A 144179-nucleotide genomic window follows, 5' to 3' on the forward strand; every position below is an offset into this window, starting at 1 on the left:
GGAGCAGGCTCGAGGGGCCGAATGGCCTACTCTTGCTCCTATTTCTCATGTTTGTGTGTGCCTCATGTGTACTCGGCCATGTACCAGAGATTCCACTACCCCAACAATCCAGCTGGTGCGTGAGCACAGGCAGCAAATCATGCAAGTGAATACCCATTATCTTGGCAGTAATCACGATTCCTTTACTTTACAGCAGTTTTCCATGCCATCTGTATCTGGCCCACCATAGCAAGTCAAAGGGTGGTTACTGAGAGACAAGTGTTATCCACCCATAACATGACTCATGACTCCACACCTCCCCGTTCACCAACAGTCCCACACTTCTTATCTTTCCTTTATCACTGACCATCACATTGTACTCTTCCTGACAATATTAAAATAAAAGCTATCAGAAAATGCACGTTCCAATCCAATTTTATAATTGTACTCATTACATAATGGATACAAAAATAAAATAATCACCCTTGTGCATTCCCTTCGTGCCTGTCTTCCATGTGCCGTTGCCTATCCTCGTGCTCTTTCGAAGTGCTTTTTCATTGGATGCAGCAAGGCTGGTGGAACGCTTTATGACCTTCAATTGAGAAAACCGCAGATTGCCTTGGAGGGTGACCTCGAGCAGCTCTGGGCCTAAAGGGTCCAGCCTCAGACTAGTGTTCCATCTCTGCCTGGTACGCAGCAGTCTGGGCTGGCTGTCTGATAGGCAACAGTAAGGGATTTGATGGAGTGGCAGGGGTGGGAGCAGAAATGCTGTCATCCTGAGAGAGGACAACAGGATTGTGTTCCATGGAGTCACTCCCCCGGGGTGGTGCCTCAGCAATCTGCTGCAGGACAGATTGGTGGATTACTGTGTGGCACTTGAAGCCCCTTTGGACAGTGGTATCCAGAGCCACAATGGCAGCAGACTGAGCTTCCACTACAACGCACAGACCTTTGATGGAAGCTGTTTGTGCTACAATGGAAGCTGTGACATCAGCAATCACACGCTGCATCATGGTGCGTTCCACAGGTGTGCTGATGAAGGTAACCGTCCATTCCATGCTGGAAAGGATGGGCTCCAAGCTCTGCACCAAGTTGGCACTGGAACAGTCCATGCTCCTTGACATTGTGAGCAGGCTTTACAGTGTACCACGCATTTAGTATTATATACCTTTCAGCCACCTTCTGTAACCTGGCCCATCAAAATCCTGACCTGACTCCTCTGCAACAGAACTAGTGTACGATCTTGCCCTCTGGTGAGGTGGCACCTGCATGACCCTTTGCCCCAACCCTGGTTCCCACACACTTATGCCCGGTGTCTCACCACATGAAGATCAATCCTCTATCCTAACTTCTAAAATACATGCAGTGTCAGTCTCTGAGCCAGTGACTGTGAGTGTAAGATTGAGTGATGATGTCTTCATCTTCACTGTCTTCTTTCTCTGTCTCTTCTGACAGGGAAGGTTCCAGTTCTTGGGTATCTGACATGAAAAAGGGGCAATTGTTGGGTTATGGTGAGGGTAGAGGCGAGGAGAAAGTAAGAAGTGTGCGCTTACGGCAGAGAGAGGAGGAATAAGCATGCAGATATCCTCATCTTTGATCCCTCTTGTCCCACCAGTTGCCACAGCCTCAGCGATGTCCCTTCCCATGATGGCCAACACTGTCTCCTCCATGGGAGTTAAAACATGCAGGTGAGCTTGTCCTCCTCCAGTTCTTTCCTGCTGCCGTCTGTTCTGTGCCACCTTCCCTTGCAAGAAAGAGGGATGCGTGTCAGTGAGTGTCCTGCAATCTGTTTGGGTAATGTGATGTGAATTGAATAGCATGTTCATACATTTCTTAAAGTATCACAGTACAGATTCACTTTTCAAAGGGCTCCCACCATTTCCTGCAGCCATAAGTAGCACTCGCCACTCACTTTGTCGCGCCCCTGGCGGTGCTGCGTGCAGCCAATGAACAGCATGGGGAGCACTGGCTGCACACAGCAAGCATTATAACCAGCAGGCAGCACCAATTTAATGAATAGCTGTTCGTTAATCGCATATCATGATCCCCACACCCGTTTTCGGGGGTTATGCAATTTTAACCCCCTTTTTGTAAAACGAGGAAGCGGATGTTGTAAAATGACAGAGCCTAAAAAGTTTTGATGAAAGGTCTTCGCCTTGAAACGTTAACTTTACTTCTCTCGATTTGTTGCTTGAGCTGCTGAGTATTTCCAGCATTCTCTCTATTTATGAAAAGACAGATTGTTTTCCTCCCTCAGTGAGCTTGAGCCGCTGTGCGTGTGTTTTGTTAAATGACCCTTCAGTACTGTAATCCGCTTCTCAGAACGGAAGCAGAGCCAACTTCTGTTTGTTGCAAAACCCTAAAGAGGGAGGTGGTGGGTGTGTCCTTCTCTGAACATCCCAAACCCGTCTCACATTGCACCGATCGGCAGGGGCAATAGTGTCACTTGTGCCGCAGTCTTGTACCACAGTCTGTGTGCATTGACCACGGTGATGGGCAAAGTGAAGAGTTTTACAATACTCTACGACCGTGCTGTTGACAACAACATCCCCGTTTACACCAGCGGGGAATGGGTCTCTGGGCGGATCGTGGTGGAGGTCACAGCTCAGATCGAGGTGAAAGCTCTTAAAATCCACGCTAAAGGGCAGGCGTACGTTCACTGGACCGAGCTGGAGACCTCTGACTCCAACTCCAGCAACACTCGGGACTACAGTCAGCTGCTCAGATACTTCAAGCACAAGTTCCTGCTCATCGGAAAAGGTAGGTATGTCTCGCAATGCAAAGAGATCTAACTCGAAAGTGTCTCCTTTAAAAACCCACAACTTGTGTGTGCGGTTCCCTGGAGATCCCGTCTGCCAGATGTTGCTGTTATAAATCTGGGGGACATAAAGGCTGGAAGTGTTCTCCAAAACTACATTTTAACTTTTTTGTTAATACGAGTCAGAGTTAAGTTGGCAAAATTAAACGAGTTCTAACTTTGCACATGTAAAGGTTCAGGATTACATGCATCATTTTTCCATTATCAACTTTGCTTAGAGGAATTCCATGAAGCTCGATCACATGTCAAGTGCCCCGCAGTTTACAAATATTAATTGCTTTTACATCGTATTTGCTAAAAGTGGGGCAGTTGAGTGTAGTTGCTCATGGTTGTGTGCCAGCAGCGGTTGTACGTAGAGCTGCCAAATCATTCGCCCACCGGTGGAAACAATGGGGGAATTTTAAATGAAAACAGAAAATGCTGAAAATACTCAGCAGGTGAGGCAGCATCTGTGGAGAGAGGCACAGAGTTAAGTGTCAGGATGAAGAGGTTTGGTCAGAACAGGAATAAGTTAGAGATGTAGCCAGTTTTCAGCAAGTGCCGAGGCAGGGCAAGTGGGGAGGGGAGAAAGGAGAGGTCTGTGATAGGGTGGAAGGCAGGAGAGATTAAATGACAAAAGAACATATGAAATACGAGCAGGAGTATGCCATTTGGCCCCGCGAACCTGCTCCGGCATTTAATAAGATCATGGCTGATCTGATCTTGAGCTCTGCTCCACTTCCCTGCCCGCTCCCAATAGCCCTTCATTCCCTTATCGTTCAAAAATCTCCACCTTAAATATATTCAATGACCCAGCCTCCACAGCATTCTGGGGCAGAGAATTCCACAGATTTACAACCCTCTGAGAGAATAAATTACTCCTCATCTCAGTTCTAAATGGGTGACCCCTTATTCTTAAACTATGTTCCCTAGTACAATGATGCAAGGCAAAGGGTGTAATTATGGGACAAGTAAAGAAACAAAAGATGAGTCTAGAAGAGGTGTGAATGGGAATAGCAGAATCATCAACAGATGCCGTCTGGAAAAAATGGGGCCGAGGTAATGATCTGAAATGTTGAACTCAGTGTTGTCCAGAAGGCTGTAAAGTGTCTAATCAAATGATGAGGTGCTGTTTCTCGAGGTTATGTTGAGCTTCATTGGAACAGTGTAGGAAGCCAAGGATGGAGTGATCAGAGTGAGAGTGGAGCGGAGAATTAAAGTGACAGGTGACCCGAAGCTCGGGGTCTCACTTGCAGACAGATGGAGGTGTTCTGCAAAGCATTCACCCAATCTCCGTTTGGTCTCCCAAATGTAGAGGAGACCACATTGGGAGCAGCGAATGCAGTATACTAAATTGAAAGAATTACAAGTAAATCGTCGTTTCCCCTGGAAGGAGTGTTTGGGCCCTGAACAGTGGGAACGGAGGAGCTTAAAGTGCAGGTCCTGTGCAACATTCCCTCTTAGAGCGACTGTGCAGATCTCTGCGACCGGCTTTTCCCATGTTAAATTTCCCACATGCACGATACTGTGAATGGGCATGCAGCACCTTAAGTGGCCCGTGCACCCCAAAAACTTAGGGGACCATTGCTCCTACTCTTGCACAGGAAGGTGCTGTGCGAAGGAGACGGGGTGTTGGAGGTGATAGAGGAGTGGACAATGGTGTCACGGAGAGAACAGTCCTTTCAGAATCCTGAAAGGGAGCGGAAGATTTGTTGGTGGTGGGATCACGCTTGAGGTGGCGGAAAAGACAGAGGATGAGCCATTGAATGTGGAGGCTGTTGGGGTGGAAGGTGAGGACAAGGGGGGCCCTTTCATAGTTCTGGGAGCGAGAGGAAGGGGTGGAGCAGAAATGTAGGAAATGGAACAGACATGGTCGAGGGTCCTGTAAGCTGCGGTGGAGGGAAATCCTCGGTTGAGGAAAAAGGAAGACGCATCGGACGAACTGGTATGGAAGTTGGCATTGTCATAAGCGAAGGAGACAGAGAAACTGGGAGAATAGAATAATAAGTCCTTACAAGAAGCAGGGTGGGAAGAAATGTAGTCAAGGTAGCTGTGGGAGTCAGTGGGCTTATAGTGGATATTGGTCCAAAGCCTATTCCAAGAAATGCAGACAGACGGGTTGAGGAAGGGAAGAGTCGGAGATAACCATGTGAAGGTGAGGGAAAGTGGAAACTGGTAGCAAAATTGATGACATTTTCCAGCTCTGGGTGTGAGCAGGAAACGCCACCAATACAGTCATTAATGTAAGGGAAAAGGAGATGATGGAAGAAACCAGAGTAGGACTGGAACAATAAATGTTCCACATATCCCACGAAAAGGCAGACATAGCTAGGACCGATATTCCCTTTCAATTAGGGTGGTACGCGGCCCTTTTAAGGGCAGCACAGCCCATTCAAATTTCCTCGCATGCATGTTTTTTCCCATTGTCAAGCCAGTAAGCAGCCTGCACAGGACCTCCAGAGTGCTGCACAACCGCACAACTTAACGTGAACATTGGCTAAGACCAGTGCATGTTCCCTTAGCAACACGTTATATTTGGAGAAAGTGAGTGGAGTCAAATGAGACGCTGTTCAATGTGAGAACAATTTTAGCCAGGTGGAGGAGGATGCTGTCAGATGGAGACTGGTTGGACCTCTGTTCAAAAAAGAAGTGGAGTTTCCTCAGGCCGTCCTGAACGAGGATGGAAGTGTGGAGGGATGGGACATCTACGGTGAAAAGGAGATGATTAGGGCCAAGAATTTTAACATGGGTGAGAGTGGGTAAGGGTGGGGGGTTAAATGAGCAAAAATTCCAAGCGTGTTCCCCCTCCTCGTGCCTGGTGTCAGAGATCGGACCCCCCCCCATACCCTCCCTGGTCTCGGAATCAGACATTCCTTTAGGATCGGACCCGCCCTCCGGGGCACCAGGATCGAGGATCGGACCTACCTGGTCCTGTTATCACCCGACTGTAAGCCAAGCCTGTCAGGGCCAAGACTCTCATGTTGTAGAGTTAAACCTCCACAGCAACATCTGGGTTCCCCACGCACGACCGGTCCAGCCCCTCCATCCCTACCCCCAACCCCATTCCCAGTGCATCGAGAAGTAATAATTCCCGCCCAATCTTTCACAATTTACATAAGAACATAAGAACATAAGAATTAGGAACAGGAGTAGGCCATCTAGCCCCTTGAGCCTGCTCCGCCATTCAAAAAGATCATGGCTGATCTGGCCGTGGACTCAGCTCCACTTACCCGCCCGCTCCCCATAACCCTTAATTCCCTTATTGATTAAAAATCTATCGATCTGTGATTTGAATACATTCAATGAGCTAGCCTCAACTGCTTCCTTGGGCAGAGAATTCCACAGATTCACAACCCTCTGGGAGAAGAAATTCCTTCTCAACTCGGTTTTAAATTGGCTCCCCCATGTTTTGAGGCTGTGCCCCCTCGTTCTAGTCTCCCCGACCAGTGCAAACAACCTCTCTGCCTCTATCTTGTCGAGCCCTTTCATTATTTTAAATGTTTTCATAAGATCACCCCTCATCCTGCTGAACTCCAACGAGTAAAGACCCAGTCTTCTCAATCTATCATCATAAGGTAACCCCCTCATCTCCAGAATCAGCCTAGTGAATCATCTCTGTACCCCCTCCAAAGCTAGTATATCCTTCCTTAAGTAAGGTGACCAAAACTGCACGCAGTACTCCAGGTGCAGCCTCACCAATACCCTGTACAGTTGCAGCAGGACCTCCTTGCTTTTGTACTCCATCCCTCTCGCAATGAAGGCCAACATTCCATTCACCTTCCTGATTACCTGCTGCACCTGCAAACTAACTTTTTGGGATTCATCCAAAAAGACGAGAGGTTGGCACCGGAGGGACTGGAGTGCATCATCACGCCCGGCAACCAAATTTTAATTTGATTTTACGTTTTAAAGTTTAATTTGTTTTCATTGCCGGTGCTTTTAGTGTCCCCCTCCCCTTTTATAGGGGGCACTGGAAAAATTTGATTTTAACGCCCCAAAAAAAAAAGGGCCTTGAAAATGTCTGCTGTGTCACCCAGGTCGGGTGGCATGGTTTTAATGTTTATGTTTTTGCAGGTAAACTCTAAAAGAGTTTCATCCAAAAAGAGTTTCATGCACAAGGACCCCCAGATCCCTCTGCACTGCAGCATGTTGTAATTTCTTCCCATTCAAATAATATTCCCTTTTACTGTTTTTTCCCAAGGTGGATGACCTCACATTTCCCGACATTGTATTCCATCTGCCAAACCTTAGCCCATTCGCTTAACCTATCTAAATCTCTTTGCATCCTCTCTGTGTCCTCAACACAACCCACTTTCCCACTAATCTTTGTGTCATCTGCAAATTTTGTTACACTACACTCTGTCCCCTCTTCCAGGTCATCTATGTATATTGTAAACAGTTGTGGTCCCAGCACCGATCCCTGTGGCACACCACTAACCACTGATTTCCAACCCGAAAAGGACCCATTTATCCCGACTCTCTGCTTTCTGTTAGCCAGCCAATTCTCGATCCATGTTAATACATTTCCTCTGACTCCACGTACCTTTTATCTTATGCAATATCCTTTTGTGTGGCACCTTATTGAATGCCTTTTGGAAATCTAAATACACCACATCCATCGGTACACCTCTATCCACCATGCTTGTTATATCCTCAAAGAATTCCAGTAAATTAGTTAAACATGATTTCCCCCTCATGAATCCATGTTGTGTCTGCTTGATTGCACTATTCCTATCGAGATGTCCCGCTATTTCTTCCTTAATGATAGCTTCAAGCATTTTCCCCACTACAGATGTTAAACTAACCGGCCTATAGTTACCTGCCTTTTGTCTGCCCCCTTTTTTAAACAGAGGCGTTACATTAGCTGCTTTCCAATCCGCTGGTACCTCCCCAGAGTCCAGAGAATTTTGGTAGATTATAACGAATGCATCTGCTATAACTTCCGCCATCTCTTTTAATACCCTGGGATGCATTTCATCAGGACCAGGGGACTTGTCTACCTTGAGTCCCATTAGCCTGTCCAGCACTACCCCCCTAGTGATAGTGATTATCTCAAGATCCTCCCTTCCCACATTCCCGTGACCAGCAACTTTTGGCATGGTTTTTGTGTCTTCCACTGTGAAGACCGAAGCAAAATAATTGTTGAAGGTCTCAGCCATTTCCACATTTCCCATTATTAAATCCCCCTTCTCATCTTCTAAGGGACCAACATTTACTTTAGTCACTCTTTTCCATTTTATATATCGGTAAAAGCTTTTACTATCTGCTTTTATGTTTTGCGCAAGTTTACTTTCGTAATCTATCTTTCCTTTCTTTATTGCTTTCTTAGTCATTCTTTGCTGTCGTTTAAAATGTTCCCAATCTTCTAGTTTCCCACTCACCTTGACCACCTTATACGCATGGTTTTTAATTTGATACTCTCCTTTATTTCATTGGTTATCCACGGCTGGTTATCCCTTCTCTTACCGCCCTTCTTTTTCACTGGAATATATTTTTGTTGAGCACGATGAAAGAGCTCCTTAAAAGTCCTCCACTGTTCCTCAATTGTGCCACTGTTTAGTCTGTGTTCCCAGTCTACTTTAACCAACTGCCCTCATCCCACTGTAGTCCCCTTTGTTTAAGCATAGTACACTCATTTGAGACACAACTTCCTCACCCTCAATCTGTATTACAAATTCAACCATACTGTGATCACTCATTCCGAGAGGATCTTTTACTCGGAGATCGTTTATTATTCCTGTCTCATTACACAGGACCAGATCTTAGATAGCTTGCTCCCTTGTAGGTTCTGTAACATACTGTTCTTAGAAACAATCTCGTATGCATTCTATGAATTCCTCCTCAAGGCTACCCTGTGCGATTTGATTTGACCAATTGATATGTTGGTTAAAATCCCCCATGATTACTGCCATTCCTTTTTCACATGCCTCCATTATTCCCTTGATTATTGTCCGCCCCACCGTGAAGTTATTATTTGGGGGCCTATAAACTACGCCCACCAGTGACTTTTTCCCTTTACTATCTCTAATCTCCACCCACAATGATTCAACATTTTGTTCATTAGAGCCAATATCGTCTCTCACAGCTGCCCTGATACCATCCTTTATTAACAGAGCTACCCCACCTCCTTTCCCTTCTTGTCTATCTTTCCGAATTGTCAGATACCCCTGTATGTTTAATTCCCAGTCTTGGCCACCCTGCAACCACGTTTCTGTAATGGCCACCAAATTTACCGAGAGTAAAACCCCTCTGCTGGCTGCTCCTCTATCTCAACATCACACCCACTCACCACGTTACTGCTACACCCGGCTTTGCAGGAAATGATCAGCCCCAGGACTGCCAATTTACCAGTCTCTCGTTCTGCATCTGCCTGAACCCCGACCCCCAATCTCCCTGTCTCCCACCCACCTGAGCCCTAATTCCCCTAACTCCCAGTCCAAAGTCTCCTCCACTCCTCCCTGTCTGAGTCTGAATTCCCGAAGTCTCCTCTCTCCGTCCCTATCCGAAGTCTTTTTTTCTGTCCCGATCCCCAGTCTCCCTTTTTCCCCATCCCAATCCCCAATCTCTCTCTCTCCCCATCCTGATCCCCAGTCTCCCTCTCTCCCCATCCTGATCCCCAGTCTTCCTCTCTCCCGTCTCGATCCCCAATCTCTATCTCTCCCCATCCCGATCCCCAGTCTTTCTCTCAAAGACCCCAAGTCACCTGTCTCCCTCCCCCCAGACCCCCAACCCCCAGTTACACTCTCTTCCCTCCATGAACCCAATTCCCTGTCTCCAGTCTGCTTTTTTACCCTTTTTCATTCCCACCCTTTCCCCAGTTTGTCTCTCTTTCGCTTCCCCCACCATACCCCCACGGGTCGGTTGTTGCTCCACCAACCGTTCCCATTTCTGGAGGTCACCCCGAACTTGCCATAAATTACTTAATTAACAGCACCCCACCCCCCCCCCCCCCCCCCGCCCTGCCCCCTCGCAATCCCCCAATATTCTTCAAGCCTCTATGAGGCAAGCTTCAGTGGTAGGGTTATTAGTTATGTCTCCAAGCGAAAAGATGTTTCTCTGTGGCAGCAATGTCACTGAACAGGTCCAGCGCTGAGGTGGGAAATCTATCAGGCCCCTGAGTCAATGTAGTGGGCAAGTTCTACTTTCTCCCAGGTTGCTAGCAGCTGTGCCCAGGAGAGACCTCTGTCATGCTGGGAGACTCCCAGGCAGTTCAGCAGGATTGGTAATCCTAATATCAACCCACATGAGTGCAACCTTACACTTGTGTAACTTGGCTACTTGGCAAATGCTCTGAAATTCCCAAGATTGGAGGGGGCAGAAATCAGGATTTGTATATAAATGGAGGCAGGAATTTGGGGTGAGCATGTCCTCGATTTGCCGGAGTTCCACGCATCAGTGCCCCATCATAAATTATGTTAATAAGTCCATGTCTTTAAAATCAGCTCGACCTCCAGCTGCTGCTCTCGAACAGGCCAGTCACTCACTAAATGCTTTCATGATGGGAGTTAAAATTCCCATGGAGTTACAATATGATGACATCATTTGTCCTAAATTCTATGATCATCAGCTTCCCTTTTTCCATAGCTGTAAAGCAGGCAAATTAGAAGAAAGAAAGACTTGGATTTATATAGCGCATTTCACAACCACCGAACATCTTAAAGCGCTTTACAGCCAATGAAATACTTTTGGAGCATAGTCACTGTTATAATATAGGAAACGCGGCAGCCAATTTGCGCACAGCAAGCTCCCGGAAATGCGGAAGCCAAATTGTGCACAGCAAGCTCACACAAACAGCAATGTGCTCATGACCAGATAATCTGTTTTTCGTTATGTTGATTGAGGGCTAAATATTGGCCCAGACACTGGGGATAACTCCCCTGCTCTTCTTCGAAATAGTGCCATGGAATCTTTTACGTCCACCTGAGAGAGCAGACGGGGCCTCAGTTCAACGTCTCATCCGACAGTGCAGCACTCCCTGCTGCTCGAAGAGGGAGAAGGATGAGTCGGAAGTAGGCACTCAGCAGGAGGCCATATTCTCCGAAGATCTTCAGGGAGCAATTCTCTTCCCTCAACTTCAGCGAGGAACCATGCGTAAGACATCTTCATTTCACAGAAAAGATTGTGCCTGGAAAATGCCAACTACTGCAGTCATAACTGCAGCCCCAAAGCAGGGCCAGGACATCCTTTCCTGTGGCTGTCAAGGAGACCATGGCTCTTAGCTTTTGTGTGTCTGGCTGCTGCTGTAAATACAAGTAACATCTCGCAGATTGCAGTGCATTGCTGTATAAGGGATGTCACTGAGGTTCTCTATACATAGAGAAACATTTTCACTAATTCACTTTTGCCAGAGACAAGCAGGCAGAGCGAGCACAAGTTTTACACAGATGGCAGGCTTCCCCATGGTGCAGGGTGCCATTGACTGCACACACATTCCTTTAAGGCACAAAAACCCCACAGAAAAAATGGCCCATTTGTGGCTAGCAAGAGAAGTTGAAGGTAATATTAGATCAAAGGAAGAGGCTGATAATGTTGCCAAAAAGAGCAGGATTTTAGAATTCAGCAAACGAGGACCATGAAATTGATCAAGAAAGGGAAAATAGAATATGAGAGTAAACTAGCGAGAGACATAAAAACACACAAATGGCTTCTATAGGTATGTAAAAAGGAAAAGATGAGCAAAAGTAAATGTGGGTCCTTTACAAGTTGAGAGAGGAAATATTATAATGGGGAATAAGGAAACGGCAGAAAAATTTAAAAAATACTTTGTGTCTGTCTTCACAGAAGAAGACCCAAAAAAATAGTGGAAAACTAAGGGTCTAGTTTTGAGGAATTCAAAGAAATTAGGAACTCGAAGAAATTAGTATTAGTAAAAAAATAGTACTGGTGAAATTAATGGGGCTGAAAGTCGATAAATCCCCTGGATCTGAGGGCCTATGTCCTAGGGTTTTGAAAGAGGTCGCTATAGAGAGAGTGGATGCAATGATTGTCAACTTTCTAAATTCTGTACATTCTTGAACTGTTCCCGTAGATTGGAAGGTATCAAATGTAACCCCACTATTTAAGAAAAGAGGGAGAGAGAAAACAGGGAACTACAAACCAGTTAACCTAACGTCATGCGAGACTCTTATTACGGATGTGGTAACAGGGCACTTAGAAAATACTAATAGGATTGGACAGTCAACACGGATTGATGAAAGGGATATCATGTTTAACAAATCTGTTGGAGCTTTTTGAGGTTCTAATTGGCAGAATAGATAAGGGGGCAATGAGTGGATACGGTGTATTAGGATTTTCAGAAGGCATTCGAAAAGGTACACACAAGAGGTTATTAAACAAAATTAGGGCTCTTAGGATTGGGGGAAATATACGAGCATGGATTGAGGATTGGTTAACGGACAGAAAACAGAGAGTAGGAATAAACGGGCCCTTTTCAGGTTGGCAGACTATAACTAGTGGGGTACCACAAAGATCAGTGATTGGACCTCAGCAATTCACAATCTATATCAATGATTTGGATGAGGGGACCAAATGTAATAAAACCAAGTTTACTGATGATACAAAGCTAGATGGGAATGTAAGGTGTGAGGAGGAAGCAAAGAGGTTTCAAGAGGACATAGACAGGCTAAGTGAGTGGGCAAGAACATGGCAAATCGAATATGGAGAAAGATTGCAAAGTGCCACAGTACAGCAGGACCTAGGGGTACATGTGCATGAAACACAAAAGGACAGTATGCAGGTACAGCAAGTGATCAGGAAGGCCAATGGAACCTTGGCCTTTATTTCAAAGGGGATAGAATATAAATGCAGGGAAGTCTTGCTACAGTTATAGAGTATTGGGATGCCCAGGACAGCCTCACAATGAAGGTTCACTAGGTTGATTCCGGAGATGAGGGGATTGACTTATGAGGAAAGGTTGAGTAGGTTGGGCCTTTACTCATTGGAATTCAGAAGAACGAGAGGTTACCTTATCGAAATGTATAAGATTATGAGGGGGCAGAGAGGATGTTTCCACTGATGGGGGAGATTAGAACTAGAGGGCATGATCTTAGAATAAGGGGCCGCCCATTTAAAGCAGAGATGAGGAGAAATTTCTTCTCTCTGAGGGTTGTAAATATGTGGAATTCGCTGCCTTAAAGAGCTGTGGAAGCTGGGACATTGAATAAGTTTAAGACAGAAACAGACAGTTTCTTAAACGGTAAGGAGATAAGAGGTTATGGGGAGCGGTCGGGGAAGTGGAGCTGAGTTCATGATCAGATCAGCCATGATCTTTCTGAATGGCGGAGCAGGCTCGAGGGGCCATATGACCTACTCCTGTTCCTATTTCTTATTTTCTTATGTTCTTAATATAATGTGGAGAAATGTGAAGTTATCCACTTTGGTAGGAAAAATAGAAAAGAAGAGTATTTTTTAAATGGTGAGAGATTGGGAAATGTTGGTATTCAGAGGGACCTGGGTGTCCTTGTACACGAATCACTGAAAGTTAACACGTAGGCACAGCAAACAATGAAGAAAGCAAATATTGGCCTTTATTGCAAGATGGTTTGAGTATAAGAGTAAAGATGTCTTACTGCACTTATATAGCACCCTGGTGAGACCACAGCTGGAGTATTGTGCACAGTTTTGGTCTCCTTACCTGAGGAAGGATATACTTGCCATAGAGGGAGTGCAACGAAGGTTCAGCAGACTGATTCTTGGGATGCGGGGATTGTCCTATGAGGAGAGATTGAGTAGACTAGGCCTATATTCTCTGGAGTTTAGAAGAATGAGAGGTGATGTCATTGAAACATACAAAATTCTTACTGGGCTTGACAGGGTTGATGCAGGGACGATGTTTCCCCTGACTGGGGAGTCGAGAACCAGAGGTCTCAGTCTCAGAATAAGGGGTCGGCCATTTAGGACTGAGATGCGGAGAAACTTCTTCATTCAGCAGGTGGTGAATCTTTGGAATTCTCTACCCCAGAGGGCTGTGGAGGCTCAGACGTTGAGTATATTCAAGATAGAGATCAATAGATTTTTGGATATTTAGAGAATCGAGGGACATGGGGATAATGCAGTAAAGTGGACTTGATGTAGAAGATCAGCCATGTTATTGAATACCGGAGCAGGCTCGAGGGGCCGAATGGCCTACTCTTGCTCCTATTTCTTATGTTTGTTTGTGCCTCATGTGTACTCGGCCATGTACCAGAGATTCCACTACCCCAACGTCCAGCTGGTGCGCGAGCACAGGCAGCAAATCATGCAGGTGAATACCCATTATCTTGGCAGTGATCACGATTCCTTCATTTTACAGCAGTTTTCCATGCCACCTGTATCTGGCCCACCATAGCAAGTCAAAGGGTGGTTACTGAGAGACAAGTGTTATCCACCCATAACATGACTCATGACTCCACACCTCCCCATTCACCAACAGTCCCACACTTATCTTACCTTTATCGCTGACCATCACATTGTACTCGTCCCAACAATACAAAAATAAAAGCTATCAGAAAATGCACGTTCCAATCCAATTTTATCAATGTACTCATTACATAATGGATACAAAAATAAACTAATCACCCTTGTGCATTCCCTTAGTGCTTGTGTTCCATGTGCCGTTGCCTATCCTCGTGCTCCTTCGAAGTGTTTCTTCATTGGATGCAGCAAGGCTGGTGGAACGCTTCTGAGCAGTGGTGCAGCAGGGAGGGATTCAAATTCCTGGGGCATTGGGACCGGTTCTGGGGGAGGTGGGACCAGTACAAACCGGACGGTCTGCACCTGGGCAGGACCGGAACCAATGTCCTAGGGGGAGTGTTTGCTAGTGCTGTTGGGGAGGATTTAAACTAATATGGCAGGGGGATGGGAACCATTGCAGGGAGACAGAGGGAAACAAAAAGGAGGCAAAAGCAAAAGACAGAAAGGAGATGAGGAAAAGTGGAGGGCGGAGAAACCCAAGGCAAAGAACAAAAAGGGCCACTGTACAGCAAAATTCTAAAAGGACAAAGGGTGTTAAAAAAACAAGCCTGAAGGCTTTGTGTCTTAATGCAAGGAGTATCCGCAATAAGGTGGATGAATTAATTGTGCAAATAGATGTTAATAAATATGATGTGATTGGGATTACGGAGACGTGGCTCCAGGATGATCAGGGCTGGGAACTCAACATTCAGGGGTATTCAACATTCAGGAAGGACAGAATAATAGGAAAAGGAGGTGGGGTAGCATTGTTGGTTAAAGAGGAGATTAATGCAATAGTTAGGAAAGACATTAGCTTGGATGATGTGGAATCTATATGGGTAGAGCTGCAGAACACCAAAGGGCAAAAAACTTTAGTAGGAGTTGTGTACAGACCTCCAAACAGTAATAGGGATGTTGGGGAGGGCATCAAACAGGAAATTAGGGGTGCATGCAATAAAGGTGTAGCAGTTATAATGGTTGACTTTAATATGCACATAGATTGGGCTAGCTAAACTGGAAGCAATACGGTGGAGGAGGATTTCCTGGAGTGCATAAGGGATGGTTTTCTAGACCAATATGTTGAGGAACCAACTAGGGGGGAGGCCATCTTAGACTGGGTGTTGTGTAATGAGAGAGGATTAATTAGCAATCTCATTGTGCGAGGCCCCTTGGGGAAGAGTGACCATAATATGGTGGAATTCTGCATTAGGATGGAGAATGAAACAGTAAATTCAGAGACCATGGTCCAGAACTTAAAGAAGGGTAACTTTGAAGGTATGAGGCGTGAATTGGCTAGGATAGATTGGCGAATGATACTTAGGGGGTTGACTGTGGATGGGCAATGGCAGACATTTAGAGACCGCATGGATGAATTACAACAATTATACATTCCTGTCTGGCGTAAAAATAAAAAAGGGAAGGTGGCTCAACCGTGGCTATCTAGGGAAATCAGGGATAGTATTAAAGCCAAGGAAGTGGCATACAAATTGGCCAGAAATAGCAGCGAACCTGGGGACTGGGAGAAATTTAGAACTCAGCAGAGGAGGACAAAGGGTTTGAGTAGGGCAGGGAAAATGGAGTACGAGAAGAAGCTTGCAGGGAACATTAAGGTGGATTGCAAAAGTTTCTATAGGTATGTAAAGAGAAAAAGGTTAGTAAAGACAAACGTAGGTCCCCTGCAGTCAGAATCAGGGGAAGTCATAATGGGGAACAAAGAAATGGCAGACCAATTGAACAAGTACTTTGGTTCAGTATTCACTAAGGAGGACACAAACAACCTTCCGGATATAAAAGGGGTCAGAGGGTCTAGTAAGGAGGGGGAACTGAGGGAAATCTTTATTAGTCGGGAAATTGTGTTGGGGAAATTGATGGGATTGAAGGCTGATAAATCCCCAGGGCCTGATGGACTGCATCCCAGAGTACTTAAGGAGGTGGCCTTGGAAATAGCGGATGCATTGACAGTCATTTTCCAACATTCCATTGACTCTGGATCAGTTCCTATGGAGTGGAGGGTAGCCAATGTAACCCCACTTTTTAAAAAAGGAGGGAGAGAGAAAACAGGGAATTATAGACCGGTCAGCCTGACCTCAGTAGTGGGTAAAATGATGGAAACAATTATTAAGGATGTCATAGCAGTGCATCTGGAAAATGGTGACATGATAGGTCCAAGTCAGCATGGATTTGTGAAAGGGAAATCATGCTTGACAAATCTTCTGGAATTTTTTGAGGATGTTTCCAGTATAGTGGACAAAGGAGAACCAGTTGATGTGGTATATTTGGACTTTCAGAAGGCTTTCGACAAGGTCCCACACAAGAGATTAATATGCAAAGTTAAAGCACATGGGATTGGGGTTAGTGTGCTGACGTGGATTGAGAACTGGTTATCAGACAGGAAGCAAAGAGTAGGAGTAAACGGGTACTTTTCAGAATGGCAGGCAGTGACTAGCGGGGTGCCGCAAGGTTCTGTGCTGGGGCCCCAGCTGTTTACATTGTACATTAATGATTTAGACGAGGGGATTAAATGCAGTATCTCCAAATTTGCGGATGACACTAAGTTGGGTGGCAGTGTGAGCTGCGAGGAGGATGCTATTCGGCTGCAGAGTGACTTGGATAGGTTAGGTGAGTGGGCAAATGCATGGCAGATGAAGTATAATGTGGATAAATGTGAGGTTATCCACTTTGGTGGTAAAAACAGAGAGACAGACTATTATCTGAATGGTGACAGATTAGGAAAAGGGAAGGTGCAACGAGACCTGGGTGTCATGGTACATCAGTCATTGAGGGTTAGCATGCAGGTACAGCAGGCGGTTAAGAAAGCAAATGGCATGTTGGCCTTCATAGCGAGGGGATTTGAATACAGGGGCAGGGAGGTGTTGCTACAGTTGTACAGGGCCTTGGTGAGGCCACACCTGGAGTATTGTGTACAGTTTTGGTCTCCTAACTTGAGGAAGGACATTCTTGCTATTGAGTGAGTGCAGCGAAGATTCACCAGACTGATTCCCGGGATGGCAGGACTGACCTATCAAGAAAGACTGGATCAACTGGGCTTGTATTCACTGGAGTTCAGAAGAATGAGAGGGGACCTCATAGAAACGTTTAAAATTCTGACGGGTTTAGACAGGTTAGATGCAGGAAGAATGTTCCCAATGTTGGGGAAGTCCAGAACCAGGGGTCACAGTCTGAGGATAAGGGGTAAACCATTTAGGACCGAGATGAGGAGAAACTTCTCACCCAGAGAATGGTGAACCTGTGGAATTCTCTACCAAAGAAAGTAGTTGAGGCCAATTCACTAAATATATTCAAAAGGGAGTTAGATGAAGTCCTTACTACTCGGGGGATCAAGGGTTATGGCGAGAAAGCAGGAAGGGGGTACTGAAGTTTCATGTTCAGCCATGAACTCATTGAATGGCGGTGCAGGCTAGAAGGGCTGAATGGCCTGCTCCTGTACCTATTTTCTATGTTTCTATGTTTCTATGTTTCAATTGAGGAAACCGCAGATTGCCTTGGAGGGTGACCTCGAGCAGCTCTGGGCCTAAAGGGTCCAGCCTCAGACTCGTGTTCCATCTCCGCCTGCTACGCAGCAGTCTGGGCTGGCTGTCTGATAGGCAACAGCAAGGAATTTGGTGGAGTGGCAGGGGTGGGAGCAGAAATGCTGTCATCCTGAGAGAGGACAACAGGATTGTGATCCATGGAGTCACTCCCCCGGGGTGGCGCCTCAGCAATCTGCTGCAGGACAGATTGGTGGATTACTGTGTGGCACTTGAAGCCCCTTTGGACAGTGGTATCCAGAGCCACAATGGCAGCAGACTGAGCTTCCACTACAACGCACAGACCTTTGATGGAAGCGTGACATCAGCAATCACACGCTGCATCATGGTGCGTTCCACAGGTGTGCTGATGGAGGTAACCGTCCATTCCATGCTGCAAAGCATGGGCTCCAAGCTCTGCACCAAGTTGGCACTGGAACATTCCATGCTCCTTGACATTGTGAGCAGGCTTTCTGACAGGCTTTACAGTGTACCACGCATTTGGTAATATATACCTTTCAGCCTTCTTCTGTAACCTGGCCCATCAAAATCCTGACCTGACTCCTCTGCAACAGAACTAGTGTATGATCTTGCCCTCTGGTGAGGTGGCACCTGCATGACCCTTTGCCCCAACCCTGGTTCCTACACACTTATGCCCGGTGTCTCACCACATGAAGATCAATCCTCTATCCTAACTTCTAAAATACATGCAGTGTCAGTCTCTGAGCCAGTGACTGTGAGTGTAAGATTGAGTGATGATGTCTTCATCTTCACTGTCTTCTTCCTCTGTCTCTTCTGACAGTGAAGGCTCGAGTTCTTGGGTATCTGACATGAAAAAGGGGCAATTGTTGGGTTATGGTGAGGGTAGAGGCGAGGAGAAAGTAAGAAGTGTGCGCTGACACCAGAGAGAGGAGGAATAAGCATGCAGATATCCTCATCTTTGATCCCTCCTGTCCCACCAGTGGCCACAGCCTCAGCGATGCCCCTTCCCATGATGGCCAACACTGTCTCTTCCGCGGGAGTTAAAACATGCAGGTGAGCCTGTCCTCCTCCAGTTCTTTCCTGCTGTCGTATGTTCTGTGCCACCTTCCCTTGCAAGAAAGAGGGATGCGTGTCAGTAAGTGTCCTGCAATCTGTTTGGGTAATGTGATGTGATTGAATAGCATGTTCATACATTTCTTAAGGTATCACAGTACAGATTCACTTTTCAAAGGGCTCCCACCATTTCCTGCAGCCATAATGAACCTCCAATTTAAGAGGTGCAGGCTGCCTTTCAGTAGCACTAGCCACTCACTTTGTCGCGCCCCTGGCGGTGCTGCGTGCAGCCAGCGTGCAGCCAATGAACAGCATGGGGAGCACTGGCTGCACACAGCAAGCATTATAACCAGCAGGCAGCACCAATTTAATGAATGGCTGTTCGTTAATCGCGTATCATGATCCCCACACCCGTTTTCGGGGGTTATGCAATTTTAACCCCCTTTTTGTAAAACGAGGAAGCGGATGTTGTAAAATGACAGAGCCTAAAAAGTTTTGATGAAAGGTCTTCGCCTTGAAACGTTAACTTTACTTCTTTCGATTTGCTGCCTGAGCTGCTGAGTATTTCCAGCATTCTCTCTATTTATGAAAAGACAGATTATTTTCCTCCCTCAGTGAGCTTGAGCCGCTGTGCGTGTGTTTTGTTAAATGACCCGTCAGTCCTGTAATCCGCTTCTCAGAACGGAAGCAGAGCCAACTTCTGTTTGTTGCAAAACCCTAAAGAGGGAGGTGGTGGGTGTGTCCTTCTCTGAACATCCCAAACCCGTCTCACATTGCACCGATCGGCAGGGGCAATAGTGTCACTTGTGCCGCAGTCTTGTACCACAGTCTGTGTGCATTGACCACGGTGATGGGCAAAGTGAAGAGTTTTACAATACTCTACGACCGTGCTGTTGACAACAACATCCCCGTTTACACCAGCGGGGAATGGGTCTCTGGGCGGATCGTGGTGGAGGTCACAGCTCAGATCGAGGTGAAAGCTCTTAAAATCCACGCTAAAGGGCAGGCGTACGTTCACTGGACCGAGAGACACTCCTCTGGCTCCAACTCCAGCAACACTCGACACTACAGTCAGCTGCTCAGATACTTCAAGCACAAGTTCCTGCTCATCGGAAAAGGTAGGTGTGTCGTCGCAATGCAAAGAGATCTAACTCGAAAGTGTCTCCTTTAAAAACCCACAACTTGTGTGTGCGGTTCCCTGGAGCTCCCGTCTGCCAGATGTTGTTGTGATGAATCTGGGGGACATAAAGGCTGGAAGTGTTCTCTCCAACAGTACATTTTAACTTTTTTGTTAAACGAGTCAAATTTAAGTTGGCAAAATTAAACTAGTTCTAACTTTGCACATGTAAAGGTTCAGGATTACATGCATCATGTTTCCATTACCAACTCTGCTTCGAGGAATTCCATGACGCTCGATCACATGTCAAGTGCCCCGCAGTTTGCAAATATTAATTGCTTTTATGTCGATCACACTGCTGGAAGTGTACCATACAGCTCCAAACAATCAGAGAGTGACAGAAGAGCATATATGTTGGCAAACTTCTAAGAAGTGCAAAAACTTTAGGGCAGTAATAGTAGGGGATTTCAACTACCCGAATATTAACTGGGATAAAATTAGTGCGAAAAGTATGGAGCGTGCGGAATTCCTAAAATGCATTCAGGGGAACTTTTGTAGCCAGTGTGTAACAAGGGAGGGGCAGTTCTGGACTTAGTTTTACGGAATGAAGCTGGACAGGTGTATGTGGTATCAGTGGGAGAGCATTTTGGTGCTTGTGATCATAATTCAGTTAGATTTAGTGTAGTTATGGAAAAGGACAAAGGTAGACCAGGAATAAAAGTTCTCAATTGGGGAAAAGACAATTTTGCTAAGCTGAGATGAGATTTAGCCCAAATGGACTGGAAACATCTCCTTAAAGCTAAATCAGTGTCAGAGCAGTGGGAGGCATACAAGGAAGGGGATCCTCAGCAACCATGTTCCCATAAAGAAAAAGGGTGGGACTAACAAATCTAGACCCCCTGGATGTCAAGGGACATACTGTAGGACAAAGGAAAAAAAGCTAGGCTTATGACCGATACCGAGAGCTCAATACTGCAGAAACTCTGGAGGAGTATAGAAAATGCAGGGTTGCCAATAGAAAGGAAATTAGGAAAGCAAATAAAGAGCATGATAAAATGTTGGCAATTAAAATCAAGGAAAACCCCAAAATGTTTTATAAATACATTAAGAGCAAGAATATAACTAAAGAAAGGGTAGGACTTATTAGAGACCATAAAGGTAATCTGTGTGAAGGCAGAAGATGTGGGTATGGTTCTTAATGAATACTTTGCGTCTGTTTTCACAAAAGAGAAGGGTGATGCAGACATTGCAATCGGGGAGGAGGAGTGTGAAATATTAGATGAAATAAACATAGTGCGAGAGAAAGTATTAAGGGGCTTAGCAGCTTTGAAAGTGGATAAATCCCCAGGCTTGGATGAAATGTATCCCAGTCTGTTAAGAGAAGCAAAAGAGAAAATAGCAGAGGCTCTGACCATTATTTTCCAATCCTCTCTGGCTGCAGGTGTGGTGTCGGAATACTGGAAGACTGCTAACGTGGTACCTTTGTTTAAAAAGGGAGTAAGAGATAGGACAATCAGCCTAACATCGGTGGTGGGAAAATTATTGGAAAAAATTCTGAGACATGATAAATCTTCATTTTAAAAGACACAGATTAATCAAGGACAATCAGCATGGATTTGTTAAGGGAAGTTCATGTCTGACAAACTTGAATGGATCGTTTGAGAAGGTAACAAGGAGGGTTGATGAGGATAGAGCGTTTGATGTATGTGGATTTTAGCAAGGCTTTTGATAAGGACCCCACATGGCAGACTAGTCCTGAAAGTAAAAGCCTGTGGGATTCAGGGCAAAGTGGCAAGTTGGATCCAAAATTGGCTCAGAGGTAGGAAGCAAAGGGTAATGGTTGATGGGTGTTTTTGTGACTGGAAGGCTGTTTCCAGTGGGGTTTCGCAGAGTTCAGTACTAGGTCCCTTGCTTTTTGTGGTATATATAAATGATTTAGACTTGGATGTAGGGGGTATAATTAAGAAATTTGCAGATGATACTAAAATCGGCTGTGTGGTTGATAATAAAGAAGAAAGCTGTAGACTGCAGGAAGATATCAATAAACTGGTCAGATGGGCAAAACAGTGGCAAATGGGATTCAATATGGAGCAGTGTGAGGTAATGCATTTGGGGAGGGCTAACAAGGCAAGGGAATATATATTAAATGGTAGGACACTGAAAAGTGTAGAGGAACAAAGGAACCTTGGAGTGCATGTCCGCAGATCCCTGGAGGTAGCAGGCCAGGTAGATAAGGTGGTTAAGAAGGCATACGGAGTACTTGCCTTTATTAGCAGAGGCACAGAATATAAGAGCATGTAGTTTATGCTTGAACTGTATAAAACACTAGTTAGGCCACAGCTACAGTACTGCGTGCAGTTCTGGTCACCACATTACAGAAAAGATGTTATTACTCTAGAGAGGGTAAAGAGGAGATTTACGAGGATGTTGCCTGGACTGGAGAATTTTAGCTATGAGGAAAGATTGGATAGGCTGGGCTTGTTTTCTTTGGAACAAAGGAGCCTGCGGGTAGACCTTATTGAGGTGTGTAAAATTATGAGAGGGTTAGATAGAGTTCATAGGAAGGATCTATTTGCCTTAGCACTGGGGTCAACAATCAGGGGGCATAGATTTAAAGTAATTGGTAGGAGATTTAGAGGAGATTTGAGGGGAAATTTCTTCACCCAGAGGGTAGTGAGGGTCTGGAACTCACTGCCTAAAAGGGTGGTAGAGGCAGAAACCCTTACCACATTTAAAGGGTACTTGTATGTGCATTTGAAGCGCCATAACTTGCACAGCTACGGACCAAGAGCTGGAAAGTGGGATTAGGCTGGATAGCTCTTTGTCGGCTGGCGCAGACACGATGGGCCGAAATGGCCTCCTTCTGTGCTGTAAACCTCTATAATTCTATAAGTTGGCTACCCGGGACTTTTATGTCCTGAAAGAAAGCTGTATGGTCTCAATAGAAGTAGTTAAAATTGTGAGGTGTTTGGAGAATTTGGATGCAGAGAAGATTTATATTCCACATACTAAGGGGATAATGTTAACCTAATTTGCCTGCAGTAAACTGTCTGGATCTGATTGAGCGCCCGTTTTACACTCAGTCCAATCCAATCCCATCCATTTCCCGCCAGGTTAGAATTACCCCTAAATTCAAGGACAGGCGATCATGGTTTTGAATTAAGAATAACAAAGGAAAATGGGAAAGTCAGACATTCAGGACGGAATTTTAACAGGAAGGTGTGAGTGGGTTTGGGAGCGGTTGGTAGATTAAATGGACTGAATTTGATAGCGCGTCGGGAAGCCAGCTTCAACCCGCAAGCTAATGCAGTTAGTTCGAGCGCGTTCGGTTGTGAGTGAGAAACCCCTTCAGGAGAGGCAGGTTAGCTAGTTATGGGCCTTTCATTTCCTGGGGTTTCAAGTTTTACTGTGTGTGCACAGGATTCCTGGGCTTCCTGGACTTCGCCAGTGAAAGCAAGGTGAGAATACAGTGGCAATTGAGGGGCCTGTACAAATGACAGTCAAAAAATCCCATAAGTGCTGAGACCTCACACCTGCTGGCTTGCCTAAGTGAAAGACTTTTGCTTACAGCACTTGCTCTGAGAGTTTGCTTTCAGTACTTTGACCGATGCCATGTTTACCAGGGCAGGCAGTTATGTACAATTTGCTCCTGATGAAGCCCATCCGAATGAGCGGGAGCTAGATATGTGGCTCTGTCTGGCTCTCCACAGGTGCAGGACATTATCGACTGCACACCTGTGGCTATCAAGGCACCCCCACATCACCTGTTAGTGGACTATAAGGCCTCCACTCCATTAGTGTGCAGCTCGCCTGCAACCACAAAAAGATCATCATGCATGTGTGTGGCAGATTCCCAGGGAACAGTCAAGAATCATTCATCCTGCGCCAGTCCACCCTCCCTCAGCTCTTCGCAACTCCAACCACTCTGACCGGATGGCTGCTTGGAGACAAGGGCTATCCACATGGCTGATGACACCTTGAGGAGGTCAAGCAATGAAACCCCAGAGCGCGACAATCAAAGCCAAATGATGATGATAAGATGTGTCACTGAGAAATATATTGGAATGGTGAAGATGCCTTCCAAATGCCTGGACAGATTTTTCTTTTATTCGTTCATGGGATGTGGGCATCACTGACAAGGCCAGCATTTATTGCCCATCACTAATTGCCCTTGAGAAGCGGTGGTGAGGCACCTTCTTGAAATGCTCCAGTCTGTGTGCTGAAGGTACTCCCACAGAGCTGTTAGAGAGGGAGTTCTAGGAATTTGACACAGTGACGATGAAGGAACAGCGCTATACTTCCAAGTCAGAATTGTGTGTGACTTGGAAATGATGGTGTTCCCATGCGCCTGCTGCCCTTGTCCTTCTAGGTGGTAGAGGTCAAGTGTTTGGGAGGTGCTGCCAAAGAAGCCTTGGCGAGTTGCCGCAGTGCATGGTACACACTGCAGGAGACGCCCTTCAATACGCACCAACTAAGGTCTCCACAATGACCATGGTATGCCGCAGTCTGCACAATATTGTGTAGCAGCGAGGATTGGAGCTGCATGAGGAGCAAGACGCAGAGCCTCTTCTGAGGCGGAACAGGAGGAGGAACTTGATGTGGACATGGCACCAGCAGCGGGGCACATTGCTCTCCGGGATGCCCAGGACAGCCTCATAATGAAGGTTCACTAGATTGAGGGGGTTGACTTATGAGGAAAGGTTGAGTAGGTTGGGCCTCTACTCATTGGAATTCAGAAGAATGCGAGGTGATCTTATAGAAACGTATAAGATTATGAGGGGGCTTGACAAGGTGGATGCAGAGAGGATGTTTCCACTGATGGGGGAGACATGATCTTAGAATAAGGGGCCGCCCATTTAAGATGGAGATGAGGAGGAATTTCTTCTCTGAGGGTTGTATCTCTGTGGAATTCGCTGCCTCAGAGAGCTGTGGAAGCTGGGACATTGAATAAATTTAAGACAGAAATAAACAGTTTCTTAAACGATAGGGGGATAAGTGGATATGGAGAGCGGGCAGGGAAGTGGAGCTGAGTCCATGATCAGATCAGCCATGATCTTATTGAATGGCGGAGCAGGCTCGAGGGGCCGTTTGGCCTCCTTCTGTTCCTATTTCTTATGTTCTTATACTGGCACAATTTGGTTTGGTTGCACCAGTGCACCCATCTGGCACCCAGATGCTGAACCCATTTCCCCACCAACCACAATGCAGTCCTACAATGACTAAACCAGTCCTGTCATAGACACCCATTGCTTGCACTTTGCTACACATCAATGGGGCGATGAACGGCCTAGGACTTTATCCATCCTTCTTAAGATGGCATTCAGAGTGTGCAAGCTGTTGGTGAGAGCAAGCATGAACTAATTTTAATATCGCAGGTGGCCACTCTTTCCATGGACAAACACATCATAGCCATGGTCCGTGACATCATGCCAGCCATTCATTGAGATGGACTCCTCTATTCTCTCTCAAGTGTACAGATCGTAGCTGGAAATTCTGCTAGAGCCTCACGCATTTATTGTTGTGCCTCCAAAATCATCCTCTTTGTCGACAGACACCGAGGTTCAGCTGAGTAGAGCAGAGTTTGGAGCATCCTCCAATGAGGACACTTCACCGCTGTCCCTATGTCTACCATCTGTTCTTGCTCACATGTGATATGTGAGATAGCAGTTGACAACACTACTATCTGACTTACTGGGCCCACTGGGGTGCGTGTGTCCTGTGATGGTGCACCCTCAGAGTTAGCAACCTTCTCTAAGGAGCTTTCTTCCTCCTCTGGCTCCACTGACTGTTGAACACTTGATGACCCCGTGGAAGAGTAAAGACATGAATTAGAACTGTCCTGGTAAGAATGTTTTAAGTGAACATAAGAACATAAGAAATAGGAGCAGGAGTAGACCATGTGGCCCTTTGAGCCTGCTCTACCATTTAATAAGATCATGGCTGATCTGATCCTGGGCTCAGCTTCCCTGCCTGCTCCCCATAACCCTTCACTCCCTTATCGCTCAAATATCTGTCTATCTCCACCTTAAATATATTCAATGACCCAGCCTCCACAGCTTTCTGGGGCAGAGAATTCCACAGATTTACGACCCTCTGAGAGAAGAAATTCTTGCTCTTCTCAGTTCTAAATGGGCGACCCCTTATTCTGAAACTATGCCCCCTAGTTCTAGATTTCCCCATGAGGGAAAACATCCTCTCTGCATCTACCTTGTCGAACCCCCTCAGTATCTTATATATTTCCGTAAGATCACCTCGCATTCTTTTAAACTCCAATGAGTATAGGCCCAACCTGCTCAACCTTTCTTCATAAGTCAACCCCTTCATCTCAGGAATCAACCTAGAGAACCTTCACTGAATTGCCTCCAATGCAAGTATATCCCTCCTTAAATAAGGTGATCAAAACTGTACACAGTACTCTAGGTGTGGCCTCACCACTTCCCTGATTTTATACTCCATCCCCTTTCCAATAAAGGCCAACATTCCATTTGCCTTCCTGATTACTTGCTGTACCTGCATACTAACTTTTTGTGTTTTATGCACAAGAACCCACAGATTCCTCTGTACTGCAGTATTTGTAATTTCTCTCCATTTAAATAATAATTTGCTTTTTTATTTTTCCTGCCAAAGTGGATAACCTCACACTTTCCCACATTATACTCCATCTGCCAAATGTTTGCCCACTCATCTAGCCTGTCTATATCCGTTTGCAGATTTTCTGTGTCCTCCTGCAGATTTTTTTGTCCTTTATGCACATGACCATATTTCACTGGATGCTGACATCAAGTCAACATGATTGACTGTTGTATGCCATGTGGCTGTATGCTATTTAATTCTGTTACCAGGTAGCTGGGAGGTCCCTGTCTCTCCGTCTGCCACCACCATCAATGTTGATACTCCAGTGCCTCCTCCTTTGCAGCAGTCAGCGTGGCGATGTCTGGAGGACGACCTTCAGTTTTCTGCCCCTCCCGGGTGTTCTGTGCTCCCTTCTACAAAGAGAGAAACCAGAGACCATTGAGTTAGATTCATGGAATGAGTGGAACGGATGGATGGGCAACATCTGTTGAGGGTGACTATGAGGGAGAGGCGTGACATTGTATTAAGATGAGGGTGAGTGTCAGTGGTGGACGATGAGATGGGGATGTGAGGAAATGCATAGACAGAGAGGGATGGGTGCACCTGCAAGATATGTTGGTGTGAGGAGTGATGTGCAGGAGTAGGCTTGGGAAGGTAGAGTTAGGGCGTGGGGTGACACACATCAGGATGTCATTGAATGTGGCATTGTACTCGCCTTTCCTGACCTCATGAGGTCATTAAATTTCTTCCTGCATTGAATCCATGACCTTGCCACCACACTCCTGCTGCTCACCTCTGCAGCAATCTCCAGTCATGCCGCCTTGGGGCTGGCTACTTCCTCCCGTAGGCAGGGAATAACAGCTCTCTGGGCAATAACTTCTTGCAGCAGGAAAGCCAGGGAGGCACCACTGAATCAAGGGGAAGCTTTTGTACACTGGAACTGCATTTTTTGATCTCCCAGCAAAGTCTCTCCAACCTCCTCAACCTTCAACTGCCATCTGCGCAGCGCTCCTTTAAATACGTGAGCTGAATTGGACCCGGCAATGACATCATCACGCCCGCTTGCGTTAATTGGTCGGGAAACCCGGAAGTTAGATGCAAATACAGTGGCTTCGTTAAACATCCACTGCCAAACACAGCAATGAAACCTTTGGGTTCCCCACGCGATCCAGGGCTCACCCGCTGCCTGCGCATCAGCAGGTAAAAATTCCAGCTTCTGTTCCATTAAAGGGTGAAAAACATATGGAACAGATGACCAGGAAGAGTGTTGGAACAAGCATTCAAAACGGCACGAGACAAGTTATCAGCAAATAGGTTTCAGGGTTATTAGACTAGAAATGCATGTTTGTGATTTTGCGGAAAGTTGGGATGGGTTGGCTGGATGAATCAATGGTTCACTCCTGCCTGAAAATGATACTCTTTTTGTTAGTAAATGGATTTGCACATTGAAAGAATAATAGCCCTTCCTGTTTCGGCGTGCCAAAGTGTATTGTGGATAGCTGCATGAATAGAAACATAGAAAAATAGAAAATAGGTGCAGGAGTAGGCCATTCTGCCCTTCGAGCCTGCACCGCCATTCAATAAGATCATGGCTGATCATTCTCTCAGTAACCCTTTCCTGCTTTCTCTCCATATCCCTTGATCCCCTTAATCGTAAGAGCCATATCTAACTCCCTCTTGAATATATCCAATGAACTGGCATCAACAACTCTCTGCGGCAGGGAATTCCACAGGTTAACAACTCTCTGAGTGAAGAAGTTTCTCCTCATCTCAGTCCTTATCCTAAGACTGTGTCCTCTGGTTCTGGACTTCCCCAACATCGGGAACATTCTTCCTGCATCTAACCTGTCCAGTCCCGTCAGAATCTTATACATTTCTATGAGATCCCCTCTCATCCTTCTAAACTCCAGTGAATAAAGGCTCAGTTGATCCAGTCTCTCCTCATATGACAGTCCAGCCATGCCCAGAATCAGTCTGGTGAAACTTCACTGCACTCCCTCAATATCAAGAACGTCCTTCCTCAGATTAGGAGATCAAAACTGTGCACAATATTCCGGGTGAGGCTTCACCAAGGCCCTGTATAACTGCAGTAAGACCTCCCTGCTCCTATATTCAAATCCGCTAGCTATGAAGGCCAACATACCATTTGCCGCCTTCACCGCCTGCTGTACCTGCATGCCCAATTTCAGTGACTGATGAACCATGACACCCAGGTCTCGTTGCACCTCCTCTTTTCCTAATCTGCCGACATCCAGATAATATTCTACCTTCGTGTTTTTGCCCCCAAAATGGATAACCTCACATTTATCCACATTATGCTGCATCTGCCATGCATTTGCCCACTCACCTAATCTGTCCAAGTCACCCTACAGCCTCTTAGCGTCCTCTTCACAGCTCACACCACAACCCAGTTTAGTGTCATCCACAAACTTGGAGATATTACACTCAATTCCTTCATCTAAATCGTTAATGTATATTGTAAAGAGCTGGGTCCCAGCACTGAGCCCTGCGGCAGTCCACTAGTCACTGCCTGCCATTCTGAAAAGGACCCTTTTATCCCGACTCTCTGCTTTCTGTCTGCCAACCAGTTCTCTATCCACGTCAGCACATTACCCCCAATACCATGTGCTTTGATTTTGCACACCAATCTCTTGTGCGGGACCTTGTCAAAAGCCTTTTGAAAGTCTAAATACACCACATCCACTGGTTCTCCCTTGTCCACTCTGCTAGTTACATCCTCAAAAAATTCTAGAAGATTCGTCAAGCATGATTTCCCTTTCATAAATCCATGCTGACTTGGTCCGATCCTGTCACTGCTTTCCAAATGCGCTGCTATTTCATCCTTAATGATTGATTCCAACATTTTCCCCACTACTGATGTCAGGCTATGATCCTGCAAATCCCCTGGGAGGACAGATGCACCAACGTTAGCGTCCTCGATCAGGCCAACATCCCCAGCATCAAAGCACTAACCATACTTCACCAGCTCCGTTGGGCGGGCCACATTATTCGCATGCCTGACAAGACTCCCAAAGCAAGCGCTCTAATCGGAACGCCAACACGGCAATCGATCCCCAGATGGTCAGAGGAAACATTTCAAGGACACCCTCAAAGCCTTGATAACATGCAACATCCCTGGCCAAAGACTGCCCTAAGTGGAGGAAGTGCATCCGGGAGGATGGTAAACACCTCGTGTTTCGTCGCCGAGAGCATGCAGAAAACAAGCGCAGGCAGCGGAAGGAGCTTGCAATAAACCAGTCCCGCCCGCCCTTTCCTTCGACGACTGTCTGTCTGACAGAGACTATAATTCCGGTATTGGACTGTTCAGTCACCTAAGAACTCACTTTTAGAGTGGAAGCAAGTCTTCCTCGATTTTGGCTTTATGTGTACAATCAATTATACTGTGTATCCTTGCAACACATCATTCAGGTTTAAAAACACCTGTCGCTGCTGCTGCTAATAGAGGCCACTCATGAATTACATGTAACATAGAAACATAGAAAATAGGTGCAGGAGTAGGCCATTCGGCCCTTCTAGCCTGCACCGCCATTCAATGAGTTCATGGCTGAACATGCAACTTCAGTAACCCCTTCCTGCTTTCTCGCCATACCCCTTGATACCCCTAGTAGTAAGGACTTCATCTAACTCCCTTTTGAATATATTTAGTGAATTGGCCTCAACAACTTTCTGTGGTAGAGAATTCCACAGGTTCACCACTCTTTGGGTGAAGAAGTTTCTCCTCATCTCGGTCCTAAATGGCTTACCCCTTATCCTTAGACTGTGACCCCTGGTTCTGGACTTCCTCAACATTGGGAACATTCTTCCTGCATCTAACTTGTCTAAACCCGTCAGAATTTATACATTTCTATGAGGTCCCCTCTCATTCTTCTGAACTCCAGTGAATACAAGCCCAGTTGATCCAGTCTTTCTTGATAGGTCAGTCCCACCATCCCGGGAATTAGTCTGGTGAACCTTCGCTGCACTCCCTCAATAGCAAGAATGTCCTTCCTCAAGTTAGGAGACCAAAACTGTACACAATACTCCAGGTGTGGCCTCACCAAGGCCCTGTACAACTGTAGCAACACCTCCCTGCCCCTGTACTCAAATCCCCTCACTATGAAGGCCAACATGCCATTTGCTTTCTTAACCGCCTGCTGTACCTGCATGCCAACCTTCAATGACTGATGTACCATGACACCCAGGTCTCGTTGCACCTCCCCTTTTTCTACTCTGTCACCATTCAGATAATAGTCTGTCTCTCTGTTTTTACCACCAAACCTCACATTTATCCACATTATACTTCATCTGCCATGCATTTGCCCACTCACCTAACCTATCCAAGTCACTCTGCAGCCTCATAGCATCCTTCTCGCAGCTCACACTGCCACCCAACTTAGTGTCATCCGCAAATTTGGAGATACTACATTTAATCCCCTCGTCTAAATCATTAATGTACAGTGTAAACAGCTGGGCCCCCAGCACAGAACCTTGCGGTACCCCACTAGTCACTGCCTGCCATTCTGAAAAGTACCCATTTACTCCTACTCTTTGCTTCCTGTCTGACAACCAGTTCTCAATCCACGTCAGCACACTACCCCCAATCCCATGTGCTTTAACTTTGCACATTAATCTCTTGTGTGGGACCTTGTCGAAAGCCTTCTGAAAGTCCAAATATACCACATCAACTGGTTCTCCCTTGTCCACTCTACTGGAAACATCCTCACAAAATTCCAGAAGATTTGTCAAGCATGATTTCCCTTTCACAAATCCATGCTGACTTGGACCTATCATGTCACCTCTTTCCAAATGCGCTGCTATGACATCCTTAATAATTGATTCCATCATTTTACCCACTACTGAGGTCAGGCTGACTGGTCTATAATTCCCTGTTTTCTCTCTCCCTCCTTTTTTAAAAAGTGGGGTTACATTGGCTCCCCTCCACTCGATAGGAACTGATCCAGAGTCAATGGAATGTTGGAAAATGACTGTCAATGCATCCGCTATTTCCAAGGCCACCTCCTTAAGTACTCTGGGATGCAGTCCATCAGGCCCTGGGGATTTATCGGCCTTCAATCCCATTAATTTCCCCAACACAATTTCCCGACTAATAAAGATTTCCCTCAGTTCCTCCTCCTTACTCGACCCTCTGACCACTTTTATATCCGGAAGGTTGTTTGTGTCCTCCTTAGTGAATACCGAACCAAAGTACTTGTTCAATTGGTCTGCTATTTCTTTGTTCCCCGTTATGACATCCCCTGATTCTGACTGAAGGAGACCTACGTTTGTCTTTACTAACCTTTTTCTCTTTACATATCTATAGAAACTTTTGCAATCCGTCTTAATGTTCCCTGCAAGCTTTTTCTCGTACTCCATTTTCCCTGCCCTAATCAAACCCTTTTTCCTCCTCTGCTGAGTTCTAAATTTCTCCCAGTCCCCGGGTTCGCTGCTATTTCTGGCCAATTTGTATGCCACTTCCTTGGCTTTAATACTACTTCCCTTGATTTCCCTTGATAGCCACGGTTGAGCCACCTTCCCTTTTTTATTTTTACGCCAGACTGGAATGTACAATTGTTGTAGTTCATCCATGCGGTCTCTAAATGTCTGCCATTGCCCATCCACAGTCAACCCCTTAAGTATCATTCGCCAATCTATCCTAGCCAATTCACGCCTCATACCTTCACAGTTACCCTTCTTTAAGTTCTGGACCATGGTCTCTGAATTAACTGTTTCATTCTCCATCCTAATGCAGAATTCCACCATATTATGGTCACTCTTCCCCAAGGGGCCTCGCACAACGAGATTGCTAATTAATCCTCTCTCATTACACAACACCCAGTCTAAGATGGCCTCCCCCCTAGTTGGTTCCTCGACATTTTGGTCTAGAAAACCATCCCGTATGTACTCTAGGAAATCCTCCTCCACCGTATTGCTTCCAGTTTGGCTAGCCCAATCTATGTGCATATTAAAGTCACCCATTATAACTGCTGCACCTTTATTGCATGCACCCCATGTAGTTGCATGTAGTTGGTTGTGTGATGACATGGGTTTCACCTTCCTCCTTATTGGACTAGAACATAGAAAACAAAATAACTCTTGAGATTTCTGCTGAGAACAGTCGTCGTCATCATCATCATCATCATCATAGGCAGTCCCTCAAAATCGAGGAAGACTTGCTTCCACTCTAAAAGTGAGTTCTTAGGTGACAGAACAGTCCAATACGGGAATTACAGTCTCTGTCAGACAGGCAGTCGTCGAAGGAAAGGGCGGGCGGGACTGGTTTGCTGCATGCTCCTTCCGCTGCCTGCGCTTGTTTTCTGCATGCTCTCGGCAACGAGACACGAGGTGATCAGCGCCTTCCCGGATGCTCTTCCTCCACTTAGGGCAGTCTTTGGCCAGGGATGTTGCATGTTATCAAGGTGGGGGTGTTGCATTTTATCAAGGCTTTGAGGGTGACCTTGAAATGTTTCCTCTGACCATCTGGGGATCGCTTGCCGTGTAGGAGTCCGGAGTAGAGCGCTTGCTTTGGGAGTCTTGTCAGGCATGCGAACAATGTGGCCTGCCCAATGGAGCTGGTGAAGTGTGGTCAGTGCTTCGATGCTAGGGATGTTGGCCTGATCGAGGACGCTAATGTTGGTGTGTCTGTCCTCCCAGGGGATTTGTAGGATCTTGCGGAGACATTGTTGGTGGTATTTCTCCAGCGATTTAAGGTGTCTACTGTATATGATCCACGTATATGGTCCACGTCTCTGAGCCATACAGGGCGGGTGTCACTACAGCCCTGTAGACCGAGCTTGGTGGCAGATTTGAGGGCCTGATCTTTGAACACTCTCTTCCTCAGGCGGCCGAAGGTTGTGCTGGAGCACTGGAGGCGGTGTTGAACCTTGTCGATGTCTGCCTTTAATAGTAGGCTCGCGAGGTATGGAAAGTGGTCCACGTTGTCTTGCAGCAAACATACAGAGTCAATGGTGATCCTCACCTCCATCGGTAATGAGGGACAGATGTTAGACTACCTGCAGGCATAGAGTTATGAGGAAGCCAACTTTTAATGGCATGGATGATAACGCCATATTCTTAATGCACCTGATGTCCATCCAACTCCTTATATGCATTTGCACTTTTAACTGGCGATCCTGTTGTACCAGATGACACTGACTAGTGATGACTCACTGCGTGACCCGAGACTCCTCAGACGCAGCTGCATCATGCCCAGGTGGCTGACTCACTTGTGATTGATCTACTGCTTCATGTGAGTTATGTGCCTGCGATATTTTCTGTGCTGTCAGATTTCCCTTTTTCCTCCACAATAAGAGAACTGGGAATGACTGCTGCACCCATCTTGTGATATAAAGCTTTGCAATAGTTATGTTTAGGCTGGAAAACCTCCCAACTCCTTTGCTAGTCTAACACCCGTTCTTATTTTCTATTTAAATAGGTAATTTTATGAGTTTAGTAGCGGCCAGAAAATCATGGGCAACACATGCATGAATTTCTGATCTACATTACTAGCGGGGCACCTCCTCACTGGTCGCATGGGCTCTTAAGATTATCCCTTATGTACAATTTTCATTCGGAGCTCGGAGTTGCTCAGTTTTGCAGGTGCTCCCCTTAATTGTCCTTTCGGAAAGTAATAATGACAATCGATAGACTCGCATAGGCTTTTGATAACTTATTTGTTAGCATTTATAAAGATTGAGGCCCTGAAATTGTTCAGCTGTTCCTGTGGACTCCCATCGTAACCCTGGAGGGACGTCAGGTGGCCACAAACTTGGCCAAGAACTGGATATGGCAGATCCCAGACTTACATCTGAGATTCCTCTGCCCCCCCGCCCCCCACCAAAGTCACTGATGCGGAGGGTGCAGGCCAAGGGCGGGACACCCAGTGCTGGGAGTCTGCGTTCTCAGGCTCGTTGAGGCTTGCCATATATCTGGAGACCAGTGCGCTGATAAATAAAAGGTGTTCCAGCCTTGGGCTCGGCAGGAGTGCAGCCCACCTTGAGGGTAGCAGCCTGGACCCCTGAAGAAAGGTAAATCAAAAAATTATATTGCTAGTTTATCTTTCTTGAAAACCATATTTTTTCTATATTTTTCCATTTTGGGAGGTGAGGGTGAAATCCAGCACCTCCTCACCCTCACCCCCACCCCCACCCCCAGTCAGCAACAGGCTGTGTAAGTTTATGGGCACCCGAGGAGAACCCCTCGTACTGCAGGTGCCTGCTATAGTTGCTTAAATTGTTGGACTTGCCACTACGGTGGGCATGACGCAGGAGGTCCCTGGTGGCTGGGTATAAGTGCTGGGACCACAACCTGAGCAATTTTGGGCCCAGAATTCTTAAAATAAGGATTTTGGAGGAAAGCATTGAACAACGTTCAAAATTCTGTTTGTGTTTTTTCTACTTTTTAAAACATTAAATGCAGTTGAGGAATGTAACAGCAGGACCAAGTTTGATGCTGTTGTTTCTCTACAACGCCCTGCCCTGGCAAGATTGTCTAATTCTCTTTCTGCCAGTTCAGTACGAGTTTGCACAGAGTCACAGTTGATATCTGTAAACCTTGAGAAATGTGCACAAGCTTGTACCGAATTCCTGTCATACAAGCCTGAAACTTCAAACAGGAAATCTGGACAAGTTTGTACAGAGTCACAGCTAATTTCTGCAAACCTTGAGAAATTTGTACAGGCTTGCACCGAATTCATGTCGTACAAGCTAGAAACAATTTAAACAAAGAGTCAGGGTGGAGCACAGCCGAAAGTGCTGAACTGGATCAAGAAATCCAGCCACTAGCCTATGACCTTCTATCATCTGTGGATAGAAAAGGCCAATATTTCCTATTTAAAAAAAAAAAACTTTTCGTCTTCAATGTAATCACATTGTAGAATCGTGTGGCCCTGTTTGAACACAGGAAACATTGATAGTCTGTAAATTGAAAGCCCATGGAGGAATTTGGTCATTTTAAAAACTCTTTATGCCAGTCAAGATCCTTCTGATCTTGTGGCTCCTGATAGGCGATCTCCAGTGCTGATTGTTTGGAGTTAATAGGACCACTTCAATCAGTCTTACTGTACTTTCAATATTCCCTACAGGGACAAAAGAGGCTCATTGCCATCGGTTGCCAGGAACCAAGAGGAGGAAATTGTTAACAGCACTACTCCAGTCTATTTATAGAAATGGAGAACATAACTAGAATTTTTTTTAACCAGTTCGCTGCTTGAAAATTAACTCCCGTAATCCTTCTTAAAGATCCAGTGTATCTTCGGTGGCGTTGGAGTTGTGCCCATCACAAGAATGTGCCCCTCTTTCCACCTAATTTTCCACAGAGTCATTTGTATTTTTTAAGCTGCTATCCAGCTTCCGTTGGATGGAGTTGGAGATTTTCTGTGGCAAGCCTTAAAGACCTTCCATAGTGTAGCATGGCCGGGAACCTCTGTGTTAGCCGCTGAAGGTGAATTTTTTTTTTTTAAGTCTTTTTAAAAAAAATGTCATCATCTCTGAAATTGGACACCCCTGTGATCAGTCGTATAGGTTTTCCAGCTCTTCAACTTTAATCTCCTCCCACCATTGCCCATAGCAACGCTGAATGCCAGGGAATCACAGCGTCTATTGTGCCCAGTGTTGCTAATGTGTAAAATGAGATATACATCGTATGACAGATTCTCACCATTGGCTTGCAATTATGATATGGTAGTCCATATTTGGATATATTATATTCCCCACTTCATTTATGGAAGTGGTCAGGGCAAGTGGGGAAGCAGCTCACTTTACACCATATTGTGCTTGAGGTACCATGGGAGCTGTTGTAATTTGAGCAGGAAATCCTGGCCTAGCTTTTAAAATTTCAAGCCCTTTTAGTAATCTGAAGGTTCTTTAATTGAATTTGATTACTGCAGTCTATCTGTATTGTTTCAGCACTTCTATGATTGAAATAAGCAAAATTTTCATGTCCTTGTCACTAACTTTGCTATATATGAAATGTCTTGTGCTGGCAAAATACTGCTGGTTACGCAGAGTATTACATACAAAAAATGCCATCACCACAAATTAAAGCAGAACTTGCTCCTGTGCCCAACACATTATCTAGTTTCACTTCCTGTACTGCTATTATTTCATGAACTACCCCAGGTACATTTATTACATTATTCAGTCCTGTGTAGTGAATTGTCTGGGACTTCCTTCTTTGCAGAAAAGTTGTTTTTGTGTGAGAGATGTTAATATGATTGAGAAAAAACAGAGGGATATCTATGTCCTGTTACAAAGTAATAGTTTTAATTTGAACGTACGACTCGACGCCATTAAGTCCCCAGCATTTAGTCAAATTACGACAAAGCCCAAAAATGCAGCGGGAACATCTGAGAAGCAATCTAGTCACTTTATGCCCATTTGCAAAGAACGTTTTTATGGAGATCTTGATAAATATTTGCCCTTTTTCCTCTTGGGTGGCCCAACTTCAAATAAGGCAACTATTCATTGATGTATGTCCTAGGCTTGTCCTCAAAATCATATGAACATAAGAATTAGGAGCAGGAGTAGGCCATATGGCCTCTCGAGCTTACTCCCCCATTCAATAAGTTCATGGCTGATCTTTCACTTCAACTCCACATTCGTGCCCCATCACCATATCCCTTAATTCCTCTGGAGTCTAAAAATCTATCTATCTCAGCCTTGAATATACTCAATGACTCAGCATCCACAGCACTTGGGGGCAGAGAATTTCAAAGATTCACAACCCTCCTGAGTGAAGACATTTCTCCTCATCTCCATCTTAAAAGGCCCGCCCCTTATCCTGAGACTATGTCCCCTAGTTCTAGACTCTCCAGCCAAGGGAAACAATCTTTCAGTATCTACCCTGTCAATCAGAATCTTATATGTTTCAATGAGATCACTTCTCATTCTTCTAAACTCGAGAGATGAAAGGCCCAATCTACTCAATCCCTCTCCTCATAGGACAACCCTCTCATTCCAGGGAACAATCTAGTGAACCTTTATTGCACTTCCTCTCAGGCAAGTATATACTTCCTTAAATAAGAAAACCAAAACTGTGCCCAGTACTCCGGGTGTGATCTCACCAGAGCCCTGTACAATTTTAGCAACACTTCCTTACTCTTGTACTAAAACCCTCTAGCAATAAAGGCCAACATGACATTCGCTTTCCTAATTGCTTGCTGTACCAGCATGCTAACTCTCTGTGCTTCCCTACATCTCTCTGATCACCAGCATTTAATAGTTTCACACCATTTTAAAAAAATATTCTGTTTTTCTATTCTTCCTACCAAAGTGAATAACCTCACATTTCCCCACATTATACTCCATCTGCCACCTTATTGCTCATTCACTTAACCTGTTTATATCCCTTTGCAGGCTCTTTGTGTCCTCCTCACATCTTACTGTCCCACCTAGCTTTGTATCATAAGGAAACTTGGATACATTGCATCTTGGATACATTCGATCCCTTCATCTAAGTCATTACTATAGATTGTAAATAGCTGAGGGCCCAGTACTGATCCTTGTGGCATCCCATTAGTTGCAGCCTGCCAATCTGAAATCCTACTCTTTTTTTCTGTCTGTTAACCAATCCTTTATCCTAATACCTTACCCCCAACTCCATGTGCCCTTATCTTGCTTTACAACCTTTTATGCAGTACCTTATTGGAAATTCAAATATACTACAACCATTGGTTCATTTATGCTGGTAGTTATATCCTCAAAAAACTCCAAAAAAATTGTCAAACATGATTTACCTTTCATAAAATCATGTTGACTCTACCTAATCATATTATGATTTTCTAAGTATCCTGTTACCACTTCCTTAATAATGGATTTTAGCATTATCCACATGACTGATATCAGGCTAACTGGCCTGTAGCTCAGTTTTATCTCTCCCTTCTTTCTTCAACAGCGGGGTTACATTTGTTACCTTCCAATCCGCTGGGACCATTCTAGAATCTAGGGAATTTTGGAAGATCACAACTAATGCATTCACTATCTCTGCAGCCAGCTCTTTTGGAACCCTAGGGTGTAGGCCATCAGGTCCAGGGGATTGTCGGCTTTTAGTCCTAATAGTTTCTCACGTACTTTTTCTCTGCCGATATTAATTACTTTAAGTTCCTCGCTCTCAGTAGCCTCTTAGTTCCCTACTATTTTTGGTATATTTTTTGTGTCAGATACAAAATATTTGTTTAATGCCTCTGCCATTTCCTTGTTCTCCAATATAATTTCTCCTGTCTCAGCCTCTAAGGGACCAATGCTTACTTTTGCTGCTTTCTTTTTACATACTTGTAGAAGCTCTTACAATCTATTTTAATATTTCTTGCTAATTTACACTCATTCTATTTTCTCCTTTTTAATCATTTTTTTGGCCATCCTTTGCTGGTATCTAAAGCTCTCCCAATCATTAGGCTTATTACTATTCTTTACAACATGATAAGCCTCTTAGAATCATAGAATGGTTACAGCACAGAAGGGGGCCAATCAGCTCTCTGCAAAAGCACTTCAGCTAGTCCCACTCCCCCGTCCTTTCCCCTATAGCCCTGCAATTTTTTTTCCTTCAAATACTCATCCAATTCCCTTTTGAAAGGCATGAGTAAATCTGCCTCCACCACCCTCTCAGGCAGTGCATTCCAGATTCTAACCACTCGCTGCGTAAAAAAGTTTTTCCTCATGTCACCTTTGGTTTATCTGCCAATAACCTTAAATCTGTGTCCTCTGGTTCTCGACTCTGCTACCAATGGGAACAGTTTCTCTCTACCTAATCTGTCTGGACCCCTCATGATTTTGAATACCTCTATCAAATCTCCTCTCAACCTTTTCTGCTTTAAGGAGAAGAACCCCAGCTTCTCCAGTCTATCTATGTATCTATGTAACTGAAGTCCATCATCCCTGGAACTTTTCTGCATCCTCTCTAAGGCCTTCATATCCTTCCTAAAGTACGTTGAATTAGATACAATACAATACAGTTGAGGTCGGACCAGTGTTTTATAAAGGCTCATCATAACTTCCTTGCTTTTGTACTCTATGGCTCTATTTATGAAGCCAAGGATCCTGTATGCTTTTTTAACTGCTTTCTCACCTTCAACGTTTTGTGCACATATACCCCCAGGTCTCTCTGTTCATGCACCCCCTTTAGAATTGTACCCTTTGATTTATATTGCCGCTCCTTGTTCTTCCTACCAAAATTTATCAATTTGCACCTTTCTGCGTTAAATTTCATCTGCCATGTGTCCACCCATTCCACCAGCCTGTCTATGTCCTCTTGGTCTATCACTATCCTCCTCCGTGTTCATTATACTTCCAAGTTTTGTGTCATCTGCAAATTTTGAAATTGTGCCTTGTACACCCAAGTCATTAATATATATATCAAGAAAAACAGTGGTCCTAGAACCGACCCCTGGAAAACACCTACATATATATATACTCTATATATCACCGAGACAATTTTGTATCCATGATGCCACTGTCCCTTTTATTCCATGGGCTTCAACTTTGCCTTCTTTTAATATAATACAATCCTCTACCTCCTTTAGTTAGCCACGGACAGATCACTTTTCTCATGGAGCTTTTATTTCTTGTTGGCATATATAATTGTTGAGAATTTTGGAATATTTCTTTAAATGATTGCCACTGCTTATCTACTGTCAGATCTTTTAATCTAATTTCCCAATCTACCGTAGCCAATTCGCCCCTCATACCTACATGATTGGCTTTGTTTAAGTTGAAGACTCTAGTGTTGGATTTAAGAATATCATTTTCAAACTCGATGTGAAATTCTATCATATTATGGTCATTCTTTCCTAGATGATCCTTTACTATAATCTTACTAATTAACCCTGTCTCATTACTCAAAACAAGATCAAAAATAGCCGGTTCCCTGGTTGGTTCCGTGACGTATTGTTCTAGGAAACTGTCTCGAATACATTCCATCAACATATCCTCCAGACTACTCTTGCCACTTTGATTTGCCCAATCTATATGCAAATAAATGTCCCCCACGACTATTGTATTACCTTTGTTACAAGCTCCTATTATTTCTTGATTAATACTCCATCCAATGGTATAGCTACTGTTAGGGGGCATTTAAACTACTCCCACCACTGATTTCTGCCCCTTGTTATTTCTTATCTCTACCCATTCTGATTCTACTTCCTGATCTTCTGAGCCGAGATCCTTTCTCACTACTGTCCTTATGTCCTCTTTAATTATCAGGGCTATCCCTCCCCCCAACTCCGATCCAGTCTGCCTGTCTTTTCGATAAGTCAAGTACCCTGGAATATTTAGTTCCCAACCCTGGTCACCTTGCAACCACATCTCTGTAATGGGTATTAGATCAAACCCATTTATCACTTTGTGCTACTAATTTGTCTACCTTGTTATAAATGCTCTGTGCATTCAGGTAAAGAGTCTTTAGTTTTAACCTTTTACCATTATTCCCTGCTTTCATCTTATTTGCTGATGCATGATTACCTTTAAACTCATTGTTCCTTCATGTCACACACTGCTTATTGTAATCTATTTGCTTCATGGGTTCTTTGCTTAAGAATTCATAGCAACACATTGCTACTAAGAACTAGTTGGTTTATTGACAAAGGTTTAAAAATCTGCATACCTCATCGTGGATGACCTACACCCAACTGACTGGGATTTTATTCAGCCTTGTGAACAACACATGACAGGCTAAGCCACTCACAATGCAACAGCTCTACAACTATTTTGTTGTATCTGTAAAACAATAAAACGTTAAATCAAGTGCCCCCTGATTAAAGGGAGGGGGCACTAAAACCGACAAACTTAAACAATTTAAACTTTAGACATTATGTGGTTCAAATTAAAATTTGGTTGCCAGGAGTGATGATGCACTTCAGTCCCTCCAGCACCCACCTCTTGCGGAAGGCCGCGAGCGTACCTGTGGATACCGCGTGCTCCATCTCCTGGCTCGGATGTAACCGCGGAAGAGAGACGGGCAGTCAGGCTGAGGTATGCAGATTTTTTAACCTTTGTCAATAAACCAACTAGTTCTTAGTAGCAATGTGTTGCTATGAATTCTTAAGCAAAGAACCCATGAAGCCTCGACCGCCCGCTGCTTGGACCGGTTAATAGTCACCTTGGCCATGCCCAGGAGCAGTCCTACGAGGAGGCCTTCCGACCTGCCCGCTCCCCTCCGCACAGGGTGCCCAAAGATCAGGAATGTGGGACTGAAGTGCAACCAGAATTTGAGGAGCAGACCCTACAGATATTGGAAGAGGGGCTGCAACATCTCACATTCGACATAAATTGGAACATGGACTCCTCTAGACCGCAGAGATTACAGGCGGCCTGGGAGCCCGTGAACCGACATAAAAACTTATTGCACGGGACTGCTCCGAGCAACACCCTCCAGGCCAAGTCCCCAATAAATAGAGGGAGGACCCCCACGTAGAGAGCACTCCATTGGAGACCCCCGCCGCCTCCGGATGGCAAGATGGTGCATCATGGCGTGTCCGGACGGCAGGCGAGGATGACAACATGCAAGAGCAGCCCATACAGGAATTCCATCCATGCAGAACTGAAGGGCATGGAGGGGATTTCCCAGAGGAGGCTCAAGTTGTGAGATGTTGGTTCCAAGTCAACAGCTCTACAACTATTTTGTTGCATCTGTAAATCTGTAAATCAATAAATCATTAAATCAAGTGCCCCTTAATTAAAGGTGGGGCACTAAAACCGACAATTAAACAAATTAGACTTCAAACATTAAATGGTCAAATTAAAATTTGGTTGCCGGGGGTGATGATGCCCTCCAGTCCCTCCGGCGCCCACCTCTCGCGGAAGGCCACGAGCGTACCGGTGGACACCACGTGCTCCATCTCCAGGGAAACCCTGGCTTGGATGTAACCACAGAAGAGAGGCAGGCAGTCGGGCTGAACGACCCCCTCAACTGCCCGCTGCCTGGACCAGATGATGGCCCCCTTGGCCATGCCCAGGAGAGGTCCTACGAGGAGGCCTTCCGACCTGCCCGCTCCCCTCCGCAAAGGGTGCCCAAAGATCAGGAGTGTGGGACAGAAGTGCAACCAGAATTTGAGGAGCAGCCCCTTCAGATATTGGAAGAGGTGCTGCAACCTCGCACACTGAACATACACATGGAACACGGACTCCTCTAGACCGCAGAAATTACAGGCGACCTGGGAGCCCGTGAACCGACTTTAAAAACGTATTGCACGGGACTGCTCCATGCAACACCCTCCAGACCAAGTCCCCAATAAATGAGGGGAGGACTCCCGCGTAGAGAGCACTCCATTGGGGACCCCCGCCGCCTCCAGACGGCTAGATGGTGCGCCATGGCATGTCCGGACGGCAGACGAGGATGACAAAGTGGAGAGCATGCAAGAGCAGCCCGTACACTAAACCCCTCCATGCAGAACTGAAAGGCATGGAGGGGATTTCCCTGAGGAGGCTCAAGTTGTGAGGCACCAGCTCCCAAGGCGACAGTTCTACAATTATTTTGAGTTGTAAACTTTAATCAAGTGTTCCCTGATTAAAGGGGAGAGGCACACTCCAAAAACTTTTCAAGTGCCCCCTTGTTTTTTTTGGGAGAGGGGGGCACTAAGAACACAAATTATACAAGTGCCCCCTGGCTAAAAGGGGGGGGGGGGCATTAAAACCGGGCAAATTTAAACAAATTAAACTTTAGACACTAAAGGTTCAAATTAAAATTTGGTTGCCGGGGGAGATTATGCACTCCAGTCCCTCTAGCGCCCACCTCTCGCAGAAGGACGCGAGCGTACCGGTGGACACCACGTGCTCCATCTCCAGGGACACCCTGGCTCGGATGTAACCGTGGAAAAGAGGCAGGCAGTCGGGCTGAACGACCCCCTCAACCATCTGCGGCCTGGACTGGCTGATGTCCCCCTTGGTCATGCCCAGGAGCAGTTCGACGAGGAGGCCTTCCGACCTGCCCGCTCCCCTCCACACAGGGTGCCCAGATGAGTATGGCAACATGGAGAGTGTGCAAGAGCAGCCCGTACAGGAATCCCCTCTGCGCAGAACTGAAAGGCATGGGGGTGGATTTCCCGAGGAGGCTCAAGTTGTGAGGCACCGGCTCCCAAGGCAACAGCTCCACAAACCTATGAGCATACTCTCGGGTGCATACATTATAATTATCTTTACCTAAATCGTTACACTACTCTATTGCCTTGACTTTTCTCTTTTAGATTTCTGAATTTCCCCATAACCTGCCCTCCCCGCCCCGCCCCACCCCACTGTTTTTAGATTAAAGCCCTATCTACAGCCCTAGTTATTCGATTCACTAGGTCACTGGTCCCAGCCCAGTTTAAGTGGAAATCATCCCAATGGAACAGCTTCCTCTTTCCCCAGTACTGGTGCCAGTGCCCAATGAATCAAAACCCCTTCCTCCCATACCACTCTTTGAGCCACGCATTTAACTCTCTGATCTACTTGTCCCTATGCCAATTTGCGCATGGCTCAGGTAACAATCTAGAGATTATTACCTTTTGAGGTTGATTTTTTACTTGAACCCTATCTCCTCAAATTTTCTCAGCAGAACCTCCTTCCTAGTTCTACCTATGTCTTGGGTTCTTACATGGACCACGGCAACTGGATTCTCCCCGTCCCACTCCAAATTCTTCTCCACCCATGAAGCGATATCTTTAACCTTGACACCAGGCAGGCAACACAGCCTTTGGAACTCCCAATTGCAGATGCAGAGAAAAGTCTCTATTCCCCTGACTATACTGCCCGCTACCCACGACAGCAGTCCTTTTCACTCCACCCACTTGAATGGCCTCCTGTACCAAACTGCTGTTGTCAGTTTGCTCATCCAGCCTGCTGACTTTGCCCACATCCACACAGGCAGCAAGAACCTCATACCTCTTGGATAAGGGCAAAGGCTGAGGCTCCTCCAGCACTGCACTTGGGGTCCCATTACCTGCCTGAGTTGCAGTCACACCCTCCTGTCCCTGACCACTAACCAGACCTGTACCACTACTTAACCTAAGGGGTGTGACTGCCTCCTGGATCAAAGTGTCCAGGTAACTCTCCCCCTCCCTGATGACCCACAATGTCTGCACCTCAGACTCCAGCTCAACAACTCTGAGCTGTAGTCCCTCGGGTTGCAGACACTTACTGCAGACATAGTTGTCCAGGATTGCAATGCTCTCCTGCACTGCCATCGCTTTATAAGCTTGTTTTAATTCTTTAGTTGATTAAAATGTATGCAATAATTAACTTAGCTTACAGTTTAGTTTATAACTAATTATCAGATCTAGTTTAAGTTATAGATAGATGAAATTAAATATTTACCTGTAACACAAAGCACTCCCAAGTATTGGAGGCAAAAAGCAGCACCTCCTACCGCTCCCCCCCCGCACCCTCCAAACTCTGTACAAGTGCACTTCGTTTAAGACACTCTGTGCTGACCAGTCTCAACGGGCAATAATCCTTGCAAAGGGTTGTTGTGCCCCAGCCATTTTTCTCTTACAAAGAGGCACACTTTTAAGGTCAGAAGTAGCCCTTTATTATCTACTGATACTTGATAATATGGCCTCCTGCCTCTGGGAACTGCACAAATGGGGAAAATGTTGGTACCTTAGTGCCTCCCGCTCGCGCCAGCAGATGGCGTTAATGGGGCATTAGAACATTATCGCCCGGGCGAGGTGAATCCAGCGGCGCATGCCAAATCCCCCACCACCACCCCGCAGCACTGCTGCTAACCGTTATCGCCGGGAGCTTCAACGCCAGGTGGATCGTGATGTCAGTGAGTGGGCAATGCTCACTGACTGCCCGATCTGCAAAACTGATTGTTGCCACCTACCTTAATGACTGGAGGAAATAGCGACAGGGAGAACTGGCATGAAGCACCAGAAAGTCGGTCCCGGGACATTGTTTAAAAGGATCATCAGTGATGAGTCGCAGCTGTAGTTTAGTGAAGTTTGAGTGCTATCTTGTCAGTTTCAATAGTCTCATTCTGTGAATTCAAGGTTATTTAGTATCAGTAGTATTGTGGCAACTAAAAACTAGCTACATTTATTCTTAAAAAATATTAAATTGCGACACTTGGTAACATTAATGAGTGCAGTCGACCTTGTCTTCCATCTACAGCAGAGGGAGTGGAGACAGCGGGAAAGACTGGAGCTGTGGCTAGAGGGAAGAGGAGGGCCATCAGGGCTCTCAACAGGAGGCCTTACCAACCGAGGGTAATCTGAGAGCCACTTCTCCTATCTTCAATTAAGCAAGGAGCAGTGTATTAGGAGGCTCCACTTCACCAAGAGGGAGGTCTCAGAAATCTGCCACTTCCTGCAATCAGACCTTCTGCCTCAGACCAGGGCAACAGCTCTCCCAGTGGTAGTTAAGATCACCATGGCCCTCAATTTCTTTACCAGCGGTTCCTTGCAGTCTGCAGCAGGAGACAATCTAACAAATCACAGTTCGCCATTCATCACTGCATCCGGGGGGGTCACTGAGGCTCTCGACACCAGGAAAAGGGACTACATTGCCAACCCAATCATCCTTGTGCAATCCCTTAGTGCCTTTTGTTACTGTGCCTTCATACACCTATGAAAGGTTGGCCCAGTGACTGCAGCAGGGCTAGTGGAAGGCTGCTGAGTGTCTGTGCGAGAAAGATTTCAGATGGCCTTGCAGGACGCCTGTCATTTATGTACTTTTGGGATCATTAGCCGCTAGATGGCATCACTGTTGGAGGCCATGCGTGCAGCCTAAATATAAAAGGCCAGCCATTTTGTATATTAGTCACTTTGGGCCTTAATGAAACAGAGCCAAGGTCATACCTCTTGGAGTTAAACAGTACTCAGTCTAACAGTTATTGCATGCACAACATTTGGCGACGAGGCAACAAGAACCTTTGCATGCAAAAATGAGAACAATTGGTTTGTTGGAGTAATTCATGGAAGGAGAAGATTGGACAGACTTTGTGAGCTGTTTGAGCCAGTTCTTCGTGGCCAACAAAATGGAGGAGATCGGCAGCGCCGGGCAGTGTTCCTCACTGTTTGCGGTCCAAAAATTTATGGCCTGATAAAAAATCTACTCCTGCCTGTGAGTCCAACAGAGAAAACGTATGAAGAATTGTGTACACTGGTACAGGACCATCTTAAGCCAGACGAAGGCATCATCATCATGAGATACGGATTTTACACGCATATTCGCTCAGAGGGCCAGAATGCGGCGGAATTCGTTGCCGACCTGAGATGTCTAGCAGGATCGTGTAAGTTTGGAGCTCTGTTGGCAGACATGCTGCAGGACTACTTTGTAATCGGCATCAACCATGAGGTGATCCTGCGTAAACTACTGGCAGTGGAGACGTTGGACCTGAACAGGGCCATCACGATCGCTCAGTCATGCATGACGATGGATAGACGTCTAAAGCAGATATCAGTGAAAAATCGAAACTCGGCAAGTACTATAAATATGATTGATTCGGCGTTCAACAGAGCGGCACATGGCAGGGCCTACCCAACTGCGTATGCGAAACCTGTGGCTGCCCAAAGTCCCCCAGCGGGAATGCATCCGGTTTCTCCGTTTTGGCTTTGTGGGGGAAATCACTGGCACCAGCAGTGCCGATTTAAGCAATATAGTTGCAAAGGCTGTCTGAGAGTGGGGCATCTCCAGTGCAAGTGTCCGCAGATGAGCAAGCGTGCTGCGACACACCACGTGGAGGATGATGGTCAGACTAGCGCGGATCCGGATACGCAATCCGAGATACCAGAGGAGGAAATGTATGGACTGTACTTGTTCCTAACTAAGAGAAAACTGATAATGATCAACGTGAAATTTAATGGGGTGCCGGTATCGATGGAACTGGACAAGGGGGCGAGTCAATCGATAATAAGCCAGAGGGCATTCAACAAGCTGTGGGATACTAAGGCCGTGAGGCCCAGGCTGAGTCCAGTCAATGCCAAGTTGCGCATGTACACTAAAGAACTCATAACAGTGATTGGCAGTGCCACAATTAAAGTGTCGTATGATGGTGCGGTTCATGAGTTAGCGCTGTGGATTGTTCCAGGCAATGGTTCAATGCTATTCGGCAGGAACTGGCTTGAAAAAAATTAGATGCGTTTGGAACGACATCAAGGGGTTGTCGTCGGAGAAAGATACATATGCCCAAGTACTGAGCAAGTTCCCCTCGCTGTTCGAACCAGGCATCGGCAACTTCACGGGAGCCAAGGTGCAGATCCATGTGGACTCAGATGCAAAACCCGTCCATCATAAAGCTCGGGCAGTTCCGTAGGTGATGAGGGAGAAGATCGAAATCGAATTGGACAGACTCCAGCGTGAAGGGATCATATCGCTGGTCGAATTTAATGAATGGGCGAGCCCTATTGTTCCTGTGCTGAAGATTAATGGCACAGTCAGAATCTGTGGAGGCTACAAGGCTACGATCAACAGGGTTTCGAAACATGATCAATACCCATTACTGAAGGCTGATGATTTGTTTGCAACGCTAGCCGGGGGGAAGTCGTTCACCAAACTGGAATCGAGGTCGGCCTACGTGACACAGAAGCTGGTCGAGACGTCGAAGAGACTTACATGCATTAACACGCATAAAGGACTGTTTATTTATCACAGGTGCCCTTTTGGAATTCGCTCGGCTGCAGCAATATTTCAGAGGAACATGGAGAGACTACTGAAGTCCGTTCCTAGAACCGTTGTGTTCCAAGATGACACCCTGATCACAGGTCATGACTCTGAGGAACATCTGAACAATCTGGAAGAGGTTCCACATCGTCTGGACAAAGTGGGACTCAGACTGAAATGCTCGAAGTGCGTCTTCATGGCACCAGAGGTCGAATTCCTGGGGAGGAAAATTGCTGCTGACGGCATCAGGCCCACAGACGCGAAAACCAAGGCCATCAAGAATGCACCCAAGCCGCAGAATGTGACGGAGCTGTGTTCGTTCCTGGGTCTATTCAACTACTTCGGTAACTTCCTACCTAAATTGAGCACCTTATTATAACCACGGCATATGCTGCTAAGAAAAGGCGACAACTGGGTGTGGGGTGCATCTCAAGACAGAGTTTTGAGAAAGCCACTAATCTGCTTTGCTCTAACAAGCTATTGGTACATTATGACACGTAAATGTTTACTATTGGCCTGTGATGCTTCGTCATATGGAATTGGTTGCGTACTCCAACAAGCTAATGAGTTGGGTAAACTTCAACCAGTCGTGTATGCTTCAAAAAGTTTGTCTAAAGCGGAAAGATCCTACAGCATTGGAGAGAAAGAAGCACTAGCCTGTGTGTATGGGGTTAAAAAGGTGCATCAGTACCTGTTTGGTCTTCGATTTGAACTGGAGACAAATTACAAGCCGCTCATTGCACTGTTCTCTGAAAACAAAGGTATCACTACCAATGCTTCATCCCGCATCCAGAGATGGGCGCTGATATTATCCGCTTATCACTGTCATTCGCCATAGACCTGGCACCGAGAATTGTGCCGATGCTTTGAGCCATCTGCCGTTGCCCACATCGGAGGTGGAAACGCCACAACCGGTGGACCTATCGTTAGTTATAGATGCTTTTGAGAGTGAAGGAACCCCTGTTATGGCTCAACAAGTTAAGACCTGGACCAGCCAGGACCCGATTTTATCGGTGGTGAAGAGTTACATCCTCAAAGGTGATTGGTCTGCCATACCCAAGCAAATGTGCGAGGAGACCAAACCTTACATTCGTCGCAAACTGTCTATGCAGTCGGATTGTATACTGTGGGGCAATCGTGTTGTTATGCCCAAGAAAGAGAAGAGAAATTTGTGCGTGAGCTACATAGCACACATCCCGGCATTGTAATGATGAAGGCCATCTCCAGGTCTCGTGTCTGGAGGCCAGGAATTGACTTTGAGCTGGAATCATGTGTGCATCAGTGCAACACTTGCATGCAGCTCAGCAAAGCACCAGCGGAATCGCCGCTGAGTCTGTGGTCATGGCCGTCCAAACCATGGTCCAGGATCCACATAGACTTTGCAGGTCCCTTCCTGGGGAAGATGTTTTTAGTTGTGGTGGATGCATATTCGAAGTGGATAGAGTGTATAATCATAGAAACATAGAAAATAGGTGCAGGAGTAGGCCATTCGGCCCTTCGAGACTGCACCACCATTCAATAAGATCATGGCTGATCATTCCTTCAGTACCCTTTTCCTGCTTTCTCTCCATATCCCTTGATCCCCTTGGCCGTAAGGGCCATATCCAACTCCCTCTTGAATACATCCAATGAACTGGCATCAACAACTCTCTGTGGCAGGGAATTCCACAGGTTAACAACTCTCTGAGTGAAGAAGTTTCTCCTCATCTCAGTCCTAAATGGCCTACCCCTTATCCTAAGACTGGGTCCTCTGGTTCTGGACTTCCCCAACATTGGGAATATTCTACCTGCATCTAACCTGTCCCACCCCGTCAGAATCTTGTATGTTTCTATGAGAACCCCTCTCATCCTTCTAAACTCCAATGTATAAAGGCCCAGTTGATCCAATCTCTCCTCATATGTCAGTCCAGCCATCCCGGGAATCAGTCTGATGAACCTTCACTGCACTCCCTCAATTGCAAGAACGTCCTTCCTCAGATTAGGAGACCAAAACTGAACACAATATTCCAGGTGAGGCCTCACCAAGGACCTGTACAACTGCAGTAAGACCTCCCTGCTCCTATACTCAAATCCCCTAACTATAAAGGCCAACATACCATTTGCCTTCTTCACCGCCTGCTTTACCTATATGCCAACTTTCAATGACTGATGAACCATGACACCCAGGTCTCATTGCACCTCCCCTTTTCCTAATCTGCCGCCATTCAGATAATAATCTGTCTTTGCATTTTTGCCCCCAAAGTGAATTACCTCTCATTTATCCACATTATACTGCATCTGCCATGCATTTGCCCACTCAACCTAACCTATCCCAGTCACCCTACAGCCTCTTAGCGTCCCCCTCACAGCTCACACCGCCACCTAGTTTAGTGTCATCTGCAAACTTGGAGATATTACACTCAATTCCTTCATCTAAATCATTGATGTATATTGTAAAGAGCTGGGGTCCCAGCACTGAGCCCTGCGGTACTCCACTAGTCACTGCCTGCCATTCTGAAAAGGACCTGTTGATCCCGACTCTCTGCTTCCTGTCTGCCAACCAGTTCTCTATCCACGTCAGTATATTACCCCCAATGCTTTGATTTAGCACACCAATCTCTTGTGTGGGACCTTGTCAAAAGCCTTTTGAAAGTCCAAATACACCACATCCACTGGTTCTCCCTTGTCCACTCTACTAGTTACATCCTCAAAAAATTCCAGAAGATTTGTCAAGCATGATTTCCTCTTCATAAACCCATGCTGACTTGGACCGAACCTGTCACTGCTTTCTAAATGCGCTGCTATTTCATCCTTAATAATTGATTTCAACATTTTTCCCACTACTGATGTCAGGCTAACCGGCCTATAATTACCAGCTTTCTCTCTCCCTTTTTAAAAAGTGGTGTTACATTAGCTACCCTCCAGTCCATAGGTACTGATCCAGAGTTGATAGACTGTTGGAAAATGATCACCAATGCATCCACTATTTCTGAAGCCACTTCCTTAATACTCTGGGATACAGACCATCAGGCCCCAGGGATTTATCGGCCTTCAATCCCATCAATTTCCCTAACACAATTTCCCACATAATAAGGATATCCTTCAGTTCCTCCTTCTCACTTGACCCTTGGTCCCCTAGTACTTCCGGAAGGTTATTTGTGTCTTCCTTTGTGAAGACAGAACCAAAGTATTTGTTCAATTGGTCTGCCATTTCTTTGTTCCCCATTATAAATTCACCTGAATCTGACTGCAAGGGATCTGCATTTGTCTTCACTAATCTTTTTCTCTTCACCTATCTGTAGAAGTTTTTGCAGTCAGTTTTTATGTTCCCGGCAAACTTCTTCTCGTACTCTATTTTCCCCCTCTTAATTAAACCATTTGTCCTCCTCTGCTGAATTCTAAATTTCTCCCAGTCCTCAGGTTTGCTGCTTTTTCTGGCCAATTTATATGCCTCTTCCTTGGATTTAAACTCATCTCAGTCCTAAATGGCTTACCCCTTATCCTTAGACTATGACCCCTGGTTCTGAACATTCCCAACATCGGGAACATTTTTCCTGCATCTAACCTGTCCAATCCCCTCATAATTTTATAGGTTTCTATGAGATCGCCTCTCATTCTTCTAAATTCCAGTGAATATAAGCCTAGTCGATCCAGTCTTTCTTTATATGTCAGTCCAGCCATTCCGGGAATCAGTCTGGTGAACTTTCGCTGCACTCCCTCAATAGCAAGAATGTCCCTCCTCAGATTAGGAGACCAAAACAGTACACAATATTCAAGGAGTGGCCTCACCAAGGCCCTGTACAACTGCTAAGACCTCCCTGCTCTTATACACAATTCCTCTCACTATGAAGGCCAACATGCATTTGCTTTCTTCACTGCCTGCTGTACCTGCATGCCAACTTTTAATGACTGATGTACCATGGCACCCATGTCTCGTTGCACCTCCCCTTTTCCTAATCTGTCATCATTCAGATAATATTCTGCCTTCCTGTTTTTGCCACCAAAGTGGATAATCTCACATTTATCTACATTATACTGCATCTGCCATGCATTTGCCCACTCACCCAACCTGTCCAAGTCACCTTGCAGCCTCTTAGCATCCTCCTCACAGCTCACACTGCCACCCAGCCTAGTGTCATCTGCAAACTTGGAGATATTACAATCAGTTCCTTCATCTAAATCATTAATGTATATTGTAAATAGCTGGGGTCCCAGCACTGAACCTTGCGGTACCCCACTAGTCACTGCCTGCCATTCTGAAAAGGATCCGTTTATTCATACTCTTTGCTTCCTGTCTGCGAACCAGTTCTCTATCCACATCAATACATTTCAACCATCACATCCACAGCTACCATTGAGAATCTCAGTGTCATGTTCGCGACACATGGCCTGCCTGACATCGTTGTTAGCGACAACCGATCATGCTTTACCAGTCAGGAGTTTCAAGAGTTCATGAAACTCAATGGTATCAAACATGTAAGCACCGTTCAAACCTGCATCTAATGGGCAAGCAGAACGTGCTGTCCAAATCATAAAGCAGAGTATGAAGCGAGTAACCCAAAGGTCACTGCAGACCCGCCTGTCATACATACTGCTGAGCTACAGGACAACAATGTCAGGCAGACCATGTGTCGTGAACATGGCACACTTACCGGGGTCTCCCCTGCTGAACTAATGATGAAGAGAGGTCTTAAGACCAAGCTATCTCTTGTACACCCTGACTTGAGTAATCATGTTGAATATAGAAGACAAAGTCAGCAAGGGTATCACGATCGCGCAGCTGTGTTACGCGATATTTCTGTAAATGATCCTGTATATGTTCTGAGTTATGGTCAAGGTCCCAAGTGGATCACTGGTACTGTCCTGGCCAAGGAGGGCAACAGATTATTTATTGTCAAGCTCAAAAATGGGCAAGCATGCAGAAAACATATGGATCAGACAAAGCTGCAGCACACAGACGAACCGGAACAGTCAGAGGAAGAGACAATCGACGACCAACCAACCAGTCATCAGAGGACTCAGTGGTCATCAGTGAATCGGGACTTTCAATCACTGACATGTTCAATGAAAATGGACTTTCAAGCCCTGACATGGCCATTGCCACTCCCACCCAGTCACCAGTCACATAAGAACATAAGAACATAAGAATTAGGAACAGGAGTAGGCCATCTAGCCCCTCGAGCCTGCTCCGCCATTCAACAAGATCATGGCTGATCTGGCCGTGGATTCAGCTCCACTTACCCGCCCGCTCCCCGTAACCCTTAATTCCCTTATTGGTTAAAAATCTATCTATCTGTGACTTGAATACATTCAATGAGCTAGCCTGAACTGCTTCCTTGGGCAGAGAATTCCACAGATTCACAACCCTCTGGGAGAAGAAATTCCTTCTCAACTCGGTTTTAAATTGACTCCCACGTATTTTGAAGCTGTGCCCCTAGTTCTAGTCTCCCCGACCAGTGGAAACAACCTCTCTGCCTCTATCTTGTCTATCCCTTTCATTATTTTAAATGTTTCTATAAGATCACCCCTCATCCTTCTGAACTCCAACGAGTAAAGACCCAGTCTACTCAATCTATCATCATAAGGTAACCCCCTCATCTCCGGAATCAGCCTAGTGAATCGTGTCTGTACCCCCTCCAAAGCTAGTATATCCTTCCTTAAGTAAGGTGACCAAAACTGCACACAGTACTCCAGGTGCGGCCTCACCAATACCCTATACAGTTGCAGCAAGACCTCCCTGCTTTTGTACTCCATCCCTCTCGCAATGAAGGCCAACATTCCATTCGTCTTCCTGATTACCTGCTGCACCTGCAAACTAACTTTTTGGGATTCATGCACAAGGACCTCACAACTTGAGCCGCCTCGGGGAAATCCCCTCCATGCCTTTCAGTTCCGCGCGGAGGGGTTTCCTGTACGGGCTGCTCCTGCACACCCTCAACTTTGCCATCCTCGCCGGCCGTCCGGACACGCCATGGCGTACCATCTTGCCGTCCGGAGGAGGCGGGGGTCCCCGATGGAGGGCACTCTACGCAGGGGTCCTCCCACTATTCATCGGGGACTTGGCCTGGAGGGTGGTGCACGGAGCAGTGCCGTGCAACAAATTTTTAAGCCGGTTCACGGACTCCCAGGCCGCCTGCAATTTCTGCGGTCTGGAGGAGTCCGTGTTCCATGTTTTTATTGAGTGCACAAGGTTGCAGCCCCTGTTCCATTATTTGAAGGGGCTGCTCCTGAAATTCTGGCTGCACTTCAGTCCCACTCTCCTGATCTTTGGGCACCCTGTGCGGAGGGGAGCGGGTAGGTCCGAGGGCCTCCTCGTAGGACTGCTCCTGGGCACGGCCAAGGGTGCCATCAGCCGGTCCAGGCAGCGGGCGGTCGAGGGGGTCGTTCAACCTGACTGCCTGCCTCTCTTCCGCTCTTACATCCGGTCCAGGGTGTCCTTGGAGATGGAGCACGCGGTGTCCACCGGTACGCTCGCGGCCTTCCGCGAGAGGTGGGCACCGGAGGGACTGGAGTGCATCATCACGCCCGGCAACCAAATTTTAATTTGATTTTACGTTTTAAAGTTTAATTTGTTTTCATTGCCGGTGCTTTTAGTGTCCCCCTCCCCTTTTATAGGGGGCACTGGAAAAATTTGATTTTAGCGCCCAAAAAAAAACAAAAAAAAAGGGGCCTTGAAAATGTCTGCTGTGTCACCCAGATCGGGTGGCATGGTTTTAATGTTTTATGTTTTTGCAGGTTAACTCAAAAGAGTTTCATGCACAAGGACCCCCAGGTTTCTCTGCACCGCAGCATGTTGTAATTTCTCCCCATTCAAATAATATTCCCTTTTACTGTTTTTTTCCCAAGGTGGATGACCTCACACTTTCCGACATTGTATTCCATCTGCCAAACCTTAGCCCATTCGCTTAACCTATCTAAATCTCTTTGCAGCCTCTCTGTGTCCTCTACACAACCTGCTTTCCCACTAATCTTTGTGTCATCTTCAAATTTTGTTACACTACACTCCGTCCCCTCTTCCAGGTCATCTATGTATATTGTAAACAGTTGTGGTCCCAGTACTGATCCCTGTGGCACACCACTAACCACCGATTTCCAACCCAAAAAGGACCCATTTATCCCGACTCTCTGCTTTCTGTTAGCCAGCCAATTCTCTATCCATGTTAATACATTTCCTCTGACTCTGCGTACCTTTATCTTCTGCAGTAACATTTTGTGTGGCACCTTATCGAATGCCTTTTGGAAATCTAAATACACCACATCCATTGGTACACCTCTATATCCACCATGCTTGTTATATCCTCAAAGAATTCCAATAAATTAGTTAAACATGATTTCCCCTTCATGAATCCATGTTGCGTCTGCTTGATTGCACTATTCCTATCTAGATGTCTGCTATTTCTTCCTTAATGATAGTTTCAAGCATTTTCCCCACTACAGATGTTAAACTAACCGGCCTATAGTTACCTACCTTTTGTCTGCCCCCTTTTTTAAACAGAGGCATTACATTAGCTGCTTTCCAAACCAATGGTACCTCCCCAGAGTCCAGAGAATTTTGGTAGATTATAACGAATGCATCGGCTATAACTTCCGCCATCTCTTTTAATACCCTGGGATGCATTTCATCAGGACCATTGTCTACCTTGAGTTCCATTAGCCTGTCCAGCACTACCCCCCTAGTGATAGTGATTGTCACAAGGTCCTCCATTCCCACATTCCCGTGACCAGCAATTTTTATCATGATTTTTGTGTCTTCCACTGTGAAGACCGAAGCAAAATAATTGTTTAAGGTCTCAGCCATTTCCACATTTCCCATTATTAAATCCCCCTTCTCATCATCTAAGCGACCAACATTTACTTTAGTCACTCTTTTCCGTTTTATATATCAGTAAAAGCTTTTACTATCTGTTTTTATGTTTTGCACAACAAACTCTGAACACTCACCCAAGGAGTTGAACTGAGACGGTCAACCCGGGGGTAATTTCTCAGAGGGGGGTATTGTCATATATGTACTTTTGGGATCACTAGCCACTAGATGGCGTCACTGTTAGAGGCTTAATAAAGCACAGCCAAGGTCATACCTCTTGGAGTTAAACAGTACTCAGTTATTGCATACACAACAACGCCCTAGACCAGCTCTGGGCCTGGAAGGCCTGGCTGTAGACTGCATCACCTCAGCATGGGTGGCAGCAGTCTGGGCTGGCTGGATGATGGGCAGCAACAAGAGCAATGGCGGAGTGATGGGAGCAGGACTGCTGTCAGGTTCCTGCTCCACTGACCCACTACCACTTCCCTGGGGCAGCATCTCAGCATCCCTAGAAATCTGTTGGAGCACAGATTGCTGGCCTGCTGAGACACCATGAAAGCCCCAGTCGATGGTGGTAGACCCAGCCATGATGGCAGCAGTCAGAGCTTGCGTGGCATCAAGCTGAGAGTGCATGAGAGCAGTCTGAGATTGGATTCCACAAAGCATAGACTGCATTACAACATTAAGACGTTGCGTCGCTTCCGCCTGTGCTGCAAAGGAAGCTGCCAGATCGCCCATCACACGCGGCATCAGGTCTGCGTTGCCATGGTCTCTCTGGGAGTCTACCATCCTTTGCAGACTGGAAATGATGGGCTCCATGGTGTGCACAAAGCCTTGTGCAATGTTGGAACTGGACCACTCGATGCTCCTTATCATTGCCGGGCACCCTTCCTATTGCAGCTATCATTTCCGTGTGCATGTCCATCACCCATCTTCTAAAGGCCTCCCATCAAGGTCCTCATCGGAGTCCTGTGCAGCAGAACTAATGCCCTCCAGGGAGCTGGCCCCCAAGCTACACTTTCCCACTGGCCTTGCTGCAGCCCACTCGTCCCCAATTCCTCACCCTATCCAGATCCCGCTTCTATACTGGCCTGTGAAGAATGCGTAGAGCCAGTATCTAAGCTGGTGCATGCAGATGAGACATGCAGTGATACGGTGTGCTCTTCCTCTTCCTCTTCTCTTGCCTCGTTCTCTACGGTGCCCTTGGGCAGACTGCTCAGGTGCCTGCTGATTATCTGAAAGGATAAAGGCACGAGAGTTGGGTTAAGGTAAGGGGAAGGGGGGGCAGGAAGGGAGAAATGCATGCATACAGAATGATTAGCTGCAAAGTGCAAAATGCTTGTGGGGTGAGTGGGAAGTGGGATGTGGGAAGAAGGAGTAGTGATGAACATACTGTTATTGCTCCCAAGGGGTCAATGTCTCCGGTGGCCGCAGCGCTCGCCACCTGGCGCCCAGTAATCTGCAGCACTCTATTCTCTAGCGCAGACAGTAGTTGGGTGTTGGGTTTGTCTCCTGCCTGTGCGCTCCTGCTCCCTCCTGTTGTGAGCCACCTTGACCTATAAGAGAAAGGAATGTGTGTGAGTGAGTGTGGAGCAATGTGTTTGGGTGATGTGCCTGCCATAGTTGAATGGCTGTCATTGTGTGCAAGGTGTGAGATATGGGTATGTGTTGGTAGGTAGCGATTGTTGGTGGATGAGTGCTGGGGATGTGGTGCTTTGGGCAGTGTGAAGACTATGGTGGTACGTAGCATTTGTAGAAGCATTCACTCCCCCTGACCACCCGAATGAGATCGTTAAATTTCTTCCTGCACTGTGTGTGGGTCCTGGGGACCACCATGCTGCCCGAACCGTGCTGTGCTACTTCCCTCCACATGGTGCGGAAGACCTAAGGCGAGGGCCTCCTGCCATTTGCTGGGTAGAGCACTGTCCTCCGTCTCTCCACAACAAACATCAACTGGCTTCATCGCAGAATCTGCGGGCTCTCTCTCTGGGATGTGGATCTGCCATGAGTACAGCTGCTTCAGTCCTCCCACTCCTTCTCCTTGACCTGTTGCTGCTTGCTGAGGCAGCTGCACAGCCAGCAACGCTGAGAATGAGATTCTGCAGCATCAATGAACCTCCCCTTTAAAAACTCGAAAAAGCCCGTGGCAATCATGATTTGTGATGCACCTGATATTGGTCCACTCTTTGATTGTAATGCCAGTGAGCTTGGGCTTAAAGAGTTGAATTAGGACTCCGATCTTTTTTTGAGCAATGAACATGAATTTTGCGTGCAGTCTAAAGCATTAGCGCCTGCCGCTAATTCTCCAACTTTTCTAATTATACCAGCCGTTCCTGGGCTATAGTAAATTTCTAGCCATAATCTTTAACTGAGATGAACTTGCAATACTGGCTTGGTAAGTTGTGTGCAGGACCACTTAACGCCTGAGAAGGTGAGGTCTCAGCAGCGTTTCACTAGAATCACGCTGTTGTTCCTGTGTAGCACATAATATGATTTTTTTTGCCATTTCCAAATAACTAATTTATTGACTTGTTTTCCAGATTCTTCAGAAGAATCCACCATTATACCTCCAGGCATGCATGAGTATCCATTCAGCCTTGTACTTCCACAGACGTGAGTTAGTAACAGTGTAATGTAATAGAGTGATGCAATTTAGATCATTTGATCTAACCTGTCTATCCACTTTCTTTTTTCGAAGATACGGGGAATTTTCCTTAAAGGTTTCTTGTCAGGTGCCCGACAGATGCAGTGCACCTGACATAATGGGTCTCTGGCCCCTTTCATTGCTTCTTGGAAGCATGTGTTCCTCGGGTGATACAGAGTGATTAGTAAGAACCTGCTGACCATATTGCTCAATCGCTGTGTGATGAATGGGGCTTGAACCCACATCCATTTGACTATAGGGTTTTTGGCCCTCAGTGTTAAACAGTCAATTCCTTCTTGCCCTGACCAGCTGGCAACACCTCCATGGACACCCTGCCTCTACCCTCACTGCTTGCAGACACCAGGAATCCACCAGAGAACCAACCTCATATTCAAGCTTCAGTTGAAGCAAACCTTAGATACACCACCTACAGTTCTGCCAAACCATTATTTCCCTTCCTCATTTCAGTGCTTTCAAACTCCAGAACCTCCACCTCAAAGTTGTTCCCCAGTGCTAACAGAGCACAGCACTACCCACAAGTGAAGCTAGACCCCATTCACTCTCCCCGGTAATGCTAAATACCGGTGGATGGAATATCCACCTGGTTTCTCTTGATTGTTTGATGTAACTTCGGCAGAAGATCAGCGAAAATGGCCATTTCCACCTTTTGAGATTTCCACTGATCTTCCATCAAATGTGCGGTAAAATGTCAGGAGAACAGCCACAGAAATTCTAGCCCCAGATATCTGTCTCCAGTTGGTGCATCTTTATCACACCTTGCTGTGTATTCTGAACTTTAAAATGGAAAGGGATAACAATCAAATAAACCAACAAATTCATAAATCGAATGAGTCTCAAAATTGGTCCCATTATCTGAGTGCATGTATTCCATATAAACTGCAGTGGTCCCATGTACGTTCAAGTGGCTGCAACCCCTTACCCACCACCCCTTGTAAGTAGCCCTTTGAAGCAATTTCCTAACCTTTAATGGCAAGCTCCCAGGGTCAGGTCCAATATGGGGATCTCAGCACTTTATGTATATGAATAACTAAGGGAACAAGTAGCAGAATGGATAGCCAGCTAGCTTCAAAACAGAAAGCAGAGAGAAGAGGTAAAGGGTAGCTATTCAGTGTGACAAAAAGTGGAAAGTGTTCCACAAGGACTAGATCTAGGATCACTGTTGTTCACAATTTATATCAACAATTTAGACTTTGTAATCATAAACACAATGTTTAAATTTGAAAATGGCACCAAATTTTGGGGAGGGGGTGTGCGAGGAGATAGTCAATACTGAGGAGCACTGCAACAAATTTCAAGAGGACTTTAATATATATGCAGAATGGGCTTATAATTGGTAAATTAATTTCAACACAGTCAAGTGTGAGGTATTACATTTTGGTAAGAATAATAAGGAGGGCACATATTAGTTGGAAAATATGAATCTAAATGGGGTAGAGGAACACAGGGACCTCAGAGGACAAATACACAAATCACTAAAAGTAGCAGTGCAGGTTGGTAAAGCCATAAAAGAGCAATCCAAACACTGGAATTTACTTCAAGAGGTATAGAATTGAAAAGTAGAGAAGTTATGCTAAACTTGTATCGAACCTTGGTTAGACCACACTTGGGAGTACGGTGTACAATTCTGGTCACCATATTATAAAAAGCCAAAGGATGCAAAAAGATTTACAAGGATGATATCAGAAACATGAGGTTATACCTATCAGGAAAGGATGAACAGGCTCGGTTTCTTTTCTCTTGAAAAGAGAAGGCTGAGGGGTGACCTAATAGAGGTCTTTAAAATTATGAAAGGTTTTTATAGAGTAGACAAAGAGGGAGGAATTTAGCCGGGGGCAGGGGGTCGGGTGGGAAAATGTATTTTTTGACTGTGGGTCAGGATCTCACAGCTGTTCGGGTACCGCCATATTTGAGGCGTTGTCACCGCATGAGAGAAATCTTTAGTGCTTTGCTTCAGGTGCGATCCCCACACGCGAAATTCAGTGTTGATGCCTAAAGAATTGATAGCAGTGTAAAATCATGATGTTGCACACTTACCTGGAGGTGCTACGCTGCGCTAAGTAGGCTGTTAGACGTGGGCTCAACATCCAGAAGTTAGGCAGCATTTAGAGCTGTGCCACAGACATTGTGGGGCTACCTGGATTTAATGCCTCGTGGGTATATTCGCTTCCTCCGCACTCACTCACAAGTTGACCATGGCAGACCTTGCAGCAGCAGCTCATCAGGGTGCCCATCGGTTCTCGGAGGCCGCCCTGAATGCACTCCTTGATGCCCTGGAGAGGCAGCAGGTACCAACTCACAGAGGCCTATGAAGGGAAATCTCACAAGAAGTTTCTGCGAGTGACACGGTGACCAGAACAGCCACTGAATGGAACGACATGATGCAGCTGTGAGGGTGAGTATCTTATACTTAAACCGTCAAGATGCTAAGCTCTGATCTCACTGTGCATGCTCTGCTTAATGTAGTGTTTGGGAATCCAAGCTCTACGTGGGTGAGGCCAGATGTAAGGTTCCCATTTGAAGCCTCACCCACTGCAAGGACCTGCATGCACTGTTAACCTTGCTACCCGGTTCTGCAGACCCACTCCTCATGTTGGTGACTCCTCAGTCTTCATATGCGTCTTGAAGACGGTAGCCTCCCTGTTACTGTTAGGTCTTGGCCCCCTAATTCAAGTATTGCCACAGCAAGTCCACGCAGCGAATGGAAGTTACATCGAATTGTGAAGATTCTCATACAGTTGCATGCACTAAAGTATGTAAGGCACTTGGGACACACTGATAGAAGGGCACTAACTCAGACGTTCTCTTTAATCTCATGGGGCAAGCTTGACCACAACTGCAGGGAGCAGATGAGGACCGGAGGAGCGGACTGTTACCTGTAGGTCCTGACTCCATTCGAGGAACACGTCTCGGTCCTGATGGGTGTTCAAGTTGGTGCCATGGCAGTGGGTGAGGCCCATCCCCCTGGGGACAGTGATGGTATGTTGAGTTCCTTTGCAGCATCCACCAGGAGACTGAGGCCTGACACCACAATCCTTCTGCTCTTTCCATGAGACTGGCATTTGCAATGTGTTTGCTGCTCCAGGCCCCTCCTCTGCAGCTAACCACTCTTCTCTGGCTTTGTGCTTTTGGATGATGACTCAGACGGTCAGGGGCCTGCATGTCAGCCTTCCATTGTAGGTGATGGTGGAGAGGTCGGGGACATGACCCTGGACGTGATAGAGGATCCAGCGTCCTCACAGAGCAGGGCCAGCAGCTTTTTGTCGGAGGCATGGTCAGGGAGATGGAGGTGGGTGATGCTCCTGGACCCAGTGGCCTGCAGCAACGCCACAGGGAGGGGAGATCAGGGGCCAGCTCCCCGGAGGGTGAGTGCTCGCCTGAGTGATGCTCAGCAGTACTCTGATGATCAGGCCGACTTCGAGGATCTCGCCAGACAGTCATTTTAGATTCACAACGACCTGCTGGGTGTTTTGTCAAGGGTGCCCGAGAGTGTTGATGCATTTGCTTTGAGTGTGGTGGAGGCCACCTCAACGATTGCATTTGTGTCTCAGCAGCCCATCGAGCCGATCCTTGGTAGATAACAACGGATGTTGGATGCTTCAAGTAACCATGGGGTCCCAGACATGATGGTACGGGCTATGGCTGACGTGGCAGTAGCCATTGAGCACCAGGCCGATGCTATGGTAGGCCTGCAGACTATCATGTCATCATGCGTGGTGGCATCAATCAGCTCTGTGGTGTTCTGCAGTCACAGTCTGCCCTAATGCAGAGCCAACTTGAATCCACGCAAGCACTGACTGCTGCCATTGTTTCTGGGGCCCCATCAGTTCAACGGGGAACTAACATTGGCGATGCACGGCAGCAATCTGTGCTCAGCCAGATAGCTCCAGATGCTGAGGCTCTGCCCCAGGGGAGTAGCAGTGTGTCGGGCCTGTTGGAACGTAATGTCCTCTCTTAGGACGACATCACTCCACCCTTGCCCCAGTGGCTCTCTGTAACCCATCAACCACAGCATGCTGCCGCCCATGCTGAGGTAATGCAGCCCGCAACTGGCCTTCCCAGGGAACGAGGTGGTGCGAAGCGTACTACTAGGCCATCAGCTGTGGCAACGGTGCCAACACAGCCACGTTCTACCAGCTTTGCTGCAGGCACTGAGACCCAATTGAGGAGGAGCACTAGGTCTTGGAGGGGGGAGAAGGGAAGGGGTGGGAAAGCACTGAGAAAGAGCTGGTCAATACGTGTATGCTCGTGGCCAGAAATGGTGACCTTGCTCAAATGTGAACTAATGTAAATAGTTGCAGTTGGATGAGTCAATAAAGAATTGTGTGATGCTGGCCAGCGATGCTGTCCTTGTTCCATGATGAAGTAATGTGAATAGTTGCACGTGGATGTGGGTGACAATGTTTCAAGGGGACTGGTTTCAATTATTGTTTGCTGTGGATGATGGTGTCCTTTAGTGCTTCTTTACAGCGCACTATGGCGTTTTCTGTAAATAAACATTTGTTTCATTTGTCACAATGTTGTGTTTCCATTTGTACGCATGGAGGCTTGGAGGGTAGGGCGAGGTGTCTTCAGCAGATGGCCAGGTGAAGGGGCTGGCCAGGTGAGGCGGGGCCCGCAATGCCAGATGAGTACAATGGATGGCCCCCTGAACCATGGGGACGCATGCTATCCTGGCAAAGTCAAGGCAGCGCTCATCCACATCTTTGCTGGACATGCTGAAGTTGATGGAGTCCATTTGTTTGCTGTAGAGAGCGTCGGTAACCCGGCGAATGCAGCAATGTACTGCAAACTGCGAGATGTTGCATATATCACCGACAGGAGACTGGAAGGAGCCGGTACCATAGAAGTTGAGTGTTACGGTCACTTTCACTGCCACTGACAGCGAGGTGCCGATATTATCTGCCAGGTATGTCGGCAGAAGGTTGATAAACTCCATGACCACCTCCTTGAGGAACCTCCGTCTTCTGAAGCACTGCTCCTCGACCATCTCAAGATAAGAGTAATGCCTAGGTTCACATACAAAACATTAATTCCCCCCCCCCAAAGTCTTGAGCACAAGTTATTTACAGGTTGAAGCGATCTGGCGGTCTGCGTTCCCTGGTCGATTGCCTGAGTTGACATCCTGGCATGGGTGAGTTGGTTGGGTCATCGCTGCACAGCAACTCGGCTGGTCTGGTCGGACTGTCGGGCAAGGTGGGTTCATTCTCGTGGTTGACAGCGAGGTCACTTGCTGGTTGGATGTGTGTTGGTGGATCATAGATGGTGGGATCTTCCTCAAACTGTTCTTGGTAGTCTAAGTCTGTGAATCGCAGTTTGGTCTGTTCCAGGTGCTTTCTGCACGTTTGCCCGTTCAACAATTTCACAACAAACACTCTATTCCCCTCCTTGGCTAAGACAGTGCAGCAATCCACTTGGGACCGTGACCGTAATTTAGAACAAACACCGGGTCATTGACTTCAGTGTCACGCGAGGCCGCCGCGTGATCATGGTACACGTTTTGCCACCAGGTTTCTACGTGATCATTGACGTCCGGGTGGACTAAGGAGAGCCTGGTTTTGAGTGCTCTCTTTAACAATTCTGCAGGGGGAACCCCGGTAAGCGAGTGGGGATGCATCCGGTAGCTGAGCGGGATCCTGGATAACCGGGTCTGCAACGAGCCGTCTGTTACGCATCTCCAGCTTTGCTTGATGGTTTGGACTGCACGTCTGTTTGGCCGTTGAATGCAGGTTTAAATGGGGCAGACCTGGCATGCTTGATGCCATTGCGGGTCAGGAATTCATTGAATTCCGAGCTGGTGAAACATGGTCCATTGTCACTGACAAGGACGTCGGGTAACCCATGGGTGGTGAACATGGCCCTGAGGCTTTCAATGGTGGCAGTGGACGTACATGATGACATTATTATACACTCAATCTATTTTGAGTAAGAGTCCACTGCTACTAGAAACATCTTCCCTAGAACGGGGCTAGCGAAGTCTACGTGGACCCTGGACCATGGTTTGGAGGGCCATGACCACAGACTCAGTGAGGCCTTCCTGGGTGCGTTGCTCAGCTGTGAGCAAGTGTCGCATTGGTGTACGCATGACTCTAATTCGGAGTTGATGCCGGGCCACCAGATGTGCGACCTGGCGATAGCCTTCCTCATGACTATGCCTGGGTGGGTACTGTATAGGTCGCGTATAAACGTTTCCCTGCCCTTATTGGGCAAAATCACGCGATTCCCTCATAGGAGTCAATCCGACAGGACTGACAGTTCGTCCTTGCGTCGGTGAAAAGGCTTAATTTCATCTTGTATTTCCCCGGGAACCCCCAATCAGCTCCCATTGAGAATGCATCTTTTTACTAGTGATAACAGGGGGTCTTGGCTGGTCCAGAACCTGATCTGGCGAGCCATGACAGGCGACCCCTCGCTCTCAAAGGCGTCCATTACCAGAAGCAAGTCTGCGGGTTGCACCATTTCCACCCCGGTGGTGGGCAATGGCAACCAACTGAGGGCGTCAGCGCAGTTCTCAGTGCCTGGTCTGTGGCGGATTACATAGTGTATGCAGACAATGTTAGTGCCCATCTTTGGATGCGAGACGAAGCATTGGTGTTGATACCTTTGCTTTCTGAGAGCAGTGATGTGAGCGGTTTTTGTTCAGTTTCGAACTCGAACCAGAGACCAAATAGATATTGGTACATTTTCTTAACCCCGTATCCACAAGCCAGCGCTTCTTTCTCAATCATATTATAGGCTCTTTCAGCCTTGAACAAACTTCTGGAGGCGTATGCATCTGGTTGCAGTTTGCCTGACACATTTGCTTGCTGTAACACATACCCGACCCCGTACGACGATGCATCACATGCTAGTACCAAAGGTTTACATGGGTCATACAATACAAGTAATTTGTTGGATCATAGCCGTTTTCTGGCTTTGTTAAAGGTTGTTTCTTGAGATGTATCCCAAACCCAGTCGTCACCCTTGCGTAGCAGCTAATGCAAAGGTTCCAGCAAAGTGCTCAACCCCGGGTAGAAAGTTACTAAAGTAGTTGAGAAGTCCCAGGAATGAACGCAGCTCCATCACGTTTTGTGGTCTGGGTGCATTCTTGATGGGCTCCGTCTTGGAGTCCGTGGGTCTGATGCCGTCTGCCGCAATCTTTCTCCCCAAAAATTCGACCTCTGGCGCCAGGAAAACACACTTGGAGCGTTTCAGCCTGAGTCCCCCTCTGTCCAGTCGCTTTAGAACCTCTTCCAGGTTGTGCAAATGTTCAGTGGTGTTTCAATCAGTGATCAAGATGTTGCACTGGAACACCACTGTACATGGAACCGATTTCAGCAACTCTCCGTGTCCCTCTGGAAGATGGCTGCCACCAAGTGAATCCCAAAGAGGCATCTGTGATACATGAACAGTCCTTTGTGCGTGTTGATGCACGTCAAATCCTTTGACGGTTCAGCCAGCTCCTGCGTCATGTAAGCGGAGGTGAGGTCTAGCTTGGTGAAAGACTTTCCCCCTGCTAGCGTGCGAATAAGTCCTCCGCTTTGGGTAGTGGGTACTGGTCCTGTAACGAGACTCGGTTGAGTGTCACCTTGTAGTCTCCACAGATTCTGACCGTCCCATTGCGTCTTTAGTACCGGCACGATTGGACAGGCCCTCTTGTTGAACTCGACTGGTGATATGATTCCCTCATTGAAGTCTGTCCAGTTCGATTTCGACTTTCTCTCGCATCATATATGGGACTGCTCAGGCCTTGTGATGAACGGGCCGTGTCCCAGGAACAAGGTGGATCTGCACCTTGGCGCCTGTGAAGTTGCCGATGCCTGGCTCAAATAACGCCGGGAATTTGTTTCGCACCTGGGCGCACGGGGCGTCATCCACCGAGGACAGGGCTTTGATGTCGTCCCAGTTCCACCGGATCTTGCCCAGCCAGCTCCTGCCGAACAGTGTAGGACCATCGCCTGGTACAATCCATAGTGTTAAATCGTGCACCATTCCATCATATAATACTTTCACTGCCGCACTGCCGATAACAGGTATGAGTTCTTTGGTGTAAGTGCACAGTGTAGTGTGAATCTGGCTCAGTTTTGGCCTCTGTGCCTTGTTACTCCAGTTTCTCAAAGGCCTTCTGGCTCATTATCAATTGGCTTGTTCCCGTGTCCAGTTCCATGGAGACTGGAATGCCGTTAAGTTTGACTTTTAACATTATTGGAGGGCTTTTGGTAGTAAAGGTGTGTACCCCATACACTTCCTTCTCATCCTCCAGCTGCGTTGCCTCTCCTGCTCATTCAGCGTGATCCGCACTGGATCGGTCGCTCTCTGCTGACTTTGCCACGTGGTGAGTCCGAGGTCGCTTGCACAATCGCTGAAGGTGCCCCATTGTTCCACAGCCCCTGCACACGTAGTGCTCGAAACGACATTGATGGGCTCTGTGACAGCCCTCGTAGCGCCAGCATGGCGTTAATGGATTCACATTAGTACTCTCCAGGAGTCTCTGAGTCACCCTGGGCCTGGCCTCTGTGGACGTGTGGACCCTAAAGCGTACACTCCTGCCTGCTGAAGGCATTATTTTAAGCACAGTACTTGCCGGTGAGCCTCGATTTTGTGAAGATATCTGCTTTGTGTTGTCGCTCATGGATATGATGGCCTGGGCTATCGTGATGGCCTTGCTCAGATCCAGGGATTCGGCAGATAGCAGCATGCGAAGGATGCCCACGTGGCCAATTCCAAGCATGAAAAAGTCCCGCAACATTTCCCCAAGGATCCTGCAAAGTCGCACTGCCCCGCAAGGCGTCTAAGGTCGGCGATGAAGCTCGCCACGTTCTGGCCCTCGGAGCGACGGTGCGTGTGAAAGCTGCACCTGGCCATCAGGATGCTCTCCTTGGGCTTGAGGTGCTCCTTAGCCAGCGTGCACAGCTCTTTGTCCGTTAGTTTGGCCGGTGCCAGCAAGTTCTTAAGGAGGCCATATACCAATAACCCACATACGGTGAGGAGAATCACCATGTGCTTGATCTCTGTTTCAACTGTGTCCCAATTCATTGGCCGCAAAGTACTGGTCAAGGCGCTCAACGAAGGCTTCCCAATCATCACCCTCAATAAATCTCACAAGAATACCAACGGCAGCCATTTCCGCGTGAAAGTTCGTGATGTGTAACCCATCGCCAGTTGTTATGTTTAAAATAACTCCACGAGGCTGTGTTGTAAACTTAAACCATTGTGACCTTGGTCTGTTTAATATAACTCCAAAGTGAGGCAGCAACGTGGTGGCCTGCTTTTTATATCTGCTTGTACCAGGGTACTCACAGGTACTCATAGGCCTCCCACAGGTGTGCCCTCTGGTGGCAAGTCTTACACACAGGTGAGGTTCACATACATAACAGCAAAATGCAACTTTCACACTTTTCCGATATGAAACCCAACAATGTGTCCGAGATACTAGTACTGAATCTGATGAGTCAACAGCAGTACAACACCAACACCCTATTTTCTGTGTGAGCATCAAACACAGCACTAACCTCTGAGCCCTGGCTGCAACTCCCTTTAAATAATGCCCCAGATTAGTTTCTCCACCTTGTGCAGTCCAACTTTTTCAGGCGTCATCGATGCCAGCCGCTAAGTGAGGCGGCAAAAGTGAATGTGGTGAGAAGGGCGCCAAAGAGGCATTGCACGCGTATGACATCATGATTTCTATGCATTACGTTTTAACGCCCTGAAAAAATGCACACCGAATTTTGCGTCAGGCATGAACAGCAGCCAGTGCCAGTCTCAACTGCCTAACTCCCGGTTAACAACAGGCGTTAGCAACCAAATTTCGACCCCTCAATGTTTGATACCACATTAACAGAAACTTTACATGAACATTGACTAAAATACGCAAGTGTCTACCCTTGTGTGTTGTTTGTTGGCACGATTGGACTAGGATGAGGGTGAGTGTGAAGAATGGAAGTGATAATGTAGCTGGAGAGGGATGGGTGTAGGTGCAAGGTAAGTTGGTGTGAGTAAGGATGTGCAGGACTATGGTAGGGAAGGCAGAGTGATGGGGATGTGATGAGTTGCACAGCAGGATGAGGTTGAGTGTGGCTTTGTACTAATGTTTTGTGATCTACTGAGATCATTGAAAGGTTTGCGCCACTGCAGCTAGGTCTTGTGTCCTCCTGTGCAATGTGCGGCCATGCTGCGTTGGTCTCCTGGGGAGGTCTCTTGCATCCATTAGAAGGGAAGAGAATCTCCCTGCGTGCGGTGACTCCCTCCATAAGCAAGAAATCAAATAGAAAATTCAGAAGAAACTTCTTTACCCAGAGAGTGGTGAGAATGTGGAACTCGTTACCACAAGGAGTGGTTGTGGTGAATAATATAGATGCATTTAAGGGGATGCTATGAAGGAAAAGGAATAGAGGGCTATGCTGATAGAGTTCAATAAGCAAAGACGTGAGGAAGCCCGAGTGAAGCATAAATGCCAACATAGACTGATCGAGCCAAATGGCCTGTTTCTGTGCTGTGTATTCTATGTAATTCTATGAACTGAAGTGGACATCGCAAAATCAAGTGGGGACAATGCACTAATGTCTGATCGGAGGCTCAACCGGAAAATATACCCCCTGATATCGTTTCAAGACTGATTCCAAGAAGGAAAGCTTAAGTATTTCACATCATTATATGAGGCGCTTTTGGAGTGAACCAATTTAAATTAGTATCCTACTATGTGTCACTTTTGCCTCATGATGCCTTTTTTTTCCATGACAGACCACCACTACCTGCCTCCTTTACAGGTGCTCATGGCAATGTAAGCTATTGGATGACAGCCAAACTGCACAGGCCATGGAAACTGAGAATTAAAGTGAAAGAAATGTTTACAGTATATGACCAGATTGACATTAACACTCCATTGCTGTTGGTAAGTTCTGCGGAATTATGGTGGTACGCTTGAAAAACCAGGGAGTCGATATTCCAACAGTTTGCACCAATGTTCTTGGATCGCCACTCACAAAGCACTGCCTGACAACTTTTGGTCAGGCAAGGCATGGGGGAGGAAGCTCTCATCAAAAGAATCAATGAAATATTAGAGCCATGCTCCTGCCAAGAATGGCCAGCACCATCTCCTCCAAGTGAGTGAGGTGAACCGAGGAGTGGGAGGTGTGCCTTGTGTTTGGTAGAGATGGGAGGTGGGGGGGGAGTCATGCATTGAGAAGCGTGTAAGGCTAGTGATGCAGTTGGTAGGAGACGGCTTTTGAAGATGCATTCACTGACCTTGACCAGTGGTCTGAGGTCATGAAGTTCTTTGGGCACTGGCGCTATGTGGTGGGGGTGACACTGCTGGCACTGATGGCCTCGATGATCTGGTCCCACATTGTTCTTTCTGGAGGGCCTCCTGGCCCTTGTGGGTAGAGGCCCTCTCTTGAAGTGTTGACCCCCTGCACAAAGCTGGAATGCTGCGTGACTGGGTGCCCCTTCCCTGGCTTTCTAAGCCATTTGTGTTAGTGCTGAGGCACTTTTCCCATTTTTTGAGGTGTGGCAGGGAATCCAGCTTTAAGAGCTGAAGACTCCTATTTGGGAATTTTTTTTCAAATGTTATTTGTCTTTTAAAGGCATTTTGCTGAAAACTGCATTTTTTTAATTCATTTTAATTTTTATCGATTGGGAAGGCATTGCCCTTTTAAGCAAACAACAATGCATTGCCCTTTTAATATCCCACAATGCCTAGTGAACACATAGCCTTGCTTCCAGAGGCTGTTGGACGATGCAACACCGCTTCTGGACGCCACAGTGGCACAGATGCCTGCACAAAGTGGGATTAGGCTGGATAGCATGGACATGATGGGCCAAAATGGCCTCCTTCCATGCTGTAAACCTCTATGATTCTACAAAAGCCACCAGGAGGGCATTACACACTCAGTTTAGCACTGGGCTAACAATCTTTAGTCCCCAGCACAAATGTTTCTCTCCTACCAGCTTGACCATTTTCAGTGGCTGTTAACCCAAGGCCACAGTAACAGCGACAACTTTTGTGTTGCTGTCCAATTTCTATACCCATGTCTCCGTACTGTAGAGATACTGTGCTGTTGATGGCCCAGTAAAAGGCCTATGTTTTAGCTCACAGCGGAACCTCACAACATTCCAACATGGTTGCAACTACAACTGACCTTAGTTCCCCACAGCGAGCTCCACGCTTTGCCTCATCCTTTCTGTTGGCTAATATCCAACTTTCATTGACTCACCAAACACCTTCCCTATTTGACTATACCAGTCCTCTTTCTCATCCCAGGCTGTCTGGGTTACTGCTGACTCACAAATTTTTAATTATAAGCAAAAGGGTTACATGTCTAATATAATTCAGGTTACCATTGGATGCAGTTGATGATTACGAACTTGTGAATTTAATTCTTATGTGCAATTATAAATCCATTACTGATGATTATAAGATATTGATGATTATAAGATAATAAAACAACAAATCCATGATAATCTTACACCACTAACATGTCCCTATGATTCATTTCCCACCCATCATTCCTATGTACTTTCTTAATATCCCTTCTACCTCTTGCTGCTAACATTTCCCATACACTCACTCCCCAGGATGCCCACCGCAGTACATAATATGCCCGCCTTGTCTCCTGCTATCCCTGACATATAGTCCCAAAGCAGTGCAAGACATTTTTGGAAGGGATTATTGCTGACCACCAGATCTGAAAGATCAGTGAACTGTATGGAACAGAATGTGGGTGCAACTGATGGGATTGAAGGCCGATAAATCCCCGGGGCCTGATATTCTGCATCCCAGGGTACTTAAGGAAGTGGCCCTAGAAATAATGGATGCATTGGTGATCATTTTCCAACAGTCTATCGACTCTGGATCAGTTCCTATGGACTGGAGGGTAGCTAATGTAACACCACTTTTTAAAAAGGAAGGGAGAGAGAAAGCGGGTAATTATAGACCGGTTAGCCTGACATCGATAGTGGGGAAAATGTTGGAATCAATTATTAAGGATGAAATAGCAGCGCATTTGGAAAGCAGTGACAGGATCGGTCCAAGACAGCATGGACTTATGAAGGGGAAATCAAGCTTGACAAATCTTCTGGAATTTTTTGAGGATGTAACTAGTAGAGTGAACAAGGGAGAACCAGTGGAAGTGGTGTATTTGGACTTTCAAAAGGCTTTTGACAAGGTCTCACACAAGAGATTGGTGTGCTAAATCAAAGCACATGATATTGGGGGTAATATACTGACGTGGATAGAGAACTGGTTGGCAGACAGGAAGCAGAGAATCAGGATAAATGGGTCCTTTTCAGAATGGCAGGCAGTGACTAGTGGAATGCCGCAGGGCTCAGTGCTGGGACCCCAGCTCTTTACAATATACATCAATGATTTAGATGAAGGAATTGAGTGTAACATCTCCAAGTTTGCAGATGATACTAAACTGGGTGGCAGTGTGAGCTGTGAGAGGAATGCTAAGAGGCTGCAGGGTGACTTGGACAGGTTAGGTGAGTGGGCAAATGCATGGCAGATGCAGTATAATGTGGATAAATGTGAGGTTATCCACTTTGGGGGCAAAAACGCGAAGACAGAATCTTATCTGAATGGCAGCAGATTAGGAAAAGGGGAGGTGCAACGAGACCTGGGTGTCATGGTTCATCAGTCACTGAAAGTTGGCATACAGGTACAGCAGGCAGTGAAGAAGGCAAATGGTATGTTGGCCTTTATAGCTAGGGGATTTGAGTATAGGAGCAGGGAGGTCTTACTGCAGTTGTACAGGGCCTTGGTGAGGCCTCACCTGGAATATTGTGTTCAGTTTTGGTCTCCTAATCTGAGGAAGGATGTTCTTGCAATTGAGGGAGTGCAGCGAAGGTTCACCAGACTGATTCCCGGGATGGCTGGACTGACATATGAGGAGAGACTGGATCAACTGGGCCTTTAGAAGGATGAGAGGGGATCTCATAGAAACATAAGTATTCTGATGGGACTGGACCGGTTAGATGCGGGTAGAATGTTCCCGATGTTGGGGAAGTCCAGAACCAGGGGACACAGTCTTAGGATAAGGGGTAGGCCATTTAGGACTGAGATGAGGAGAAACTTCTTCACTCAGAGAGTTGTTAACCTGTGTAATTTCCTGCCGCAGAGTTGTTGATGCCAGTTCATTGGATATATTCAAGAGGGAGTTAGATATGGCCCTTATGGCTAGGGAGATCAAGGGGTATGGAGACAAAGTAGGAAAGGGGTACTGAGGGAATGATGAGCCATGATCTTATTGAATGGTGGTGCAGGCTCGAAGGGCCGAATGGCCTATTCCTATTTTCTATGTTTCTATGTAACATAGAACCATCCAAGGAGCCATTGGACAGTACTGCATAGGATGTCTAACCTCCTTCCTTTGACATTTAAGGTTCCTTTAAAGTTCCCACCTGTCCCAGACCTGAACTTGCATCTTTCTCCAGTTTCTCTCCGATCTCCCCTTATGATCTCTCTGTGCACATCTTGCCCATGAGACCCACTTCCTGCTCCCTCGACCCTATTCCCACTAAACCGCTGACTGCCCAGCTTCCTTTTCTGGCTCCCATGTCAGCTAACATTGTTAACTGATGTGGAGTATTACAAAGATACTCGACACAAGTCTGTTTTGGAGAAAAAAATTGTTTATTAAGTATTCGATTGAGGGAGAGACAGATTCTACACGAGTTCAGTGACTCAGTGACCCAAACCAGCTGTTCTCTCCGAACAGTCGTCAGGTTACTGTTTTTATACAGTCAAAATACATACAAAATCATGAAGTTCCGTGCGCGCAGAGGCTTTCTGTTTGTTGTTTCCCTGCCACCTCACAAAATTTTCACCTACCTACTATGATTACAAATATTAATTGGTTAATACAATTATATTGACAGCAAACTTCGTTGCCTCCCCTGTGCGCCTTTTATCTGATAAATTATGTGCCACATCATTCTCAGGTCTGTGAACTCTTCTCCTCTTGGCCTAACTGCTTTCAACCAGTTGAGATGTTCTTCAATCGTCTTTTGTTTCCCGTAATCTCGTACCACCCCATGTGAACTAGCCTTGGAGTGTATTTTCCCAACTGTCTGGTTTATGCTGTGATAAGATGATCTATCTTCCTGAGAGTTCTAATTTTATCATTTTCCCTGTGTTCGTAGCACATATTTTTTTTCTTTTTTCTCACAGCCTTGATTTTGGTTTTTAGCTTTGCTTAATTAGGTCCCCTTTGATTAATTAGGTTCTTTCTACTTAATTTTTTTTTCTACAATCCCCCATTTGATCAGATGGTACCCCAAATATCCATCCTGACCAATAATTTTCCTTTCCCTATCTTGATTCGTGTGTCTCCCACCCCGGTTCCGTTGATCAGGTGATAGGATTGGGACACTCACGACTCATGTCCAGGTACTCGTGCTATTGTTGTGGTTGCTCCCCCTTATGTGGCCCTAGCAAAGGTTTCCTCGGTTCTTTGTTAATGGCCCTAGCCAAGGTTTTTATTCTGCGCCTCTTGTATCTGCCTGCACATTCTGCCAGGAGTATCAGTACCACTACCAGCTGCACTATGACTAACACATGGAATATAATTCTAATCCAAGGGTGTATGTGCAAATTCAGTCCAAAGTTGTAGAACCGAGTATACCACGGTGGTTCAGCCAGTTCTGTCCTTTTGTAGTTTTTCGATTTGTTCCTCTTAGACGACGTATTTAAATTGTTGTTCAAACACAATCCTTTCCAATGTCAACTGCTCTTCGCTCAACTTAGGTATTGGTTTTCCTTGTGGCGCCCCAAAAACTTTATATAGCTTTTATCATATCTACCACCATTCCGTTCACGGTTTCTTCCTCGTGGTATATTGTATATCCTTTTATGTTGATTTTGTGTTTAGGCTTCAGACAGAAGTTAGGGCGTCCAATGGGGCATGTTATTTCCCCTCCCACAGTCAGGTTAGCAGCTGTAGTGCTAACGCACCACCGCCCATCTCCTTGTGATGCTGCTGTGGTTTCATAGTCCAACGCCCATGGTGTGATGCTTAGGACGCATCCCTTCGCTTGGCCATATCCACAGTCATCCTCGCCCTCCTGAAACGACTCTCGGCATAACACAACCTGGTTATTCTTATAACAATCCGTTATAGACACACCCTTGGTCTTATTCCCATTTTTAATAACATACTGATGCAGCTTGTGATACCTTACTCATGTTTGGTTTCTTACTTCTCCCATGTTTGTAACCTTATCTAGACCTTGTCCTTCAGTAAGGTTATACTGTGGAATGTTTACTACGAACCCTATTATGTTCTGGTGGCCAGTGATGAGTCTATTCTCAGGGACCCATGCGTGGCTATTCCTCCAAACCTGACAGTCTTGGCTAGGATTTTTATCCAGCATCCAAGTTTTAAAAACATTGTTAGTTATCCAGTCCGGGACCTCCCCGTTCTGTAACTGCTCTAAATGATTTTCCACTGAGGCCAGCACCATGCTCTATACCCAGCACATACGGCGGCCGCACTTGCCTTAACGGTTCGGTCATTCAATAGATTGATGGTCTTTGCATGATCTCTCAAGGTGTGGGCTACCTGTAGTATCTCCCGTTCAGCCCCATCCCCTAGTTGGGCCTGCAGCCCGTTGTTATCATCTCTTTCTAACAGCTCTTTTAGGGTATGGGTTAAAGTACTAACTTGCCCGTCTATGGCCTGAACCATCTATTGTGTTGATTGTTGAGACCCCGGCCACATAGTCCACACCTACCATTTCTAATATGCCCCTCTTTCTCTCGTCTTTCGGGTCACCATAAATTACATGCTGTTAGATTCTGACCCTTTCAAGGCTCGTAGTGTCAGATTCTTATATAGTGCCACCGTGCTGGGCCCACAGAAACTGGGGTAGTTATATGTCAGGTTTAGAAATACTGTTATCACCCGCTGTCGCACCCCGAAGTGGATTCTGTCTTTCATTCGTTTCATCACCAGCCCCCCCGGTCATATCTGGGCATACAAGGGGTTCTGGTGGGGGGGCAGTAGTAACAGTGGCTGTGGTAGTTGGTGGAACAATGGTGGTGGATCTACCTCAGGGAACAACCTCCCAGCACCACTCACCACTGGCCCATTTGTGCATTTGGAGGGCGGGCATAACTTCAAATATGGTAATACTGTTTTTTAAAAAATATTGTAATTCTCATTTATGCTTATAGTTTAAACGTATTATGTCTAAGTGATTCACAGATCACAGAATGCAAAGTACTTGTTTTATAATTATGTGCCTAACTTCTGTTTTAGAAGCTGAACATTTAAAAAAAAATGCCAATCCAAGTAGGAATAGCATAAGTAGAAAATCTTTTGCTCTAACTTCAAGATATATCAAGGAGAATCACCTGAAATATCTCAAAATCCCAATTCAAATATTGTACTGCTAATCTTAATTTAAATCTCTTTTATTCTATACAAAGGAAAATGAGGGCGTATCTTCCCTCAGCCTGTAGCCTCGAGAAACCCACGCAGGCATTTTTTTTAAAGGCATGCACTCTCCCTTATTTATTTCTCATTCCTAGACTAAATTTATTGTCTGGCAACCCAATGTAATCAATGATTACATGTTTCCTTTTGACAACTAAGTGAGCGCGTCGGAATTTCTTTTTAAAAACGAGACCATGCATTTTTTTTTACTGTAATCCAATTAGAACGTCCAAATTTCTCAGCACCAGAGCTGAAGCTTCTGTGTCAGTTCTGATTGCTCTTTTTAAAAAAAATATATATATTTTTTGGCAAGGCTGAAGGTTTTATCTTTTGTGAAACAAACCCATCTTTGTTAATTTCATCGCTCCGTAAATCATAATCAAAACAAATCTGCACCTGCGTTTCTAACTTAAAATGTAATTCAATTCTAGGTTCACACTTTCTTAAAACTTCCCACATCTAGGACAACACTATAAAGGGTTAAAAACTTTCAACTCTCTGTCTGAAAAAATGGGTGGAGCTAAAACAAACAGACAGCTACACTATTTTTCTTTTGGGAAAAAAAAACAGGCTTTCAGTCAAATGAAAAATTTATTAACTCCCACCAACTTTTCATTCAACAAAGCTTATTTTCTTTTTTTCCGGTTCTCTTGTTTTTCTTCATCAGTCTCTGTCCCAACCGTCCGGTGGGTGTCATTGTAGGCACTGACTTATTACCATTAATCCTGCTTTGGCTGTTTTCTTATTTTTCTGTTTCTCCCACCATAAGTTCTGTTTGGCTGGCTTATTTTAGGATCCCACCCATCACTTAACATAGTCATTATTAATCAGTTTCACCATATCAGATATCACCTGTCCCTCTGCTTGGTTTCCCTTAAACCCAGAGTCTACGGCCCCACCGATATTTTCCTATCGATTTAAACTGTATTCTTAGATATTGATTGTCCCTCCCGAGAGTCTACAATCCCATCGCTACCTTATAATTTCATGTTTGGGCATTTCTACCCCTTCACCGGATTCTGTGAACTGTTGGACACCTCTAACAACTGGCTGGACTAACAATACTGATTGCCTCCCTAATCTGGTTCCTTAAACCTAGAGTCTGCAACCACTACTGGTTTCTCACTTTGACTTATATAGTGACGGATATACAACACATTTAAATTACCTCCCAAGTTTTTTGCAACATAACAGACTTTTCACAGATTCAGGTACCCCGGGCAACAGACAGATTTCCTAACAGCTTACATCGGATTATGAATGGTAGTTTAAATATACTCACTTGTGATGCTTCTGTAAACACCCGTCTGTCGGTTTCCCGTAGGTACCCTGCTTGCAGTGCCAATTGATATGGAGTATTACAAAGATACTCGACACAAGTCTGTTTTGGAGAAAATAATTGTTTATTATATAATACTCGATCGAGGGAGAGACAGATTCTACACGAGTTCAGTAACTCGGTGACCCAAACCAGCTGTTCTTTCCGAACAATTGTCGGGTTACTGTTTTTATACAGTCAAAATACATACAAAATCATGAAGTTCCGCGCATGCAGAGGCTTTCCATTTGTTGTTTCCCTGCCGCATCACAAATTTTCGCCTACCTACTATGATTACAAATATTAATTGGTTCATACAATTATATTGACAGCAAGCTTTGTTACCTCCCCTGTGCGCCTTTTATCTGATAATTTATGTGCCACATCATTCTCAGATCTGCGAACTCTTCTCCTCTTGGCCTAACTGCTTTCAACCAGTTGAGATGTTCTTCAATCGTCATTTGTTTCCCGTACTCTCTTACCACTCCAGGTGACCTATTTTTCCCAACTGTCTGGTTTATGCTGTGATAAGATGATCTATCTTCCTGAGAGTTCTAATTTTATCATTTTCCCTGTATTCGTAGCACGTATTTTTTCTTTTTTCTCACAACCTTGCTTTTGGTTTTTAACTTTACTTAATTAGGTCCCCTTTGATAAATGAGGTTCTCTCTACTTACATTTTTTTTTCTACATTAACGGTTCTCTTTCCTCACGTACTGTGCCCCATTCCTTCAAATCTGATGTCGTCACCCCTCTTAAAAAATGAACCCTTAACCCTTCCGTCCTTGCAAACTACCTCCCCATCTCGAATCTCCCTTTCCTCTCCTTGAACTTGTCGCCTCCCAAATCCGTGCCCTTCTTTCCCAGAACTCCGTGTTTGAATCCCTCCAATCATGTTTCCGCCCCTGCCACAGTACCGAAATGGCTCTCATCAAAATCACAAATGACATCCTTTGTGACTGTGACAAAGGTAAACTATTCCTCCTCGCCCTTCTTAATCTGTCTGTAGCCTTTGACATGGTTGACCACTCCATCCTCCTCCAACGTCGCTCCACCATCATCCAGCTCTTTTCTATCTAATCGTATCCAGAGAACCACCTGCAATAGCTTCTCTTCCCACCCCCACATCATTAGCTCTGGTGTTCCACAATGATCTATCCTTGGCCCCCTCCTATTTCTCATCTACATGCTGCACCTTGACGATATCATCTGAAAACACAGCATCAGTTTCCACATGTATTCTGACGACACTCAGCTCTACCTCTCCACCACTTCTCTTGACCCCTCCACGGTCTCTAAATTGTCAGACTGCTTGTCTGACATCCAGTATTAGATGAGCAGAAATATTCTCCAATTAAATATTGGGAAGACCGAAGCCATTGTCACAATGTTTGTGTTTATTATTTTTTAGGTCAATCACTTCCATGAACTTTGATATAAACATTCATGTTAGCTGGGGGAATTTTGTGAAAGGCATTTCATTTCTAGCTTTTACAGGTTTTCATTTATTTTGATTACTATCATATCACATCAGTGGTTTGTTCATTTAAGTTAGTGGTTAGAGGAGTATGATTGTTGATCTGTGCACCAGATATGGGACCAGCATTTCCCATTCCTTTGCAGAATTAATGGCCTCGATAGTAACGTCCCCACAATGGACGGGAGGATGACAAAAATGAAATAACACGGAATGCGACCCCAACCCGACGTGACCGTTGTGATTTTTTAAGGTGGCAGATTTCATGGTGTGCGAGTGTCACACAATGGAGAGGCGGGACACTTCATTAACAAATTTAAATCAGGCTCCCACAGTGCAATTGGGAATCTGATTTAAATGTTACAGATAGTTTCCCAGAGCTTGGGAAACACAGCAGTGAAAGGGAGGCGGGCGCTTCCTGCATTCCTTGTGGACCAGGAGGAGCAGGAGTGCTCCCCCTGGCCCCACAAAGAAGCCTTCAGCCTCCCCTCTGCCGATCACAGCCTCTCTCTGTCGCTGTTGCAATCAACGACCTCCCCCAAGCCGACCCTTCTATGCTGTGATCGCAGCCAACCTTGCCTCACCCCCAAACCTCGAACACTGACTTTTCCATGCCACGATCACAGTCAACTTCCCCTCCCCACCCCACCTCTCCCCCCCCCCCCCCCCCCTGCCAATTACAGGGGACCTCCTGCTGCGACTGGTTGCAACCTCCTGCTGCGAGTTTTTCCATCCAGCAGTTGGCCAGGCTGTCAATTTGGCCGGCTGCCAGGCAGGAAACAGAAGAAAATGATGGTAATGAGGTCCTGATGTTATGTTCAGCAGTTCCTCCACATCCCCGGCCTTCCTGGGTTCTTCAGCCATTTTTGGCTACCCCCACGCCTTTCCCCCTCCTCAAAATATTGGGGCCAATGTGCCAGTCATAAAATTCACTGGATATGTCATTAATACCTTGTATAGCTAGAGATTTTCAGATATTTTGCTATTAAGGAGGAAGTTTCCTTGGTGTACTATTTGTAACAAAATCTTTAACCGATTTATAAGAAACAGGTCAATGATTCTGCTTCACCTTATGCACAGAGGACATCTTTGGCCACTGTGCCATCTTGAAAGAGTGTTGATCTGATGGAAACAGGAGAATTTACCGTGCTTTCTGTTGATTTTACAGTCACCACAAGCAGCTATGAATGAGAAAACTCGTTTCTGAAGGGGAGCAGGGTTATTTACTGAGCTTTCTGTTCTTTTTGCAGTCACCACAGGCAGACACAAAAGAGAAAACTCTCTGTTGCTGCTGCTGTGCCTCAGGCCCAATATCCCTAACTGCCAAAATTGAACGGAAGGGCTACTTGTCAGGTAAACTCTGAAGCGCCGATGATATTCTTGTCACATGCGAGTATCACATCTACAATAACATGGCATTGAAAGTCTTGCATATGCATGCATTTCCTGTTTAGTCACCGCTAATTACTTCCTCCAGTCCACACTATTTGCGTCATGCTTTCCAGTCGTATCTAAACATCTGTAACTTACCTGTAATTGAGTCTTCTGGTTTCTAAGTTGCATCACTAAGATAATTGAAAATCGTCACCTGCCAGAGGCTGACTGAAATTGAGCCTCTTGCTTCAGAATCTTCTCCATCTGGTGTACTTTGAAAAATATTTATACATTTTTATAATGTTTTTAACCTTTTTAAACACCTCAATGCAATACTTGGAGGATCGATAATCCGGTGTTGTAGCTCAGTGTCAGTGTTGAAAGCTAAGGATTAGTTCCCCGGGTGCAAAGGTCAAGAAAAAGGAGTGGAAACCTTTAATGTCCCATCAGAATTAGCCCATGATTTTAGAAACTTTTTTCGGATGGGGGAGTGGGGGACTGGTGCAGGGGAGTGGGGTGCTGTGCCTCCAGAAAGGCTATATTTTTTTTTAATTGGGGGGAAAGGGAGTGTTCCTGGCCTCCTGCCTCATTTCCCAAATGGAAGAGTTCCTAGGCATTCCAACATAGGGATTGTTCGAAAACACGACACTGTGGCCTTGCTACTGACCGGGTGGTCCACAGGCACTTGGGGACAAGTTAAATATTTAAAAGAAGGCTTTCTCTTATTTTTTTATTCCCCTCCCATCCCAAGATCTCGAACTCCAATTGGGATCTTCTGGCTGCCGATGAAGATTAGACAACTAGAAGATCCCAATGTCCAAGTCCCAACATGCAGCTGTAAACCTGAGAGGCCACAGCAAGCCTTGTTTTCCAACCCCTTCCACTGGCACTCGCCCCCCCCCCCCCGCCATGTGTTTTAAAAAAAGACTTGCATTTATATAGCGCCTTTTATAACCACTAGACATCCCAAAGCGCTTTACAACCAATGAAGTATATTTTGAAGTGTAGTTACTGTTGTAATGCAGGAAACGCAACAGTCAATTTGCGCACAGCATGTGCCAACAAACAACAATGTGATAATGACTAGATAATCTGTTTTTTAGTGATGTTGATTGAGGGATAATATTAGCCAGGTGACCAAGGATAACTCCCCTGCTCTTTTTCAAAATAGTGCCATGGGATCTTTTACGTACACCTGAGAGAGCAGACAGGGCCTCGGTTTAACATCTCACCTGAAAGGCGGCACCTGTCAGAGTGCAGCGCTCCCTCAGCACTGCACTGGTGTGTCAGCCTAGATTTTTGTGGGACTTGAACCCACAACCTTCTGTCTCAGAGGCGAGGGTGCTACCCACTGAGCCACGGCTGACAAATTTACATTGATCATATCCACGCCCATGACACACAGTGCGATCTTTGATGATTTGAACAATATTGGATACTTTATATTAAGATGCTATTATGTTCAATTGAACTCAAAAGTGATTAAATCCATAGTACACGAATTCTACGAATGAGAGTTACACCCAGATGAAGTGTTTCCTGCATACCACATCAGTTTGTAACACATACCACAGAGGAAATGTGGTCTATTGTTGGAATGGTTTTAATTGATATCAGCACAGAAGGGTAGGATGGCAGCTTCCTGGGAATCTCACACCTGCGGGGGTGATGGTCGGTTTAATTGCCGATTCCTCCGATATGGGGAGTCAGGGAGGATCATAGCTAAAAGAGTAACATATATAGCAAATCTTACCTCAATACAGCTTAACTTCAGTCTCTCCTCATAAATAAGGAAAATATTTCTTTTAAATTATGCCATGCTGACCCATTTATTGGAATAACAATCATATTTTTCTTGGACAGTCTTTGTTTCTTGAAACCTGGCTGGCTATCTAATCCTAGGCCCGTTTTCTTCTTAAAGGAGACGTGCCTCCACACTGCTTCATTTAGCAGCATTTGTCAAAGTTAACCTTGAACATGTGTTTTCCTCTTTTGTTCTCGTTATCCACAGAAAATGGAAGGGGCGGCTCAACCTCCGACACTGCCCCATCCAATGGTTGGTTAATAGAGCTGCCAAATAAATTGGCTAAATGCAGAACTGTGTCATCTGTTGTAAAGATACCGACTGCTAATAGGCACCATAGGGCCAACACCAGCCAATGACAGAACTTGTGATCTGTGGCCTCAAGCATGCAGTTGAGATTTTCTTTCCCTTCATTTTGTTTGTCAATTCATGATCCATGCTCCTTCAACTGTGACATTACTAATCAACTGAGATGCCTTCGGGCTTTTCTTAAAGGTTTGCAGAATTTTTGTCCCCCCTCCCGCCCTTCCCATTGTGACAGTTCCATTTAATCATCTCCACTCCCCTAAATTTTACTTATTAACTTTAAATTTTTTTAAATTAGACTGATGCAGAGTCCAGGTGGAAAATACAAAATAATATAGAATGTGTTTGTTGTTTTTACCTTCTACAGATGAATCAATTCAAATATTTGCTGAAATTGAGAATCATTCTTCCCGCACAGTAGTGCCAAAGGCAGCTATTTATAAAACGCAGATTTTCCATGCCGTAAGTAAAACAAGGACAACTAGCGAGCTTGTAACCAAATGCCAGGGAGAGCCAGTGTTAGCTGGAAAAACAGAAAGTTGGAATGGAATGGCACTGAAAATTCCACACCTGTCTCCCACGCTGATGAACTGCAGTATAATCCAAATGGAATACACACTGAAGGTAGGTGACTTATTGAATTACAGTTTTGAGTGCATTGAATGCAAAGTAAGTACAGCACCACAAAGCACATGGTAATGTCAAGCCCTTAAAGTCGAAGGTTTTTTCGACTGTACCTGATGTAATTGCTTTGGCCTCATTACACGGGTGGTTCCTACTTAGTTGTCTCTGGTGCAAATGCTCCTTTTATATTCATTTGTTGTCATGTTGTGGGTGATGCTGACAAGGCCCTAGTTACCCTGAGAAAACCTGTCGTGCATTCCCTCTCTGATATTTCTCCTCCTCCTCCTCCTTCAAAACCTGCAAATAGAGTTAGATGCCCCAGAGAGCCCTATATAGGCAATCACACAGAATGATAGGCACAGATAACAGATGAGTTGTAGCTTTAAGAAGATCTGCATAAGTTCACTTTTAAGAATAGCAAAAACAGCAAAGATTCACTGATAGGAACCAAACAAAGCAGCTATTCATACAAGTAAAGAAAGGAAGAGGCCACTTTCAGAGAAAGGACCTAACATGGCATCTGGGCTTCTCCTGCAACACCCATTTTATATGGGCACTAATGGCATTGTGCCTCATTTTAGTTTTTTGGTGGCAGTAACGAGGATGCAAGCTTTCAGTGCCATAAGTGTCTTCAGAGCACGTTATTAAGCATGATACGTAATGAGCACTCAGCAGGCCTTGATGCCAAATAATATGGCACACTGAACATCACATTATCAGTTCCTCGATCGGGCAGGAATTCGTATGCCCAATCTCCGTAACGACATAAACAGTGGAATAGCATTTTGTTTATGCATTCTTATGTGAAGGATGGTCTCGGATGGGTTGCCATCAAATATGGAAACTCACTCTGGCACAGGTTACTGTTGTCTGCTGAACAGGGATAAAGGTGGAAATTGAATTCAAAAAGTAAATTGTTGGCGGTAATGTTTTTAAAAATTCTTAAAGGTTTATCTGTTGTTTCTTAGGTGTACGTAGATATCCCGGGAACAAGCAATTTAAATGTTAATTTACCAATAATTATTGGTACAATTCCCTTGCATCCCTTCAGTAGCCAGGCTACCAACTTTAGCACCCAGTATGGCATGAACGCTAACAATTTAAACTACACACTCCCTGCAGGACCTGAAGGTAAGGACAAGATCTGACAAGAAGTATAAGGATATGTGCATGTGTGTGACCAGAGCAGGGTCAGAAAAAGTATAGGAGCAGAACCTGAATACTATCTGCAGCCTATTTTTTGGGGAGACAGGCCATGCTGGAAAAGCTGTAGGCTGCCATTGATGGTTTATGAGAGCCTCACTAATAATTCAAACATTATTTAAATTTAACCGGGCTATGACTTCCCAACGTTTGCTTGAAAAATGTGCAGCCAGCATTCTGGGCATTAAAAATATGATTGCAACAGATCCCCTACCTGCCTTTTGAATGTTTTTCTTAAAGCAGTGGCAGGCTGGCTCAAGATTGTTTCGTTTTCATGTTTCAGTATTTTCTTTATTGCATTTATGCGTTTGTTTTTGATTTGTTCTCTTTGCATTTAAGTTTACTTTTTTGCTTTGGTTGTTTTCAAATCATTGCGTCTCAGAGAACTTAAAATTAATTTTAGCAATGTTAAAATGGACATTCCACATGGAATTACTTTTGTCGTCAGGGGGATGAGAATGAGAAGGAGTTGCAGAGAAAGGATTAGAGAATGGCCCGCCTGTATTTAAGGTGGCTTGCACAGACCTCCCGTTACTAAAGTATGGAGGTCCATAGACTGTATGAGTACTTGGGTATGTCAGAGGAGATGTACCTTTGTTGCCTATGCTACACCAGACTTTTTTCCAGGATGGATTGTGTCTTCAGTGAGCCATCTTGTAAAAGTAGAAAAGTAGTCTTGAGATGCTCAAAGTTAAAAGAGCGCGATCACAGTGACAGACATGCTCCACCTGCAGGCCAACCTGGATGCAAGTAAATGACTGTATGCTATGCAACTAGACTGTATTACAGTGACTTCAGGCGTGATACTCTCGGAAGGCTTTCAATTGTATGTTGCATCTTGAATGCCAGCGAGGATAAAATAATTGTCCAGGATTTGCTAATTGCAATCCAGTGACTTAGCACAAGGCATGAGCTGTGGAATTCTAGCTCAGCAAGAGTCACGAGGGGGAAGAAAACAGAAAACAAAATGGTAAATCGGTGAATCATAAGACCTTGTCTACTTGAGAGCCATAAACAAAACCATTTAGTTCTAGGTCCTTTATCAATGAAAAAAACATTTAATCAGCTTTACAGGCTATCCTTGGCTTCAGTTTCACCTAAGGAAATGGGGTGCTTGATTCAAGAACATCAGGGAATTTAAACATGTTATTGTCAACGAGACTTGGTAGCCATTAAATTGTTGCAGCTGGGCAGATCTCCTGATCAATTAATTTACACCCTTTATGATGAAATTTGGTGATTGATGGCTGGTGCCATCACCAATAAAGCAGTAAATGCCCCTTTTTAACGGGGCACAACCAATAAATGGCAAATGAAACCAAATTTAAATGAAATTTAACAAATCAATTTACAATTTTGTTTCTGAGGGTGATGAAGCACTCCAGTCCCAGTGCCCACCAGTCGCGGAAGGCCTCAAGCGTACCGGTGGACACCGCGTGCTCCATCTCCAGGGACACCCGGGCGCGAACATAACCAGAGAAGAGAGGCAGGCAGTCGAGCCGTACGACCCCCTCGACTGCCCACGGCCTGGACCTGTTAATGGCCACCTTGGCCAGGCCCAGGAGCAGTCCTACAAGGAGGTCCCCTGATCTGCCTGCTACCCTCCGCACAGGGTGCCCAAAGATCAGGAGTGTGGGACTGAAGTGCAACCAGAAATTGAGGAGCAGCCCCTTCAAAGATTGGAAGAGGGGCTGCAACCTCTCGCACTCTGTGTATACGTGGAACATGGACTCCTCCAGGCTGCAGAAAAATGCAGACAGCCTGGGAGTTTGTGGACTTACTTAAAAATTTATTGCATGGGTCTGCTCCGTGCAAGACCCCCGATGCCAAGTCCCCAATAGAAAAGGGGAGGATTCCCGCACAGAGAACCCTCCATCGGGGAGCCCCGCCTCCTCCGGATGGCAAGATGGGTCGGACAAGGAAGACAAAGTGGAGCGTGTGCAAGAGCAGTCCATACAGGAAATTGCTCCGTGCAGAGTGGAAAAGCACGGAAGGGATATCCGAGAGATGACTGAAGCTGTGAGACGCTGGCTCCCGAGGAAGGTTTCGTGGCCTGGCACCGATGAGAAATTCCATCCAAACTGAGATCTGCTCCGACGGAATCGCTCCATATGCTTGAGCCTCCTCGACATACCTAGTGGAGTCAAGGCTGAGTGCCTCTTTTAGCGCCTCGATGGCTTTAGCCGCGGACCGAATGCCATGCTCAATTGAGTGGAGTCAGGGCCGAGTGTTTCTTTTAGCGTCTCGATGACTTTGGCCGCGGATTGGATGCCATGCTCAATTGACTCACGCAGGTACCACCTGACTGGCCTCACTGTTCACATGAATGATAACCAATGCTTTAAAGCTATCTAATAATCAGAGGTACACTGATGTTTTAGTCTAGCTCAAATAAGAAAAATGCTTTTTGAATCTGTGAAGATTCTTATACTGTAGTTCTTTCCTTTTCAGGGAAATCTGACTTTCTACCCACCAACCAGCATCTGGGCTTCCAGACATAGGGAATGAAAAGCCTTAAGAGGAATGATGGATTGAAGTTTACATTTATCCTCTGTGGGGGTTGCGATGCCTAGTTTGGCTTGCTCCTGAGTCATCTAATATAAACCAACTCCACTCCAAAAATGTAGTTACTCTAAAGACATCAAGGATAAAACAGGACACCATAGTTTGATAACCAATAACCATTTTATTATGTTACTTGTATGCACTCAAGAATTAGACAATTGTTCATTTAATCGCCATAAACGGAATAATAACCTATAACATATTTGCTTGACAACTCAGCTGTTGCATAGAAATAATTTTGTCTTGCTTTGTAATGTGCAGTTTCAATTCTCCAGGGTATACCTTCAGTGAGTCTTTTCCATAGTAGTTTTGCTTCCATCGTTAGTTGACGCCTTATACATATGTACACGTCTGTATTGTCATAATATCATTAGTTGACACCTTCCATATATGTACATGTCTGTATTGTCATAATATATGTAAGCATCACCAAGTTTGTGGAGTTTTTTAAAAAACTAATTTTTGCCAAAAATTCGTGGATATTTTTCTCATGGCAAATCAATAAAAAAGCTGCTTTCCTTCTAAATTTAAAGACAAAAAGTTGAAAATTTTCCTGTTTTCTTCCTGAAAATCAGATGCAGTGATGGAGCAAGCATCATGTTGATGATGTCAACACATGTATTCTGTGCTGTATATGCTGTGCTGGTGTCTCAAATGTGAAGCACATGCATCTCAGATTTTCGGCAGAAACATGGTGGCAGATTTGCAATTTTTTTTTAAGGGCATCTGGATTTAAGTTTCATGGAACAGTGTATGTTTTTTAAGTAGCTTCTGTTAAATAACTGAATTCTTATTTTCTTTACAAATGTTTATTTATGCAATTGCAACTCCAAAACCACTGCTTAGTATTCTATTCACCTGATTCTATTTTCCAATAATATCATCATATTTTTCTGTTCTACACATGGTATTTCTGAAGTTCCATAGTGTTTCTGATCTATTAGGTTGCAGATCTTACATTTTTTCTTCTTATATTTTTATTAAGTATGGAAAGTGCTGTGATGGAAAATGTGGTATGCTGAAGTATTCTAATTGCCTTGTACTCTTGTGTTTCCCAGAAAGCACCATGTGTATTACAAAATCATTTGGCTGCCTTATTAAAGGGCTTGTCAACTTTAGCAATCTTTGGATGTATTGAACACTGCTGCTGTGTGCTGCTGTTCTGACCAATTAGCTCAGATATGCCCAGGTACATATTTAGCAGCTATCTAAATAAATACAATTGTTTGTAAAGGGCTCTGTAAGACTGGAAACCTTCCATGTCCTGGGGCAAGTATTCAAATACTTGCATTTGCTTGTGATTTTGAAGTTCACAGAGAGCTAAATGAATACCTTGGGCTAGACTTTCCACTGATGATCGCTGGGCTATCGCCCATCTATCGCCCAAATAGGCAGGCTATCACCCATTTTAGCTTCAAAGTGGAAAGTTGACCCGGACCGTTGCCCACTGATCGTCGGCCCAAATTTCAGCACACATGATTTTGACATCGCCGAGGTGATTGCCCACCGTAACTTTTGCCACATCGCCCACACATCGCAGGGCTGATTGCTCACCAAGAAGATGGCTGGAGAAAAGCTGCTCCCAGTGGGACAGAAATCAGGAGGAGACCTTACATAGAAAATAGGTGCAGGAGTAGGCCATTCGGCCCTTCTAGCCTGCACCGCCATTCAATGAGTTCATGGCTGAACATGCAACTTCAGTACCCCATTCCTGCTTTCTCGCCATACCCCTAGTAGTAAGGACTTCATCTAACTCCTTTTTGAATATATTTAGTGAATTGGTCTCAACAACTTTCTGTGGTAGAGAATTCCACAGGTTCACCACTCTCTGGGTGAAGAAGTTTCTCCTCATCTCGGTCCTAAATGGCTTACCCCTTATCCTTAGACTGTGACCCCTGGTTCTGGACTTCCCCAGCATTGGGAACATTCTTCCTGCATTTAACCTGTCTAAACCCATCAGAATTTTAAACATTTCGATGAGGTCCCCTCTCATTCTTCTGCACTCCAGTGAATACAAGCCCAGTTGATCCAGTCTTTCTTGATTATGTCAGTCCCGCCATCCCGGGAATCAGTCTGGTGAACCTTCGCTGCACTCCCTCAATAGCAAGAATGTCCTTCCTCAAGTTAGGAGACCAAAACTGCACACAATACTCCAGGTGTGGCCTCACCAAGGCCCTGTACAACTGTAGCAACACCTCCCTGCCCCTGTACTCAAATCCCCTCGCTATGAAGGCCAACATGCCATTTGCATTCTTAACCGCCTGCTGTACCTGCATGCCAACCTTACACCCGACGCACTTACAGGGAAAAGCGAACATACCTGAACTTGTCCGATAGCACGTGCCTTAGGAGGCTCCGCTTCCAAAAGGAGGTCATCGCTGAGATATGCCAGCTCATCAAGGGAAATCTGCAGCCTCCCAGCACCATCAGGACTGCACTGCCCTTTGAGGTGAAGGTTACTGCGTCATTTTCCTTCTACGCATCGGGTTCCTTTCAGGCCTCAGCTGGTGACATTTGCGGTATTTCTCAGCATGCCACACATTGCTCTATTCGACAGGTGACTAAAGCCCTTTACATTTGCAGGATGGACTTTATAAACTTCCTGGCCTGACCTGGCCATTGTTTTCCAAAAATTGTATTCATGTTTTACCTTACCTTCATAGAAGGCACTGCGCGACAATTGTAAAATTCAATAAAAGTTTTTAATAATTTAACAAATTGTAATTTTTAAGCCCCCCCCCCCTTCGAAACAATCAACCAGCAATACATTTTAAAACAATTAAGAACAACAGCAACAATAATAACAGTAACAATCCCCCCTTCCTACCTGCGACCACGCTTCCCTCCAGATCCTTTACCCCCCCACCCCCTGTGTCTGAATCCCCCCCATTTAATCCCCGGGTAATGGGACCAGGATGACTTGCAGTCGGCAACCTCGAGGCATACTGCTGTGGGGTGTTGGGGGGGGGTGGGGGTGGGGAGGGGGAGAGAGAGGGGAGGAGGGGAGGGGAGAAGGGGGGAGGGGGGAGAGGGGAGAGGGAGGGGGGTGAGAAGGGAGGGGAGGGGAGGGGGAGGGGGGGAGGAGGGAGGGGGGGAGGAGGTGGGGGGAGGGGGAGGGCGGGTGACGGTGGCAGGATTCTCTCCGGATGGTGAAGGAGAAGACGTTTCTATCAAAATGACTTTCGAGCCAGAAGGAAGTTCTTCCTCTTGACTCGTATCTGCGCTGGCGATTGGTGGGACGGCATTTTGGAGTGCAGTGCCGTTTGCAGACACTATCGCATGCCATAAGTCATGGATGGCAGCAGTCTGTTGGCCCATTGCCACAATCATGCGCTCCATACCCTCCGATATATGAATGGGCATTGTGCCAATGTTCCCGGTCAACCCGCCAAATGCCTGGAAGAGCTCACAAGTGAGGTCGACGCTCTCCCTGCACAGCACAACCACAAACATATCCTCGTTCAGACCTGCCCGTCGCAGCGCGTGCCGACCTCGCTGACTCAACCTCTGTAGGATCGGCGTGGGCACTGTTGGGCACCTTGGGGTTGCCTCCGGCAAGCCACTTGAGCCCGCTACTTCTTTTGTTGAAGACGACGATGAAGTGGCCGCAGGTGCAACCGTGACTGGGATGCACGGAGCATCCTCCTCTGATTCCATAATATCTCTCTCCTCCTCTGGCTCGGTGGTCTCCTCCTCTTCACTACCGGTGGTGAAGACCAGCTGCAAAGCGGCAGATGCGGCCTCCCTTTGCGCCTCTGGAGCTAGGTGACCTGCAAAACACAATTGAGCTTATTAGAACAGAAGGGTACACATTCTTGCGATGCGCTGGCATACGTAGGAGGAGCAGCACTACTAAAAAAAAATGGCCAAGAGACATTACATATTAATACATCATATGGTAGTACATCTATGTAGAATTCACTGCTCCGGCGAGCTGTGGAGGCTGGATCAGTGACTATATTTGAGGTGAAGATGAACAGACTTCTAAATGATAAGGGAGTGAAGGATTATGGGGAGCGGGCAGGGAAATGGAGCTGATTCGATGATCAGATCAGCCATGATCTTATTAAATGGCGGAGCAGGCTCAAGGGACCAGATGACCTACTCTTGCTCCTATTTCTTATGTTCTTATGTTGTTAACCTGAGAGTAGTACAGAAGCTGCATGCATAACATGACATCATTCATATATTATAATGAAATGCCGTTACATTACTTTGAATTACCACCGCTTTACACATTACTCATGTGGTGCAAGCATGGGATCTGCACAACCACGGGTGGCTGAGCAACTGTGGCAGCCAACCAGTGCCGCAGCACATTCCTCGAAGTTGGTGAGCGTACATATCTGTGCAGGCCCTCCTCCGGTGCACCTACGCTCCGCATGATTCTTAGATATCTTCCTCTGCAAACGTGACAAGAGCATGACATAAGCTAATTGACTAGATACTATCATGGAAAAACAACAGTTTCCAATGTTATATGCTAATAGGGTTCGTATCCACAATTGATGCATGATTACAACATCTACGTTCAGATAAAATAGTTCATAAGATCGTGTTGAGGATCTAATGCTTGACACAAACATCTCAACTACAATCTCCATGAAGGGGCCCCCAAGGGAGAATCAAGACCGCTGGGGAACTCAGCAATGACCGTGTCCCAGGGCAGACCGTGAGCCAGGACAGCTCTCTCCCAGTCCAGGCTGGGTCATTGTGTAAGAGACAGCAGCCGGAGAGACTGACACAGTCTGGGCAAAGGTGAACGACCCTCATTGCTCAGTCATGCTCCATCCACCAACGTAACCCAAAAGGAGACAGTGCCAAAATTAGACTCCAAGGGCGCAGGTTCCGAGCCCTGTCCAGATCTTAGCAGGAAATCTGTGCCAGAATAACCAGCTTACTTTCAATCCGGGAGATTTACGTATTTATTATGTGTATCATTACAATTTAAAATCTATGTAATACTCTTGCAGAAGCAATCAGGCTGTTCCAACACTTTCGGCACTGGTCCGAAACCCCGCCTCGCTCGACGCTACGGCGATCACATCGGCGATCTCGCCCCAAATTTTGCGGTAGGCCCGGGGTGGAGGATTCCCACGCCCACCCCAGGTTAATTGGCCCCACCGAAAGTGCAGCTCATTGACAAGGGCCTCATTGGCTTCATCAGAAAAGGGCTTTGCCACCCTCCTCCCCTCTACATCCTGCGCACTCTCTGGCGACTCGATTTCCAACATTTTAAAGGTTTTATTTCTCTGTTCTGCAAGGCTGCTTTCTCTTTCTCTCTCTCTCTTTCTCTCTCTCTGTCTCTCCTCTCCTTTCTCTCTCCCTCCCTCCCCTTACCTTCTGCGCATGCCCGGATGATCCCTCACCTCCCGAATCGCGGGAAACCTTTGCAACAAAAAAAACTCGCATACGCAGAAAGGCCATTGCTAGAGGCGCCTTGCCTTCCACATCGCTGAGGCCCATTTCACATGGCTAAGGCCCAATCCATGGCTAAGGCCCAATCCACATCGCTGAGCTACCGCTCCCCCAAAAAAGCCAAAAGTAGCGATCAGAAAAATGGGCGATCTTCCAGCGATCCTGCAAGTTGAAACATCGCTAAGGCTGGAACATCGCCTATTTTTTGGGCCCTAGTGATGAGTAGAAAGTCTAGCCCTATCTGAACTGTTAAGATTTCTTACAAAAAGGATATAGCTTTTAAGCCCAACAAGCCTGTCTGTTTACCAAAGATCAACCCCACTTACCGTGTCTCAATATTTTCTCTCTCCGAAACCCATAATATTAGTGTATTTTTGTCTTCACTACATGTCAGTGTTCCTTGTAAGCTGCGCTTTATTCTGCGCAGCCAGTCTCTTTTAATACGCAGTCCCTTTGTATATACTGCGCACGCGCAGAAATTTAATGTAAAAGCCAGTGAGCGGCCTTTGCGGGACATTTCCCATTCGCGCAGCATAGAAGGAACATTGCCACTAGTCTGGTTGAACCCTCCTGATTTTCATTCCACTAATGTTAATGGAACAAATATCAAATGGATTTTCTATCAGGTAGACAATCCGCTTCACCAGATTACCACTCATGCAGTGCAGATGAACAGTTTCCCCATTGTCTCGTGAACCTATTTATGGTGTCTATTTCAATATCTATAGTATCTTATTCCACATCTCTGTTACTCTTTGGGAAAATAAATACTACCTGACTTCCCTGTTTCCTAATTTTTAACTTGTGTACTCTGTTCTTAACAATAGTGAACAATTTGCCTGGATCAATTTGTCAATTCCCTTTGTATAATTTTCAATTAGGTCATCTTGAACTCTGTTTTCCAAAAGAGAACAATCCGAACGTCCTTAATTTTTTCTCATATCTTAAATTCCTGATACCCCGGGCAGCTTTTGTTGCTCATATCTATACCTCTAAATGCCAACTGGTCTATAAACGCTATAATTTAATTAAAGCAACTTGTTTTAGTGCTTTGTTTTCTTGAGTTCCAGCGATGTTCCAGACCAATAGCAATTTTTACTAAATTTCTCCCAATGTAGCTAGGCGTTTTGTGGTCCACTTTCTTCTCCTCATTTCCTCCTCATTTTGACACCAAAAATAGAACCTGAAAAATCCCCTAAAAATCTATGTTCATAAGCAAAACAACTTAATTGATCCTTGAATATACCTGCAACTTGTCACAACAATACTGCAGCTCCTCTCCGAATAGAGTTTAAAACATAGTCTGACAACATTTCTTCAGACTTTTTCTGACTTCTGAATTAAAACCAAAATATAAAATTTGGACAAAAACCTCTTTCTAGTTGATCAAGATCAAAAGATGACCTCAGCAATATGACCCATACATTGGCTCGGATTTTGCCCTGCTGCTCCAAAATCTTCTTCAAGTGACTCCGCATTCAAATACATGGGACGGTGTGAATTTGCTGAACTTACATGATAGATACACACTAAACATGCTAGGAAATGTTAGGACTTGTGCATTTTTAATGGCGTGTTAAGTTTTAATTACTGCCAATAACATCTCTTGCAGTGAAAATTATAACTTATTTACAAATGTAGAGTCTCATTCCTTCAGATTTTTATTACTATTGGAGATTTAAAAGAAATAATTTTTACGTAATTTTTTTAACTTTTTCTTTCTTACTCTTTTAACTCTCTCTCTTTAATCCCATGTTTCTTTCCCTCTCTTTATTTCACATTCTGTACATGATTTGACATTGAATTAAATATTCTAACTTACATTTCCTGGTTCAGACTCTACAGGGGAACTTTAGCTCTTAAAAACAGATGGATTTTATATCTCTTCCAGTTTAACCTTGGCTGACTGTGTTTCCCAGGCCTCAGGGATCCCAGCAGCTAAAGGACAGCAAGGACTGCTATCTGGAAAATGTTATGTCTTTAATACGCTTATGAATGACTCCACGAGATCTAGTATTGTATTTGAGCTGTTGTGACCTTCGTCCCATTTATTGTAACTTCAGAGTGAGGCACAAGCATGGTGGGCAGCCTTTTATACTGGACACTGCACACTTATGCAGGTGACCCTCAGGTCTCCCACCGCAGTGCCCTCTGGTGGCACACCTTATGTGACTATACAGTTAATATACATGGTCTACATACATGACAGAAGAGGTAAGTGCTTTTCCAGCACTGCTTGTGGGGCAGGATGAACAGGAGTGCTTCCTGCCAGCCCCCCAAGCTAATCTGCTTCCCCTCCCGCACGATTGGACACCTCCCGCACAATCTGACCTCTCCCGCGATCACCGACAACCCCTCCCATGATCATTAATATTCCCCCACAATTGGATCACCACACGATCATCTACACCCCCATCTATGCCCCTGATCTGCCTCCGATCCCCCGCAATCACCCTATAAGCCAGGCTCTATCCACCCGGCCACACCCCACCTTGTGACCTCTACCCCTGCGGCAGGATACCTACCTGCTCCTCGGCTGCGGCCTCTTCTGTACCGTTCCCCGCCCGACAGGGAGCCAATCCTGTCAATCAGGCTGGCCTCCAAGCAGGGATCCTGTTGGGGAAAAAAAACACGAATGCTGTGGAGAACAGCGATCGGACCAGAATTCCTCCCACCTCCGACCGGCTTTGAAATTCCGCCCCAGTAAAGATCAAGGCCTGCATGTCATCGTAAGGATTCTTCAATCTGATTGATTGGGATGCACAATTCCCATGATCAGGTCCCAGTTCCCTGTAGAGGGTGCTGCGTAAAAATGGCTTTCTAACTAGAAAGTCTGTTGAAGTGGAAGTGTAATGAAGTGCCATTCATTACACTGCCGCAGACTTGCAATGAGCTTTTGCACTGGAATTTGCAGTGATTAGAAAGCCATTTTGACACAACACCGTTCATTCACCACTGACCACAAAATCCGGGCAATATTCTTTGAACAACATGCAAAATTTTAATAAAGACCATCCTACCTCAGGTACCCCCTGTTGAGTGAATGGAATCTGCCAGCTGTCTTCAAATTAAAGAACTAAATATAGCATGGAGTTTCCTGCTCCAAAAAACAACTGTACGATAGGGGGGTGCCGCAGGGATCAGTGCTGGGACCCCAACCATTTACAATCTATATTGACGACTTGGAGGAAGGGACTGAGGGTAATGTAGCCAAGTTTGCCGATGATACAAAGATGGGAGGAAAAGCAATGTGTGAGGAGGACACACAAAATCTGCAAAAGGACATAGTAAGGCTAAGTGAATGGGCAAAAATTTGGCAGATGGAGTATAATGTCGGAAAGTGTGAGGTCATGCACTTTGGCAGAAAAAAATCAAAGAGCAAGTTATTATTTAAATGGAGAAAAATTGCAAAGTGCTACAGTACAGCGGGACCTGGGGCTACTTGTGCATGAAACACAAAAGCTTAGTAGGGAGGTACAGCAAGTGATCAGGAAGGCCAATGGAATCTTGGCCTTTATTGTAAAGGGGATGGTGTCTAAAAGCAGGGAAGTCTTGCTATAGTTGTACAGGGTATTGGTGAGGCCACAGCTGGAATACTGTGTGCAGTTTTGGTTTCCATATTTACAAAAGGATATACTTGCTTTGGAGGCAGTTCAGAGAAGGTTCACAAGGTTGATTCTAGAGATGAGGGGATTGACTTATGAGGAAAGGTTGACTAGGTTGGGCCTCTACTCATTGGAATTCAGAAGAATGAGAGGTGATCTTATCAAAATGTATAAGATTATGAGGGGGCTTGACAAGGTGGATGCAGAGAGGATGTTTCCACTGATAGGGGAGATTAGAACTAGAGGGCATCATCTTAGACTAAGGGGCTGCCCATTTAAAACTGAGATGAGAATTTTTTTTCTCTCAGAGGGTTGTGGATCTGTGGAATTCACTGCCTCAGAGAGCTGTGGAAGCTGGGACATTGAATAAATTTAAGACAGAAATAGACAATTTCTTAAACGATAAGGGAATAAGAGGTTATGGAGAGCAGGCGGGGAAGTGGACCTGAGTCCATAATCGGATCGGCCATGATCGTATTAAATGGCGGAGCAGGTTTGAGGGGCTATTTAGCCTACTCCTGTCCCTATTTCTTATGTTCTTATGTTCTTATTGTAAATGAGTATTTAAGCATGTTATAGTCAACAAGTCAGCTTCAAAGTTCTGCTGTTAAAGTCATTAATCCATATACTTTTCTCACTAAACTTTGTTCGGGGCTTCTTTATACTTACAGTTCAGTTATCAAAATATTTGTAGATAAGTTAGCCCTTTTTATTTGAAATAGGTTAATGTCTCAGTTATGAGAGCATTAAGGTGATAGAGATGCAAAAATTGCGATCGGCGATATACATCTTTTCGCACACCGATCTTCCCATTGCACACTTACTCTAAAAATTCCATGAAATGTAATTTGAATATGCTGCAGCGAATGTAGTGGTGAATCAGGAACCTCAGAAGCAGCGAGCCAATGGCGAGCCCCATAAACCTACACATGCCACTATTAAAGTTTGTTCAATAAAAGTTTTTCTAATGTCATTTGTTGGATAAAAGTATAATAAAACTGTTTTTGGGCATTATTTTCATTGATATTTGCTGACTGAAAGTTCAATTCAATTTTGTATTGAATGTTGGGGCCAAAAATTGCGGTTGGTAACGTACCTCCGGAGTATACCTCCCACCTGCAAAAAGAATACGCGCGTACCTGATGGTGGTCCTCTTGTGTAAACTGACACTGTGAGTAGGAGGGCAGCATAATGGCGCATGGATCACGGGGACGCAGCCTTTGCGGAAACGTACCTGGGATCACATGGACCTGGTCCACCTATCAGTAAACAGATTGGGGCCGAAATTCCCCCTGTCCTGAAGGACAGTTAGCACCACAAATCTGCGGCCATGTTGCAGAGTGCAGTGGCTGCCGAGTTCTCGTTAAATGGCCGCCGATATCGCTATTGCCCTGCTGCGGTTTTGCGGCGGTGTGCATCATCGCATCTCTTCCTCCCCCACCCCACTTCCATGGCGGTGATGGACAGCATTCCTATGTGCATCATCACTACAGGCCGGGAGCCCCATTAACCTTTAAAAGTCATCCGACCGCTCAACGGTGCCAAGAGTTGTTTATTTTGGGTGGTGCATCATTGCTGATGCACACCGCCAGAGTGTCTTAAAGGTTTGGTGATTTCAGTGGATTTTGTGTCGGTGACTTTTTTGCGTTCTTTGAGTAGCAGTGCAAGGCTAAAGTGCGCACTGCTCTGCGAGTGCTGGAGACACCTTCCACTTGCAGAACAGAAAGGCCACTTCGAGGAGGCTGCGCTTGTGGAGACCTTTGAGATGGGGGCAGTGCTTGCAGGCCAACACCTCCTGCGTATTGTGTGTGCCGCCAAGGCATGGAGGAGAAGGCGGCACCGGGGGTAATGCCTGCAGAGACAGCGGGCAAGGGCTGCAGGCATCATTGCAGATCAGAATGGAGAGTGCCAGGGAGATGGCCACAGAGGGAAAGCAAGAGAGGTGTCACACGAAGGCCCTCAGTAAGAGCATCCCCCTAAGGAGGAGAGTCAGATACGGTGACTCCCTGCCCCGCCCCCCATGGTGACTCCGCCCCCCCCGGCACCAGATAATGGGTGAGTTGCCCAGAAGGCAGCCTGCAGCGGAGCCAGATGCTAGGCAGCAGCAGCTTGTAGAAGTGAAGGAGGCAGAACAGCAGCAGGGAGCAGCCAATCAGCCAACTTACATAGTAGGACGGCCACATAGATGTGGGGGTGAGAGGCCATATCGCAATAGGGTCATCCGCCTTCAATTCCCATAGACTGATATGAGTGATGATCAGTGCCTGCGCAGACTGAGATTCCGGAAGGATGTCGTCACTGAGCTCTGTAATCTCCTGCAGCCAGAATTGGAGCCAAAGACACGGTTGAGGACAGCCCTGAGCGTGGCATCGAAGGTGACTACTGCCCTCAACTTTTATGCCACTGGTTCTTTCCAAGCTGTCACTGCGGAGTCTGCAACATCTCTCAGTTTGCAGCCCATACAGCGATACGGAAGGTCAAAGATGCTCTGTATAGGAGGAGGGCCGACTACATCTCCTTCCCCATGACCAGGGAGAAGCAATTGGAGCGCCAGACTGTATTCCTGTGCATTGCGCGCTTCCCCAGGGTCCAGGGGGGTCATTGCCTGCACCCATGTAGCTCTCAGCGCAACCTACCAGGCTGCAGAGCAATTCAGAAACCACAAGGGCTTCCTCTCCCTCAATGTACAACTCGTTTACGACCACAACCGCAAGATTATGGAAGTGGATGCCTGGTACCCTGGCACCACCCACGACTCTTTCATACTGCGTCAGTGCAGTGTGCCCCGCCTCTTCACTGGTGCCAGTGAAGATTGCAGCTGGTTCCTGGGTGACAAGGGCTACATGCTGAGCAGTTGGCTCATGACTCCTCTGTACAACCCGAGAACTGATGGGCCGGTCGCATACAATGTGAGTCTGAAGGCCACCAGGACCAACATCGAACACACTATTGGCATTCTCAAACAGAGGTCCGTTGCCTGGACTGCTCAGGGGGTGTGCTGCAGTACTCGCCTGAGCATGTCTCCATATTCGTGGTGGTCTGCTGCATGCTCCACAATCTGGCCATCATGAGGACACAGCCATTGGAGGACGAGGCTGCAGTGGCACCTGTGGAGAAGGATCCACAGATCAGATCAGCCATGATCTTATTAAATGGTAGAGCAGGCTCGAGGGGCCAAATGGCTTACTCCTGCTCCTATTTCTTATATTCTTTTGTACCAGGAGGACAAGCACGAGGAGGAGGAGCAGGATGCGGGTGGCCAGCCATGCAGGAGGCAGCGTCCCCATTGTGACCCTGCAAGGGAAGCACAAAGCTACCTCATAGCCGCCCGGTTCACACAACTCAATGTCCAGTTGAGCCTTCATCTTGCATGTCCATGGGCCAACGAGTGAGTCCTCTCACACATCATTCCCGCACACTGAAGTGAGAGACCTGGTCACAAATTCCAAACATTTAATAAAGATTTATTACAACCCAAACAATGGGTTTACAAAATGCTCGCATAATCAATTATCACCCCTGTGCTACTCCTTATTACCCTCTTACGTAGACCTATCCTTACACTACGTCACAGTGTCTCCCCTGTGCCTACCTCATGGCTTTGGGAACGTTGCTGTGTGTGTAGAGGAAGCTGCAGATGTCCTTCTCGGACCAGCTCTGGTCCTGGAAGGGCCGGCTGAAGACTGCGCCGCATCTTCCTGGTATCTTGGCCTTTATTGCAAAGGGGATGGAGTATAAAAGCAGGGAAGTCTTACTACAGCTGTATTGGTGAGGCCGAACCTGGAATACTGCGTGCAGTTTTGGTTTCCATATTTATAAAAGGATATGCTTGCTTTGGAGAGAATCCGGGGATGAGGGGGTTGACTTATGAGGAAATATTGAGTAGGTTGGGCCTCTACTCATTGGAATTCAGAAGAATGAGAGGTGATCTTATTGAAACATATAAGACTATGAGGAGGTTTGACAAGATGGATGCAGAGAGGATGTTTCCACTGGTGGGGGAGACTAGAACTAGAGGACACGATCTTAGAATAAGGGGCTGCCCATTTAAAACAGAGATGAGGAGAAATTTCTTCTCTCAGAGGGTTGTAAATCTGTGGAATTCGCTGCCTCAGAGAGCTTTGGAAGCTGGGACATTGAAAAAATTTAAGACAGAAATAGACAGTTTCTTAAATGATAAGGGGTTATGGGGAGCGGGCGGGGAAGTGGAGCTGAGTCCATGATCAGATCAGCCATGATCTTATTGAATGGCGGAGCAGGCTTGAGGGCTCGTATGGCCTATCTCTGTTCCTATTTCTTATGTTCTTATGTTCCTGTGTGCCTTCAGTCGGAAGTGGCAGGGGCGAAGCCATGGTTGGCAGCAATTGCGGAGTGGTAGCTCTCAGCTCAGGCCTGCTGTGAATCGGAGAGGTAACATCAGTATCCTGATATGAGGAGCCAGTGCCACTCCCCCGGGGCAGTACCCCACCTCCACCACCAAGCTGCTTGACCACAGGTCGGCGGGGTGTGGTGGCACCGTTAGGCCCCCGGTGGACTGTTGTGGACCCAGCTGCAATGGCAGCAGTCAGATCTCGCATAGCCTCCAGCTGAGACTGCATGACAGTAGCCACACTCTGGAAGCCATCAGAGACGAAAGCAGACAGAGGCTCCATGCCTTGTTGCCCAGAGTGCATGAGAGCATTCTGAGCTTCCAAGGCAGTGGCCATCCTGTGCAAAGAAAGGTCAAGACGAACTCAAGACACAGCTGCAAAACCTGCCCTTTAAGAAGGCCAGGGAGCAGCTGCATCGTAAGCATGATGGTTTGCATGGAATGGGTAGGAGGGGAATTTCACCGTGCAAACTCCACTCCACAGGCACACCACTGAAAGCAGCCATTACTACCAGGAATTAACAGTCCGCTCCGTTTCGGGACTGAAAAAGGGCATTTTCTATCTTAATAACACCGATCCATATCGGCGGTAACAGAAGCTCAAATGCGGTGCGTGCGCCCCGCTTCGGGCGGAGGGCAATTGTCTTTCATTCATTTAAATTACTTCATTACTACAGCCTTTAAAATACGTGGAGATTTAGCTTTTATCATGGGAATCCAATTCATTACTCATAATTCCCATTTTTAAACAAATACTCTGCATTGTGCAGTTAGGAAATGTAAACATTATTTTAAAAAACCTGCAACTTTAACACACACTAGGATTGCTTCTCATTGAAGCTTTTAATGTTCCTGGATGTCATTTAATTTGTTAAAAAGCATTTTTTTCATTTCGGGTATCCCCTTACACTGTGAAAGCAGGCTCTCCGCCTGTTTCCACCAACGGTAAAATTTCCGTACGTAACTGCAAATAGCCCAACTCTGCAGCAGCAATTAGGTTTTCAGTGGCAGAGTGGATGGCTTGTCAACGCTTGTCAAGACAGAAACATAGAAACATAGAAACATAGAAAATAGGTGCAGGAGCAGGCCATTCGGCCTGCAACGCCATTCAATAAGATCATGGCTGATCATTCACCTCAGCACGCCTTTCCTGCTTTCTCTCCATACCCCTTGATCCCTTTAGCCTTAAGGGCCATATCTAAATCCTTCTTCAATATATCCAACGAACTGGCATCTACAACTCTCTGCAGTAGGGAATTCCACAGGTTAACAACTCTCTGAGTGAAGAAGTTTCTCCTCATCTCAGTCCTAAATGGCCTACCCCTTATCCTTAGACTGTATCCTCTGGTTCTGGACTTCCCCAACATCGGGAACATTCTTCCTGCATCTAACCTGTCCAGTCCCATCAGAATTTTATATGTTTCTATGAGATCCCCTCTCATCCTTCTAAGCTCCAGTGAATACAGGCCCAGTCGATCCAGTCTCTCCTCGTATGTCAGTCCTGCCATCCTAGGAATCAGTCTGGTGAACCTTTGCTGCACTCCCTCAATAGCAAGAATGTCCTTCCTCAGATTAGGAGACCAAAACTAACACAATATTCCAGGTGAGGCCTCACCAAGGCCCTCTACAATTGCACTAAGACCTCCTTGCTCTTATACTCAAATTCCCTAGCTATGAAGGCCAACATACCATTTGCCTTCTTCACCGCCTGTTGTACCTGCATGCCAACTTTCAATGACTGATGTACCATGACACCCAGGTCAAGATTAAGCGCATGCGGAAATTCCGAGCTTGGGGCAGTGATAGAGAATTCAAACAGGCTGCAAAGTTGAAAAAACATAGACCCTTGCCTACGTGAGAGCGAGCACATTGCATTAAGACATCAATCAACTTGACATTTCAGGACTTCTGGCAGCGAGCCAATTATGGGCTAACAACATATCAATTGAGCCAATAAGGTCAAAGGGGGCGAGGTCACAATTGTAAATTGATCCAGGATAAGTACAGCCATTTTTTGCCATGTGTTTCAGAGGGACAAAGGGCTGGCATTCAGCCAGAGCTTGTTGTAGCTGCCAGAATAAAATTACTTTAAATCTACAACCGGAGTTCGCATCTCATTGAAAATTAAGAGATCTAACAATGTTGGCATCGCGAACAGGATCGCTGAGGGAAGAAACTGAATTTTGGAATCGGACCTATATACTGAGGTAAGGACTCCTCTTTATAAAAGTCCTCGGTCAATTGTCTAAATTCACCTCTCCTTCTACGCGATGCCGAAAGCCTCTGGTTTGCGAACCCTCCGGTTGGTAATCGGCTCAAGGTCCCATAGACGTCTAAACTTCAGCGGTGTGTTAGTTAATTCATCACCGACCCACTGATCGGCTGGAAAGCCTACGACTCGAGACCCCAGTAAAGAAATTAGAACTATGGCAACAGAAGATAAGAGCAAAGAATTGCCTACAACTGTTAAAGGCAGGCGGGCACCACCTGAGGTTTCGATAGATGAAATCCTTGAACAGTTGAAAGAATACATAGAGCAACAATTCGACTTATCTAAAACCTGTATTAAGATCGAATGAAAATACACTACCTCCAAAGGACAATGACCCTTGGACGAGATCAAAAGGGTCTGGGGAAAAACGACCCGTATGAAAAATAAAGAGCGAATCAGATGGTCCTTAGTCATTATGAGACAGATCCGACAGCAGAATGAAATTATAAAGCGTTCCCAACATGATAGGGACCTGACCAGTACAAAGGACCAATTGCAAGCGGTTTGTGAACAGCTGCGACAGAAAAAACTTGAACTTGAAAAGTCGGAAGTGGAAGTTAAAGATCTTAAAGGTGAAATTAAAGAATTGAAAAAATCATTGGGTCAAGAGACAGTAATTGGAAAAGGAAAATGTATTGGTCAGTTCCCAGGATACCCATGTTTGGATAAATTAAAAGCGCAAACCCGAAGACACGACCAGGGAATAGATACGGATTCTGAGTCCTCCGACGATACAGGGTCGGAGGATGAAGAATTAGGGGTGCGTTTTGCCCCGTTAATAAAAAGACGAGTTGTAGTCAAATTAGAAGAGACTGTGGATGAGGGCAGAACCAAAAAAACGAAGAAAAGCTGAATGAAAAATATTTAGTTCATGATCGGCAGACCCAGCAAAAATTGATAAATGGTCCAAGGAGTTGCCCAATCCAAAGAAAGAGGGAGTGAAAATGTGGGACCAATTGGACCGCTTAAGAAATATATATCAACTTCATCCCTGGGACGGAGTGCAAATTCTGACCATAATGGTGCCAAAAACACAGGGAAGAAAATTGTACGACAAGGTAAAAGAAGCTTTGGGGCGGGATGAGCAAGAATTAGATGCAGGGTGGGATGCGATTAAACACTGGCTGTAAGCCTTCAGTCCAGCTAAGACAGACTGGGGAAAAATGCAGCCTGCCAACAGAAAGGAACAGAGGGGGTCCTGGAGTATGACGAGCGGTTTAGATGCATGTGGCTAGAACATTCGGGTATGAATAATACGGATGAGGAAATGGATGAACAAGAGTTTGGACCCCTGAAGCAGCTTTCGTGGCAGGTCTAAAGCCAGAACTGTCCAAAATGCTTAAGGTAGTGTTACCGAACTGGGAAGGTAGAGGAACTACCTTTGCAGCATTGGTGGATCGATGTAACCAATTAGATCGAGATATGGGAGCTGAAGTCCGAGCTGTGCAGGCTATGGGATGGAAATCCCAGGATTCCGATAAACAGTCATTAGGAAAATTACTCGGAAAATGTCATTATTGTGGGAAAGAAGGTCACTGGGCCAAGACGTGCAGGGTGAAACAGCAAGGTCGTGGCCGGGGAAGAGGACGCAGCCAGGGATACAATTCGGCCAACAAACCAGGCTTGGCACAAGATAACAACCTCAAAGAAGTATTTAACCGACTGACAATACAACAACAGAAAGAGTTACCTTGGATAGCAAAAAACGACTAGAGCCCGCCCTGGCCCCCCTCCTCGCACTAATACAACAAAGGGGAGATGGGCTATATAGAACTGTGAGGGTGGGCGATAAGGATGTGGACTGTCTTTTAGACATGGGCGGAATTAACATACTTACCCCTACAATATGGAGACTTCTTGCCGTTGGATGGTAGGGCACGTACAGCCTATGGAGTTGGGGGCCATAAAATGGAAATTAAAAGGACTACACCGGTACTTGTAGGGCTAGGTCCACATGAACTAACCACGCCGGTCTGGATAGGCTCAGTAGATCAACCCCTTTTGGGAATGGACGTTCTAATCCAAGTAGATTCGTCGTTGCATTTCGAGGATGGTCGGGTGACATGGTCAATTAGAACTTTGATGAAAAATGAATTGAAGGAACACCCGATATGGGCTAAAGATAAGAACGATTGTGGCCTACTCCAGATGGAGCCTGCGTCATTTACCGGGACCAAGCCTCCATGCACTAAACAGTATCCCATCAGTCCAACTGCCATCGCGGAAATCTTACCGGTTATTCAGCAATTGGAGAAACAAAAGATGCTTATTAAAACGCATAGCTCCTCCAATAGCCCCGTGTGGCCGGTACAGAAATCTAATGAGACTTGCCGTTTGACCATCGATTATAGGAAAGCTAACCAGTGTATTGATCAAAAAGCTCCTTTGGTCGTAGATCCCTCCTCCATTTTTAATGCCCTCAAACCGGAACATAAATATTTCTCGGTTATAGATATGGCCAACGGATTTTGGTCGGTGCCTCTGGCACCGGAGGTTTGACAGTGGTTTGCTTTCACTGTCCAAGGAAAACAGTATACTTGGACCCGGTTACCGCAGGGTTTCCACAACAGCCCTACGGTATTCCACATGGCTTTACAAAGCCATTTGCGAGAATTACCTCCCCTGTCATCCACAGTCATCTAATATGTAGACGATATCCTGCTAGCTTCAAACACGGAAGAACAGCATGAACAAGATTTACGAGCTTTGCTGGACCACCTTTGGCTGAAAGGACATAAAGCCAGCATCGACAAAGCACAAATATCCCAAGAAGAGGTTGTATACCTGGGACAAAAGATTTCACAAGGAAAGAGAAAACTTACCCTGGATAGAACTGCAGCCATTCGGGCTGCTAAAAAACCCACCACGATTCAGGAACTGAGGTCTTTTTTGGGATTGTGTAACTTTAAGAGAAATTGGATTGACTCCTTCACACAGCTTGCTCAGCCACTGAACGATATCTTAAAGGGGAAACGTGCCTCTAAAGAAACCATCACCCTCACTAAGGAACAGCAAGAGGCCTTTCTGAGTTTGAAAAAGGCTTTGCGTTCGGCACCGGCTCTGGGAATCCCCGACAGTGGTAAGCCATTTACCCTGTTTATCCATGAGAAAGAAGGATACATGACAGCTATACTGACACAAGAACATGGGGATCGGCAAAGGCCTATTGGCTATTATTCGACAAAACTGGATGTGGTAGCCCTCGGATGGGGAAGTTGCCTAAGGGCTATGGAAGCTACATGTCGAGCGGTAATGATCACTGCAGGTCTAGTCCTCGACCAAAAGCTGATTGTCAAGTGTCCCCACACCGTACACGCTTTGCTGTCTATGAATAGAATGTCTCAGGTGACGGCAGCTAGATGGACCCGCTGGACAGCAGTTTTTGAAGCTCCTAATCTCCATATCGTCCGGGCCAGCCTGGTTAATCCCGCAACTATGCTCCCGATGTCAGAATCGAGGGAGCAAGAGGGGGGAGAATGTGAAGAGCATGACTGCGTGGAGATTTTAAAAGAAACAGAAGAAGCAGCCTTAGCAGCAGAGGAGCCTCTGCACAACCCAGACCTCATCCTGTTTACAGATGGTTCCTCCTTTGTTGATAATGGTACCAGAAAAGCAGGATGGGCAGTTACAACCTTATATGAGGTAGTGAAAAAAGGATGTTTACCATCAGGAACGTCAGCACAACAGACCGAGTTACGGGCCCTGTCAGAAGCATGTCGAATAGCAGAAGGACAGACAGCTAATGTCTACACAGATTTGCGTTATGCTTTTGGAGTCGCTCACGACTTTAGTCTGTTATGGTGGAAAAGAGGATTCCTCACTGCTGCTGGTACACCTGTCCGAAATGGAAAAGAAGTCCGAGACTTACTAGAGACCATACAATTACCTCAGGAAGTGTACATCCTGAAGTGTAAGGCCCATACCAAGGAAAATACCACGGAAGCATAGGGAAATACCCTAGCCGACCAGGCAGCTAAAGATGCCGACTCACAGGGTGCTCCCCCAGAAGAACCAACACAGATGTGCAGATTGAAAGCACTCAGGACTCTGACACGAGAACTTCAAACAATGCAAGGCGAGTGCTCCCAAGAGGAAAAATAGACATGGATTGAGGCAGGAATTAAGCTATGTGAAGATGGTATCTGGAGACAAAGAGTTACTGACAAGCCAGTCGCGCCACAAGCGCTTATGCCTTTTTTAGCCCAACAGATCCACTCGTGGGGACACTTGGCCTCACAACAGATGAAAGCACGATTCCAGAAAAGCTGGTGGGGTCAGGGATTTAAAAAACATGCCCAGCTGGTAGCAGACTGTTGTGTGGTCTGCCAGAAAAATAATTCTGGACCCATCACGGTAATGCCCCAACTGAGGCCCCCTGCCCCTGTCGGACCATTCCAGCATCTGCAGGTTGATTATATATCTCTCCCTCCATGCGAAGGATACACTAACATTCTTGTCATGGTCGACAGATTCTCTAGATGGGTAAAAGCTGTCCCAACTAAAGAGCCACAGCCAATCACACTGCAAAGGTCTTGTGTAAGGATTACGTTCCCCGATGGGGAGTCCCGAGTAGCATTGACTCAGATCAGGGAACACACTTCACAGGTGCTGTCTGCCAAGAAGTCTGTAGGTTACTGAACATTACGTGGGATTTACACTGTCCTTATCACCCACAATCATCAGGACAAGTAGAGCAAATGAATTGAACTCTGAAACAACGGCTTGCCAAATATCACCAAGAAGGAATACCATGGCCCCAGGCATTACCAATAGTGCTATGTAGCATTAGGGCTACCCCGAGCAGAACTACAGGTCTAAGCCCATTTGAAATTACAACAGGAAGACCCATGTCGCTGCCAGGAACTATTGATTTACGGAAAGCTGCTGTTATCATACTGTCAGAACCTAACCAATGCTATTTGTTCTGTTTCCCGACAGGTATCGGCAGCTTGGGGTAATCCACCCGAAGGAGGACACAACATCATCCCGGGAGTCTGGGTGTATGTGAAAAAGTTGCATAAAGAACCTTTGGGTGCCAAGTGGGAGGGACCTTACCAAGTGTTATTGACCACCCAGGCAACTGTTAAAGTCCAAGGAAAGAAAGCCTGGATCCACGCCTCACACATTAAACGAGCACCCGTAACTGAAGCTGAAATCTGATAAGGACAATTACTTTTTGCCAAAATGTATAAATTTACTGTACTACTGACTGCAGGTATTCTAGGCATTTGCCTACTTCTTACTAGCCGACCCTCTGCACCAAAGGGAAATAGTAGAGTACCCAGGGAATTACATTTAAATACTTTTTTATATATGTCATACATTTATGCCAAACAAGGTAACATTTCCAGTTGTTGGGTGTGTGCGCATATTCCTATTCATTCAAAGGGAGGGATTCCCTTGAGGCCAGTTCCCTTGAATATCTCGGAAATGACTGAGTGGATAATTAATCAAAACAAAACAGGCAATGCGTTTCAGGATACGGAAGACTGGGCACGTAAATGGAAGTCAGCAGGTTACAATCTGACTACCTTTGAAGGTGGGTACCAACCGTGCTACAATAATTCCAAACAGCCCCATTTTTTGTTATCACTAATACAATGGGAATATGAAGACCGGGGGAAATCGGTCTGTCCATCAGAAACATCAAAGGAGGCCAAAATATGGGGTATAGTAACTGCTCCCGGAATTATAATATAATCCATGGAACCGTCCAAACTGGGCCGATGTGGGAGTTCTTAACGTAACGGGGATCCTGAATAAAACAGATGGAAAAGTCTGGACAGGCCCCGGAGTGTTGCTGACAAAGAAACAGCTAACCTTCAATGCCTATAATGGCACCTATTGGGTGTGTGGTCACAAGGCCTACCCTTGGCTGCCCCAGAATTGGACGGGATCCTGCCATTTAGCCTATATTGTGCCATATCTGTATCATATAAAGTCACTGTCGGAACATCTACACCGTCCTAAGAGAGCTATCACAGAAACAGAGAGGTTCTTTGCCATTCTGATCCCCGGGTATGGGACTGCCAAACTGGCAAGGGAATCCATTAACATGGCATCCGTTGTGGAACGGGTAGCCAATGATACCTCAGAGGCCCTAGTTAAAATCAATGCAGAAATGGTAGCAATCCACACAGTAGCCCTACAGAATAGACTGGCCCTTGACTACATCCTGGCTGAAAAGGGAGGTACTTGCGCTCTACTCGGAACTGAGTGTTGCACATATATCCCAGATAGCTCCGAAGAAATTACCCACTTAGCGAAGCATATCCAAAAGGAGGTAGAAAAACTTAAGCAACCCCCATCATTCACTTTATGGAGCGCAGCCACTGAATGGCTAGGTTCAATAGGAACTTCATTGGTGGAAGGTTTAATTCTATTCGTTGTAATTATTTTACTTTTATATTGTTTATTTATGTTGATTAAATGTTGTTGCGACCAGGCGGCTTTAGCTGCTGTCCCGCAGGTGAGACACCTTGCAGGTCCCAGCAGACCGTCTGTACGTGGCACAGGAGTATGTTATGCTTAAGGGAAGGCTGTTTACTGATTGAATTAAGATATTGATTTGGATTAAATTGGAATTAGGTTAATTAACCCACTAAAACCAGACTTCCATTGTGGCCATGATGGAATTTAGGTTGATGTAAATTTATGTGGAAGCTACTAGGCTGGACATGTGGCGAAACACATCAACAAATTTTAGAAGGAAACTCTATTAACATGTATGAAATTATTTTGTAGAATGTTTAACCAGTGATACCTGATGTTTTATGATTCAGTTTGTGAAAGAATCAAAGGGGGGATTGATAGAGAATTCAAACAGGCTGCAAAGTTGAGAAAACACAGACCCTTGCCTACGTGAGAGTGAGCACATTGCATTAAGACATCAATCAACTTGACATTTCAGGACTTTTGGCAGCGAGCCAATTATAGGCTAACAACATATCAATTGAGCCAATAAGGTCAAAGGGGGCGAGGTCACGATTGTAAATTGATCCAGGATAAGTACAGCCATTTTTTGCCATGTGTTTCAGAGGGACAAAGGGCTGGCATTCAACCAGAGCTTGTTGTAGCTGCCAGAATAAAATTACTTTAAATCTACAAACGGAGTTCGCATCTCATTGAAAATTAAGAGATCTAACAAGCAGATTTCAAAAGTGTTTTGACGGCGCAAAGAGTATGCCATCACACCCAGTGCAAAATCCGGGCCGTCATTTATTTCTAAGATTTTCTGCTTCTATTTCAGCCTTTGTTGTACTTGACCTCTGAGAGTGCTCGGTGCTGCCACCTGGTGACAAACACAGCTCCCACACAGGCAAATGCAAATACTGCGGATGCTGGAAATCTGAAATAAAAACAGAAAATGCTGGAAATACTCATCAGGTCAGGCAGCAATGGTGGAGCGAGAAACAGAGATCATTTTTTTAGGTTAGAGACCTTTCATCAGAACTGGAAAAGGTTAGAGATGTAACAGGTTTTAAGCAAGTACAGAAGCAGGGAAAGGAGGAGGGGAGGAAAAAACAAAAGGGAAGGACTGTGATAGGGTGACAGGCAGGAGAGATTAAATGAAAATAGGGATGATGGTGCAAGGCAAAAGGAGATGCTAATGGGATAAGTACAGAAACAGAAGATGGGTTGAGAAGAGGTGTAAATGGGAATTGCAGAATCATCAGCAACAGCTGCTGTCCGAAAAAATGGGAGCAGAGGTTATGATGTAAAATTGTTGAACTCGATGTTGAACCAGAAGGCTGTAAAGTGCCTAATACAAAGGTGGGGTGTTGTTCCTCGAGCTTACGTTGAGCTTCATTGGAACAATGCAGGAGGCCGAGGACAGAGAGGTCAGAATAGGAGTGGTCCAGAGAATTAAAGTGACAGGAGACTGGAAGCTCGTGGTCATGCTTTTTTATTCGTTCATGGGATGTGGGCGTCACTGACAAGGCCAGCATTTATTGCCCATCCATAATTACCCTTGAGAAGGTGGTGGTGAGCCGCCTTCTTGAATTGTTGTAGTCCGCGTGGTGAAGGTACTCCCAATGGTGCTTCAGGATTTTGACCCAGCGTCGATGAAGGAACATCGATATTTTTCCTCGTCAGGATGGTGTGTGACTTGGAGGGGAACTTGGAGGTGATGGTGCCCTTGTTCTTCTAGGTGGTAGAGGTCCCGGGTTTGGGAGGTGCTGTCGAAGAAGCCTTGATGAGTTGCTGCAGTGCATCTTGTAGATGGTACACATCTTGTAGATGGAACTCCAAACCATCATCAACACCTTCGCTGAAGTGTACAAGAGCCTGGGCCTTACATTAAACATCAGTAAGACAAATGTTCTCTACCAACCTGTCCCCACCACACACTACTGCCCCTCGATTATCAAGATCCATGAGGGGACCTTGGACAATGTAGACCACTTTCCATACCTTGTGACCTTCTGTCAACAAAAACAGACATCGATGACGAATTCCAACACTGCCTTCAGTGTGCCAGTGCAACCTTTGGTCGCCTGAGGAAGAGAGTGTTCGAAGACCAGGATCTCAAACCCGGCTCCAAGCTCAGAGCAGTAGTGATACCCACCCTCCTATATGCCTCAGAGACATGGACTATATACAGTAGACACCTCAAAGCACTGGAGAAGTACCACCAACGCTGCCTCTGCAAAATCCTGCAAATCCATTGGCAGGATAGGCATGTCAACATCAGCATTCTCTCTCAGGTCAACATCCCCAGCATCGAGGCATTGACCATGCTCAATCAGCTCCGATGGAAGGGCCATATTATCTGCATGCCCGACACTAGACTCCCGAAACAAGCGCTCTACTCCGAGCTCCAACACGACCTGCGAGCCCCAGGAGGGCAGAAAAAATGTTTCAAGGACACCCTCAAATCTTCCTTGAAAAAGTGCATCGTTCCCACTGACACCTGGGCATTTCTGACCTAAAACCGCTCAAAGTGGAGGAGAAGCCTTCGAGAAGGTGCCAAACACTTTGAGTCTCTTCGTCAGGAGCACGCCGGAGCCAAGTACAAACAGCAGAAGGAGTGTACGACAAATCAAGCACCCCACCCACCCGTTCCTGCAACCACCACCTGCCCCACCTGTGACAGAGTCACCTTAGAACTCATATTAGTGTGGAAGCAAGTCATCCTCGACTCCGGGGGACTGCCTAAGAAGAAGGACACATTGCAGCCACGGTGCGTTGGTGATGGAGGGAGTGAGTGTTTACGGTGGTGGATGGGGTGCCAATTAAGCGAGCTGCTTTGTCCTGGATGGTGTCGAACTTCTTGAGTGTTGTTGGAGCTTCACTCATCCAGGCAAGTGGAAAGTATTCCATCACACTCCTGACTTGTGCCTTGTAGATGGTGGAAAAGCTTTGGAAAGTCAAAAGTTGAGACATTCACCACAGAATAACCAGCCTCTGACCTGCTGTTGTAGCCATAGTATTTATTTGACTGGTCCCTTTAAATTTCTGGTCAATGGTGACCCCCCCCCCCTCCAGGATGTTGATATTGGGGGATTCAGCGATGGTAATGCTGTTGAATGTCAAGGGGCAGTGGTTAGATGTTCTCTTGTTGGAAATAGTCATTGTCTGGCACTATGGTACCAATGTTATCTGCCACTTATCAGGCCCAGCCTGAATGTCATCCAGGTCTTACTGCATGCGGGCATAGACTGCTTCATTATCTGAGGAGTTGCGAATGGAACTGAACACTGTGCAATCTTCAGCGAACATCCCCATTTCTGACCTTATGATGGTGGGAAGGTCATTGATGAAGCAGCTGAAGATAGTTGGGCCTAGAACACGGCCCTGAGGGTCTTCTGCGGCAATGTCCTGGGTCTGAGATGATTGGTCTCCAGCAACCACACTAATCTTTCTTTGTGTTAGATATGAGAGTTTTTCCGCTGATTCCTATTGACTTCAATTTTACTAGGGCTCCTTAATGTCAAACTGAACATCGATGAGCAGGTTATTGGAGAGTAAGTGCCACTTGATAGCACTGTCAATGACACCTTCCATCACATTGCTGATGATTGTGAATAGACTGATGGGGCAGTAATTGGCTGGTTTGAATTTGTCTTGCTTCTTGTGGACTGGACATACCTGGGCAGTTTTCCACATTATCGGGTAGATGCCAGTGTTGTAGTTGTACTGGAACAGTTTGACTATCGGCCCGGCTAATTCTAGAGCACAAGTCTTCAGCATGGCAGCTAGGATATTGTCGGGGCATATAGCCTTTGCTGTATCCAGTGTGCTCAACCATTCCTTGATACCATGTGAAATGAATCAAATTGGCTGAAGACTGGCTTCTGTGATCGTAGGGACCTCAGGAGGAAGTCGAGATGGATCAGCCATTTGGCACTTCTGGCTGAAGATGGTTGCAAACGCTTCAGCCTTGTCTTTTGCATACTGCTTGCAGGCTGGACAGAGGTGTTCTGCAAAGCAGTCACCCAATATGCATTTGATCTCCCCAATGTAGAGGAGATTGCATGAGCAGCAAATGCATTATACCAAATTGAAATAGTACAAGTAAATTGCTGTTTCACCTGGAAGGAGTGTTTAGGGCCCTGGAAAATCTACCATTGCTTAAAACTTATTACATCTCTAACTTTTTCCAGTTCTGACGATAGGTCTTCGACCTAAAACGTTAACTCGGTTTCTCCCTCCACAGATGCCACCTGACCTGCTGAGTATTTCCAGTATTTCTGTTTTTATTCCACACAGGCAGTTGCATTTGCCAGATCTTTTAAGGGGTCGAATTGAGCAAAGGAGACAGTGTAGCCACATATTTTTGGGGAATGCAATGTATAATTGGCATTTTTTTTTGCTACATAAATTGAAAAAGGCTAACTTAGGTAGTTACATATGTAACTTAAATTTGAATGTTGCTTTTTTGCTGCATTAAGTTTAAACCTACTTAAACCCGTGATACTGAAATACTGAAAAAGAGTTGTGCTTTGTTAAGCTGAAACCAGATAATGTTGTGCTTTATAATTCTGAACTCAATTTATTCTGTTCAGTTAAACATAATCTGAAAACACAGACACCTTATAGTACATGTTTCTGTCCTGTCCAGCAGGTCTTGTTATCAGCTGATCAGATAATTGAATACAGATGTCAGCAAAAACATCTTTCCTTCATGAGGCACATTATGTAGGATGTCTCAAGAACAATGAATTTATATAGCACCTTTAACATAGAAAAAATTCTCAAGGCGTGAGGTAAATATGGGAGCCAAATTAGGCATTAAGAGCTGGATTTTCGGGTCATTTACGACCCAGTTTTTGCCGGGTTTTGACCCTCTGCAGCGAAAAATAGGTCAGTGAGCTGTTTTGCGTCCGGGTGCGATCCTTGGGTCGGTTTTTGCGGCGGCGCTTAGAAGCACACTGAGGAGAGCTGCGTCAGGTGTGCAACGGCTCGCATTGCGATACCGGCAGAAATTTCGACAAACACCCGACTGAAATGCCCCTAAACGCCCCGCAGTGACCGCCAGGGAAAACACAGCAGGGTAGCCCTGTCAAGCCCTATAAGAATTTTGTATGTTTCAATAAGGTCACCTCTCATTCTTCGAAACTCTAGGGAATATAGGCCTAGTCTCAATCACTCCTCATAGGACAATCAGTCTGGTGAATGTTTGTTGCTCTCCCTCAAAGGTGAGTGTATCCTTCCTTAGGTAAGGAGACCAAAACTGTATGCAGTACTCCAGGTGCGGTCTCACCAGGGCCCTATATAAGTGCACTAAGACATCTTTGCTCTTATACTCCAATCCTTTGAAATAAAGGCTAACATACCATTTGCTTTCCAAATTGCTTGCTGTACCTGCATGTTAACTTTCAGTGATTTGTGTGCAGGGACATCCAGGTCACTCTGAATACCAACATTTCCCAGTCTTTCACTATTTGAAAAATGTTCTGCTTTTCTATTTTTCCTACCAAAGTGGATAACTTCACATTTCTACACATTATATTCCATCTGCCATATTCTTGCCCACTCACTTAACTGGTCTATATCTTTTTGCAGCCTCTTTTCATCCTCCAGACAGCTTACTTTCCCACCTTACTTTGTATCATCAGTAAACTTGGATACATTACACTGGGTGCCTGTCTCAGTGGTGCAAAGTGGGTGGAATTTCATTGCAGCACTTCATCATCATCATAGGCAGTCCCTCGAACCGAGAATGACTTGCTTCCACGTCAAAAAGTTCACAGGTGTTTCAATGATGGACCTAAAATTCCAGGTCCTGAACTAAATCTTGAAGGGTGGAAGATGCCTGTGCATGGATTTTTTTAATATGTGGTGACTGTTGCACACCAGCCACCACACGGGCTTAACAGAGCTAGCTCTTGGTCCAGTGGCAAGGATTAACCAAAACGACTGGAGACCAGCTCTGCTGCACGGACCTAATGCGCTCACATATCGCAGTGTGGGCTGGCCCATGCTGCCCCTGAGCCCTTGCCTCTTCTGGGCTCCAACTCGCGCCTCTCCTGGGCCCCGATCACGTCCCTCTACAATCTCTCGCCGCTCCTTCGCCCCGAACTCGCCGTTCCTGATGTACCTGCCCACGCTCCAATCACCGACCTGGACCTTGGTGACGTCCCTTTTCACTGCCGTTGCTCTCCTACTCCAGCATATGCTGCTCCCTGGAATGGTATGCTGCCACGCTGCTCCTTCCGCTCCCCGGCCTGCTCCGATGGTGCTCACAGGCCGGGGGCCGCACAGACTGCTGGGCTAGGCTGCCATGCTGCTCCTTCCGCTCCCTGGCCTGCTCCGATGGTACGCGCAGGCCAGGGGCCACACAGCATGTACACAGCCTAAGAGAACCAGTCAATGATCCAAACTACATTTTTTAAAGCTACAATTTCAAATTTGTCACTTTTACAATGGTAATCGATCACTGCAATCAATTGCCATAGGTAAAATGGTCTTTTAAATAACTCCTGGGTACACTAGTGTGCCTCCTTCATGTAGATGTACATTATGTTGGGGAAGATAGGTTTTCTATCTGGCTCTCCATATAAGACTTATCTTGCTAATTCAGTGTTTGGATATAAAGATTTAAATCAGCTGCATTATTGCACTTTGCTAGATTATAGGACAAACAATTTAGAGTCCACGTTCTGGGAATTTAATGTGGGCTATGTGTACTACTCTGGCGAGCCAGTTTTAAATTGATTTCTCACCCCCCCAGTTTTCTCACCCTACTCTCCATGAGGCACTGAATCATGCTGGAGTATAGCTTCATGGATGCTGGTTATCCTCTGTTACCTCACCTCAGGGATCATGCTTCAGATTCACGGCAGACAAAGACTGTTATCAAGATATTCATTCCTGGAAGTTTCACTCCTGAACTTGATTCCATCTCTTCCGAACATCCACACACATACACACTTGCCAGCAGAGGTCACTAGATAGCACTCAAGCACAGGAATATTCTTCAATGCCACTTTTTCTATCCCTGGAACACTAAGGCCTAGAAATTAATTATCACTCTGTTTCGGGCAGTAACACTTGGGAGGCGTGAGACTTTGCGCCAGGCCCCTCTCGATAATTTTGGGTTACTGCCTCAGCAGCGCTACACACTGGGCCGCGTAGCACTGCCGCGTCCGAGGGGCTCTTCCTTAATTAAAGTGAAGGGCCCAAGCTGCATACTCTGCCAAAGAAGAAGCCACCTACTGGGGAGCAGGGGTGCCATGCGATCAGCCCAGCACTCAAGCAGAGTGCCGGGCTGAGCAATTGCGGCCCTGACCCCATGAAGAAACTGCATCCGGAGCGGCAACGAAAAGGTGAGGTTTTCTTTCAACAATCGCCTACCTCCCCTTTAATTTTCGCCCCAAAAGCAGCCGGCCCCTGAAACTGTCACTGTTATCGCCCAGCGCAGCTGCAGGGGGTGAAACCCAATTTAGGGTCCAGGGCGCTAATGGGGCGATGTGCATGACAATGACGTCACGATCTCCGGGCGCAGGAGATGGAGGCACAATGCCATAGCACCGCCACTAAACTCCTGCCGAATTAGCAGAAGTCTCTCGCGGCACTGCACCCGGTTGCAAACTTATTTGCTTCCCGTTGGCGCCCAACGGGAGGCGCAAAGTAGCCCAATTTCTCCCCCAAAGGCCATTTGTAATACTCCTACCTGCCATTCAAGAAAACAACTGAAGACTAAGAAAGAAAGAACTTGCAATTATATAGCACCTTTCATAACATTCTAAAGTGCGTTAGATGATAATGATGATGACAATCAATGAAGTACATTTGAAGTGTAGTCACTGTTGTAATGTAAGAAACATGGCAGTCAATGAGCTCACAGCATGCTCCCACATACAGTAATGAGATAATGATCAGATGGTAATTTTGGTTGAGGGATAAATATTAGTCAGGGTTTCTCAGGGATAACTCCCCTGCTCTTCTTCAAATAGTGTAATGTGATCTTTTACGTCCTGAGAGAGCAGACAGGGCCTCGGTTTAATGTCTCATCTGAAAGATGGCACCTCCGACATTGAAGTGCTTAAGTCTCTGGAGCGGGACTTGAACCCACAACCTTCTGACTCAGAGGTGAGAGTGTTACCATTGAACACCTATGTGGTGCCCCTTGCTGGTTTGGGGATTGTATATGTGGTCATACCTTAATGTCCTGATCTCAAAATAACTTAGAGTGGCAAACATAACAAATTGACTTCTGGGGATTCATTAAGGATACTGAAAATATTTCACAATGTGCAAGACATTGCAGGCTGGATTCTTCTCTTTTTGTCAGAGTTGTGACAGAGCAGGATTTCCAATTGCCGCTGTGACCTTGCTGTAACCCCAACCCATTTTCCTGGGCCATATGGGGCAGACGGGCTCCCAGTGTGCACCCCTCCAGAAAGAGAGAGCCTCCCGCTGCCAACATGGAAAAGTCTGGCAGTGCTGCAGTGACATTGGCGCATCTGGGGATTTAAAGGCAATGGAAATTCCCGAGGAGGAACATAAGAAATGTTTTTTTGGGTCTTGGCTAAGTGAAGATTGAATCTACGACCTCTGACGCAGATCCAAGGCTAACACCTAAATCAGCCTGCACATTTCCAGCAATGGTTTCTCCTCCTGCCCCCATATGGTCACCTCTGGAGTTCCCAATTGACCTATCTATCCTGCTGCTCTGTGACATCATCCACAGGCATGGGGTCAGCTTCCATATGTATGTTGATGACACCCAGATCTGACTTTCCATCACTTCTCTCGTCACCCATGAGATGTCAACCTTCTTGTTGTTGTGATCATAATCTCATTAAAGAGACGTTAAAGGGTACAATAGTGTAGTGGTTATGTTACTGCACATGTAATCCTAAAGGTTTGAACTAAGTAATCCAGAGAATGTGACCATGGCAGTTTGAAAATTTGAATTCAGTTTCAAATAAATCTAGAAATTAAATAGCTGGTATCAGTAAAGTGACCCTGAAGTTGCTGGATTGTTGTAAATCCCAACTAGTTCACTAATATCCTTTAGGGAAGGAAACATGCTGTCCTTACCCAGTCTGGCTCATATATGAGTCCAGTCCCACACCAAAAGATTTGACTCTTAACTGCCCTCTGAAATGTATCACTCAATTGCAGACTGCAGCAATTCAAGAAGGTTCAACATCATGGGTGAGTCCTAACTCCCCATAACTTTTAGATTGTCTACCCTTACCTTGATATCTAGGTAAGCTTTTGTTAATGTGCCATGGAAAATTTACTTTCCAAAAAATGAGCAAACCCTCACTGATAATTGATTTTAACAACTAGAGTTATTTATACCTCTATAAGTTCTTCCTTCAGTTTTTGAATGCTATTAACTCCTGCAAAAGTGGTATAATGCTTTGGGTTTAAATCATGCATAGCATCACATCACATTTTAAGTTAAAATGTTAAGCAAATTTACTCTCCAAACAATTGGCAAGCACTAAGTAACAGTAATATATATTTATAGTAGACAACCCTCCAAGTAACTTCTCCGGTGGACAAAATAATATCCCTCCAAATGCTCTGTTGCTTTCTGTGTATCTTCCTGCTGTAAACTGTTTTTTTAAAATTAAGTTTTAAATAGAGTGACTGGAATTTTAAGGAGGTAGGTGGGTTGAGGTTGGTGGCAGCTCCAAGGCCGGGGAGGTCAGGTTTCCGGTAGGCCCTGCCAACTTTAATTACCGGGCCTGATTTGTATGTGAGGTGTTGGTTTCCTGCCTGTAGCCAGCCAGATTGAGAGGCTGGCTGGCTGAGGGCGGGTAGGCTTTCGGCTGAACAGAGGAGGGAGGTTTGCGTGAGGGCCGGTAAATGGATTGAGGATGGGCGGGGGTGGGCGGTTGGCGGAAGAGTGAGAATCGTTGGTCTGGCAGAGGATTGTGGGGGGGAGGAGAAGAGGATCAGGGTTCGGCCAGGAGATCAGGAGAGCTGGGGGTGAGAGGATTGGGGGTCGTGCAGACGATTGGAGGGGGTGGGGGGAGAGGATCAGGAGTCAGGCAGATGATCGGGGGAGGGGGGCAGAAAGGGTCAGGTCGGGCAAAGGATCGGTGAGGGGCGGGTGAGAAGATCAGAGGTCGAGCATACGATCGGGGAAGGGGTGGGAAGAGAGGATCGTCGCCGGATGATGGGGGGTGGTGAAGGCAATATTGTGTCAGGCCACCCAACAATGATGGCTGGCGTGAGCATCATCATTGGAGTTGGGGAAAGGCCTGGGAAGGCAATTGGAGGTCCCGTGAGGGGGTCTCCGATCACAGGGTGTGGGTTAGGTGGGGACCCTGGATCCAGGACATAGGTGTAAAGGGACTTACCTCAATGCCTCAATTTTAAAATTCTCATCCTTGTTTTCAAATCCCTCCATGGCCTCGCCCCTCCTATAGATATGTGACAGGGTGGCGGTGTGAGCTGTGAGGAGGATGCTAAGAGGCTGCAGGGTGACTTGGACAGGTTAGGTGAGTGGGAAAATGCATGGCAGATGCAGGATAATGTAGATATATGTGAGGTTATTCACTTTGGTGGCAAAAACAGGAAGGTAGAATATTATCTGAATGGTGACAAATTAGGAAAAGGGCAGGTGCAACGAGACCTGGGTGTCATGCTACATCAGTCATTGAAAGTTGGCATGCAGGTACAGCAGGCGGTGAAGAAGGCAAATGGCATGTTGGCCTTCATAGCAAGAGGAATTGTGTATAGGAGCAGGGAGGTCTTACTGCAGTTGTACAGGACCTTGATGAGGCCACACCTTGAATATTGGGTACAGTTTTGGTCTCCTAATCTGAGGAAGGACATTCTTGCTATTGAGGGAGTGCAGCAATAGTTCAACAGACTGATACCCAGGATGGCAGGACTGACATATGAAGAAAGACTGGATCAACTAGGCTTATATTCACTGGAATTTAGAAGAGTGAGAGGTGATCTCACAGAAACATATAAAATTCTGACGGGATTGGACAGGTTAGATGCAGGAAGAATGTTCCCGATGTTGGGAAAGTCCATAACCAGGGGTCATAGTCTAAGGATAAGGGGTAAGCCATTTAGGACCGAGATGAGGAGAAACTTCTTCACTCAGAGAATTATGAACCTATGGAATTCTCTACCACAGAAAGTTGTTAAGGCCTGTTCGTCAGATATATTCAAAAGGGAGTTAGATGTGGCCCTTAAGGCTAAAGGGATCAAGGGGCATGGAGAGAAAGCAGGAATGGGGTACTGAAGTTGCATCATCAGCCATGATCATAATGAATGGTGGTGCAGGCTCGAAGGGCCGAATGGCCTGCTCCTGCACCTATTTTCTATGTTTCTATGTTTTTAACACTGAAGCCTCCTGCAGCCCTACAATGCTCCGAGATATCTGTGCTCCTCCAATTCTGACCTCTTGAGCATCCCCGATTTTAATCACTCCACCACTGGAAGACCTGCCTTCTGCTGCCAAGGCCCTAAGGTCTGGAATTTCCTCCCTAAGCCTCTCCGCCTCTCTTCCTCTCTTTCCTCCTTTAAGCCGCTCCTTAAAACCTACCTCTTTGGCCAAGCTTTTGGCCATCTGCCCTAATATCTTCTTATGTGGCTCAATCAAATTTTGTTTGATATCGCTCCTGTGAAGCGCCTTGAGACATTTTACTATGTTAAGGAGCTATATAAGTGCGTTATTGTTGTTTCCAAATGCCTCCTCATTTAAACTGAGCAGTGTTTATATCGTGAACATCCAACCTCTGAAATAGAAAAAGGAACTGTCAAATATATCTCTATGGTCTGTATATATTTTTAAATCGTTATGCTTGACTCCTTCTCAAACCTGTTACAATGGAGACTATAACAACACAACAACCAACATCACAACATTGTATCAGGATAAACCTGGTACAAGATTCTAGTGTAGCTGGCCGTTCTTAAGTTCCTAAGTGCAATAATTGAGTTTGAATAGCTTTGCTGCCAGAGCCTTCCAACACCTCAGTCCTACTCTTTACATCATCATCATAGGCAGTCCCTCGGAATCGAGGAAGACTTGTTTCCATTCCTGAAGTGAGTTCTTTAGTGGCTGAGCAGTCCAACACGAGAGTCACAGACTCTGTCACAGGTGGGACAGACATTTGCTGAGGGAATGGGTGGGTGGGACTGGTTTGCCGCACGCTCCTTCCGCTGCCTGCGCTTGATCTCTTCACGCTCTCGGCGTTGAGATTCGAAGAGCTCACCGCCCTCCCGGATGCACTTTCTCCACCTAGGGCGGTCTTCGGCCAGGGACTCCCAGGTATCAGTGAGGATGTTGCATTTTATCAGGGAAGTCTTGAGGGTGTCCTTGTAACGTTGCCGCTGCTCACCTTTGGCTCGTTTGCCATGAAGGAGCTCCGCATAGAGCATTTGCTTTGGGAATCCGTGTCTGGCATGCGAACCATGTGGCCTGCCCAGCAAAGCTGATCGGGTGTGGTTAGTGCTTCAATGCTGGGGATGTTAGCCTGGACGAGGACACTAATGTTGGTGCACCTGTCCTCCCAGGGGATTTCCAGAATTTTGCGGAGACATCGTTGGTGATATATCTCCAGTGACTTGAGGTGTCTTCTGTACATCATCCATGCCTCTGATCCATACAAGAGGGCGGGTATTACTACAGCCCTGTAGACCATGAGCTTGGTGGTAGATTTAAGGGTCAAACAGGGCTGCGTCATCGCTCCAACCCTCTTCTCAATCTTCCTCGCTGCCATGCTCCACCTCACAGTCAACAAGCCCCCCCCGCTGGAGTCGAACTAAACTACAGAACCAGTGGGAAGCTGGTTAACCTACGCTGCCTCCAGGCCAGGTCCAAGATCACCCCAACCTCTGTCATTGAGCTACAGTACGTGGACGACGCCTGCATCTGCGCACATTCTGAGGCTGAACTCCAGGATATAGTCAGTCGATGTATTCACCGAGGCATATGAAAGCATGGGCCTTACACTTAACATTCGTAAGACAAAGGTCCTCCACCAGCCTGTCCTCGCCGCACAGCACTGCCTCACAGTCATCAAGATTCACGGCGTGGACCATTTACCATACCTCGGGAGCCTCTTGTCAACAAAAGCAGACACTGATGCGGAGATTCAACATGGCCTCCAGTGCACCAGTGCAGCCTTCGGCTGCCTGAGGAAAAGAGTGTTCGAAGACCAGGCCCTTAAATCTACTCCTTACAACTCTCTCCATAAAGCTCACCATCTGTGCCACTCTCTCTGCAGCTTTGAAGAATTCTTCAAAACCTATCTCATCGTCCTCGCTTTTCTGCCAGTAATTCTGACTATTATTCCAAACAAAGGATTTGAAAATAAGAGATACTTTTAATGTTTTTAAAAGCAAAGTGTATTGCCACAAGTTTTAAAAAGGCACCTAGACTAAACATGGTTAATATGATAAATGGAAGTTTTTCTCCCCAGAGACTAATGATAACTATTTCATTAGATTGTCTGGGTAATTGAAAAACACCTCCCACCATTGTGTTGTAAAGTCCTTTTATCCCTCTCTGTCTGTGAATAGATGGGAAATAAAAAGAGAGAGAACATTTTGTAAAAACAGAAATGCTGCGAGAGCAGTCTTTTTTAACGGGATGCTGCAAAAATTTTAGACAGGCTCAGAAAGTCAAACATGCTGGAGGAAGAACGAGAAAACATTTTGTTTAAGTCAAATAAGCTGGGTCATTGATGTTCATTATTTTGTATCATTTTGCGAGTTGTATTGAATGAAGTAAGCAAATCTGTTCATAACTGTTACTCTGTATGTTCACATTACTACGAAATAAAGCAGCTTCATAATTTATATCAAGCCTTGCCTCACCTAGTGTTTACACGACCCACCTTTGGAACGATTGAAGTCACGTGAAAGATACAAATATCCAGTCAAGGTGACAAGGGGATACTATTGTTACGTCCCTGAGTTACACTGTCATGCAAACAGATTTAGTGAAGTGTGAATCAGCTCCTAAAACACTCAGACCACTTATGAGAGTGACTGAATTGAAAAGGTATCTACAGCAGATCTGAATTTATAACTGGCTTATTTCTGCTCAAACAGCTCAACACCGCGACAACTTTATTACTGAGGAAGCTTTGTCCTGAAATGTAGATAGCAAAGGGCATTGAATAAGCCATGGATCAAATGTGCTTATGCTTGAAAATTACAAACTGCCAGTGCTGGGATTGCAGTTTTAATTCATCTACAACTGGAACTGGGCCAACTGGTAAGGTAAGGCCTGAGACCTTAAAGTCCAAGCATTCTAGTGGAGTCATGCTTCTGTTGGTACACAAGATACACTTGATTTATTGACATATGATCGTGTGTGTGTCTGCACCATGCCCTTAGTGATTATGGATCCGTAACCTGATACGATCTTGTAGTGGAGATTTTCTATTCAGAGTTCCAGGATGACACTGATTAGATATTGTTATGTATTTAACCCTTGGCAACCTGTATCACACCACCAGCAGAGGGCCCACCTGTTGGAGTCCCAACGGATCCCAGCATCCCTTGGGACCACTGTATATAAGCAGGCCTCCCACGCGGTACCTGCACTCTGGAGTCTAATTAAAGGAGCTAAGGTCACACTTACTCATTGCTTACAGTACTCAGTTTCATCCTTTATTATGAGCGTAACAATTGGCGATGAGGTAACGAACAACCGCGCAAAAATGCAAAGAACAGTTGGTATCCTGGAGAAGTTAGAAACATAGAAAATAGGTGCAGGAGGAGGCCATTCGGCCCTTCGAGCCTGCACAGCCATTCAATGAGTTAATGGCTGAACATGCAACTTCAGTACACCATTCCTGCTTTCTCGCCATACCCCTTGATTTCCCCTAGTAGTAAGGACTACATCTAACTCCTTTTTGAATATATTTAGTGAATTGGCCTCAACAGCTTTTTGTGGTCGAGAATTCCATAGGTTCACCACTCTCTGGGTGAAGAAGTTTCTCCTCCTCTCGGTCCTAAATGGCTTACCCCTTATCCTTAGACTGTGACCCCTGGTTCTGGACTTCCCCAACATTGGGAACATTCTTCCTGCATCTCACCTGTCTAAACCCGTCAGAATTTTAAACGTTTCTATGAGATCCCCTCTCATTCTTCTGAACTCCAGTGAATACAAGCCCAGTTGATCCAGTCTTTCTTGATTATGTCAGTCCCGCCATCCCGAGAATCAGTCTGGTGAACCTTCGCTGCACTCCCTCAATAGCAAGAATGTCCTTCCTCAAGTTAGGAGACCAAAACTGTACACAATACTCCAGGTGTGGCCTCACCAAGGCCCTGTACAACTGTAGTAAACCTCCCTGCCCCTGTACTCAAATCCACTCGCTATAAAGGCCAACATGCCATTTGCTTTCTTAACCGCCCGCTGTACCTGCATGCCAACCTTCAATGACTGATGTACCATGACACCCAGGTCTCGTTGCACCTCCCCTTTTCCTAATCTGTCACCATTCAGATAATAGTCTGCCTCTATGTTTTTACCACCAAAGTGGATAACCTCACATTTATCCACATTATACTTCATCTGCCATGCATTTTCCCACTCACCTAACCTATCCAAGTCACTCTGCAGCCTCATAGCATCCTCTTCGCAGCTCACACGGCCACCCAACTTAGTGTCATCCACAAATTTGGAAATACTACATTTAATCCCCTCGTCTAAATCATTAAAGTTCTCAGAAGGGGACGATTGGGAGGCCTTCATGGAGAGACTCAACCAATACTTCATGGCCAACGAGCTGGAAGGGGAGGAGAACATTGGCAAACGAAGGGTGACCCTCCTTACCGTCTGTGGGGCATCAACCTATGGCCTCATGAAGAATCTTCTAGCCCTGGTAAAACCAATAACCAAATCCTATGAAGAATTGTGTACGCTGGTCCGGGAGCACCTAAATCCTAAGGAAAGCATTTTGATGGCGAGGTATTGGTTCTACACGTATCAACGGTCGGAGGGCCAGGAAGTGGCGAGCTATGTCGCCGAACTAAGGCGCCTTGCAGGACATTGCGAATTCAATGGATTCCTTGAACAAATGCTGAAAGACTGTTGTGCTTGGCATTGGCCATGAGGTAATCATTCGCAAACGATTGACTGTTGAAACACCGAATCTGAGCAAAGTCAGAACGATAGCCCAGGCAGTTATGTCCACCAGCGATAACACCAAACAAATTTTGCAGCATAAAGACGTTTCGGCCAGTACTGTTGTACAAAGTAACGTCGTTTTTGAGCAGGAATATACATGGCAGAATGTACACGCCAGCTGCTGCACGTCCTCAGATGATCCAGAGTCCACCATCAATCATTAATGCGAGGCAGTTAACACCTTGTTGGCATTGTGGAGGTGATCATCGGGCCCATCAATGCCGCTTCAAGCACTATGCGTGCAACGGCTGCAGAATAATGGGACATCTTCAGCGAATGTGCAGGTGAGCTGCAAACCACCATGTTGCAGAGGAAGATCGATCCATGGTGGATCAACCTGAACTAGAGTCTCGAACCGAGGAGGCAGAAGAGCACGGGGAACACACCTTCATCACAAAATGTCCACCAATAATGTTAAACGTTGAACTGAACGGAATTCCAGTATCCATGGAACTGGACATGAGTGCGAGTCAGTCCATAATGAGCAAAAAGGCCTTTGACAGGCTGTGGTGCAACAATGCACACAGGCCCAAGCTCAGCCCCATTCATACCAAGCTAAAAACTTACACTAAAGAACTGATCCCTGTAATTGGCAGCGCAGAAGTCAAAGTCGCCGATGATGGAGCAGTGCACGAACTCCCACTATGGATCGTGCCAGGGGATGGCCCCACACTTCGGCAGAAGCTGGCTGGGAAAAATCTGTTGGAACTGGGACGACATCCGAGCGCTTTCGTCCATCGACGACGCCTCATGTGCCCAGGTTCTCAGCAGATTTCCATCGTTGTTCAAGCCAGGCATTGGAAGATTCTCGGGGGTGCAAGTGCAGATCCACTTTGTTCCTGGTACACAACCCATTCACCACAAGGCATGGGTGGTACCATACATGATGTGAGAGAAAGTGGAAATTGAGCTGGACAGGCTGCAGCGAGAAGGCATCATCACGTCGGTGGAATTCAATGAGTGGGCCAGTCCGATTGTCCCGGTACTCAAACGTGATGGCACGGTCAGAATTTGTGGGGACTATAAAGTAACGATTAACCGTTTTTCGCTACAGGACCAGTACCCGCTACCCAAGGCAAACGATCTATTTGCGACCCTGGCTGGATTTTCTTGGGAAGAAAAATCGCAGCAGATGGCATCAGACCCACCGACGCCAAGACGGAGGCCATCAAGAACACGCCGAGACCACAGAACGTGACGGAGCTGCGGACTCCTCGTTCCTGAGACTCCTCAACTATTTCGGTAATTTCCTACCCAGGTTAAGCACCTTGCTAGAATCCCTACATGTGCAAGGGAGACGACTGGGTATGGGGGAATTCACAAGAGGCTGCCTTTAAGAAAGCCAGAAATCTGTTATGTTCGAACAAACTGCTTGTTCTGTATTGTGTTGTATGTGGCACTCAAATCACTGACTCCACACAGTCTGGTGTTGTAGTAACTGCTGTGACCTTGGTCCTTTATTGTGTAACTGCAGAGTGCCCTCCAGGTGTGGTGGTCTGTCTTTTATACTCTGTCTCGCAAGTACTTTCGGGTCTCCTACCACAGTGCCCCTTGTGGCGCATCACTCTAACTATACATTTAATGTACATGGACAATACATAACATCTTACTCCCCCCCTTTCCAAAAACAAATTGCCAGTAACCTCGGCCTGGATCGTCCTGGTTGATTTGTGAGTATGAGTCCATGACCTTCCACTTCCCTCTTCGCCCCCATGTAGAGATTATGCTGCGATCCGGTGCAAGCATGTGGTATTAGCAGTCCTTATATGGATGATACAAGTACACAAACATAATCTCCAGTAGAAAGCAGATACACATGGACAGTACATTAGTATGCATTGAAGAGTTATATCAAAAGGTTGCAGGTACACTGAACAGTTATTAAATCCCAGCTCCACTGGGTGAGGTGTGGTGCCCCTTTTTGCCCGAGGTAATGGGCTGTGCTGAGACAGGGTATGGCAACTGGTGCGTTGCCTCTGTTCTCAGAAAATAGTTGCCTTTTGCGGCTTGTCTGCAGCCGCTGAACAATTGCATAAATCACATAAAATCAGAAATCGCATTAATCCATTAGTCATGTTAGTCACAGATCCATTAACCCTTTTAACTGTGCATTGTGATATTAACTCTTTTCACCAATCATCTCAATCATTTTAATCACAGTAATCATTTTAGCATCAAAATATTAACTCTTGTCATAAATCACGTCTTCATACAAATTTCTGTAATCATATTGACTCACTCTTGCCCTTACAAAAGTCTCTCTGTGGGGACCGCCAACGGTGTAAGGCCCCTTTAAGACTCCCAGGTACATTTTCCTTTTAAGTCGCCATTTTGAGTTTACCACGAGGTTTCTACTGGGCGCCGCCATTTGAGGTGCTCTGCTGGTGCCTGCCTGCCTCTCTCGACAGAACTCTGCTGCCACGAGGCTCGCCATGCTGCTGCCTGTTCTCCCTCTCTCTCTCCGCAAACAGCTGGCGACCAAAGCAGCCCGGAAGAGCGCTCCGGCCACGGGCGGAGTGAAGAAGCCTCATTGCTACAGACCCGGCACCGTGGCTCTGAGGGAGATCCGCCGCTACCAGAAATCCACCGAGTTGCTGCCTGCTCTCCCTCTCTCTTCTCCAGCTCGGTCGATGCTGCTGGTTCCAGCGCCTCTTTCTCACTCTCAGACTTTGCAGGGGAGAGTCAACGGCCGCCGCAGCTCTGCCCAACCCCACACACACTTCCTTCACTGCCATCCGATCCGAGGGTGGAGGTCGCCTCTGTCTGTGAACACGAGGGACAGCGGTCTGTGGAGGATTGAAGTCTTCCCATCTCCCACGGACCTTCCCCATCCATCTCCTGCCGAGTAGCGTCGGCCCATCGCCTGCAATGATCCACAAAGGTAAACTGTGCGTCTCGCCACCGTGAGATACCTGCACATCCGCTCTGCCAAGAACAGGTATCAGTTCCTTGGTGTAGGTGCGCAGCTTCGCCGTGACCGGGACCAGCTTGGGTCGTGCAGCTGGGTTGATCCACAGTTTATCAAAAGTTTCCTGACTCATCAACGACTGACCCGACCCCGTGTCCACTTCCATACTCACTGGGACTCCGTTAATCTTGACTTCCATAATCACTGGGGCCGAATTGTCGGTACACGTATACAGTCCAAACGCATCATCTTCTTCTACCTGGGGCTGGGATGCCCGTCGAGCCAAACCGCAATGCTCCTCGCTGGATAACAGATCATCTATCATCTCCTCAGCCACACGGTGAGTCATGTTTCTTTTGCACATACGCTGAAGGTGGCCTTTCGTGTGGCAGGTATTGCATGTATACTCCGCAAACCTGCACCGGTGAGCCCCATGGCTTCCTCCGCAGTGCCAACATGGTGCTACTCGATTAGCCCCCCTCGGCGGACTCTGAGTTCCAGGACCCTGAGGTCCATGCTCTCTGCCCTTGGGCAGAGCCACGTTCTGCAGTTTTGTCCGTGACGGGCGCTATCCTGTGAATAGTACCTGCCGGGTTCGAGACCATATGGATCATCTGCTTGGTGCTGCAAGTCGAGGTCATAAGTGCCCGGCTGATGGTGATGGCTTGCTGCAGGCTGACTGTAGGTTCAGTAAATAACAGCTTGTGAAGGAGACCCTCATGGCCAATCCCCATAATAAAGACGTCTCGCAACGCCTCGTCAAGGTGTGTGCCAAAATCGCACGGCGCCGCAAGTCTCCTGATGTCCGCAGCATATTTTGTGACATCCTGGCCCTCCGGTCTGCAGTGGTGGTAGAATTTGTGCCTGGCCGTGAGGATGCTCTCCTTCGGTTTCAGTTGGTTATGAATGAGTTCAATCAGCTCCTCATATGACTTGTTCTTGGCTCTCGCGGGTGCCAGCAAATCCCTGACAAGACGGTAAACCTCCTCGCCACAACGTAGTAAAACATCCCAATGTGCTTCCCAGGAGTAAGATAAGATTTGTCCATTTCTTCCAGCTGGAAAACTCCCCAGGGAATTGCTTTTGTCCAGTTTCACTCCTAATCAATGTGGATCCATGAAAGCAAAAACTCAGCACCAAATAAGTTACAAAAACACCTGGAGTTGGAAACAGAAACTATTCCCTGAAACACTTAAGATGTCCTCTTCTTCGGTTGGTGTTAAGGCCCATTGTTGGGCGAGTATAAATGGAACTTTATCTTACTGTCTAGACTCCACCTAATGCTTACTCTGGGTGCAAAACGTGTTTCTTTTCTTGTAATATTATTGGTCATATATTATCAAGATGAGTAAATAAACAAAAAATGAATCTCTTGCCATTGAGAACTAAACACAAAAAATTACAACCGTCTGGAGTTGGACATCTTCTTCAGAATCAGCCACAGCTGGTTCACAAAGTTGTTCCAGAATTCCATCAACATCACGGAGTGGGAGTGGGGATGAACAAATGGCATGTTGATCACTGACATAAGAGAAACTGTCTGACACTGGGGGCTGGATTTTTGTCTTTTGCTGGTGCCTGGAGGGGTAGCAATGGCGGCAGTAAGCACTTCCAGGTGGACAGCCAGCTTCCAGCGCCCCACCGGGACCTACCATGGCAGTTTCGACGGGGTGCGGAGCAGTACCACTTGGATGAGGCGAGCCGGTGTGCAACCGCCCCTGGTTGCGACACTGGCTCGATTTTTGGCTGCCACCCGATCCGTAGCGCTCCGTCGACCGTCCTGCTGGGACCGCCTGTGAAAGCTGGTGGTCGAGTAGTAGCGGCTGCAGTGAGGTAAGTAATGTCGACCTCAGGTAAATGTGATTGTTTTTTATTTATTTTTTGAGATTTATGTTATAGTGGTGTAGTGGTGTGAGTTATTTATTGGGAATGTTTTTGCTGGGTTTTTTTCAGATCTTTTCCCCCCTCTCTTACGGCGCTCCAAGGCCAGCTGTTTAGCTCAGGATTTTCAGTCGCTCAGCCTAGCACCCTAAGAGTGGTGTGTAACGCCTCCCTTAGCACTCCGCCCCACACTCAGCATTTTGCTGACTGAAGCACAAACTGTTCCTAGCTGCAAACTTTACCACCCCAAAATAAGCAGAGCCAAAAATACCACCCTATGAATGTTATTTATGGCTTTACCTGAGTCAACTGACTTGTGAAACCTCATATCAGCTTTCTACAGCACCTGCTCAGGTAATCTCAGAGCAATTTCCGGGAGAACCCCTTCCCCACTTTGCATCTCATCATCATCATCATCATCATAGGCAGTCCCTCGGAATCGAGGAAGACTTGCTTCCACTCTAAAAATGAGTCTTTAGGTGGCTAAACAATCCAATACGAGAACCACAGTCCCTGTCACAGGTGGGACAGATAGTCGTTGACGGAACGGGGTGGGTGGTATTGGTTTGCCGCACGCTCTTTCCGCTGCCTGCGCTTGATTTCTGCATGCTCTCGGCGATGAGACTCGAGGTGCTCAGCACCCTCCCGAATGCACTTCCTCCACTCAGGGCGGTCTTTGGTCAGGGATTCCCAGGTGTTAGTGAGGATGTTGCACTTTATCAGGGAGGCTTTGAGGGTGTCCTTGTAATGTTTCCTCTGCCCACCTGGGGCTCATTTGCTGCGAAGGAGTTCCAAGTAGAGCGTTTGCTTTGGGAGTCTCGTGTCTGGCATGCAAACAATATGGCCTGCCCAGTGAAGCTGATCAAGTGTGGTCAGTGCTTCAATGCTGGGGATGGTGGCCTGGTCGAGGATACTAACGTTGGTGTGTCTGTCCTCCCAGGGAGACATCGGTGGTGGTATTTCTCCAGCGACTGTACATGGTCCATGTCTCTGAGCCGTACAGGAGGGCGGGTATTACTACAGCCCTGTAGACCATGAACTTGGTGGCAGATTCGAGGGCCTGGTCTTCAAAAACTCTTTTCCTCAGGCGGCTGAAGGTTGCACTGGCACACTGGAGGCGGTGTTGAATGTCGCAGTCAATGTCTGCTCTTGTTGATAAGAGGTTCCCGAGGCATGGGAAATGGTCCACGTTGTCCAGGGCCACGCTGTGGATCTTGATAACTGGGGGGCAGTGCTGTGCAGCGGGGACAGGTTGGTGAAGGACCTTTGTCTTACGGATGTTTAGCGTAAGGCCCATGCTTTCGTATGCCTCAGGAAATATGTTGACTATGACTTATGTTCAGCCTCTGTATGTGCGCAGACGCAGGCATCGTCCACATACTGTAGCTCGATGACAGAGGTTAGGGTAGTCTTGAACCTGGCCTAGAGACGACGAAGGTTGAACAAGTTCCCACTGGTTCTGTAGTTTAGTTCCACTCCAGTGGGGAGCTTGTTGGCTGTGAGGTGGAGCATGGCAGCGAGGAAGATTGAGAAGAGGGTTAGGGCAATGACACAGCCCTGTTTGACCTCGGTCCGGACGTGGATTGGATCTGTAATGGATCCGTTGATAAGGATCACAGCCTGAATGTCGTCGTGGAGCAGGCGGAGGATGGTGACGAACTTTTAGGGGCATCCGAAATGGAGGATTTGCATCTTACACAGATAATGACTAAGCGTTTCCAAGAGACCAGTAGTGTGAGCGTGTTGGAGGCAGAGAGCGGAGGGGTTGGTTCTAAATGAATATAGATGCATAATCTTGTAAAGAGAAACACTGGGCCAAATTTTGCACATAACCTTCACTGCTGACCCTGGTGGACTTTTAAGGATTGTGGGAGATTTCCTAATTTTAATAATCCAGGTGAGTGTGTGTGCGCCAAAAAGAGTGTACCTCAGACACCCACCAGTGTGGGGTGGCCACAAAAATTATGCTCACTCACCCTTTTCCTGACCACCAATTACCACCCCCTGGCTATCTATCCCACCTCCTCTCCCCCCACCCCACCCTGGATGCCACGACCTCCCAACGTAGTCGCTCTCCTTTCCTCTCTTATTTAAGGATTTCTACCAGCGTTCCAGCAGGCCGATCTTCAAACATGCCTCACCAGGCGAGCTGCCTCTTGCTGTCTGCAGCTCATTGGTTTCATGGAAATGAGGCCTGAGGTCTAATATTGGGCGCGCCTCACTATTCAGCCACAGGGACTACACCTTGCATCCCCAATGCATCAAAAGTTGGACTCTCCCGATTTTCTAGGCCGATGCTTTTTTTTAAATTAAGTTGAAGAACTGTCATCTCCTCTAGGTCTTGACATTAGACAGACAGTTGTAGAGTCGAGCAATATTATTGGGATCGATGGTGAAGGTCGATAGATTGAGCTGGGTTTCATTGGCATATGTGTAAAATCTGATCCCATGTTTCTAGGTGACGTTGCCAAGAGGTAGCATATCAACGATGAAGGAATGGTGAGTCTAGGATACAACAGAGATGACTGTGAGGGCACAGGAAGAAAGCCGCTGAAGGTAATGTCGGGGTCAAATATGCAGCCAGCACATTGTGGGAAATATTGGTCACATGAGAGCTTGTAAAACTTACTCCGTTTTGTCTACAATGTGATAGACATCAGTGAAATCAAGAGAGGGTAGTGGGACAGTAGTGGTCTTCACTCCATTGGTGGATTTCTAGAAGCACAAGATTTAAGCCTTGAAGCGGACATCGGCAAAAACTTGCCGGACTCATCGCAGACTTAGGTTTACGGCAGCTGAAAATGGCCGGAGCGCTACCAACCAAAAATTCACACTGGGGCCTAAACATTTCTAGCCCAGTGCTAATTTACTGTGCAACACCCTTTTGGTGGCATTAGTGGAGGCATCCGACCCGAAGATCCCGTCCAGGAGCGGCGTTGCAGCTTCTTACAGCATCTGGGAGCGAGGTAATGAGTTTGCAATGAATTGTGGGCAATTAAAACTGCCATGAATTAAAGTGGCAATGCATTCAGAACTAATAAAAATTAAAACAAGTGAAAAAATAAATTTTTCAGCTCTTACTGCTTTTCCAAAATAAATCATAAACATTAAAAAGAATTCCCAAATAGGAGTCTTCAGCACGTAAAGCTGAATTCCCTTCCGAACCTCAAAAAATGGGAAAAATGCTTCAGCATGAACACAAAAAGCTCAGCAATTCAAGGAAGGGGCACCCAGACATGCAGCACTCCAGCTTTATGCAGGGGGTCAATGCTGCAAGAGAGGTCCTCTACCCTACAGGGGCCAGGAGGCACTCCAGAAAGAACGATGTGGGACCACATCACCGAAGCCATCACTGCCAGCAGTGTCACCCCCGCCACCTGTCTCCAGTGCCCAAAGAAGCTTCATGACATCACACCACTGGTCAAGGTCGGTGAATGCATCTTCAAAAGCAATCTCCTACCAACTGAATCACTAGCCTCATACATTTCCAAATGCACGATTCCTCTTCCCCCTCCCCCCACCCCACCATCCTCTCATTCACCAATAATCTGTACCAATCACGAGTCACATCTCCCATTCCTAACCTCACCTCACCCCCTTGGAGGAGACAGCATTGTTGGCAGGGACATGGCTGAGTCCTTGGCAGGCGGCGGGGTAGAAAGGACTCAAGATGCTGGTATCCTCGTATATTATCCTCCTTCTGGCATACACCTCTTGCTTTCCCACCCTCCCCTCACAACAACTCCACCCTTGTGCCTTCCTCATTTCACACACCCAACAAATGAAGCCTGCCCACCCAATTGTTGTTGAAGGAGGAGAAGGGAGGAGAAGGGAGGAACGAAGAGGGGGAGGGAGGAGAAGGGGGAGGGAGGAGGAGGGGGAAGAGGAGGAGAGGGAGAGGGGAGGAGGGGGAAGGGGAGGAGAGGGAGGAGGAGGGGAGGAGGGAGGAGAGGGGAGGAGGGGGAAGGGAGAAGAAGGGAGGAACGAAGAGGGGGAGGGAGGAGAAGGGGGAGGGAGGAGGAGAGGGAGGAGGGAGGAGGAGTGGAGGAGGAGGGGAGGAGGGAGGAGGGGGAAGGGGAGGAGGAGGGGGGAGAAGGGAGGGGAGGGGGGGAGAGGGGAGAGGGGAGGGGAGTGGAGGGGGGAGGAGGGAGGGGAGTGGAGGGGAGGGGGGAGGAGGGAGGAGAGGGGAGGAGTGGGAAGGGGAGGAGGAGGGTAAGGAGGGGTGAGGAGAAGGGAGAAGGGTAGAGAAGCACTGGGATGGCACTATGTGACATCACTGGGATAGGCAAAGGCACACACAAGACAGTCACTTCGGGAATGCATAAGGATGATTAGTTGATTCTTGATGTCATATTTAGTGGATAGATGGATAAAGTTGGATTGGAAAGTTTGCTTTGTGGTGGCTTTTATTTCAGCATTGTGGCCAAGAGGACGCTGTAATGCCAGTAACAGAGGGATGCTAAAGGGCTAATGTTGAAAAGGGAATTGGGGTTGTGGACACTGGGACCACAGACAGATGATGACATCCCAGCCAGAAAGAGGCTGTCTGCTTCCTCCTCTTTGGCTTCTGTGTCTTCGGCTTCTGTGTCTTCCTGGTCCCTCTGCGAGCAGATGCTGTAAATCTGAAATAAAAACATAAAATGCTGGAAATACTCATCAGGTCAGGCAGCATCTCAACCTGAGACATAAACTGTTTCTCTCTCCATGGATGTTCCCTGACCTGCTGAGTATTTCCAGCATTTTCTGTTTTCTCAGAGGCCTCCCTTTACCATCCGAGGATTCGCACGTGTCCAGCAGCACTCCCTACACACTTAGAAAAACTTTTAACATGTATTGCAGCAAGCCACTATTTCAATAAAATCAACAACAAAAAGCTTAAATGCAAACTTACCTGAAAGATGTGTGTGTCCCTTTAAGAAGTGCTTACAGTGCTTCTCTGTCTGCTTTCATGTGTGTTTATCTGGCGTGCTTAGGACATAGCACTGAATTCAGCACAAGGGTCAAGTTCACCATGGAGATGTTAAATCGGCGTGCAGACATCACCACAGTGCCATTTTTCTTTTAAGGGCGATGCTACTTACTGGCAGCGCTATGGTGACTTTGAAAATGGAGGACACTGCGGGACCCATCACGAGCTGGTGGAAGAGTGGCCGCCGCCACTTTCTCCACATTATGCTGCACTAACAGGTGGCGATAAGGTAGCGAATTTCTCCTCCATAGTGTCTTACAAGATGCTAGTTCGAAATATTCACGTGTTTGATCTAAGAGAAAATGTGGCAGGATAGTTAGAAAGTTGGTTCACAGACAAGAAATAAAGAGTTAGGGTAAATGGATGTTGCTCAGACTGGGAAATGGTTGGAAGTGGTGCACCCCAAGAGGAAGTGCTGGGTCCACTTTTATTCTCAGATGATTTGGACTTTGGTATAGGTAACACTATCTCAAAATTTGCCAATGACACAAAAGTAGGACGACTGTCAAAGAGTTCAAGACAGATTAGTAAAATTGGCACAGGTGGCAGATACAATTTAATGTAGATAAGTGTGAGGCGATATATTTTGGGAGAAAATATAAGGAAAGGGATTATACACTTAATGGAAAGACAGTGAAGGGTGTGGATAGACAGGGTTCAGAGTTGAAATATATTATTTCCTAAACGAGCGAGTATGGGTAGATAAAGCCATAAAAATGCCAATAAAATGTTGGGTTTTATAAATATGGACATAGAGAACGAGAGTAAAGAAGTAATGATGAATTTATACAAAACAATGGTTGGCCGCTGTTGTATGCAATTTTGGGCCCCAACCTGCGAGGGAACATCAGTGGCAGGTCGGGGCCATAAAAGGAGCGGCGAGCAGCGGCCATGGGCAGCATGGAGGCATGCCACTTCAAGATACAGCGCGAGCTGGTGCAAGAGGGTGACGGCTGTGAAGAGTGATGTCAGCAAGGTCCAGGTCGGTGATTGGAGCGTGGGCAGATACAGCAGGAGCGGCAAGGTCGGGGCGAAGGAACGGCGAGATCGGGGCGAAGGAGAAGCGAGAGACTAGAGGGACGTGATCGAGGCCCAGGGGAGGCGCGAGTTCGGGGCCAGGGGCCCAGAGGCAGCACGGGCCAGCCCACACTGTGCATTAGGTCCGTGCAGCAAAGCTGGTCTCCAGTCGACTTGGATAATCCTTGCCACTGGACCAAGACCTAGCTCTGTCAACCCCGTGTGGTGGCTGGTGTGCAACGGCCACCCCACGTTAAAAGAATTCACGCACAGGCACCTTCCACCCTTCAGGATGTAGTTCGGGTCCTTCATTGAAACACCTGTGAACTCGTCCTTTTTTTGGCGTGGAAGCAAGTCATCCTCATTTCGAGGGACCGCCTATGATTATAGAAAGGACATTAGAGCCATTGAGAGCATACAGTATAGATTCATCAGGATGATGCCAGAGAAGAGACTCAAGATATTAGGTCTGTTTCCTTTGGACCAGAGAAGGCTCTATATCTAAAGGATTAGAGTACAAGGGGTTATATGTTATGTTGCGGCTATACAAAACCCTAGTTAGACCACACCTGGAGTACTGTGAGCAGTTCTGGGCACACCTTAGGAAGGAGATAATGGCCCTGGAAGGAGTACAGCATAGGTTTACCAGAATTATACCCAGTCTTCAAGGGTTAAGTTACGAGGAGAGATTACACCAATTAGGGGTGTATTCCCTAAAATTTAGAAGGTTAAGGAGTGATCTGATTGAAGTTTTCAGGATATTAAGGGGAATAGATAGGGTAGTCAGAGAGAAACTATTTTCACTGGTTGGGGAGTCCAGGACTAAAAATTAGGACTGAAATTAGGAAACACTCCTACAGATAAAGGGTGGTAGAAGTTTGGAACTCTCTTCCGCAAATGGCCATTGATGCTAGATCAATTGTTAATTTTAAATCTGTGATTGATAGATTTTTGTTAACCAAAGGTACTAAGAGATATGGGCCAAAGGCAAGTATATGGAGTTAGGTCGCAGATCAGTCATGATCTCATTGAATGGCAGAACAGGCTCAAGGGGCTAAATGGCTTATTCCTGTTCATATGTTCCTAAAAGGCGAATTATGAGAGATTTTTTAGATTACTAAGGGTTTTGATAATGTGAATAGAGAAAAACAATTTCTTCTAATTGGGGAGTTAGTGATAAGGGCATCAATTTAAAATTGAAGTCAATGAAAAGGAAATTTTGACAGGGTGTGCAATAGGCCGCCAATCCGATATTGCCCATTTTACATTATTGCCAAATGTTAAAATTACCCTACATGAATTAAGCTTAATGCAGTGGGGATTCAGTAGGAAATGCGGAGAAGGGGTAAGAAGTTGTCTGAAGGATGGAAAGCATTGGATGCTAATTAGAGGAGTGTGTTGGTGTGAGGGAGAGAGGTCTGAATGTGGTGCCCCAAGTATTGGCAATACAACCACTGCTGTTTCTAATTTACATCAACTACTTGGATTCAACAGCCCAGAAGACAGAGAAAATCATTCTCAAACTTTATGGTGTTCCTGTCAGACAGACCTTAAGTACTGTACCCAATATTGGCCACCAAGACAACTTGCATAATATAGCAATGTAAACAGAAAAACATCCCAATGTGCTTCACAGAGGCGTAATTAGATTTTTTTTAAAGCCAAAGAAGTGGGTATTAGAAGTGGTGGCCAAAAGCTTGGTCAAAGAGGTGGGTTTTAAGGAGGTCTAAAAAGAGGAAAGAGTTGATGGAGGATTTCTAGAGCGTGAGGGCAAGACAGTTTAAGGCACTGCTGCCAATGGTGGGAGAACCAGGATCCAATAATTATCAGCAGCAACAGGGGTGCTGGATGAGTGAGGCTTGCTGCAGGATAGGACATAGGCAGCAGAGTTTTGGATGAGCTAAAGTTTAGAGAGGGTAAAGGATGGGAGGCTGGCAAGGAGAGCTTTGGAATAGCTGAAACTGGAGCTAAAAACATAGAAACATAGAAACATAGAAAATAGGTGCAGGAGTAGGCCATTCGGCCCTTCGAGCCTGCACCGCCATTCAATGAGTTCATGGCTGAACATGCAACTTCAGTACCCCATTCCTGCTTTCTCGCCATACCCATTGATCCTCCTAGTAGTAAGGACTACATCTAACTCCTAGATTAGGTAGAGGCAGAGGTGGGCAAAGTTACAGAGACTTTGTGAATGGAAGGATATGAAATTGGAAGCTCAGCTCAGGGTCAAATAGAACACTGAGGCTGTGAATAATCAGGTTTGGCCTGAGACTATGACTGGGGAGAGGATTCATTGGCAGAGGCTCAAAAACAATGGGCTAGACGTTTCACTTTTTTTGCATCGATACCGCCCACAATGTCCATTTTAATGCTGAGATGAGGTATAACGCTCAGATATCGCCCATTCAGGCACAAAATGGAAAATAACGCCCACTTATTGCTCACTTATCACCCAGCGTTACTTTTGGCATGTACTTAATGCAGAGAAATAATAATACCGACTGCCCACTTTTTTTTGGCGTAAAATTCAAAATGGGCGAAACCAATGCCCAGAATATCACCAAGTGTTACTTTTGGCATGTAATTAACGCTGAGAAATAATAATACCGCCCGCCTACTTTTTTATGTCGTAAAGATCAGAATTGCCAAAACTAACACTCAAAATATCGGCAAACGTTACTTTCGGCACCTCGCACACATATCGCCGAAAAAAAACGCTGTGAAAAAGTTGCGCTCACCTGAACTAATCACAGCGGTATGGACGTCATTTTGTAAATCGCAGGTCGCTTCATTTAAAAGGCTGCTTCAACTTCTTGGGAGTTTTGATGTACTGTGGAGTTCTTTTAAGGTGATTTGAACATCTGAACAAACATCTTATACTGTGCATGATTGGAATTTAGTTTAGGTGTCTTAGTGGGAAAATTTATTGTTTGTGAACAATAGATATAATACTAACAGTTATTGTAATGGGGCCTGCCATTTCTCAGCCTGTCTTGATGACTACGCACATGCTGCAGACTAGAGATGGCAGAAGGTATATTCAACAGCATTATGTGTCCAATCTAAGACATGCCAGACTGCTGAGGAGGACAAGACCTTACACCCCACGTACATACAGGGAGAAGCAGTCTTACCTGAACTTGTCCGATAACACCTACCTTAGGAGACTGCGCTTCCACAAAGAGGTTATCAGTGAGATATGCCAGCTCATCAGGAGAGAGATGTGCAGTCTGCCAGCAGCATCAGGACTGCATTGTCTGTTGAGGTCAAGGTCACCGCGGCACTTTCCTTCTATGCATCAGGTTCCTTTCAGGCCTCAGTTGGCAACATTTGCACTATATCTCAGCATGCCACACATTACTGCATTCGACAGATCACTGAAGCCCTTTACGCATGCAGGATGGACTTTATCAGCTTCCCTATGACCAGGGAGGCACAGCCTGAGAGGGCTCTAGGATTCTACTGAATTGCTAACTTCCCCAAGGTGTAGGGAGCAATAGACTGTTCGCACATCGCGAAGCGGGCACCTTTTCAGGATACAGAGGTTTTTCGGAACCGAAAGGGATTCCACTCCCTGAATGTGCAACTTGTTGTCGACCACCAGCAAATTATTATGGCATTGAATGCAAAATTTCCGGGCAGCATCCATGATGCTCACATCCTGTGTGAGGGCACTGTATCTGACATGTGTACCAGTCAGCCACAAGGTCAATACTGGATGCTTGGTGACAAAGGATATGGCCTCGCCACCTGGCTGATGACCCCCCCTGCGTAACACCCAGACAGAAGCCGATAAGCGATACAACGAGAGCCACAGAGCCACACACAATATCATCGAGAAAACCATTGGAGTGCTTAAGCAGTGCTTTAGATGCCTGGACCACTCAGGAGGCGAGCTACAATGCCACCCTGAGCAGGTAGTTCAATTCGTCGTATTGTGCTCCAGCACAACTTGGCTATCAGGAGGATACAAGAATTGCCAGAAGGGACTGACGGTCCACCTCAGGAGAGAGAGGAAGAGGAGGATGAGGAGGTGAACGCTGACCTCTGGCCACACAATCAGGCTGACGATGAAACCATGTCCCCACCCCCCTCTAGACTGCAGGAAAGGGCCCGTGGTTGCTACATAGCTGCAAGACTCTTACATCAGCAGCTCATAAATGAGTGGTTTGCTTAAAAGAACGTTGGTAGTATTTACAAAGCTGCAACACAGCTGTGTGCAGCTCATACATCAATGATGTGCATCACTTTGGTGACAGCTAAAGTTTAAGTTGATTCAAGTTAAGTATAATTATATCTTCATGTTAAGGAATCACCAGTGTGTAATGGTGCAGCTATCTGAGACAATGCGCAACAAGGTTATGTTAAATAAAAAACATTTAATGAGAAAATTTGTATGAAATCATAATTATAACTGTAAAAAAACACCCCACCCCACCCCCACCCCATCCCACAACGAATGTATAACATTTAAATCAATCAAATGTTCAACATTTCCAACAACACAGAACACAAATGCAAAACAACAAGGTAGCCCCTCCCCCCTTCCCCCAAACCAAACAACATAAAAATATGACCAAGACAACACCTGCGGCCATGCACCTCACTTTCCTTCCCCCCCGCCGCCGCTTCTCCTCCCCACCTCTCCCCCTTCCCCTTCTGACTCCAAGCCTCCTGGCTGAGGAGATCCTCAGGCACTGCTTCATTGGGGGGGATGACGGCAGAGCCGCTGGTTGGACGGATACGGGAGAGGATGGTCCCGAGGTGGGAATGTGCTCTGAGCCAGAAGCAAGATCTTCCTCCTGGCTCTCATGTGTCGTTGGCAATGGGGGTGCGGCACCTTGGGGTGCAGTGCTGTACTCCAGGGCCACTGGGAGGTCTCTGCCACCAATGTCCCTGGACATCACCTCAAGGGCCTCCGCCATCCGCGGCATGTACTCCATCATGGTGGTGGGCATGCTGGTCAGCTGTTGGGATATGCCCCCATTGTCTGTAGGATCTGCTGACCTATGTCAACACTCCTCCTGGACAAGTCTACCATGTCCCCGCTCAGATCTGCCGCTCATGGAGCAGACCTGCCGTGTTGAATCAACCTCCGCTTGGTCAGTGCCGTCCTGGAGACACCTCGGCTGCCCTGTGGCAAGGTGCTTGGGCCCGGTACCTCCACGGTGGAGGAGGGAATGGCCACAGGAGCACTAGATGTCTTTGGTGTGGACTGCATTATAAAGCTTGGCGATGCAGGCTTCTCAAAGTCGGCACTGTCAGTCGTTGAGAAGGGACCCAGCAGATGCACGGGCAAGATCGGTGCTCCTCAGCACCAGATGGAGGAGAGTCTGGCGTTCCCACACCCCCACCTTCTGGGCTCGGTGGTCTTACTTGGGGCCACGCTGCTGGCTGAGCTGCAAAACATAAATTAGGTTATTAGAGAAGAAGGTGGTGCTAGGGTCACAAGGTGATTCCAGCGCTACACACAGCATATGCACGACAAAAGCATCAACGCTATCAAAATCATCACAGACATCACATTTCATGACCATCACCAAATTCTACATTGCAATGATTCTCATGAGGCCATCATTATTTAGAGAACACTTTTATCATTCATCTATCATATATTATTGGACGGATATGAGTGGGTGTGGTATCTATTGACTTTACATCACGCAATGGTGTATACTTTACTCACATGGCATCACATCAGGTTCTGCAGCTGCTTGCCTGGCCGACCGGCGATGGGTACCTACTAGTGCCAGCACACGCTCCTCAATATCAGTGAGGTCGCTGATGACTGATGGCCCGCTACCCGTTCGCCTCTGCTCGGCCCTATTCCTCGAAAGCTTCTTCTGTAAAAGGTAACAACAGCACGACATGGCATGAGATCATTGCGTGAGATCATTGCTAGGTATTGTCACAGAGACTGATACAACACAAAACCGCCAGATATAATCATGATTATTATGAAAATTATCATTCTTTACCTAAAGACGTACACCGTGAATGCAGGCTTTGAGTAAAACATTCCCGGTATAAGTGCAAGACGTCACATCTGATTTTAATCACTCATTGCACTTACAATTCAAATTATATGAATATATAAGTACATGTAAATAAATGTAATACTTACTCTGGCAGATCCGACAAGTTCGGTTCAGCACTTGCGGCATTGTTTGCCCTCACGCACCTCGTTGGTCGCCGACGAGACCATCTCGGCTATGTTGGCCCATATCCTCTGTTAGACCTTTGGATGGGCTTCCCATGCCCACCCTGGGTGAATTGACCCCAGCGTGACTCGACCTACTGCAGGAGGGAGGCACATGCCTTGTCTGAGAATCTCCTCGCTCTTTTTCATCCTCCCAATTGTTCCACTCCCACCTCACTGCTTTCACCAGTGTCAGTCTCCCCAGCGTGCTGTGTCGCCTCCTCCATCCCTTCCATTGTAAAAAAGAATTACGCAAAAAACTCGGTGTGAATGTTATTTGTACTCTGGAAAATCTCCCTCCTACCTCCCAAAACAGCCAAAGAAGCACACACCACACCCACATACGCTTTCAGTTCCTCTCTGCTCCCTCACTCTCTCTCTCCTCTTCTGCGCATGTAATGATGACCCCTCACCTCCTAGAAACATAGAAACATAGAAAATAGGTGCAGGAGTAGGCCATTCGGCCCTTCTAGCCTGCACCGCCATTCAATGAGTTCATGGCTGAACATGCAACTTCAGTACCCCTGAAACGCAGGAAACGACCGTTGCCATGCCGTTGCTATGGAAGCCGACACTTTACAGCAGAAGGTCAAAAATGTTAACGCTAATGCCCATTTCAGATCGCTTGTGGTAACACCCATTTTATAAAATGAAAAATTGGGGTTTTGAAAATAGGCGATAATCTGGCGATCTCAAAACCCATATTTACCACCAACGCTGGAAATAACGCCCATTTTTGGGCGATCTGCACAAAAGTGGAAAGTCTAGCCCAATGATTTTGGCTTTCCCAATATTTATGGAGGAAATTACAGCTCATCCAAGACTGGATGTTGGTCAAGCGGTCCGACAACACAGAGGCAGTAGATGGGTCAAGAGATGTGATGGAGAGGTAGAGCTAGGTGGAAACGTACATGTGGAAGTTGACCCTATGTCTTCAGATGATGCCACCAAGGGGCTGCATATAAATCAGGAAGAGGAGGGATAAAAGGATAGTATCCTTGGGGGACTCTGGAGACAATAGTGCAAGGGTGGGAAGAGAAGCCATTGGTGGAGATGCTCTGATTAATATCAGACAGCTAAGAGTGGAACCAATCAAGGGTAGTCTCACTGAGCTGGAAAAAGAGAAGCATTGGAGGAAGATGGTGTGGTCAACTGCGTTAAAGACTGCAGAGAGGTCAAGGAAGGATAATATACCATGGTCTTGGTCACAGCGGATGAGATTTGTGACTTTGGTTAGGGCCATTTTGGTGCTGTGGCTGGGGCTCAAACCTGATTGGAGAGGTTCAAACATAGAGTTGTGGGAATGATAGGTACAGATTTGGCAGGTGATAACACATTCAAGGACTTTATAAAGGAAAAGAGGCTGGAGATGGAGCAGTAGTTTGCAAGGACAAAGGGATCCAGGGTATTTTGAAAAGGGAGAGCTGATGATGATTTTGAAAGGGAGTGGGACAATATCTGAGGACAGGGAACTGCTTACAGTGTTAGCTAGCATGAGAGCCAAGAAGGGAGGTTGGATGCTCAACAGCTTAGTGGGAATGGGGTCAAGGGAGCAATAGGTGGGTCTCATGGAGAAAATGAGTTTGGAGGGGGCATGAAGGGAGATAGCAGAGAAACTAGCGAAAGATGCGGGTTCAGGACTAGAAGATAAGAACATAAGAAATAGGAGCAGGAGTAAGCGATACGGCCCCTTGAGCCTGCTCCACCATTCAATAAGATCCTGGCTGATCTGATCATGGACTCAGCTCCACTTCCCTGCCCGCTCCCCATAATCCCTTATCCCCTTATCGTTTAAGAAACTGTCTATTTCTGTCTTTAAATTTATTCAATGTCCCAGCACCACAGCTCTCTGTGGCAGCGAATTCCACAGATTTACAACTCTCTGAGAAGAAATTTCTCCTCGTCTCAGTTTTAAATGGGCGGCCCCTTATTCTAAGATCATGCCCTCGAGTTCTAGTCTCCCCCATCAGTGGAAACATCCTCTCTGCATCCACCTTGTCAAGCCCCCTCATAATCTTATGCATTTCGATAAGATCACCTCTCATTCTCTAGAGCACTTCTAGAGCAAGATGAGTGGAGAAAATGGTGAAGCAGCAAAGGCTGCTGGACACAACATTCAGGTTCTGGATGTAGTTCAGAGGCAAGCCATATAATCAGAGTTGAAGTATGAGGAAAAACTGGAGAAACTTGGACTTTTCAACCTTGAAAAGAGGAAGTTGAGAGGTATGCGAGATAAACAGTCTGGAAATGGTATAGCGTTAAATGATTTTTTTTAACCATACGAGGAAAGGTTGGGAAATTGAACTAAATGGATAAAGAGCCAGTACAAGCATGATGGGCTGCATGTACTGTAAAATTCTATGATCTGTGACCTAAAAAATTGCTCCAAACTAAATTGTGGGAGCAGGACAAAGGTT

General features: G+C 46.2%; 1 protein-coding gene across 1 annotated transcript; it reads left to right on the plus strand.

Annotated features, from left to right (window-relative positions):
- Positions 1 to 19483: 19483 nt before the first annotated feature.
- Positions 19484 to 89269, plus strand: LOC139267141 (arrestin domain-containing protein 3-like). Its single transcript, XM_070884992.1, has 7 exons — positions 19484 to 19886; positions 58348 to 58420; positions 69189 to 69339; positions 79926 to 80028; positions 82527 to 82783; positions 83752 to 83914; positions 86438 to 89269. The coding sequence occupies exons 1-7, from the start codon at positions 19619 to 19621 to the stop codon at positions 86485 to 86487; spliced, it is 1065 nt and encodes a 354-aa protein (XP_070741093.1). The 5' UTR covers positions 19484 to 19618; the 3' UTR covers positions 86488 to 89269.
- The last annotated feature ends 54910 nt before the right edge of the window (positions 89270 to 144179 follow it).

This window comes from Pristiophorus japonicus, chromosome 1 (genome assembly GCF_044704955.1).
Source record: "Pristiophorus japonicus isolate sPriJap1 chromosome 1, sPriJap1.hap1, whole genome shotgun sequence".
Lineage (NCBI taxonomy): Eukaryota > Metazoa > Chordata > Chondrichthyes > Pristiophoridae > Pristiophorus > Pristiophorus japonicus.

Bases quoted from the DNA above. Each gene is read 5' to 3' on its own strand.
- LOC139267141 (XM_070884992.1), top strand. From the start codon at position 19,619: ATGGGCAAAGTGAAGAGTTTTACAATACTCTACGACCGTGCTGTTGAC. The intron at 69,340-79,925 runs GTAAGTTCTGCG...TTCTTTTTGCAG, and splicing joins TTAACACTCCATTGCTGTTG to TCACCACAGGCAGACACAAA. The intron at 83,915-86,437 runs GTAAGGACAAGA...TTTCCTTTTCAG, and splicing joins ACTCCCTGCAGGACCTGAAG to GGAAATCTGACTTTCTACCC.